This window comes from Hippopotamus amphibius, chromosome 12 (assembly GCF_030028045.1).
Source record: "Hippopotamus amphibius kiboko isolate mHipAmp2 chromosome 12, mHipAmp2.hap2, whole genome shotgun sequence".
Taxonomy (NCBI): Eukaryota; Metazoa; Chordata; class Mammalia; order Artiodactyla; family Hippopotamidae; genus Hippopotamus; species Hippopotamus amphibius.
This window is the reverse complement of record NC_080197.1, coordinates 87,849,551-87,958,387: the sequence shown is the minus strand read 5'-3', so window position 1 is coordinate 87,958,387 and position 108,837 is coordinate 87,849,551. Positions and strand designations below refer to the sequence as shown.

General features: G+C 51.8%; 6 protein-coding genes across 15 annotated transcripts; all 6 read right to left on the bottom strand.

The window, feature by feature from the left end:
* Positions 1 to 458: 458 nt before the first annotated feature.
* On the bottom strand, positions 459 to 2,982 carry DDN (dendrin). Its single transcript, XM_057703197.1, has 2 exons — positions 2,774 to 2,982; positions 459 to 2,364 (listed from the first exon to the last, which is right to left on the bottom strand). Exons 1-2 carry the CDS (start codon positions 2,980 to 2,982, stop codon positions 459 to 461), a joined length of 2,115 nt encoding a protein of 704 aa, XP_057559180.1.
* Positions 2,983 to 5,898: 2,916 nt separating this feature from the next.
* PRKAG1 (protein kinase AMP-activated non-catalytic subunit gamma 1) lies at positions 5,899 to 19,743 on the bottom strand. Of its 3 annotated transcripts, XM_057703200.1 has the most exons (12): positions 19,593 to 19,743; positions 15,594 to 15,642; positions 8,852 to 8,961; positions 8,580 to 8,661; positions 8,423 to 8,481; positions 8,237 to 8,282; positions 8,082 to 8,136; positions 7,647 to 7,773; positions 7,376 to 7,541; positions 7,180 to 7,217; positions 6,765 to 6,911; positions 5,899 to 6,632 (listed from the first exon to the last, which is right to left on the bottom strand). In XM_057703200.1, exons 1-12 carry the CDS (start codon positions 19,599 to 19,601, stop codon positions 6,528 to 6,530), a joined length of 993 nt encoding a protein of 330 aa, XP_057559183.1. In that variant the 5' UTR covers positions 19,602 to 19,743; the 3' UTR covers positions 5,899 to 6,527. The 3 variants fall into 3 exon arrangements, 2 of the variants coding, with proteins under 2 accessions (XP_057559183.1, XP_057559182.1); XM_057703199.1 differs by lacking the exon at positions 19,593 to 19,743 and having other exon boundaries at positions 15,594 to 19,567; XR_009048487.1 differs by lacking the exons at positions 7,180 to 7,217; positions 19,593 to 19,743 and having other exon boundaries at positions 15,594 to 19,567.
* Positions 19,744 to 19,872: 129 nt separating this feature from the next.
* Positions 19,873 to 59,758, bottom strand: KMT2D (lysine methyltransferase 2D). The gene is made up of 55 exons (XM_057703201.1): positions 58,519 to 59,758; positions 54,166 to 54,251; positions 53,779 to 53,905; positions 53,369 to 53,592; positions 53,151 to 53,260; positions 52,813 to 52,975; positions 52,317 to 52,482; positions 52,105 to 52,219; positions 51,806 to 51,963; positions 51,455 to 51,600; positions 49,586 to 51,316; positions 48,383 to 49,491; positions 47,804 to 47,917; positions 47,343 to 47,453; positions 46,706 to 46,810; positions 45,777 to 45,958; positions 45,462 to 45,626; positions 45,257 to 45,366; positions 45,110 to 45,157; positions 44,225 to 44,446; positions 43,874 to 43,993; positions 43,680 to 43,784; positions 43,322 to 43,452; positions 43,090 to 43,237; positions 42,825 to 42,890; positions 42,536 to 42,646; positions 42,197 to 42,334; positions 42,004 to 42,088; positions 41,533 to 41,774; positions 41,359 to 41,432; positions 41,100 to 41,150; positions 39,143 to 40,957; positions 38,857 to 39,036; positions 38,643 to 38,779; positions 36,528 to 38,407; positions 34,873 to 34,996; positions 34,642 to 34,726; positions 34,470 to 34,536; positions 34,125 to 34,357; positions 31,142 to 34,024; positions 30,866 to 31,006; positions 30,575 to 30,742; positions 30,257 to 30,416; positions 29,562 to 29,637; positions 29,214 to 29,389; positions 28,975 to 29,105; positions 28,164 to 28,296; positions 27,958 to 28,085; positions 26,672 to 27,812; positions 25,624 to 25,760; positions 25,400 to 25,530; positions 23,412 to 23,697; positions 23,106 to 23,179; positions 22,884 to 22,992; positions 19,873 to 22,744 (listed from the first exon to the last, which is right to left on the bottom strand). Exons 2-55 carry the CDS (start codon positions 54,212 to 54,214, stop codon positions 22,652 to 22,654), a joined length of 16,914 nt encoding a protein of 5,637 aa, XP_057559184.1. The 5' UTR covers positions 54,215 to 54,251; positions 58,519 to 59,758; the 3' UTR covers positions 19,873 to 22,651.
* Positions 59,759 to 62,777: 3,019 nt separating this feature from the next.
* Positions 62,778 to 65,933, bottom strand: RHEBL1 (RHEB like 1). Its single transcript, XM_057703209.1, has 8 exons — positions 65,660 to 65,933; positions 64,980 to 65,051; positions 64,578 to 64,645; positions 64,215 to 64,297; positions 64,069 to 64,125; positions 63,820 to 63,867; positions 63,410 to 63,491; positions 62,778 to 63,245 (listed from the first exon to the last, which is right to left on the bottom strand). The coding sequence occupies exons 1-8, from the start codon at positions 65,709 to 65,711 to the stop codon at positions 63,156 to 63,158; spliced, it is 552 nt and encodes a 183-aa protein (XP_057559192.1). The 5' UTR covers positions 65,712 to 65,933; the 3' UTR covers positions 62,778 to 63,155.
* A 14,614-nt stretch (positions 65,934 to 80,547) lies between these two features.
* Positions 80,548 to 86,922, bottom strand: DHH (desert hedgehog signaling molecule). The gene is made up of 3 exons (XM_057702636.1): positions 84,803 to 86,922; positions 81,841 to 82,102; positions 80,548 to 81,580 (listed from the first exon to the last, which is right to left on the bottom strand). The coding sequence occupies exons 1-3, from the start codon at positions 85,103 to 85,105 to the stop codon at positions 80,955 to 80,957; spliced, it is 1,191 nt and encodes a 396-aa protein (XP_057558619.1). The 5' UTR covers positions 85,106 to 86,922; the 3' UTR covers positions 80,548 to 80,954.
* A 123-nt stretch (positions 86,923 to 87,045) lies between these two features.
* On the bottom strand, positions 87,046 to 99,391 carry LMBR1L (limb development membrane protein 1 like). Of its 8 annotated transcripts, none has more exons than XM_057702627.1 (17): positions 99,008 to 99,391; positions 96,382 to 96,466; positions 95,287 to 95,320; positions 94,097 to 94,236; positions 93,807 to 93,910; positions 93,000 to 93,123; positions 92,412 to 92,480; positions 92,210 to 92,274; positions 91,791 to 91,863; positions 91,616 to 91,699; positions 91,444 to 91,520; positions 90,659 to 90,736; positions 90,432 to 90,505; positions 90,107 to 90,197; positions 89,939 to 90,005; positions 87,846 to 88,007; positions 87,046 to 87,642 (listed from the first exon to the last, which is right to left on the bottom strand). In XM_057702627.1, the coding sequence occupies exons 1-17, from the start codon at positions 99,077 to 99,079 to the stop codon at positions 87,575 to 87,577; spliced, it is 1,467 nt and encodes a 488-aa protein (XP_057558610.1). In that variant the 5' UTR covers positions 99,080 to 99,391; the 3' UTR covers positions 87,046 to 87,574. The 8 variants fall into 8 exon arrangements, with proteins under 8 accessions (XP_057558610.1, XP_057558611.1, XP_057558618.1 ...); XM_057702628.1 differs by having other exon boundaries at positions 87,846 to 87,923; XM_057702635.1 differs by having other exon boundaries at positions 90,107 to 90,210; positions 90,373 to 90,445.
* Positions 99,392 to 108,837: the final 9,446 nt, after the last annotated feature.

Below are 108,837 nucleotides of genomic sequence, written 5' to 3'. Positions count from 1 at the left end.
CCAAGATCTGTGACACCAAAGTAAGTCCTCTTCCTGCTTTGCTGGTGGCTTCTGCCAAGAGCCCTTCCTCTTCTGCCAAGGGCCTCTCTGTCACCTGGTCACCTCAGTCTGAAGCTTCTCCATCACTTTCCCTCTCCTGCCCAGAGGCCCTGCCCTGAAGTTGCCCTGTGACTATCCCATCCCTGCCCTCCTGCCTTATCCTGGCCAGGCCTCTCTGCTCAGCTCCATGCCTAGTGCATCAGCTCTGGCTGAAGACCTTACCCGAGTGCCCTGAATGGAGCAGACATTAGTCTACTGCGCACGCTCACCTCTCCTGAAAAAAAAAAATCATGAATTGACATATGCTCCCTTGCCTTTCACCCGTGCGCCTTCTATGTTGAGCATGGGAACGGGTATAGATAAGGGGTACAAGGAAGTCTGTGAGGAAGAAAGGGGACACAAATACAATAAAGGGCCTCTCACTGGGGCTCCCTGTTTCCCTGTGGGGTTTCCTTAGTGTCCCTCGCCCCGCAGAGGACCTCCTCAGTTCGACTGAAGACATCTAGAATCTCTCGGATATTGTCGCTCAGCTCGGCTGTCTTCCCGCCTTCCGGGGGCCCGGTCTGCTCATTCCGCCAGGAGGCGCCCGAGGCTTCTGTGTCGCTTCCATCCGAAGAGCTGCTATGGACGCTGAGCTCCGCCGCTTCGTCTGAGTCGGAGTCCGGGGCGGTGTGGCGGCGGATGCGGGACACGGCTTCCCGCAGGGCTCCGGCGTAGGGCCCCGGGGTCCGCGTCCAGCCCCGGCCTGCGCGCCGCGGGACCGCCGCCACTTGCTCCGAGCCCTCGGCCCTGCGCGCGCCTCCCGAAGCCGCTGGGCCTGATACTGAGCGCTCTGGGCTACCTGGCTGCGCAGGGGGATTCTGCAGGTTTACTTCGCCGACCGGGAGCCCCAGGATGCGGGAGGCCCGCTCCTCCAATGAGGAGTCCGCGGGCTTCCCTCCCTCAGCTTCGAGCCCGCGTCCCCCACCCGGCTGATGTGAAGGGCGACTGCTCAACAGCAGCTTTTGGCAAGGGGAGGGAAGGACCCCATCCCCCTCTCCCTCCTCCTTGTTGGGCTTCGGATGGCTGGGGGCATTCCCCACAAGGCGCGGCACCCCAGCGGGCAAAAGCTGCACGTGCTGGGTTCGAGGGGTTGGAACGTATTGGGACCTTATGACCACGCAGGTGGCGTCAATGACAAAGACGCCTTCCCCACGAGTCGGGCCACGGGAACTTCGGGGCAGGGTATGGGGGCGGCGGGTCACCTTCCAACCCTCCAAGGTCTCGGGTCCAGCCTCCTCTCTATGACCCAGGGACTCTCTCCATCCCGTGCCTCCTGGAGCCCAGGGTCTGGGGAGGGTCTGGCTATGTCGGGGCGGCTGCTTTTTAACGGAGGGAATCCAGCATTTGGGGAGCCAGCTCTGTTCTCTACCTTCTTTCCCTTCCCTGGAGCCCTTGGGATGGGGCCTGGACCTGGGAGCGGGACGCGGGGGGCTGGGAGTGGCAGTTGCAGACCCCGCAGGAAGGGTCTCCGCGCCTGGGCTCCCAGCAGCTTTGGCTTGGGGATGGCCGTCGCTACCACTCTTCAGGCCAGCAGCAGCCAGCCTGCGGCTTTTCTCCGCGGCCCCTTTACTGGACTCCAGCCTTGGCCTGGCTGTTCCACAGCCTGGGGATCCCCCCAAGAGACCCCGCCCGTGACGGAGACCCCAGGCCCCTAGGACGTCCCGGTAGATCCGAGGATCTAGCCTCTTCTTTGTGCACCCTCCCTCTGTCCTGGTCGGAGCAGGGGTTGAAGAGGCGGGCACCCGCGAGGGCTCGGAGCCTCGCTTAGTCCCCAGGGTCCTGTGGGGGCCTTCGTAAGAAGGTGGAGCCACGTAGGGTGGCGGCCGGTCCCAGCGGCGTCGCGGGGCCATCCCGGCAGCGCCTCTCAGCAGCAGGTGAGCCTCGTAGCTGGGGGGCCCTGGCCGCCGACCTCCCCAGGGCCCCGCCCACGCTGCCCCTGGATTGCTCTGCGGCTGCGCGGATGGACGGGGCGGCCGCCCCGTGGACCCCAGGCGCTCTGGCCGTGAGGGAGCTGGGAGCCCTGCAGGCTGGGCCACCCGAGGGCCGTTCCGAGGCTCCGGGCGGGGCCGACCAGGGGGACTCCTTCGGGCCCCACCAGCCTTGCGCCTTTTTCGCTCGGTCTCCTTGGCCTCCCGCTCCTGCGATGCCGCTTTCCTTTTCTCTTGCTCCCGGGCTCGGGCCTCGGCCGGGGGCCCCGCCCGCCAGTTGGTCGCCTCCTGCAGCACCCTGGAGGCCCAGGGCCGGCGGGGCAGCGGCTCAGGGGATCCCGGGCGCGGCCCACACCTGGGACAATGAGCAGGAACCCAGGTGAGCAGTTTGTAGGGGAAGGGAGCCGAGGTCCGGGGAGCTGGGAGCGTTGGAGACCACTTGGGGCCGCAGTGTGTAGGGGTGTGTGTGAGTGTGTGCGCGTGTGCACGTGCGTATATGTTAGGGTTGAAGTCGAAGCGGGATTCCTCACCATCTCTCCATGCACACTTTAACAGCGTCTGCCCCATCTCACCTGCCCTTTCTCACGCCCATTCCTGTCCCCCCTCAAACAAACGGGATGAGTCAAGCCCCAGCCCTCGGGTTGGGGTGGGGGGAGGCGTGGGAAAGAGAAGGGGGAACAGCAGCCCTGGCTGGTGCCCACGGGGAGGTCCGGACCCCAATCCCTGCCCCACCACTCTCTTCCTCTTACCCCTCCTTCACTCACGTGCGGCTCTGGGGCCCGCGGGCCCAGTGGCTGGCCTGGAAGTCCATGAGCTGTCGAGGAGGGGCGCGGCGACTATAATGACAGGAAATAGTCTTCACTTCGATCACCAGCAGCTTAGATTTCTGCACCCAGAGGCAGCTGCCAGGCTCCTCATCCTGGAGCTCCCGGGGGCTATCGGGCCCCTCGGAGAATAGCTGGCCATCCAGCATCCTGCCCCACCCCACCCCGGCCCCCCACCCTCCCACCCGCCCCAAAAGCCCCCTCCCAGCCCAGGGAGCCGGCGCCCACTGCAGAGCGGCGGGCCCAGCGACTGGGGACTATATATACCCAGGCACACGTGTGTGTGCCTCTCTGTGTGTGTGCGCGCGCATGTGACACGGCGCGGACGGCTCCGCGCTGCTACCTCCCCCACGTGCACGACCGCCCCCTGGGGCCCGGGATTGGGCGCCCCTTCCCACTGCTCTTGTCCCCCAAGCCTGATGGGACCTGCACGAGTGGGCAGGGGATTTCTTATTTTTGCCAAGCTGACAGTGCCCCCACCCCCGCCCCCATTTCTTCAGCTTTCCCGCCGTTTTAACCCTTTATTCTCCTGCTTGTCAGGTTGTTTGACCAGCAGCGTTCTGCCCCTGACTTCCTGCCTCGGATTTTGTTTTCTCCGACAGGGAGGTGATGGGAATGGAACTCAAGGTCTCCGCCTGCCACTCTCTGCTGGTTTCCATGGGGTTGGGGTGCAGGAGGGGCTGGCCCACGGCTGGGGGGGCTATTTTTAGCGGCAGTGGCGTTCGGGTGCAGAGAGGAGATGAGTAACCAGCTTCCACGCGGTGGAGGGAGGAGGCGTTGGCTTTCACGCAGCCTTTGTGCGACTCTGGGGGAGAGCTGCCTCCAAGCTCAAAAAGGGTCACCCCCCACACCCTTAACTCCTTACGCTCTCAGTGTTCTGCCCAGGGCTGCTGGTGCAGCAGGACAAGAGTCTGTCTTAGCCATCGAAGCTGCCCACACTCTCATTCTGTTTGTCCTTGGGCACCCATGGAGCCCTCTCCCTGAAGCAGGCTCTCTCCCCCAATCCAGAAGCCTGGATTTGGGGGTCATGCGGTTCTCGGCCCGAGCTCTGCTCAGCCTTATGGAGGACAGACTAGGGTACTTATGCACTTGCACCCCTTCAGAGGGTATAAAGGAGGAATGGCGTGCTCCTTTGGCAAAACTAATCCCCTAGCAACTGAAATGATAAAAGTGGCGCCTATTACCCAGTGTAGAGCACTCCGTCACCACTACCACAATGCCCAGCTCACTCAACCCCCACCTGAAGTGGTGCTCAAGATGATCACCTTTTAGGCTCATTCTGTCCCAGGGGGTTGTTGCTTACATCTACATGGTCCCTCCCCCCAAGCCTATACCAGGTGTCCCCTGATTCACCATGGTAATGTTAGTGGCAGCACAGCCCACGCCAACCCTTCCATGCAGAGACTTAGCAACCATGCCTGGCAACCATGGCAGCAGCTCCAGTGAGAGGAGGGGTGCGGGGAGGTGGGAGAAGAGATTGTGTATGGCAATGGTTCCTGAAGAAGGGATCATTTGCCTCTCCTGAGAGGAATAGGTAAGAATAGAAGGCTATGAGGCTCCCAAATTTTGTCCCTTGTCTTTCCTTCTGCTCCAACCTCAGACTGAGACTGACTGGTTGGGTTTTAGGGGGGGAGCGGGAGAAGCAGATCCCAGTTTGTTTCCCACCAAAGTATATGCAGCCCTTGGGCACAGACCCTTCCTTTTAAGGTGATGAGCCAAGGAGGGTTGTTTTAGGACAGGGACTGACTGACTGAGAACCAGAGAAGCAAAACCCAGGCCTCCTGCTCCCTAACATGGACCCTTTAGAGAGAACCCAAACATCCCCTGTCCCATCCAGTCCACCCTGCGTTACACCTACCAGCTGCACTGATGGCTGTCTGCTTGAAGGTGCTTCCTTCCACCCAGGTCGCACCAGAGCCCTAAGGCTTTAAAAGGCTTTGCCTCCTCCCTAGACATGATGGAATGTGACATAAGGAGACATCTGTTCTTTCCATCATTCACCCGCCCCCACACACATAAACATACCCTAATTCTAATAACTTGGAAGCCTCCCTCCCTCAAGTCTGGGAATGTGCTGCGAGAGCTCTGAAGGGGAGAATGCAGAAGCAGGGGCTTCTCCAAAGCCATGATGCGGCACTGAACACTGAGCTCTGATGAGTGCCCTAATGCTTTTCCCTGTGTTCCATCATAGAAGCCTGGTTTAGCGGAACCAGTACGATATGGCTGGGATCATGAGAGTTCTTAGGCACAGTGTCGGTAGGGGTGAGGAGTTACTCTGAAATTCCTTCAAATCTTGGATAGGAAATGGTATCATACCTGTAAGACAGTGGTGAGACGGTACCCAGAATTTGGTTCATACCCAACAATCTAGCAGTCCTTATGGTGCTTGGTGCTGACTGCTGTTTTGGTCCACATGGTTTCAGCACAGGGAAAGGGCCTGATGATGGGGTGACCATAATCCTGCTGCTCCCCATCCCCCACTCTCCAGCTCATATCTACCTTGCAAGCAAGGGATTTGTGAGTTCAAAGACCGTGCCAGCTCAGCAAATCCAGAGTCCAACCTTCCGTAAGAAGCTGATGATAGTGGCAGGTCTAACTGCCTACCTAAAGGTCTGTTACATGATTTTCCTTGGGTCTCCAGGCAGAGGAGAAAGTGAGGTGATAAGGAGACTGCAGGGAATACGGTGGGGAATAGTTACTAACAGAGAATTAGAAAGGCAGTAAATCTAGTGTAGTGGTAAAGTGCGTGAGCTCTAAAGCAAGACTATTTCGGCTCAAATCCTAGCTCTACTTTTTATTAACTGTGTGGCCTTAGGCTAGTTACTTGGCCTCTCTGTGCCTCAGTTAAAAAAGAAATCTGAAAACTGAAATAGTATCTACCATTGTTCTGAGCATTAACTGAAGTAACAGATGTAAAGCACTAAGAATGGTGCATGGCACACAGTTTTATATACAAGTGTGTGTGTGCTATTATTATTGTTATTAATGATGAGTTGAAGAAGCCACACGAAGTAGGAAGGCTGGAATAGTAGTGTCTATCAACTACAAAAAATCACACACTGAAATACCATGAAGAGGTTCCTGTCATTTTAATTAGCTTTGCCACGAAAAGCAATAACCTCAGCTAACCACTCTGCCCTCCCCCTCCACCTAACTCTCATCTCCCTTCATATGTATACAGCACAGGAACCCAAAGGCCCTGCTCCCCATGATCCTCCCCGCTCCCATTATGGGAAGAAATGCCACTGAATGGACTGTCTCCTCCATACAGCATGAAACAGGATGAATAAAAATGTCTTTATGAAGAGTTTTCTTGTGCCTATTATCTTAGGGTGGAGTCAGGGACAGAGATAGAGGCAAAGGCTGGGTGAGGTCTGGGGATCTCTTAGAGATCAGAATTTGCCTGAGAAGCACAGAGCCCATAGTTCACCCAGAAAAGGGGCTATGTCTAAAGAGGACAGGGGCTGGGATGGGCTAGGCTGAAAGTTTTCTTCAAGGATGAGGATAAGGACAGCTACAAATCCATTCTCCTTCCTCCCCCACACCTTCCCTCACTTCCATGTAGAAGGGTAGGGGGCTCCCAGGCAGGGAACAGAGTCACAATTCTCTAAAGGTTTCATCTGTGGTTCCCAGAGCTTTGGGCAGGCAGTGAGTGGGGCATATCCCCTGGTGCTGCATGACCCCTTCCCCCGGCTCAGGGCTTCTCTCCGCCTGTGAGCACCAGGGCCTGCAAGATGTCAGACAGTGATACAATTCCCTTGACCACATCGTTCTCATCCACCACTACAAGTCGGTGAACCTGCATAGAGCAATAAGGGAGAAAGGGATGTTTAGTGCTAGCCTCCGTTAAGGTGAGCCCTTCAGCCCCTACCCTCCATGCCAAACCAAAGCTGCTCCCCACCAGCTCCTTCTGGGTTGCTGTCCCCCATACCTCTGCTTCTACCAGCCTGTTGATGATGGTTTCCAGAGTCTCATGCAGGTAACACTTGAGGACTCCCTCAAAGTAATGTGATCGATGTTGTAGGGCTTTGGTCACTGACACATCTAGGTTGTTGTAGGTCTTTTCTGCTGCCAGATTCTGGGGAGAGAGAGGAATATTCATGCAGGGAAGCAAGGGAGCCTGCCCCCAAACCCTGGGCCCACCCAACCTCACCAGAGTGATTTAGGGCAGTTGTCAGCCATGCCCACAAGCCACACCCAGCTCATTCAATTCCTTTTCAAACAGGATTTGAAAGCTTGGAAGCTTCTAAAAGCCTTAGGTCCCAGAAGAGACTCTCTTCTTCTCCCTCTCCACAGTCAATACCCCACCCCTTTCCCTACCTCCCAGCACCCCCACAATCACTCACGATAACATCAAACTTGGAGTAGATGTCCACCACACGCCCTAGGGGGACAGAGGCAGCTCAGCAAGGAGGATTTGGCATCCAAGGCTCCCCCTGCCTATAGAATCACCCTCCGGGCTGAGTTGAGGGGACAGCAGATTTTTCCACAGCCTCCCTGGCTTCCCTGGAGCCCTCCCCCTCCTTTTGCCCAATCTCTCACCTTTCTCATCCACCACTGGCAGGGCTGAGACTCGATGCTGTACAAAGATGCCCAGAGCCACGTAGACAGGGGTAGTAGTGCGGACCATAGCAATGTTGGCATAGGTGCCAATCTGTAGCTCTTCCAGAGACTTAGACATGAACTCTGGCTTGGGGAACTCAGTGATCTGAGGAAATATCCATCATCTTGATTTTTTTTCAAGCCCCTCAAACCACCCTTGGATACCCCTCCAACCAGTATATTAAGTAAAACTGGGCTGAGGAGCACTTACAAACAACTTGAGGAATTTGAGGATGCGCTTGTGGGTGAGGATGTACAAGGTGTTGCCTGATTCTGGGTCAATAACTGGCAGCCTGTGGATCTTGTTTCGAATTAATGAAGAGACAGCATCAAACAAGCTATGGGAAGGTAAAGGGATAATGATAAGTTTCACAGTGCTGGGCCTGAGGGTGGTTAAATAGCTCCTTAGAGTGTGTTTATAAACAGGGAAAACAGGCGGTTGGGGGCGAGAAGCAGTGTTCATACTAGATCTAAAGAGAGAGAGAGAGAGAGAGAGTGTGTGTGTGTGTGTGTACGCGCGCATGCACGCTCGTGGGAGGAGTGTCTTGTCTCTCTTCTGCCCATGGATCTTTGGGTATCTAGGACCTTAGCTATGCTGAAGGCAAGGCTCTTTCCCCTTCTGGACAAATGGTTAGCTGGAACTCACCTGGCATTAGGAGAAATGCAGACAAGTGGTTTAAAGGAGTCCTGTAGGTACACCTCTGAAGGGAAAAGGGAGGTTCACAAAATACCACCATGAAAAACTGTTTCCCAGGAAATTTCCATCCCTTTATCCTTTTACACCCCTAGTTCTCTACATACCTCTCCAAGTTTCTATCTTGTGTTCTTCCAGCTCATAGATCTGTACCTGAAAGCAGATGCAACAGAACTTGAGACTTGATCTCCCTGCTTCATTAACTCCTTGTAGTTTGCTTGGAAGAAAGGAAATGAGAATGAGGGACTCTGGACAGGGAAAGTGGTTTTGGCCATTGGGCTAAGGCTCCTTACCAAGGCTGATTTATAGTAGCGGTGCAGGATATTGATGAAATCAGTGATGGTCAGCATGCCTAGAGGCCAAGATAAGAGCCCTCAGCACTGCTCAAAGCTTCTCTCCCTGCCTAGCACGAGACGCCAGTAAAAGTGTGTTCCAAACATGTCTGCTTACCCACAAAACTTTGCTTCTTACTATCCCACAAAGGGGCAGCTCGGACACCATTAGTCACCAAAGCAAAGAAAGCTTTCTTCACCTGTAGTGAAAGAGTAAGAATCACAAAGGAAAATTCACAGGGGCAGGACTTTAAAAGAACAGGGGCTGGGGAAAACATGAGCCTAACCCCATAGAAGGATAAGGGTATTACCCGTGGGATGAGGCAGGATGAGAGGCACTGAACCACAGGCTCCAAGGAAGAGGGGAAGGGAAAAGAGGATTTCACCTACCTGAAGGGAAGTATCAAATACAACCAATTTTGAGCTTGTGGGAATCAGGTCATAGCATCGATGAGACTTCATGAAGGAAGTATACACACTATTGTTGGATTCTGGAGTCTCTGCATAGGGTGAGATAGTTAGTAGCTTCCTTCCATGTAACAACTCACAATTAAAAGAAGCAGAAAATAAAAATGTTGTAGTTGCTCAAATATTTACAGCATGATTTTATAAGTCCCCTATTCTGTTTTGTTCCTGTTGTTCCCACAAAACCTGGATAAATCCCTTAGAAACCATTTCATCTAAGCCCACTCCCAGGTAGAACTGTATCTATTGGCTCCTTAGGCAAAAGATGGCTGACTAAAAGAGAAAGTTTATAATATTTTCATTAACTTAGTCTAGTGTAAAAGTTTTTTTTCTCATCTTTAACTCATTTCTCTTTTCATATATTTGGCACATTTTTACTTGTTCTCCTTTCTCAATTAAGATATAATTAAGCTTGTTAAAATCCAAGTAAATTCTTTTAAAAAATTAATTTATTTATTGGCTGTGTGGGGTCTTCATCGCTGCATGCGGGCTTTCTCTAGTTGCAGCGAGCGGGGGCTACTCTTTTGTTGTGGTGCACCAGCTCCTCATTGCCGTGGCTTCTCTTGTTGCGGAGCAAGGGTTCTAGGTGCGTGGGCTTCAGTAGGTGTGGCACATGGGCTCAATAGTTGTGGCTCACGGGCTCTAAAGCACAGGCTCAATAGTTGTGGCACACGGGCTTAGTTGCTCCGTGGCATGTAGGATCTTCCTGGAGCAGGGATGACCCGTGTCCCCTGCCTTGGCAGGTGGATTCTTAACCACTGCACCCCCTAGGAAGCCCCCAAGTAAACTTCTTAAATTGTTCTAAGACCCACAGATGAGAAAGTCATGGTCCAAGCTGGGCCATTTCAGAACAACACTAAGTTAAAGCCCAGTGCTCAATCAACCTGGCCCCAAATAACCTGAGAGTCCATCTTGGGATGACCCTATGAATCAGAAATCATCCTACCTACTCTAGACAAACGAGAGACCCTGGCGATGTTTACCTTTCCATTCCTCTGATTTTAATTGCTTGCTCTCAACTGGAGAAACAAGCCCCCAAATAATAGCCCAAATGTGGGTCTACATAGTATGCTATGTGTAGTTAAAAATATTACACCATTTAATCTGTAAGGCAAATAAATATTAATCTCATTTTTCAGCTGAGAAAACAGGTGGAAAGCAGTGTAAAAAAAAAAAAAAACCTGCTCAAGGTCATACCATTAGTAACAAGTAAGATTCAAACACAGATCTACCTGGTTCCAAAGTTCAGGCTTTTAAAACCTATGCCAGTTGTTTGTTTTTAATTTTTAGGTTTTTTTTACCAAATTTATACAGGTATGCAGTTTAAAGAATCAAATAGTCTACAAATTTTGTGAAGAAAAACTGCAGTCCCTGCTTCCTTGTACCACCCCTCCCCAGAGATGAGACGTCTTTTAGCTGATTATTTTGGTACTTATTTCCATGTCTACAAATAACATACTTATATTGCTACTTTTTTTTTTTTCACTTTTAGGCGCTAACTATTATCATGAAAGGAAGATGAGAATTTTCAATTCTCTTTCCTACCAGGACCCCATTATAAACATGCACCTCCCATCACTCTGTTCTCCCAGAAGTTAAATGGTAAGGTTGGTTACATCAGCATTTAAATAATTTTAAATTATTAAATTTCAAATAATATTCATTATTCAGAGCTAAGTCAAGTAGTAAAATCTGATTTTTTTTTCTTTCACAACTTTGTTTTCCTTGGAGTTAATAATTGTCTTGCCTTTTTGTTTGCTTAGTTCTCTATATATAGTACTTATAACTAATTCAGTCCCCAAACTCTTTGCCAATTGTTTAAATCTTCCTTCAAGAAGTTCAGAAGCATGAGATGCTCTATCACTTTTTTTTAAATAAATTTATTTATTTATTTATTTGTTGGCTGCACTGGGTCTTCGTTGCTGCCTGGGCTTTCTCCAGTTGTGGCGAGCGGAGGCTATCTTGGTTGCGGTGCGCGGGCTTCTCACTGTAGTGGCTTCTTTTGTTGCAGAGCATGGGCGCGAGGCACGTGGGCTTCAGTAGTTGTGGCACACAGGCTCTAGAGCACAGGCTCAGTAGTTGTGGCACATAGGCTTAGCTGTTCCGCGGCACGTGGAATCTTCCCGGACCACGGCTCGAACCCGTGTCCCCTGTATTGGCAGGCAGATTCTTAACCACTGTGCCACCAGCGAAGTCCAGTCTATCACTTTAAACTACCAAAAGAAGTCTCTCTGGAGTCTTCTGATCTGCTCAGATCTAGGCTGGTTTGTCTGGTGTGCACTGCTGTCATACTGAGATCTTCCTTCATCACCATCCTAGGCACCCCTTTCAGGTCTCTCCACTATTGGCACTGCTGTATCCTGTATCCCATGTTTTTTATCTTTTTTGATTACTCCTTTGTTTTGGTGGAGCACATCTTCCAGTAGCTTCCTGAGAAAGGGTACATGGGAGGTAAATTTTTTGAGACCTTGCAGCCTGCAGATATCTTTATTTTACCCTCATCTTTGATTTATAATTTGGCTGGATATAGAATTCTAGGTTGGAATTTATTTTCCTGCAGAATATTGAAGGCACTGCTTCATTGCCTTCTAGCTTCTGGTGTTGTTTAGAGTCCAGAGTCACAGACAATTCTGATTCTTCGTATGTGACTTGTTTCTTTTTCTGTTTGGAAACTCAGGATCTTCTCTTTGTTCCCAGTGTTCTGAAATCTCATGATGATTGTGCTTTGGGTGGGACAATTTCACCCACTGTGCTGAATATTCAATGAGTCCTTTCAATATGAAAACTAATGTTCTTCAGTTCTAGGAAATGTTCTTGAATTACTTCCTTGATTGTTTCCTTCCCTCTGTGCTGTCATTTTTCTCTTTCTGTAACTCCTATTATTTAGACATTGGACTTCCAAAACTGACCCTTTAAGGTTTATTTTTGTTGTTATTGTTGTTGTTTTTACAATACAGTGGACCCTCCCCCCTTAACTGAGGTTTAACTTTCCACGGTTTCAGTTACCCATGGTCAACCCTAGTCTGACTATTAAGTGGAAAATTCCAGAAATAAACAATTCATGAGTTTTAAATTGCGTGGCGTTCTGAGCAGCTTGATGAAATCCCTTGCCATTCAGCTCAGTTCCAGCCCTGGGCATGAGTCATCCCTTTGTCCTGCGTATCCTGCATTTAGTCACTTAGTAGCCCTCTCAGTTATCAGATTGACTGTTGCTGTATCGCAGTGCTTGTGTTCAAGTAACCCTTATTTTACTTAATAATAGCCACAAAACACAAGAGTAGTAATGCTGGCAATTCGGATATGTAAAATTGAAGCCCTAAAGTGCTTGCTATAAGTGAAAAGGTGAAAGTTTTCAACTTAATAAAGGAAAGGAAAAAAAATCATATGCTGAGGTTGCTAACATCTATGGTAAGAATGAATCTTCTATCTGTAAAACTGTGAAGAATGAAAAAGGAATTCATGCCAGTTTTGCTGTTGCACCTCCAATTACGAAAATTTCGGGGTCAGTGTAACTGATGGAAAAGGCATTAAATTTTACAAGATATTTAGAAGAGCAGACAGACTGACTGACCAACCACATTCACATAACCCTTAGTATAGTTATAATCGTTCTATTTTATTATTAGTTACTGTTAATTTCTAACTGTGCCTAATTTATAATTTAAACTTTATCATACGTATGTATGTACGTATAGGAAAAAACATAATATATATATAGGGTTTGATAGTATCTGCGGTTTCAGGCATTCACTGGGAGTCTAGGAATGTATACCCCAAGGATAAGGAGGTACTAACTACTGTATCTTTTCCTCCTGTTTTCCTCTTCTTTGATTTTCTTCTTTTCCATTATAGTTTATGACAAGATACTGAATATAGTTCCTTGTGCTATACAGTAGGACCTTGCTGTTTTATCTATTTTATATATAGTAGTTTGTATATGTTAATCCCATACTCCTAATTTATCCCCCTCCTTTCCCCTTTGGTAACCATAAGTTTGTTTTCTATGTCTGTGAGTCCACTTCTTTGATTTTTTTTTTCCATAAACTTATGTATTTATTTATTTATTTTATTCATTGGCTGTGTTGGGTCTTCATTGCTGCACACGGGCTTTCTCTAGTTTCTGTGAGCAAGGGCTACTCTTCCTTGTGGTGCACAGGCTTCTCATTCCAGTGGTTTCCCTTGTTGCGAAGCACTGTCTCTAGGCGCATGGGTTTCAGTAGTTGCAGCACATGGGCACAACAGCTGCAGCTAGCAGGCTCTAGAGCGAAAGCTCAGTAGTTGTGGCACACGGGCTTGGCTGCTCCATGGCATGTGGGATCTTCCCGGACCAGGGCTCCAATCCATGTCTCCTGCATTGGCAGGTGGATTCTTAACCACTGCACCACCAGGGAAGTCCCCCTAACTTTTAAAGTGTTCTTCTCTATGCATTGACTTTTCCCCTCTATTGCTTTTTTTCCTGTTTTTTTTTTTTTTTTTTCCATTTGGGGGGGGGGCAGTTTGGATCACTTTTTTCATATTAGGCTTTCTTTAGATGTCTGGTAATCCTTGGTTTAAAGGAGGATTCAAACCATATGTTAAGAGTGGAGTCCTTAAAGCTGATTAGAAGCTCTGTGTATAAATGAGCCTTGTTGACTGTCCATTCACATGGGGAACTCTCAATACTTATATTTTTAGGGCTTTCCCCTCAATGGGATTCTGAAAAGAAGGATTATTCATTTGATTTTGTGCTTGAAGTCTTTACTATTAGCACTCTGAAAACTGAATGTGGGAAAAGGACTGGGATTTTAGCATCCAGTATAGTTCACTTCATGCTCCTGTTTTCAGCACAGTACCTCAGCCTTCAACTGGGCCTGCGCCCCTTTCCGTACCTCCAGTCTTTGCCAAAGTTGGGATGGGAGTTTCCCAGCTGCACTCAGTGGAGTAGAGAGTCCTGGGATCTTACTGCTTCTTAGACTGTCAATGCTTCTGGGATTTCCCCACTGCTGGTTTATAATTCAGCTTTCTCAGGTCTGCTAAGTCCTTTACCACACTTCTGTCTGCTTCCCAGCTTCCAAAAATTCATTGCTATTATCTCCTCTCTTCTTCTCCCTATTCTGGTGGTTTTGTCCCTTTTTTAAAAAACTCCTTCGTGGTGGTTTTAGTGGCTTTTTGTGAAGGAATGAAAGTAGATGCATGTATTCAATCCACCATCTTTAACTGAAAGGCCACCGCTGTTCTTCAAATTTGAAAACTCACAGACTCCCAAGAACATATCTTTTGATACCAGTTTAAGACATGCTACAGCTGATAGTTAAATACTATCATTCCAGGCAGCAAGCCTACAAACATATTTGATTTGGTTTTCCCAGGATTTTTAAAATAATTTAAATAAGTTGCCCAATTTAAAAAATCTGGAGATTTATATAAAAATCCAAATTCTTAGTTTCTTTTCAAAATCAAAAGATCTGACAAAAGTAGGTTGTGAATTCCTGAATAGTAGCAATTGACCAGGCCTGCATAGTTGCTGCCTCCTTTTAGGAGTAATGAGATCTACAGGTTATTGTAGTCATATGCAGCCCACATCACTGCTTGATCCATGCAGACAATTCTGAGTTTCTTACCCCTGCCTCAGTTGGTGCTAATGCAAATGCACTCTGAAACACAAAGCAGGCACTGATATCATGGGGCAGTACTCAATTATGAAGAATCATCCAGATAATTAAAAATATGACTATATTAACTTTTTTGGATCCCAACGGCATGAAAACAGCACATTTAAAAATTCTTGTGGAGAACTCACAGACCTTCAATAATATGTCCTAGGATCTCATCCCATATTTCAAGCCTCTGAGAAAGTTTGTACTCCTAATGCCATAAACATGTCCTAGGAAGACTAGGAGTCTTCCTGGGCAAAATTCTTTACCAGAGATGCCTATAAATTTTGCTTCTTCCTAGGTGACCTACGGTTGCACCATTCCATTCTAACCAAGTATTTGGGCAGGTGCTGGAATTGCCTTCTCCTGTGCCCTGAATTTTAGGATTTAGTGCCTCTATTTCTAGATTAATTCTAAGGGTTTTCAAGTCCTCTCTATAATTTCATGTGTATACTCAGTGGTTTTAGTGAGATCTCTGGACGATAAAATCCCAGAGGCATTGTTTCTGGGCCACTCAGAACATACCAGGGCCTTTTTTTTTTTTTTCCCTGCAGCATTAATGCATTTATTTTCCTTCCTCCCCTCCCTCCCTCCATCCCTTCCTTCTTCTTGGCCGCATGGCATGTGGGATCTTAGTTCCCCCTACCAGGGATCAAACTGGCGCCCCAAGCAGTGGCAGCACAGAGTCTTAACCACTGGACAAGCAGGGAAGTCCCTACCAGGGACTTTCAAACCATGGCTAGCCAGCCCAGAGTTGCCTATGGAAGTTTTCCCTGTACCTCAAAAAGTTTCTCTCAAGTGGTTTGATAACTGAAGATATTAATCATCCTCACCCTGCCCAAGATTTATTCCTAGGTGATCTTGCCAAATCATTGTTCCTGATTTATGTGGTTTGGCACATTATCTGGCCCAGCTCCAATTTTCCCAGGGAAGACTCTGGGAGGAATTCGAAAGCACTGCTGAAGACAAATTAGGATTGGCCTACTGGTATGAAAATGGTTTTCATACCAGATTCCTTTCTTCAGTAAACTTACCTAGAGGATGCTCATTTTCCAGAGCTGAGTAGCTATCTGAAGAAGTCACCTGGAGAGACAAGAGAAACAACGATTCAGCCTGTCTTAGGCTCCAACCATTTGAGCCTAGCAACATTAGGGAAAGGGCTGGTGAACTAATGACTTCCTTTACTATAAGGTCCTTCAGAAATATTATCTCATTTAATCTTTATAATCACTCTGAGGTGAATACTATTACTAGCCTTATTTTCACAGGTGAGGAAACTTAGGTTCAAGAAATATTAAGCAAACTGCCCAAGGTCACATGGCTGGCAAGGGGTGGAATGGGGATTTGAATACAGATCTGTGCGGTTCCAAAGCTCATGCCCTTCTTTACTACCCTGCCTAACGAAACATTAGGTCTTAAAAGCTGAGACTAGAAAATATGAGATTAAGGTTGGCCCCACAAGACTCTCACAGACCTATTTTATAAAAATATGGACGCAAGAGAGACAACACTGCTTTCCCCCAAACAGTCACTAAGCATAGCTGTGGGCACCTGAGTCACGGACATACCCCTTGCCATGAGAGGGGGCCACATCTGGGGAGGATCCCAGCAGCTGGCTATCAGAGTCAAAGTTTGAATGACTGAGGGGTAGATGAGAAGGATAAATGTTCTGAAACTAGGGAACTGAGTCCTCTCAGCACCCTTGTGAGTCAAAGGCTGCTGTAGCCCAGAGGGTGCTGGTGTTCCAAGTTTCCTTGTTCATGACAGTCTGAGATTAGAAAGTGCTTTCAATAGAGAAACCTTCAGAACCATCTCTGTGCTCCCTCAAGTGGGAACATTTGGAAATGTCATTGTTATCTAGGAACCCAGGAGAGATCATGATAATTTTTGTCTGCTGGAATCCACAGTTTTGGCTCTATTTGCTCTGTGTAGGTAATATCCCCAAACTAACTTAAAGTCATACTTCACCTCCACAGCTGCTGTAGTAACATGAAGTTAAAGGTCTTGGCTTGAACGTGGGAGGTTGGCTGGTAAACAGGGTCAAGTTGGCAGGACAGCCCTAAACTTCCTTCCTCTGATGGGCCAGGGTGGGGGCAGGGGGATAATCTCCCTCTCTTCTCTCTAGGCTGCATAAGACTATTCAGCATGGCCTAGCATTTTGGCAAAGCTATCGGAACAACAGCCTCACCACTTATAAGTGGGAGAGAGAGCTGTTTAGCAGTAAAGCCATCTCACAAGGGTCTATACAAAGACACAGGACCAGCTACTCCTGCAGAAATCACTGTGCCCCCCACGTGACACTGATTCGCTGTGCTGTGCTACAGTGACTTCGCTCGTCCTCCATCCAAGCAGATCGTAAATTTCTGGAAGCCTGGAACCATCTCATACTTCTCTGTATCTCCCCCTTGTACCACCTAGCATGGGGGTTTGCATATAATTCTCAACTGTTTTGTTTTTTTAACTCTTAAATTGATAATGATACACACTGATGTGAACAGAGAGACCTAAGACTAAGTTACAGAGAGAGAAAAGAGACATACAGCTAAACAGAGACATAGATACCTACATAAGAGAGTCAGACACAACTGAATATGACTTTATCTTCCTTCCTGTTTCTCCACACAGGCGTGGGGTAATTATGTCCACTCTCTCTACATTTAATAACATAAGGGAATTGAGACTACTGTGCTACATAAGTACAAAATATTATTTACAGAGACACACCCGAGATCTGACACAGAGACTTATAATGTCTTCCAAAGTCCTGATCCACATTTTCAGTTGTTTGCTGGACAACCACAGATGTCACAGAGACTCCTCAAATGCTTCAACACAAAACAGAATAGCATCTGTCCCTCCAATCCTATTATTCTTACTGTGGTCCCCACCTTTGTTTTTGCATTGCTGTCTTCCCCAGTGCCTAGAACTGTAGTCTTGATTCTTCCAAGAATCAGCCATGCCAACATGTCTGCTTAGAATGACAGAGCAGGGCATGACCTAAACTTGTCCTTAACATTTATCAGCTAAGCTGCTATGTTAGAAATGTCTTAAATCCATCTTTCTCCTTTCCACTTTCACAGCTTTAAATTAGCCTTTTACATCCCATTTTTGGAGCATTCTCTAAACTGGTCTCCCTGCCAGTTTAGAGATGAGGAAGTCTATTTCCACTTCAATTCATCTTTCAGTTTGTCACCAAGTTCTCTCACCAAGCATCTCAGGTTTGGAAGGGACTTTCAACTCCAGCAACCAAGAACTCACTACTTTCTGAAGTCGCTTCATCCATTTACAGAAAGCTGTTAGGAATATTCCTAAAGTACACTCACTACTTTGCTCATAAATCTTCCATGGGTCCCTTTATGACAAAACAAAGTTCAAACTTAACGTGGTATGCAATATCTTCAACCTGACCCCAGCCTACTTTTCCAGTCTTTTCTCCAACTGTGACCAAAATCCAAAGCTCCAGCAACATCAAGCCACTGGCTCACCCCCAATTAATCTCTACATAGCCCAGTTTCTATGCCCTTGCTCACACTGTTCTCGCAAACTGCGCTGTCCTCTCATGGGCTAACAGTAATTTCTCCCTCCCCTATACTACCACGGTCCTTTCTTTGCATCTTGATGCTAGCATTTATTACAGTCTACCTTAAATAACAGCTGTCACTGACTGGCCCTCACCCCCAGTCCAGTTAGGCTGAGCATTTTCAAAGCAGGGGTTTTCTTTTCTTTTTATTTTATTTATTGGCCGCACTACATGGCCTGAGGTATCTTAGTTCCCCCACCAGGGATTGAACCCAGGCCCAGCAGTGAAAAGGCTGAGTCCTAACCACTTGGCTGCCAGGGAACTCCCTTTTTTTTTTTTTAGAACAATTTCTATTCCAAGAACCTAATCCAGTACATAAAGTATGAGGGCTAAATTAGAAAATCCATATAAAAATGCTTTGTAAACCATAATATATTTATAAGTAAGTAAAAAATAATGTTATTTTAAACTTAGTGGAATCAGACCTTTTATTCTTGCTCAAAATTCTCTTAATCTGTAAGAACCTACTCCCTTGCCTGGATGACCAGTTGCAAATCATTTTACCACTCTGATCTGGTTTCTTCTTTATAACCTGAAGGACGTGACCTCTCTGGAGGTAGAGAAAGGGTACAGTAAGGGAATTACCCTGGGCATGTAACTGATCCAGAGAAAGCTGAACCTGCAGCCCTCACACAACTACAGTAGCAGATGATAAAAACCAAGATAGGAAGAGTTACTCTGCCTGACAAAGGATACATGGAGGGAGGTGAATGGGGAGGGTTCCAGAGTGCTAGACAAAGGCTCCTGAGAGTGAGGATGGGTCCAAACAGGTAGTAGGCAGCGTGCAGCAAGTCTGGGAGGATGACAGGGACCCGCCACAATCCGTCAATGCCTGCTCGCCAAGAAGGAGCTATATGCCAACACACCTGCTTAGAATCGCAGAGCAGAGCATGCCCTGAACTAGATCAGGGACACAGTGAAAGATTTCCTCCTCTGGGAAACCCCACTTTTGAGTCTTATTAAGGGTATGTGACCTCGCTGGACACCTCAATGCAGTATAAAAGTCTTTCAGACGTCCCTCCTGCCAAGGATTGCATGAATCACACTCAGACAACTGGGGACCAGGTACTACCTGGAAGCGGGGTTCCCTTGGAACCCCCTGCTTCACCCATGAAAGCTGGCTCACAACCTTCTCTGGCAGGCAAACCACTGGATGGCTTGAGGCGCTAAAGGAAAGGAGGCCTGACATCGCCAGGGCGTGCGTGGGTACCAAGGAGGGAGCTACGAGTCACTGCCCGCTCGGGCTAAAACTACCACGGACCGAAGACAGGCACGGGCGCGGCCCAGTCCTAAGAGATGCGCTCAGCGAAGGAGCGGAGGGGCAGGGTCACGGGATAGGACAGACACCCTGCTTCTCGTTTACCGGGCACCAGCGCCGGCCCCGGCTTCCCTGTGCCCTGACGGGGGTCTCAGGCTCCACATCTTCCCCCCGCCACCCTCCCGCGCTCCTCACCGCCTCCATCGCGAGAGACGCCGGCTGACTTCCTTAGCTTTAGGAAGCTCGCCCGGGGCCGGGGGCGGAGAAGGCCCCGCCCCACGTCCGGTACCGCGACGCCACTTCCGCCTACGTCAGAACCGACGCAAGCCAAGGGCGAAAGGCGGGGAGCTTACCCTTCCGGTGTGGCCCGGCCTCAGAAACCGCCCTCCCCGGGTCCTCTAGGACCGCACGGACCCCACCGACGGCGAGGCTGACGGGACGGAGCCGCTTGTATTTAAAATGTTCTTTTTTTATTTGTCGTTTAAAAACAAACTTGGAAGAAGCAAAATCCAAAACTTGCCCTTTGCCTCTTGCAACATAAATTATGTACAGTTCAGAATGATCGCTGATACAAAACATGCCAAGGACAGGGCGCTGGGGGTGGAGGGGGAGAGGGCGCTTTAAAAAAGGGAATCATTTCATCCGTTGTTACGAAGGACCAACCTTGCTGTACAGGATACACACAACACAAAATAAAGTCTTCACGGGATTCACACTTGTCAGAGATTTATTTTTTTAAAAAGGGGGAGGGTCCTGGAGGTGAGGGGAGAAGACTGTAAAGGGGAAAAACTGAAAATTGAATATGTGCAAGTGTAAACCAACCCAAAATACAAACATGGGGGGGCGGGGGAGAGGGAACTCTGATGCAATTATACAGGCGGGGTACTTTAAAAAAAAAACAAACCAACAACCAAAATTCCAACCTTGTAGCTTGGGTCTGAGTTAGTTTATATAAAAATTAAAAACTGTATAAGGTTTCTTCACTAAATTCTACAGGACTATCAGATACCTAGCATATGCTTACAAAGTCGGCCCCATCCCCTTTTCCCAATCCCAGGGCCCAAGCCCCAATCAGAGCCTGACTCACAGGAGCCAATCTTCCCCTCCCTGTAGCCTAGACCTTCTGCTCTTGGAAAAGGAACATCCAATGGCTTTAGGGGCAGCAGCCCAGTCTCCCCACTGTCTGATTTAATTACAGTGGTTTTTGTGGGGGTGGGGGGGATGTTATTCTCTTAAACATTTGCAGCTTGAAACAGTTGAGGAAGCAGCTTAAAAAAAAAAAAATCTCCCTACCCCCATCAATCCGCAACCCCCCAAATTCAAAAACAAACAAAAACAAACCTAAAATCACAACAGCGACCGTGCTCCCCCTCCAGCAGGCTCGCCCATACACCACCACCAAGCCCACCCCTACACTCCAGACATTTGATTCTTGAAAATATTAATTACAAAATGCCCTTTGCCCACAGCCCCTAGGAGAGAACTGCATATAAGCTTCATCTTCATCCCCGTGGCTCCCTACCAGAGAGGGGTCTGGGGCCTCACCCACCCCCTGACCTACCCCTACCCCCAGGAAGAGGTTCAACTGCAGCACAAGCTTGGGCAGAAAGGGGAAGGAAAGGGAGGCAGGGGAACCCATTACCCTCTGGCTCCCCCTGGGGCCAGCTCACTTTTGTGCGTTATAACATAGTCCAACTATACAAAAGGGGGTGGGAATCGCCCAGCCTCTATACCCCCACCTTACAGCAGTCACAGCCAGGGGGTGGGGAGGAGGGGGTGAGGAAAAGGGCGGTAGGTTGGGTAATGGAGGGGGCTCCCCCACAAGGGGAGCTCCATGTGTCCGCCCCACGCCCCCCTACCATTTATAAACTGGTTTTGTAAAAAGAAAATAGATATATTTATATAGAATATATAAAGCACAAAAATTAGTAGTTTTACATTTGCTCTCCCCGGGGGTGGGGGGAGAGGGGAGGGTTCTCACCTCCAGCCGGCTCCCCCATGCCCCACAAGACTATGTACAATCCCATGTATAAATAGATAAATACCCCCCACCCTCCCCGCGCTGACACTAAGCTCCCCCACCCCCACATCACCACCCCTTCCCACCAGACCAGCAGCAGTTTGGTGACTGAGGGAAAGTGGGAGCTCCGGGCCACACCCTGCCTCACTGGGTACGGGCATGCCACTCAGGGATAGCCCTCACCCTACCACCCACCCACCCCATCCAGGGGCTGGAGGGCAAATGGGCTCATGATGGGGTTGGGAAAACAGGAGGGGGATATCCTGGTCCTAAGTTTAGCACACCCCTCCTGCCCCCATGTCTGGATGGAGAAGGAAGTCCTAGAGCAACTAGGGGCCAGTCATCCCCAATCTTCATCAGCATCAGCCTCAACCACCATCCCATGCCCATAATTAAAAACAAAGATGGATTTTTTGTTGTTGTTTTTTCTTCTTCCTCCTACCCCCCTTCCACCCACTCAGAAGAGGGCAGTGAGGTGGGGGAGAGGGTTGGAGCAGTAGGGGGCCTGGAGAGGGTCTCACATTTCAAAACAGCAAAAAATCCAACACTTAAATGAGGTAGGTGTGGGTGCGGGGTCTCCTTGCCCGGCTTGCCTGGCTTGCCCTCCTGGGCAGCTGGGCGCCTCTTTCCCGTTCATGTTGCATTTGTCAGAGTGGAAAACAAGGAAACACAACCCATAGAGAGACAGAAACACAGAGGAGAAGAGGGAGACAGAGACAGATTTAGAGGGCAGGGGATGGGGGTGAGGGTGGGGGCAGGACCCGGCAGGCAGGGCCAGGTGTGGGACCCGGCCTTTGGGATTGTCAAGCTTAGTCAAGTCTCTTTGCAGCCTTGAGTTGGGCCAGAGAGGTCGGTGGGAGCAGCAGGGCTGTGAGGCCCGGCCACACATCCTCCTCCCCCCTCCCTGCTGCCTCCCAGATGCTTCTGGGTAGTTCCCGGCCCATATCCCCCTCAAACCTGAGATGCCCAATGGCTGCTTCTGTCTGGCCCCTCCTGGAGCTGGGGGCAGAGATGCCAGCCTGGGGGCCGGTGGTGGGGAAGAGGGTCGTCCCTGGTGCCCAGGGTGGGCTTGGCCTAGGGCCCTCTGCCCCAGCCTCCTGCTCCAGGGGCTCCGGTCAGCCGGCAGCCCCAGCCCTGGGTCCTGGCTCTGGCTGCTACCTCTCTTCCCCCTCATCCCTTTCAGGGAAGAGGTTGGGGGTGGGGGAACTCCCCTGCCTGGTAGCCTCAAAGCTTCTTAGTTCATCCATTTCCGACAATTCCAGGCTCCACAGTGGCAGGGGATCTTGTGCTGATCGTCCTCAAAATCAAACTGATAGTCATATGTCAGCTGGAAAGAGAAGAGGGCAGAATCAATGCCATTCCCCCAGAGGAAGTGGGAGAGGGCAGTGGCCTTGGAATTTGACTTCCGGGGAATGGCAGAGAAGAGGGAGCTGCTTCGTCACTCACTGAGGGATGCTTCCTCTCACCTCCTCTCCTTTGGGGATTCGCCGGCTGGAGATGATGATGATTTTGTCCTCCTTGTCAAATGTCACAACTTCTGCCACACAGTTAGGGGCGCAGGAATGGTTAATGTACCTAGGCAGTGGGTCAAAGTCAGAAATGTCAAGCAGCTGGGTTGGATGACTCTGGTTCCTTGTTGGCCCACCCCCAGAGACTCCTAAATCCCTTCTTACTCATCCCGCTCTCACCTGGCAGGGCCTCCGGTCAACGTAGCATCAATGACATGTTCATTGTTTATTCGAAACATGTAGATGCCTCGATTCTAGAAAGGCAGAGGTTGCAGAGGGGCAAGAATATCAGAGAATGGCAGCAGTGGCGGGATCAGGTAGTGGGCTTGGGCAGCGGGCTTATCTTCACTCCTTGTTCCTCCTTCCTCCTGGCTCTCCCCTCTTCTTCCCACAGCTTTCCACCTGCTCCTCTGGTCCCAGTTCTGCCCCTTGCCCCTTGACTAAGTGTGGACCACACACCATGATGGCCCCTCTGCCAGCCCATACCTGCTCCTCGTAGATTTTCTCCCGCCGGTTGGCCACCTCATTGCGAATGATGGTGCCAATGTACTCAATGACCATTGTGTGCTTCTCTAGGTCCTTGGCTGCATAGAGCCCTAGGCCCTGGATACGGGAGCGAGCCAGATATACATTGTTCTTCCACTCAGTGCGTAGCCGCCGGTACTGAGATGACTTGGAGTGCACAAACTGCTTGCTGTACGGGGTGTTGGTCTCGCCTGTGAAGGTGCTCTGATATGCCTTGGACATGCTGGTGCTGTTCAGAGTGTGGGGCCTGGGAGGTGATATAGTCCATGACAAGACAGCTCTCCCCCAGACCAGGCACATGCCACCCACTTCCTCCCTGGGGTGTGCAACACTCCTGTTAGGGTCATGTGCTGCCTTGGGAATGGACTAGAGGCAACTGAGTCTTGGCTTTGGTGAGGCAACAACTAGCTATGGGGACCCTTCCAACACCCTGGGTGGCAGAGAGGATGGGGTGGGGGAGGAGGCGTGGAGGGAGGGAAGGGGCACTGATTCCCCGACACTGAGCCTGCTCTCCCGTCTCCCCACCTTCTACCACCCTCCTCCCAAACCAGACTCAGGGCCATGCTCAAGACCTCTGGGAGGTCTTCCCCAAGCAGCCCAGGCCTGGAATTTAAGCTCGAGGTTTTTTCAAATATCTGAGTCCTACCTCCTGCTCATACTAGAAGCTCTGAAAATGGGGGCTGTGTCTACCACATTGGGCTGGATGTGAATTAAAACTGGCTCTGAATTCATAGCCAAAAGGTAGTATCCTTTCCTTTCTGTAGACTGTCCCCTTCTCTGACATAACATTGGGCTCTGTGCAGATGGCTCAGTGCAGGGGAATGACTGCTGCCTAGCAGGATGCCTTCTCACCACCCTAGGGCACCAGCCAAATTCTTGCCCATCCCAGAGCAGTGGTTTTCAAACTGATTCTTTTTTATACAGCAGAAATCCTTTTTGTTTTTTTCCTTCAACAAAACATTACAGAAACTCCAATACATAAACTAGATGGAAACAGAACTCTTCTAGTTGAATCCAATTTGGGGAAGGGGGAGTTATGCATGCAGAGGGCCAAGTTCTGCCCACTCAGTTTGCGTGTTTCAGGGCTTTCTGGAACACACACAGTTTGAAAACCACTGTTGCAGAGCATCAAGGACCAGGGCTGGCTGGGGTAGAGTCTGACGCTCTACAACAGCCTGAGGAGCAACCGAAGGCCTTCAAGAAAGCCCTCCTACCATGGATTTTGCCGCCCTCTACCCAGGGACCAAGGTCAGCCTACTGTGGTACACAACAAGAAGAGTGAACCACAAATCAAGAGAGAAGGCTCTGGCCCCAACTGTGACCTTTGTCTAGTCACTTAACCTTTCTGGGTCTCAGTTTTCTCAGCTGTAAAATGGGGATCATACCACCTGCCCTACCTACCTCATAAGGTTGTTGTGAGGATCAAATGAGATAATGGATGTGAAAACGCTTTGAAAAAAAAAGTATAAAGTGCTATACAAATGTAAGATTTTATTATTTTTCCTATTATATTCCTAATTATTTATTTTGGACACCAACTCAGCCTGGGGAAGGGAAGGCGAACCTAGCACTCAAGGGGTGTCTGTCTGAGGTTTGGGAGAATCACAGGCCCCCTGGAAGCAAAAGAGGAGAGGAAGGTGGTGACTGGGTCCTTTATACATTTCATATGATTTCACCACTGTCGACCCAGAACCTCCCCAGTGGCCATTCCCAGGATGCCCAAGATAAGTCTGTCCCTAGACTGCAGGTCAACCCAGGATACTGAGCAGGTTGGGGGAGGAAAAGGATACCCTAGTGACACCTGCGCACCCTCTAATCAGGAGGCCTAGAGTGAACCCCCATCCTCTCCAAGGGAACTCTGATCTGTAACCTCCAACACTCATAATTGGCCAGAGGGTCCCTACCCGCCCCCACACCCACATCCCCTGGTCCTAGTCCCACAAGCTCACCGTTTGTAGTGTGTGAGGATTTTAGGCTCTGATCGAGCACAACCAGTGGGGTTGATCATGAGTGGCAGCTCCATCAGGGGGTGGCGTCCATAGCGGAATAAATAATTTTGACAGCTTTCCACTCCAGGCAGCTGTGGGCACAGGTCACGCTCACTTTAGCCTGAGCACTCCTGGGGCAGGACTAACATTCCCCGTGCCCACCTGGCCCCCGGCCCCATCCTTACTGATTCAGCTATGCGCAGCACGGCGTGCACCGTCAGCCCAAAGAGCTCCTCGCCTTTCAGGTACTCGGGGAAGAGCCGCAGCATGTCGGCCTCTTTTCTCATGGCAGCCACAGGCTCAATGATGCGATTCCACACAGCTAAGACGCAAGGAAAGAGAGCAGCCCTCAGAGGCAACTTCTGCTCACTGACCTCAGCCCTAACCTCCATCTGAAGCTACAGCTGTTTTCTGTAGCCTGCCCACCTTGCGTCAAGAGGTTGTGTGGTTCTTCAGGACCCCCTCTTGGCCTCCCAATCTCAGTCTCCCTCAACAAGCTAGGCGACTTCCCACACTGGAGGGACATCAGAGGGCCTTGTGACACAGAAACATGAACCCAGGGCCCAGGATAAACAGCACAGGCCATGGGCCTTACTGAAAGCCAGAACAACAGGCACGTTTTGGAGTTGAGAAAGCTTGGATTCAGGTTCTAATACTGGCCATGGGGCCTTAAGGCAAATACTTAAATCTCTCCACTACTCAGTTTCTTTATGTGTAAACCTGGCATAATAATAAGGTTGTAAGGTTGCATGAACAAAATAGCCGGTATAAATCACTTGGCTTAGTTTGTGGCACATAGCACATGCTCCCTACAATGTAACACTTACTGTTACTTTTATCATTAACAGTGAAACTGAGATCAAAAGATGTTACCCAGGGGAAAGCAACCATGAGGAACTCAAGGCTAGCATCGGATTGGGTGAGCTGGACCACAGGGTCTCAGAACCGCATCCTTTATTTCCACTGAGGTTCGGGGGCGGGGGGTGGGAAAAAAAAGGAGCTAGCCTATGTGTCGTCAGCCAAGCCACATATCCTCAATTACAAGGGAATTCAAGGTGACTGAGAGGTCAGAAAACACTCTCCCTGGAGATCTTCAAGAGACCTCTGCCTGCCCTAAGTGGGGGAGAAAGATCACTCAGGAGGAGCCTGCAGGTCTCTTCTCCACATCGTAAAGGGGACTCTGGGAGAAGCTTGCCCAGTTCCCCAATACTACTTCCAGGGCCCCGTGCTCACCCTGGGGAGAGGCATCAGTGAAGACCAGGTCCTCCAGGCCCTGCTCCATGACTTTGATCACGAACTCCGGCCGCCCATTGTTCTCGCCGATGGAGCAGCGATAGCAGCAGCGGCGGTTGTTAGTACGGAGGCTCCAGTAGATGCGTGTGGCCTCGTAGCCCACGGGATAGAGGGCAGTGGCGCTGTGGAAGTCGGCCATCTGGTGGGGCAGCAGCTGACCGATGGCGTGGAACACGAGGCCCCCCACACGGAACATGTGCAGCCGCTCTCCCCGCTGGATGATGCTGGCGATCTGCTTCACCTCGTCTCGCTCAATGTAGACCCGCCGGAAGACAGCAAAAGAGCTCAGCTCCTGCTCACAGGGCCCCTTGATCTTATGCAGCGGACACAGCATGGTCTTGTCCTTGAAGAACATGCACTTGGCGCGGATGGCGCAGGCAAAGTGGTACACATTGGGGCAACGCATGCGGTTGCAGCTGCTGGTGGCGCCGGTGCGCTGGCACAGGGAGCACTTGGTGAGCAGTCCTCGGTGCAGGGCAACCTCCACGTTCATCAGCGCCCCGCCCTGGGTCTCATATACCTCCGTGGACCACAGGGCACAGTTGAGGTGCACCCACAAGTCCAGGTCCAGGTTCAGCAGGCGGGCGGGCCCATCCGTGGCCCCATCCCCCTCTTCATGACAGAAGCAGCAGCGCCGCATGTCTCGAGGCACCTTGTCAGGTCGCAGGGCTGTGCCAAGCTGTTCCATAAACTCTGCACCTGCCCGCTCATCCTCGGGCCGCACGCCACCCTTCTGGATGGGCAGCAGCAGCCGGAGCCGCTTCCAGCGCACCCCCTTCCACTTCTTGAGGCGAGGGGGCCGGGAATCCTCACCTTCTTCAGAAGGCCGGGCTCGGGGCTTGGGCCGGGCTGATTCAGGGGGCGAGGCCAGTGGCAGAGGCGAGGGGACCGGTGGCTCAGCTGAGGGTTCAGCTGGAAGTTCAACCAAGGGTTCAGCAGGGGGGCTGGCAGGAGAGGGTGCCAAAGGGGAAGGGGGTGGGGAGGGTTCTTCAGGAGGTGGGGCCGAGAGCTGTCGCACATCCAGGTTGGAGACGTTGCAGGTGTAGCTGTGTTGGGTGGGTGGCTCGGGGGCGGGGCTCTCCTGTGGGATGACGCCCTGTACCATTAATGCCAGCTCCTCATTTAACTAGTCGCCTCTCTCCTCCTACCCAGATTCCGCTCGCCCAAAAGCCCTCTGCCTTCTCTGTCCTAGTCAGATAACCCCTCCTTTCCTCCAACAGACCCACCTGTTTGAGGAGACTCAAGATGTCTAACTGGCTCTTGAGGGTATAGCCGGGTAACACAGCATCAAACTGCTTCAGCCAATCAGGGCCGGCTTCTGGGCTCTTGCCTCCCAGACCCTTTTCTTTCCCACCTGCAGGAAGGAAGGGGTCAGAGCCTCCCACCAGAATCACTCCCCGCAGGTCCCAAGGAGTATTCCTGCCATACTCACCAGGGCCCTCGGCCTCGCCCTTCTTAGGCTCAATGCCTGCCCGGGCAGGGCTCTCCGGGAACAGCACCTCATAGGAGTTGGGGATCTTCATGCTTAGCAGCTCTGCCACTGCCACCATCACACCATTCAGGTTCTGCCAGGGCAGGAAGGGGATGCAACAGCCGTGTCGTCAGAGTGTGTGGATTGAGAACTACCACCAGCTTGGTGGGAACAAGGACACCCAGAAGGCTACTCCCCAAGCAGCCGGTCAGTCTTGCCCCTGTGCTATCCAGCTCTTCCCATGCGCTTCCTTTAAGGGCAGCCCTTCCCAAACCGCTGTGGGCATTAACGGGAGCTCCACAGAAAGAGACCTGTGTCAACTGGGTTTGGGAAATGACACACACTACATCCACTACTTGGAAATTCATAATACACATTAGCAAAGTAAAGGATCTGAAGAGTCTTGTAATAAAGAGACTTGTTTTGCTGTTTCAACTGGGATTTCCAATTTCCCTTGACCGCAAAACCCTGACAACATTTTCAAAAAAGCAGAATTCCACGCAATGTGACGGGGGACATGCTGTTTTGTAGCACTTGTCACCTTATATACACTCTCCTATTTGCTGACTTGTGTCTTTACCACTGAACTGTGAGCCCCTTGAGGGCAGGGACCCCTTGTGCTACATCTTCCCTAATCCCACAGTCTGGCTCAGGCTTTCCTACACAGTAGGTCCTCAGTACAGTTTTAAATGACTGAACTTATCCAGAGAAGATCCTGGGACGGCCCACTGACCAGCATCCCCTTGGCCTCTGAGGCACCCCCAGGACATACCTTGGCGGCGGCGGCAGAAACCGTCAGCATGACTGACACCTCGCTTCCTTTGCCCTTTTCCCAAGTTGTGGCAGGCAGCTTCCCAGGGGCCTCCAGATCCAGAGCCCCATAAGGTTTACTATCTGGGAAAACTGAATGATAAAGAGAGACCTGTGTAAGCTCCAGCTGCCTCTATCCCCAGCCTCTGAAAATGAAGCCCGGCCTGCCCAGGCCTGGTCCATGCTCAGAGCAACCTCTACCTGGGATGCTGGCCCGAGGAATGATGGGGATGACGGGGGAGAGAGCCCGGTCATCCTGCTCCCACCAGCCTGAGCCCAGCTGAGGGAAACGAGGGGCCTCCTCCCCCAGGATGCTCTCGGGTGATGAAGCTGGCACAATGCTGTCAGGAGAATCACTGTCCTCATCACTCTCCATCCTGTGGGCCAAAAGTAGACATTCATTGCTACAGCCCTAAAGATGCCCTCTCCCAAATCTAGAGATCAGTAGACGTCACAGCCCTACTTGAAATCTGCCACTGGCCAAAGGAGAAATAAGGCGACCTGTCCCCCACCCCAATTCCTCATCCCCATGTCCGGCCCCACCCGCACCTGACATCCTCAGTCTGATTGTGAGGGGGTGTAGGCAGGGCGGCCAGCAGGTCCAGACTCTTCACCTCTGAAGCATCTGAAAGGGAGGCAGAAGAAGCGTCAGGCTGAGGGTGGCCAGAGCCGATGGTGCTTTCGCCCACGTCTCAGGTCTAACGAGCACAAGATCTAGCTTAGCTATCATGGCCACTGTCTACCCATCCACCCATCTACCAGTTTGGGGCGGGCGAGCTATATTTATTGAGCCTTTCTAAAGCGTGTACTCTGTAGGTACGCTCTTTGTTTAGAGTCTTTTAGCAACTCCATAAGGCAAGTATTATTTCTATCTTATAGTGAGAAAAAAGGAGGCTCACACAAGTCAATCCATTTGGCTGCAGTAACACAGCTAAATGAACGCAGGAGCCAGAAATCAAATCCAGATCTGACTGTAGTTCATATCCACTGGGTAAGGAAGCTGGGCTATTCCTTATAAGCAAAAGCTTCATTAATACTCTCCCCACCCTGCTGCCTTTGCTCTAGACTCCGGAAGCCGATCCTTGCCTCCAACAAATCAGTCCTGAAGAGGCCCTTCCTATCTCAAGGACCCTGTCGTGTATGCACACAGAGCAACACACAACGCACTCCTATCTTAAACTGTACCACATGACCCCAGCCACCAAGACCTAGCAGAGGAGAAGCCCACTCCGCTCCTGACTTACCCCTCAGCGCCCCTTCAGTGTCCCGGGCAGAGGCGGCATCCTTGGGGTGCCCCCCCAGCTCTTCAGAGGGAGTGACGCCATTCACCATCTTCTGCTGCACCGATGGGGGTGGGGTGGGGGGCAGCGACGAGGGTGGTGTCGGCGGGTTACTCAGGTTATTCTGGGGGTGGGGTGGGGTGTCGTGTGCAAGATGGCACAGGGAGACTGACATAATCTCCTGGGCCTACACTACACCAGCAATTTCCTCAAGTCTGCCACCCCCATCTCCACCTCCCCAAGAAGCTCATCGTTCCCAAAAGGTATTGCCACTTTTCTGACCTTGGTAAGCAGCTGGGAATAGTAGTCAGGGCCCGTGGGCAGCGCCCCACTTCCAAAGGCCCCCCTCAGCTGGCACTGCCCATTGATGGGGCAGCCACTGCCAAAGGGAGCAAAGAGGCTAAAGTTGGCGGTGATGGTAGGCTCCGCGAGGGGCAGCAGGGACAGCTCCTAGGAGGGGCAAGATGACAGGGTTGGAAACCTGGCGCGTGCTCATCTCTGCTACTGCACAGCTGGGGGCCAGGCTGCGCCCTATCCTGGGATGGGACCAGGGGACTGGCTCCTGGGGGTCACCTGTTTCAGCTGTTTCAGCAAGGCCTCGCTGGCCCTGACCCCGTCCTCCTTCCGCAGCTTCTTTCGGGAGCTCACCAACCTGTCGCTTGCCTTCTGTACCCGCTTGGGCTTCGGTGTCAAAGGCTTCCTTGCTGCTGTATCCTAAGCCAGATAAACCCACAGTGAAGGCCGCTGTACCCCTCAAAGCCCTCACCTCTTGTCTCACCCAGACCTGTTCACTCTGCCCCCAGGCTCCAGGCCCCACGCTGTCAGCTCCACTCCAGCTGGAGCACTCACCTCCTTGTTGCTGGGAGTACCCTGTAGTTTCTGCTCCAGCCCAGCCAGCTTGCTGTCAATGTGCCCGTTGATCTCAGCTCGCAGCCCCTCGGGCCCCCGCCCAGTGCTGAGTTGCACATTCTTTGCTCGTAGAAGCTTCTGCAAGAGCAGATGCCCGGCCTCTGAGCGGGGGCCTGCCAGCAGGAGGTGGTTGCTGGTACCTGGTGCCCCTACTGGCTCCCCGTTGGCCTCCCTCTTCACCACCTGGGCTCCCAGGGCACATGGCTCTTCCCGAGGCTCTTGCTTGATGCTGAGATGGGGTGGCTCGGGTACTGCCTGCCCATTCACCTGTTCCAGATGCCCAGGTACCAGGCTGCTTTGCTCCGGCTTCTGGGCTTCTGCTAGGTTGTCTGGGGGGTCCCAAGGTCCCAGCCCCTTGCCAAAGAAGGTATCCGCAAGCTGGGCAGCAGCAGGTGAGACCCTCCCAGGAGGCAGCTCCAAGGGTGGCCCCTGGGGTTTTGGAGTTCCTGGCTGGGTGGTAGGGAGCTGGGCCTCAGAGGGAAGCTGGGAGCTAGGGGAAGGTAACTGTGAGGGAGGTCTCTTTGGCTCTTGGGGGCTGGATGGTGGAGGTGTGGGATGGACAGGGCCAAGGACTGGTCCTGTGGATAAGGCTCCCTGTGGGGCGGGGAGCCGGGGTGGGCCCTGAGGTCGAAGCCCTGCCCCTAGCTCCTGAAGAGGGCCTGTCTGGGACCCAGGGAAGCCCCCAAGTTGGGGCTGGCGGCCCAGGAGGCCCTGAAGGGGAGAGGGCTGGGTCCCAGGCTCCTGGTAGGGGGGTGCCTGGCGTACTGCCTGGCTCTGCTGGAGCTGCCGCTGCATGAGGAGTGCCTGCAGCTGCTGCTGCTGCTGGGGGCTCAAGTGCCGCAGCTGTGGGTTCTTGGCCAGGACTCCTTGAAGCTGTGCTCGAAGCTGGCCCACTGTAGACATGACCCCAGGCCCAGGCAGGCTCTGCCCAGGATGAGGGACAGATCCTGGTTTGGCAGGCGGTGGCCCTGCATTATTCTGCATGGGCCGCTCTAGTCCAAGGGGCTGTTGGGAGCCCAGAAGGTTCTGGGTCATGGGTCCAGGCTGCTCCCCTAAGGAAACAGAGGATTGGGCCAACAGGTGGGGCATAGTTGAGGCCTCAGAAGATGATCCACTGCCTGGTTGCCCGTGGCTTCCCACACCTGCTGTGTGGAGCAAGTTAACTTGCTGCTGCTGTTGTCCTGGGAGCCTCAGAGGTGGCTGAAGCTGCAGAGAGTTGGGCTGAGGCTGGGCCTGGGGTTGGACAAGCAGGAGCTGTGAGTCCCCAGAGAGGGAGGGCTTTACCTCCCCTGGTTCAGTGGCCACTGACTCTGCTACAGTCCCTATTGCTAACGGCCCTCCCTGATGCGTGGAGGGCCCCTCAGTGGCCTCTGGAGGAAGAGCCGTCTCTGCAACGCTTTGTTCCTTGCCCGTTAGAATGAGGGTTTGGCCCAGGGCTCCCGGGCTAGAGAAGTGTTGCAGAGGCTTGGCTGGCATGCCAGGGCCAAGTGTCACCTGCTGCTGCTGCTGCTGTTGCTGCTGCTGCTGCTGTTGCTGCTGCTGTTGAGGAGACAGTAAAGTTCGACTCTGGCTCAAAAGACCCATCTGCTGCTGCTGCTGTTGTAGCTGCTGCTGTTGCTGCTGCTGCTGCTGCTGTTGTAGCTGCTGCTGTTGCTGCTGCTGCTGCTGCTGCTGTTGCTGCTGTTGTAGCTGCTGCTGTTGTAGCTGCTGCTGCTGCTGCTGTTGTAGCTGCTGCTGCTGTTGTAGCTGCTGCTGTTGTAGCTGCTGCTGCTGCTGCTGTTGTAGCTGCTGCTGCTGTAGCTGCTGCTGCTGCTGCTGCTGTTGTAGCTGCTGCTGCTGTTGCTGCTGCAGCTGTTGCTGCTGCAAGGCGGCCATGGGCTGAGTACTCAGTTTGGGTTGCCCACTGTGTGGCATCAGACCCTGCTGAAGATGGGAAAGCCCTGCCATAGATCCCTGCTGTTGCTGCTGCTGCTGCTGCTGGGATGTGACCAGCCGGTGTCCCATAAGGCCCTGACCCTGCTGTGCCAGCTGGGGGGAACTCAGCACCCGGGGCTGGGCCAGGATCACCTGTCTGTGAGGGCCCTGGGGGCCCAAAGCTCCTGGGTGCTGTTGCTGCTGCTGCTGCTGCTGCTGCAACACTGCCACCTGGGCAGGGCCCAACATGCCCTGGGGCCCCTGGGGTGGTTGGGGGGATAGCTGCTGGACCAAGAGGCCCTGATGGCTGCTGGGAGGCAGAAGCCCCTGGGGCTTGGGACCCAGAGCCTGGTTTGCCTGTACCCCGGGGCCCTGCTGCTGTTGCTGCTGGACTGCCACCTGTCCTAGGAGGTGCTGCTGCTGCTGCTGCTGCTGCAGTTTCTGGGCAAGCTGCATGCGTTGCTGCTGCAGCTGCAGCTGCCTCTCCTGCAAAAGCCTCGAGTCAGGTCCTAGGCCTCGAAGAGCAAGGTTGCCAGGGAAAAAGCCCCCTGAGGGGCCAGCCAGGGCCCCAGCCCCACCAGAATGTTGCTGTTGCTGCTGTTGGGCCAGGGTGGTGTTGAGGAAGGGGCCGCCAGGCTGCCCAGGTAGCGCCATGCCCCCGGGGGGCAGGCGAAGACCTGCAGCTTGCCCACCCGGGGGCCCTTGCGGTGGCTGCAGCCCATGGCCAGGGAGCAGCTGACCAGGAAGCTTGGTGAGTAGCCGAGGACTCTGGGAAGGGCTGAGGGCCAGTACAGCTGCGTGCTGCTGCTGCTGCTGCTGCTGCTGCTGCTGCTGCTGCTGCTGCTGCTGCTGCTGCTTGTTCCGATATTCTGCCATGAGATTAGTGTGCTCCTTCTGCTGCTTCCGGACCTAACGTGGGAGGGCCAGGGAGGTCAGCCTGGGGCCTGCCCACCCATGCCAGCCCTCTTCCCAGGCTGCTGGTTGCTAGGCTGAAGTCTGCCTTCCCCACCTGATCCAGCTGTTTCTGGATCTTGCTCTGTTGTTCTGTAACCAGCTTGAGCTTCTCAGCATCGGCCTCTGGGAACTCACGGCCAGCCTTTTTGGCAGTGCGCTGCTTGGCACACAGAGCTTTCCGGGACTTGCGGTGCACCCCGATCTGCTCCTCTAGCACCTTCAGTTGCATCTGTAGGAGCTGCTGCGTATGGAAGAGCCACTCCTCATACTGCCGCTGGTCAGCCTCATCTGGGAAAGGAAGCAGGCAGGTGTTATGGTGGGTGTCAGGTGATCCAAATCCCTCCTTCCCCACATACCCCAAGCCACTTCCTCGTACACTCCTTCCCACCCCCATACTCACTGATCACTCCCTGGGCAAAAGTGGGTGGGTTGGGACGAGACTGGGAGGGCTCACCGGCACTCCGCTCCTGTGATGAGAGAGACTGTTACAGAGTCACTGTTCCGTACCAGGCCCTAAGAAGGGTGGCCCCATGGCGCAGGACCCAAGTTCCCATTCCCACCTGACCATTTACCTGGCCACTCCCAGCTGCCACGTGATTCTGCAGATCACTGCCGGGCCCCCCTGAGAGCCTCTGGGCTAGCAGGGACACTTGCTGCCTGGAGGCCGCCAAAGCAAAGAGGATGTGTTGGTGATGGGGAAAGTTGAAGAGCAAAGAAGTGGGACAAGCAGGAAGAAGGACCAGGAAGAACAGGGGACAGACTGGAAAAGGAAAGGGCCAACCCTCCTACCCTGCAAGTCTTACCTGTTCATACCAGGTGCCACTCCAATGCTGCCCTGAGCCATCACCTTCTTGATGCCTTTCAAAGCCACCATCTTGGCCTTTGCAATGGGATCAATGATATCTTCTGCAGCAAATTTGTCCAGGTCTAGAGAGGGAAGAGCCAAGTGAGCTGGGCATTGAGGTCAATGCCCCACTCCACGTCTGCTATTCCAACACCTTGACCTCCACTAAGCCAAGCAGAATAATGGCATGGCATGGTGAAAAGACCACTGGACTAGGAGCCAGGCAACAAAGGTGACTCAGTTCTATTACTCACCGGACACGCGGCTCTGTTTTTACTTGCACGGTGCTAGGAAAAGGTACTCAGTAAATATTTGCTGAGCCAATATATCAATGTCATTTCACTTCTATGAGCCTCAGTTTACTCTTCTATTTGATAGAGATCATGATTCCGTATTCTGCTTACCTCATGAAGCTACTGAGAGGATCAAACGTGACCAGAATATGAGTACACTTTATGATCTAGAAAGCACTCTTCGATAGTAGTGCTCTTAGCACAACTAAGTGCAACCCAAGAACCCAAGATGTGGGCACTGTGCCAAACCCCAATGCCAGAGCTGTTTTGGGCACAACACACATCACCTACAGACCACTCTTCTGCCTGTCCAGGATGTTGGGTAGGAAAAGAGAAACAAGCAGCCACCGAAAACTAAAATCTTCCTAAAACCCTGTACATTGTATATTTCTCCACTGCTCAGAAAGCTTAACTGACTTCCTAGTTTTGTTCTTGTTTTTTTTTTTTTCTGGCCGCACCACGCGGCACGTGGGATCTTAGTTCTCCAGCCAGGGATCGAACCCGAGCCCACTGCCCTGGAAGCGTGGAGTCTTAACCACTGGACTGCCAGGGAGTCCCCTGACTCCCTACTTTTAAGAGGACTAGCCAAACTCCCTCTTCTGGTTATTTTGAGGCAGAAAAACAGTTCAGAGGATATGAGGGCCAGGGTTCAAATTCCGGCTCTGTTAGCTGTGTGATCTTGGGCAAGTCACTTAATCTCTCTGCCTCAGTTTCCTTTTCCATCATCTAAGATAATAATAGTACCTATTTGTTTGTTGTGATGATTAAATTATACACTGAATGTAAAACACTCAGCACAGTGTTTGGCAAACAGTCATTACTCAATAAGTGCTATTATAATTTGAGGTCTTCTTCAGTCTGGGCCTCCTTCTTACCTCTCCAAAGTTATGGCAGTGCCCCCTCACTTCCCTCCACAAAGCCTACTCTGGCGTAACCACTCATTGTCTCCAAATATACCCTACTGGCTTTCCTGCTGCTAAGTCTTAAGTCTTTTCACCAACCCGATTGCTTTTTCTTGCACTTCTCTCCAAGTCCTAATCTCTGGGTCTCACCACAGCTACAATGCCTTTGCTAATCAGACTTCGTGCGTCCATTTCATAGAGCCACTCAAACATCTGAATGCCTACTACATGCCAGGCACTATCCTCCCTTAAAAGCTACAGTACTTCTGCCTACATCACTCCTATAGAACTTAGCCAAAGTGCTTTGTGTTCCATCCCCTTCAACTAGGGAGTGTCTTGGCTCTGCAGCCTCCATGAGCATTCAGTAGTAACAGTGACCACCCCTGAGTAACTAAGCCAGTGCACCCAGCTGAGGTTACCTGTATCCGGGAAGAAGCTGTTAGCCAGCTGCTGCTGCATCGCCAGCTGCTGCGGTTTCATGCACATGGAAGATGGCATGGTACCCATGGGCTTCTGTGCCAGCACCGGCTGTGGGCTCTGCTGGGGCACTAAGCCTGCCTGTCCCCCATGCTGCCCACTTAGCATATGCCCTTGGTTGGACACCATGGCCATGGATGGGGCCAGGCGCTGCTGGAGGGCATGAGCTGGTGGCTGGGTGGGCATCAGCGGCTGGGCCAAGCCTGGCTGTCGGGAACCTCCAAGTCCCAGGGCAAGCTGCTGTTGGGGGCCAGCCACACTGGGAGAAGAGCCCTCATGAGGCAAAGACACAGCCTGGGCAGGGCCTGGGGTGGGCAGGAGGGAATGCTGCTGTTGCTGCTGGGCAGGCTGCAGCTGTGCTGAGAGCTGCTGCTTCTTCTGCAGCTCCTTCTTCTCGTGTTCCAACAGGTCCTCGATGAGCAGGGGTAACTCGCTGGCTACCAGTGAGCTCTCCATCTTGTCCAGCTCATCCCCAGATGCATGTCCACCGGGCAAGGTTAGGGCCCCACTCTCTAGCTCAAACTTTTCCAGCAGGGAGGACCCTCCTGGGCCACTCAGTGGGCTGGGGGTCAGCAGGTGAGCGGGCGGTCCTCCTGTGGTCCCAAAGGGGACCTTCTCAGTTGTTGTGTGCCCACTGCCAGAAAAAGGTCCTGTGCCCACTCGAGTGTCCCGGCTGCCCACCACACTCTGTCCCGGTTTCAGCCCAAGGCCTAGGGAAGTGGTAGCAGGGGCTGGCTCTACCTTGGGGGTGGTAATGGTAAACTGGCAAGGGGAAGGGTGGCGCCCACCCTCCTCCACCTTGGGCTTCACCTCCGGAAGCACCGATGCCAGACGGGGCTCAGAGGCATCAGCAGCGGGGGGAGGGCGCTCCTCAGGGCCCAAGGGTCCCGGCTCCACCCCTCGCAACAGAGCCTCCCGCTCAGCCTTTTCATTGGCCGACTCCACCAGCCTCAGGTGCTCATTGAAGATGTCCTTCTTGTCCCCAGTGTCCAGCTCGGGGTCAGTATAGGCCAGCAGGTCAAACTCATCCCCGTTAAGCAGGTCATCCAGGTGGGGATCATTGGTCTCCAGGTTTTCCAGGGTGCCCAGCTCGTCGTCTCCCTTGGCCACATCCACACCCAGGCCCAGGTGAGCAAGCTCCTCATCATCCTCCAGGGCCTTGTGGGCATCAAAGTCATCATCCAACTCGGGATCCTCACAGGGTAACTTCCCAGCTTCCAGAGCCAGAGGAGGAGGGCGGCCAAGCTCAGTACTTGAGGGGGGCCGGCTGGCTAGCTCCAAGCCAGCGGGCAGGTTGGGCCCCTTGGTATGTGGTGTTGGATGGAGGCTGTTGTTCAGTTCAGGGGCTGGCGGGGCTGAGGGTTTCTGTGGAAGGCCTGATACTGCGAGGCCACGAAGCCCTTCAGGTGCCAGTCGGTGAGAATCCTCAGTTACAGGGTAAAAACGGGGTCTCTGAGAGGGGCCCTGACCAGGAAATGGAGGCCCCCCCGGTCCCAGTCCTTTCTGTACGTTGTGCCGCAACTCAATGAACTGGGCAGGACCAGCTGGACCAGGCACTGGCTCACCAGGGCCAGGCAGGCGGGTGGGAATTCCCGCCAAGGGGGAGCCTAGGGCTTGGCGGCCAAGTTCAGGCCCAGGAGTTGATGGAAAGCGTGTAGACATGGCAAGTCGCATGGAAGCTGCTGCTGTTGCCTGCTGCTGCTGCTGCTGCTGCTGCTGCTGCTGCTGCCACAGTTGCTGCTGCTGCTGCTGCTGCTGTAAGGGCAGGGACCCAGGATACGGTGCTCGCTGGTAGAAGGCTTGGGAACCTCCCACCAGTTGCCTGGAAGAATACACAGTAGTCAGTAAGATGAAATCAGGATGAAAAAGAGCTAGAACACGGGCTGTGCTAAGGAAGGAAGGATGAACTTCATGCAGTGAGGGGGAAAGAATGGTGAAGAAAAGTAAGTGATTAATATGAAGAAGAATTAAAGACAAATGGAAAATCAGAGGCAGCACACAATGGTGGTACAATATGCTCCCTTGATGTCCCCCCAGGGAACCCCATGGAGCCTCACCGGCTGTTCACATCCATAGAGGAAGGGGTGGCTGGTGGAGGTGGCCGCGAGAGTCGGTCGTCGCTGGGGAAAGCCCCTGGCCCTAGGATGGGGCCACCCAGCTTGCTTGGGGGCAGCCCCACGAGGCTGCTTTTATCCTAGGAGAGATGAGGGTAGATGAAGATGGGGCTGCCTTCAGTACCTTGGATCCACCACTCCTTGCCACTCTACCTACCTGGGTCCCAGCAAAGGGGGTCTGGCCTCGATTCAGCTGCTCAAAGGCAGGGCTACTGGACTCAGCACCCCAGCTGCCCGGGGGCCCCACTGCTCCGGCAGCTGCCGCAGTTTCCTTCTCCTGCCGAAGGGTGTTGCGCTGGATCTGCTGCCGAATCAGCAGCTCCCGTAGTCGCTGGCGCTGCATGGAGAACAGAGAAGAGGGATAAGTCGATTTTACTTGAACCAAAGGGCTGGCACAGAAACAGAGGAGATACGGGGGGCTCAGCTCCAGGATGCTGACTCACCTGTCGCTGCTTCTCCAGCTCTGTCTGACTGAGGCTGGACATGCCTGGGTCCTGGGTACCTGGAAGTTCAGGTGCCGCCAAAGAGCTGCCCATCGCAGCCCCTGGATCGTCTCGCTTCTCAGCTGGAGAGGTGATGCCTGCCCGCTGTGAGGCTCCGTGGGACAGGTAGGGGAGCGATCCATCGGGCGCAGGTGGTGGTAGGACTGACGGGGGGCGTAGCGGGGACAGCCCGTAGCCCTCTCCTGTGGACCCACTGCTGGGTCCCAGAGGGCTGCCCGACGGGTGGAAGTTCCCTGTGACTACTGTGTAGTTTGTGCTTTGAGGCTTGCCCAAGGTAGGGCCGGGCCCAAAATGGCTGTTGATCCCGTGGGGTGGAGGGAGACCAGGCTGAGGGACGTGGGGCTTTAGCGAAGGCTCCCCTACCGCCTGAGGGAAAGTGAAACGCATGGGAGAAGGGGTGCCCACAAATGCACCGGTCCCAGGGGACCGGGCGAAATTGGGGGGCTGCACACTTGGGACCTTGGCATGGAGCTCACCTGCTGGCCCTGAGGGCAGGGCTGCTGGGAAACCCCCAGCCCCCAACGGGGTGTGGGCTAGAGGCCCAGCCTTGAAGGCAACTTCGGGGGGCTGGGGGCGGGGTGGCTTATGCAACGGGGCAAATGGGTCCCGGGACTGAGGGCGTGAGGGTGGGCGGGAATAAGGGTCAGGGGACTGGAAGCGAGGGGTGACAGGGGATGGGCAGAACGCCTCCGCAGAGAGAGGACGGGGTGTCAGTGGGGACTGGGAGCTGGACTGAGACTGGGGACTGGCGGGGACTCGGGAGAAAGGGTCAGAGGGCAGTGAGCGAGGAGGCAGGGCACAGCAGCTCTCGGGGGGTGGGGGCTGGGGCCGAGGGGTCAACGGGGGTTGGGCATAGGGGTCAGGGTAGGGGCCAGGGCGAAAGATGTCCGAGTGGCTGGGAGGAGAAGGGGCCAAAGCCTGGGCAGGGGGTGGCTCCTGGGGCCTTAGGGCCAAGCCCGGGCTCTGGGGCTCTACCTGAGATGCCCGTGGGGTCAGGGGGGCTTTGAAGACATCAGGTGCCTTTAACTCCAGGCCACCCAGATGGGGGCCTGAGGAGGGTGAGTCAACAAAGCCCAGGTTTGGGGGCCCATAGCTCGGAGAGGATGCCCCAAGGTCTTCCTTCTTCACCTCTAGGGCCTTCCGAGACTCCCCGAAAGGCAGGGGCGACAGCAGAGGCTCGGAAGTCTTGCCTGCCCCTACCCCTGGGCTCTCAGGCACAGCCAGGTTGTCCAGTGAGGGGCAGCGGGGTTTGAGGAAGGGGTCAGGTGTGGAGGGCTGGTGTCGGGGCGTGCCAGGTGGGGTAGCGTGGAACTCCCCTGGCTGGCCAGTCCCAGGACGCGCTGAGGCGCCCAGCGTCGGGGGCTGCTGCGCGGGGGCCCCGGTCGGACTAGGATAGGGAGGATAGGTGGGTGGTGCCGTGGGGAAGCGGGGCTCCAACGCGTAGGCGGGGGCCAGTCCAAAGGGGTCCTGCGAAGGCACTTGGGCGGGCACCTGGGCTGGGAGCTTGAGGAAGAGCTCACCGGGCGAGTCGGGGCCGGGCACCGTGCCCGCCGGCGGCTTCAGGAACCCGTCCGCAGAGGTAGACAAGCCGGCGGGGGGAGGGGGGCTGCCCATGAAGATGGTGGGGGCAGCAGCAGGAGGCGGACTACCCAGTGCCCCCGGCTGGGGGGGGATGCGGAGATGCAGGGCCGGTCGGTCAGTCTTACGGGCCATGTCGCCCACCTTGGTCTGCTTGCTGATCTGGCTCTCAGCCTGCTACAGGGGGAGACCGGGCACAGGGCAGTCAGGCTGCTGTGGACGGGCCCTGCATCCCCCGCCCCCTCCCCCACCCCCACCCTCAGCGAGGCCGCCCCGCCACAGGTCTCGGGTGGCCCGACCCAGCCTGGCCCCCACTCACCTTTTGCACCTTGTTGATGCGGTGAGCTGCCCGGTTATCTTTGGCCTTTTGCTGCGGAACAGAAGACACAGCCTCGGGCTAGGACTCAACTTCCTGCCCAGCCCCCATCCCTCACCACGTCACTCACACTCCCTACCCAGAAGCTGATCCCTACTGTCCCAGTGGCTCTGGGAGTGGGGAATGGCAACAACTGAGGGGACTCTCCCAAAGTCACCCCCACCCTCAGTTCCCACGCTGACCCAGGCTCCCTCTGTCTCACCAGGTAGGGTGCTTTATCAGCAGCTGGAACTTTTCTCCAGAGCTTCATGATTTGTTTGCAGCGGCTAGACCAGTCTGAAGGGCAAAGAGAATGTGTTAGAGGCGACTTGGCGGGTGACCCCTGCACCTGCCATGTTACCAGGTTGTCTCTCCCTGGCCCTGGTCCCATGAGTACCTGGGTAATCTTGCTTGAGATTGGGAAAGTTCATGTTGGCATAGAGCACAGGTGAGATGGTAGAGAGCTGGCCCAACTCCTCGTCCTTCTCCCAGCGCTGAAGACTCCGCTGGTTATAGGAGAGCCCGTCGCCCTCACCCTCCGTGGTGGGGGTAGTGGGAGTGGAGGGCGTGGTGCCCCCCGAGCCTGTCCAGGGGCTGTCTGCCTCACCGGGTTCCGGGCTAAAGAAGCCCCCGCGCTCCCTGGGCGCAGGGGCAGAGAGTCACAGAGGGCAGGGATGCCAAGCCCCACCCCAGACAAACTGCCCAGAGTCCCCAGGCCACTGCCCTGCCCCAACAGAGGACTGTCACTAACAAAAGAGCAGAGGCAGGTGTTGCTACAGTAGCACCCCAGCGTCCACAGTTCCCTCCCTCGGCACGGCCCCAATTGGAGGGAAGGGACTGCCCATGGGGGATAAGCATAAATACCAACCTAGAATCCAGGAATGGGGACTGGCAAAGGCCAGGGTAGGAGTCCATTGGGCTGCTGGAGGGGAGATTGCCCAAAGGGAGTCCACCTACAAGAGGCATAGGATCAGAGAAAGGGAGCAAGTGGCCCATCCTGGAGGCAGGCTTGGCCAGACCTGCCCACCCAGTCTTCAAACCACTCCTATCCCGATGATCACCTTGAAGAAAGGGCCTCTGCAGCGGTGTACGGCTGCCGTCTAGGCCAGGGGTTCCACAACCCAGATGCTGCTCTCGTTCAGAACCCAGAACGTCCTTGAAAAGCTGCTGCAGGTCCTTGGATTCCATCTTGGGCAGTTCTGTGAGGGATCGATGAAGGATGCTGCTGAGGAAGACTGGGGAGTTGAAGGGACACCACAGGGCTACAAATGGTCACGGCCAAGGAAGGTGCCCAGGACTCCCCACCAGAGAAGCTGTAGAGAGGAGAGTCCCACAGGTAGGACACCCTCCTTCTCCCACAGAGGACCCTTATACACAAGGAGAGCAGGTCACAGCCTCACCTTCTGTGGGAATCCTGTCTAAGTCAGAGCTAAGCATCCCTTCACTCGGGGTGCCTGGCTTCTCGGGGTCACTAGGCACTGGGGATGCCTTCACGCCGCCATCCTCAGGTCCTGTAATTGTCAGGAGAAACCCATCAGCCAAGGCCAGTATGGAGGTACTACACTGGCCAACCTGAACCACAGAAGGCGTGGAACACTTTCCAGCCTCCAACCCTGATGGTGCTCAGGGCCAGAACAGGTTGAGAGAAGCAAAACCAAGATGGCACACAGTCCTCCCAGCAGCCCTCACCTGGTGTGTCAGCCTTGCCCTCAGGACCACGGGATTCTTCATCTGCAACATCTGGACCATCATCTCCTACGAGCAACAGTCCTCAATCCAATCAGAGATGCCCTGTATCTGATGCCCAGAACAGGACCCCAGCGCCAAGGCCAGGGCCCTTGGCCCACCCTCAACTCCTGGAGACCAGCCCATTTCCCACCAAAATCTCTTACCAGCTTCTAACCACAGAGTGAAGCTGGACCCCTTCAGACCATCTTACCCCCACACGACTGACCTTTCTGTGAGGTTGGGAGCTCCTTCCTATCTGAGCCTCCATCCCCCTTGGCTTTCGGGGTTCCTAGTCCAAAGCTTGGCCGGCCCACCCCAACTGCAAAAAGGGCCTTCCGGCTCAGGTCCAGCAGCTCCTTCCCAAAGAAGGCTTCCTGTGGGAGGAGTCAGGGAGAAACAGGCTTCTTTATGCCATGCAAGGCAGACACTGCCCTTGCCCCCTGGAGCCTAAGACCCACCTGCAGGTAAGCAGGGAACATGTCCTCTAGCTTGCTCTTCTTGCGCCCTCGCCGCTGCTGCTTCTTCTTCTCATCCCCATCAGCTAAGCTCTGGTCCACAGAGCCCTCTGCAGGCAGGTCAGCAAGCAACACTGGGGACCGAATGGGAGGTGTCAGCCTCTCTTGGGACAGTGGGCATGCTGTTCCCAACTTGGCCTGGGGCTGCTTTCTGCCTACTCTTTCCCCAACGCCAGTTGGGCGCACTACCCGCTGGGCCCTTTGAGTGAGCTCCCCTGCCCCAGGCCTCCCTGGCAGTGTCCCATAGGTCCTGTGACCCCCACCTTCTCCCAGGCCCCACTGGAGCCCTCACCCGTCTCACCCTCGTCGGGCTGCCCATCCCCACTCAACACCTCCGCCTGTGCAGCAGGCCCCTTTTTCACACGTGTGTGGGATTTCCGCTGTCGCACCATGAAACCACCGATGCCTATAAGGAGGCAGAGCTGAGGCTGAGAAGCCGCTGGGGACCTGGTGAGCTGCCCCTCACCATCCCACCTCTGCATCCCAGGGCCTCACCAGGCCGATAGGGTTTGCGTTTGCGTTTTTTGCTTTCCTCGGTCTCCTCTTTCCCAGGCTCTCCATCAGGGCTGGCAGGGCCCTCTAGTTTAATTTCACATTCCATGTGCTCCACACCCCCTGTGTACAGAGACAGAAGAGATGGAAGCAGGTCAGAGGCATGGACCCCTTTAACCCTGTCATCCTGCCACCTAAGAGCAGAGAGCTGAGTGCCCTGCCACAGAGCCACCTGGACAAGACCAACAGCGGTTTGAGGGTGACTGGGAGTGACAACGCTGCTGCTGCCCAACAGTCAACCCTCAATGGCATGCTCCCACTACTTTGGCACTCCCTGAGATTCCCCAGCCTGACCTTCACCCTTGAGCAGCTCATCAGCGTCCAGGTCGCCATCCTTCTTGTCATCAGGGCCAAGGGCATCTGAAGGCTCAGAACCCTCAAGCCCCGCCTCGCCCGGGAGGCCAAGCCGTCCTCGCCGCTGGCGCCGCTTGTGCAGGGGCGACATGGTCAGGTTACGCAGCACAGCCATGCCAGTTTCTGTAAGCCACACACCCTCGAAGCGAAAGTACTGGGGCTCTGCACAAAGAGGAAGAGCATGTGACCCCTGGTGGAGGCCCCAGGGGACCCAAAATTCCAAGTTTCGGCCTGAGTCCCTAGCTGGGACGAGGCAGCGAGACAGAGACAGGCTGAAGTCCGGGCTGGAGTCTGAGGGCTGGAGAGGAGAGACTACCAACGGGCGCCTGCTGAAGCCTGAGTGCTCCACCAGTGACCCAGGGACGTCAGAGAGACTGCTCCTGCTGAAGCCAGACTGTGCTTGTGACTAACCCTCAGTTCACCAAATATATTCTCTAGCTATCTAGGGCCAGGAGGGCTCCTTCTTGCCGAATGCCAGCTCACAGTGCCCCAGATGCCAGGAGCAGTGCCCACATCATGATGGAGGTGAGAGAGCCCCAGCTCCTTCATTAAGGAGAAAGAGCTGTATTCTGTGCTCTCTGGAGGTGAGATTCTGGCCGTACAAAAGCCATGTTGCCTGGTGGAAGGAACTCTGCCTGCAAAACCAGAGGTCTTGGTTCTCGTCATAACTTTACCATTGAGCTACGGGGGTGACCTCGGGCAGGCCACTTAACCCCTCTCTGAGCCTTAGTTTCCTTCTCTGAAAATAAGGAGATAAAGTTGGGGGGGCTGGAGCTGGACTAAGGGTCTCCTCTGGCTGTGGCATTCAGAATTTCTGTGACTCACCTGGCTCTTTTACCTTCATAGGCACCAACTCTGGAGGCGCAACAGGCGCTGTGGAGAGGACAAACCAAGGCAGCTGGAGGCCCTGTCCCAAGGCAAGGCACCCCTGCCCTGACTCCTCCTCCCCTCTCCCCAGCATCTGGTACTCACCAGCAGGCTTTACCACGTAAGGCTGGCAGGAGACACAGTCAAAGCCCTCATCAGCCGCCTGTTCCACGTCATCCTCCGTGAAGAGGCTCTCGCAACCAGCATGCATCCACCTGGGAGAAGGGAGACACGAGGAGATAAACGGAGACCACGCAAGGCCGGGAACAGGGAAGAAGGGGCCTATGTGAGGGGAAAGGGGCTCCCTCACCGTTCACAGTGGCGGCACTGGATCAGTAGGTCCTCTTCCACGTACGGGGCGTGACAGATAGGGCAGGTCACCAGGCTTGCGCAGGGCCCGCAGTGTGTGTAACTATTCTGCCACTCACAGTGGAAGCCAGGGGAGGCAGCCCCACACTGCATACAAGACACACACCTGGTGGGGGCAGAAAGAGAGACCCTCAGCACCTAACCCACTCAAAGCACCCAAACCAGCCTGGCCTTCTAAACCCAGCCTCTGCCACGTATTCAACATCACACCCCACACCACCATTTCAGGCCCCTCTGAAGATCCCGGTCTCCTTACCACTTGCACTTCCAGCCACCCTTGGGCACCGTGAGCAGTGGGGGATCCAGGCAGTACGTGTGGTAGCTAATGTCACAGTCATCACAGAGCAGCAGGCGGGAGGGGTCTGAGGCCTGGCCGCACACCTCGCACACGATGCACTCCACGCAACGCCAGCCTTTCAGCAGCATCACCTTGCTGACCTGGTGCAGGAGACGGCAGCTCCTCAGGGGGTGACGCAGAGGGCAAGGCGGACCTCTCAGGGCAGGGCGGGACGTACACGGGTGGGGCTGGAGGGGCCCAGTGCCCAGGCCAGACCTCCACCTGAGCCCAGGGAAGCTACGTGGAGCACCCTCAACCCAGAAATAGAGGCTCTTAAACTTAGGCTTCCAGGGCTCTCTGCTGATCAGAGAACAGCCTCATCAGGACTCTGCTTGATTACGATCGTTCCCTAGCCGAGTCTTCAAAAAGACTGTGGAGAGACTTAGGTTGTATTTCTCCCAGTTTTTCCTGAACATGTAGAAACTGCTACTGCTGCAGGTTCGTGAATGTTAGCAGTAGACAAGTTCTACATTAACATTAATGAAAGCCACAAAATGACAGATCATGCTTGAGTCAAAAATGCTGCTTTCTCTTTGTGGACATGTATTAGATTCTGATTTTACATTTTATATCCAGACCATATCATGTTTTCTGCTAGTAAAGTTCTCATAGTTTATATGATGGACTGAATTATACCAGTAAGTCATGGTCTACCACAAAGAAACTCACAAAGACCACTATGGTTCCCAAAGTATTTTTTCCCAAGACGAATCTGATAACCACCTGGAAACTGATGAACGACTTCCATAACCAACGGATGCTTTAAGTAGAGTGGCCAGGACAGGGACCTAGGATAAGCAATGACCGACCCCAAGACCCAGGCAAGACCGCTTGGGCCCTGAACTCACCTTGCTGTTGACACAGTAAGGGTGATAGCACTGAGAGCACTGGGAACAGGCTAGGAGGTGGCCCTCTGCCCCCCGGCCAAAGCTGCCACATACCACACACATGTCCTGGGGAAACACACAGAAACCCAAATGTCCAACCTCACATCCTCAACACCACTCAGTCCCAGTAACTGACTACATCACCAATCTGAGAGGAGGGAGTCAGAGAACCAAAAGCCTATTCCCAGCATCAGGACGCTGTGAGCCACCACGGGACCCTATTCCTTCCTAGCATGCCTTGCTCACCTGATCAGGTAATTTGAAATGATACAGCCTGACATGAGTAATGGTAATGAGAAGTGAAAGATAAGATGGGTAAAAACTGATCAAGATGAGACAGTAACATATGCGACAAAATTCAATAGCTTTGAGATTATTCGTGTTGCCTAGACTATAAGCTTCAACAGGACAGAAACCATTTCTGCCTTTTTCACTGCTACATCCCTAGCTCCTAGCTCAGTGTCAAGCTCATTCTCTGGTATCCCCAGAAGTAGGTCCCTGGTTTTCCCCATTTACCCTCCCACCAAAACACACATCAAACGTTCAGTCTGCCAGGTCTCACTGTTGAAGATGAGACTACAAAAGTCAAGTATGGTACCTGCATTAGGACAAACTTGTCTGTGTTGGAGAAAAGAACCACAGTATTTTGCATGGTGTCATCATCATCATCTTCTTCCTCCTTGCTGGGAGAGCTATCGATATCAGCAACCTTATAGGCAGAGAGTTGTGGAAAGTGAGGCAGCTACATCTGCCCCAACTAAGCTGCTTTCCTCTTTGGTGCTGGGGGAAGGCGGCATAAACCCCTGGCTAAGATGAAGGCCAGGAGCCAGGACTAAGAAGCAGAAGAACACCCCGGCTCCCAAACTGGGCCTCAGCCTGACATCAGATTCCAGAGAAGCCTGGGGGCCAAGAGGACAGAAGGAGGACAGACACAGCTGGACAGGCCCTAGGCTAGTGGGCAGGCAGGTGAGCGTGCAGGGGACTGGCAGGATTTAGAGGGTGTTTAATCTTGAAGGGGCCAGCTGAAGCATGTTTGAGGGGTGGGAGGCCTCTCCTTACTACCAGAGTCTCAATGGAAGAAGTAGTTGATTTTAGCCGGGCCCGTCCTCTCCCACGTCCTCCGTGTGCTCCTCCACGTGGCCGGCGTCTTCCTGGGAAACTACTGCTGCGACCCTGAGTAAAGGAAAGGGATGATGACAGGAGAAGTCAAGGGCTAATATGTTGGGTCCACAGGCTTGGAAGGAAGAGACGAGATGAAGGAACAGAGTATGGCAGGTAACAAAGCTCAAGAATCCCAGTCAGGGCCAGGGAAAAAGCTAAGCTCTCGGATAGCAACAGACAGCTCTGATCTATACTCTCCATCTTCCAAGAAGAAAGAGTGGTCAATAGGGTACAACGAGAAAAAAATACTGGCTTGAGAGACCTAAGTTTCTAGGCTCAATTCTGTGACTATGTAACCATGAACCTGGGCAAGTCACTTCCCTCTATGTAACAGTATTCTCCTTAATAAAATAAGAAGACGCACTCAAGAATCTCTGAAAGTCTAGGACTCAGTAAGCCAGGTGGGAAGGTATCAGTGACTACACCTCTGACAGTGGCATGACATCAAACACATCCAGTGGCACAACAGCCCCTTACCTGTTTGATGCGGGAACGAGCCGGGGAGCTGCGCCGCCTCCCCTTGTCCCCCTCGGCTTTGCCTCCTCCGACAGCTGTCCCAGCATCACACAATAGCGAGTCATCAGTCTCTGGCAGCGAGTCGGTACAGAGCCGCAGAGAGCCCTCATCTCGGGCTGGACTGACATCTGTAGATACCCCCAGCTCCATGGACAAGGAGCCACCCCCCTCGGGGTCAGGAGAGCCCAGCAGTGGCTCTGAGCCAGGAAAACTGGCACTGGCATCGCCCTGGCTCAGATTGGAGATCTCGTTAACGATGTCGGATTTGATGAGGGTAGGTGGGGTAGGGGCCACTGGTGCACGTGGCTCCTCTTGCTCTTCACAGGGTGAGCCCTGTCCTGCCTGCTTGCATTCTGAGCCATAGACCTCCATAGGGGTCACAGGGGCCAGCTCCTCGGGGTCCAGAAGCACAGGGGAACCCTTAAGTTCACTAGCCAAACTGCCAGGGGTCTGTCCGGCCTCTGGCTGTGAACCAGGAGTGTCAGTCCCATCCAGAGGGGCTGTATCTTCCCCCAGGCCAGAGAAATCATCCAAGGCTGGGGCAGGGCTGGGTGCAGGGCAGGAAAGGTTCCCCATGGGAGAGGGGAGAGGACTCGTAGCGCTGGGTTCCAAGGCTGGGCACTCAGGTTCTGGGGCTTTCTCAGTCTCCATCTCATGTGGCTCAGCCTCCTCCGAGACCTCCACTGCCTTCTCCACGGGACTCAGCGGGGAAGGAATGGACAGTGGCAGAGCAGGAGGAGAGCACTGGGAAGGAGGGGAGTTTGGGGGAGGCAGGGAATGCTGGAGGAGTGGAGAACAACGAGGGGGAAGGGACTCCATCAGAATGGGAGAAGCCGGTCCCATTGGGGAGCCTGGAGATGGGGGAAGGATCATAGGGGGTACAGGCTCAGGGTCAGTGCAGTTAGCTTCTGGTGGAGGGCTGATAGGTGTCTCTAAGATGGGGGCAGCCAATGGCGACTCAGGGTCACTGTCCCCTTTGGCACCAAAGGGGTACTCTAACTCTCCCAAAGGAGACAGGGCCGGTGGGGCCACAGCTGTGATGATGGGTGAGAGCGGAGGAGGAAGAGGATCTGGAGACAAAGAGAAAAAGAGAGGCTCTTAGATTCGAAGTGCCATCAACAGTTAAGACTACCCCAGAGTAAGAGGGTCCTGACATCCCCTCACCTGGCGGCATCAGCTGAGGTGACAAAGACGGCTCCCCAGATGGGGACAACGGCAGCTCCTCAGGCAGAGGGGATAGAGGTGGTTCCCCAGGCTCAGACAGGGCCGGCTCTCCAAGCAAGGGGGAAGAGGGGGGCTCGCCGGGCGGGAGGAACAAGGGCAATTCCTCAGGTGCAGGGCGTAGGCCTGGCTCCTCAGGGGGCCCTTCAGGTCCAGGGGACAGGCGCGGTTCCTCAGGCACTGGGGACAACGGTGGCTCCTCGGGCACGGGGGGCAGGCACAGCTCCTCAGGCCGAGGGGTCAGGCGCAGCTCCTCAGGCTGGGAGGACAGATGCAGCCCCTCAGGTGCAGGGGACGGGCGCGGCTCCCGGGGCTCAGGGGACACATGAGGCTCCTTGGACACCGGCTCCTGGCGTGCAGAGGACAGGCATGGCTCCTGGGGCGCAGGGGACAAACGAGGCTCCTCGGGCACCGGCTCCTGGGGCATAGGGGACAGGTGCGGCTCCTGGGGCGCAGGGGACAGACGCAGCTCCTCAGGTGCAGGGGACAGGCAAGGCTCCTCGAACGCATGGGACAGGCGCAGCTCCTCGGACACAGGGGACAGGCGTGGCTCCTGGGGTGCAGGGGACAGGTGCGGCTCCTCGGACACAGGGGACAGGCGCGGCTCCTCAGGCGCAGGGGACAGGCGCGGCTCCTCAGGCGCAGGGGACAGGCGCGGCTCCTCAGGCGCAGGGGACAGGCGCGGCTCCTCAGGCGCAGGGGACAGGCGCGGCTCCTCGGGCGCAGGGGACAGGCGAGGCTCCTCGGGCACAGGGGACAGGCGCGGCTCCTCGGGCCGGGGGCAGAGTCGCCGTTCCTCAGGCAGTGGTGGCAGGGGTGACTCCTCCAGGGGCACGGACATAAGCAAGTCCTCCGGTGGCGGGGAAGCAGGTGAGTCCTCAGATGGCGGGGATGTGGGTGAGTCCTCAGGTGGTGAGGACAGGCGTGAAGCCTCAGGTGGAGGGGATGTGGGAGACTCCTCAGGTGGCGGGGACAGGGGAGATTCCTCAGGTGGTGGGGACAGGCGTGACACCTCAGGCAGGGGAGACAGGCATGATACCTCAGGTGGGGGGGACATAGGTGAGTCTTCAGGAGGTGGGGACATGGGTGAGTCCTCAGGTGGTGGGGACAGGCGTGATGCCTCAGGTGGTGGGGAGAGAGGAGAGTCCTCTGGTGGAGGGGACAGGGGCGATTCTTCAAATGGTGGGAACAGACAAGATGCCTCAGGTGGTGGAGACATGGGTGATTCTTCCGGGGGAGGGGACATGGGTGACTCCTCAGGTGGTGGAGACACTCTCGATGCTTCAGGTGGTGGGGAAGTAGGCAATTCCTCGGGTGGCGGGGAGAGGGGAGACTCCTCAAATGGTGGGGACAGAGGTGATGCTTCAGGTGGTGGGGACAAGGGTGTCTCAAGTGGGGGACATGGGGGGGACTCCTCTGGGGGAGAGAAGGGTGACTCCTCCAGGGGAGAAAAATGTGATGACTCAGGTGGAGGAGACAGAGGAGACTCCTCAGGCGGTGGAGAGAGGGGTGAGTCCTCAGGCGGTGGGGACAGGCGCGATGCCTCAGGCGGCGGGGATGTGGGTGATTCCTCAGGTGGTGGGGACAGGGGCGACTCCTCAGGTGGGGGCAGCAGTGGCATCTCCTCATTTAGGGAGGCCTCCAACGGGGGCTCAAGCTGGGCCCCTTCTCTCCCTGCAGACATAACACATGATGCTCCTACCTAGCTCAGCTGCACCCCACAGAAAGTACAGGCTCTGGGGCAAAGCAGAAACTGCCCCTTGCCACAGGAAAGAAGGGGATTACTTCCAGGGACCCTCAAACCCTACTCACCTAGTGGTTTGGCTTCACATTCCAGGGGCGCCGGTTCCTTGGGTTGCATAGAGGTCACGTGCCCACCCTTTGGCTGCCTTTGGCGTGCACCGTACAGAGCATCGGGCTCATCAGTGGGGGTATCGCCAGGCCGTGGGGGTGAGAACCTGCAGAGGGGACAGGGGAGCAGGCACCACGGCTCTCATCAGCCCTCGGCTCCTCGAGAGCACACTGGGGCGAAGCAGGAACGCCACGGACGGTGCTGCCCACCTGCAGGCTCTCCTCTCAAAGGCAGCCTGCTTTACCACAACCCCCGCCAATCTCAGTACTTCCTATGCCCCATCTCAAGCTCTGTCCGTCGGCACCGCCTACCTGCTACAGACCAGGGGTTGCTGCTCAGCCACGGAACTGACAGACTGTCCTCCCTGGGCTTTGTGACAGCGGTGACAGAGCGAGTAGTTCTCAAACCACTCCGAGTTGGGATTCAGCTCTGCTGAGCCTGCCCTACAGGCCCGGCATACCCGGCATGCCTAGGGGAAGGGAACAGGCAAAACGGGCACGGTCAGACAGCAGAGGCTGAAGGAGAGCACAGGACCTGTCACAACAGAGAAACTCAGGATGCTGTAGGAGGCAGAATCAGGGAGAGTAAGGCAGGATCAGGGGACACTGACCTTGCACTTCCAAGAGTGAGCAGGCAGTTCCTCCATAGGTGGTTTCAGGCAGAAGGTATGGTATCCTTTGTCACACGTCTCACAGACCAACATCTTAGAGTCATTCCCAGGTTTCCTGTAGCGGCACAGGGCACATCACAGGGTCCTCCCAGCATATTTTCAACCCTAACCTGTGCTTCATCGAAGGTTCTCTCCTGCCCTCCCTCTCTTACCTGCAAGCTTGGCACACTTTGCATTCAGGGCACTGCCAGCCAGCACGCTTGCGGGCAGTCAGAGCAGTGTCCAGGCAGGCCCCGTGATAGTGATGCCCACAGCTGGTACAGAAGAACAGGTCACACAATTCCCCTGGCCCCTCACATACTGCACAGCGAGCCTCCTCTGCAGTGGGAGGGGACAGAGGACACAGGTCAGCTATGGATTCCTTACACGACTCAGCACAGTGCTGTCCACATAACAGGCATTTCGCAGACAGAGAATGAACAAATAACAAATAATTACTAAGTGTCTGCTTAACATATGCCAGGCACTGCCCTAGGCAGTGCATACACCATGGCAAACGAGACAGGCAGAGCCCCTGCACTTACAAAGTCCACACCTATTTTAGTGGGGCGGATTGACAGTAATTACAGACTTCTGACTGCAGAGTACAAAATCCCCAGCACGCTTGGACCCTCATCCGCCCTACATCCAAAGGGCAGGACTTCTCACCCAGATGTGCGGCCCCCTCACTGTGCTCCGGGCATAGCAGCTGCAGTGTTTTCATGGATAGGAAGGAACCGCTGGCAGTTGCACAGGGGAAGTGGTAAAGACGTGGACATCCAGGCGAGCGGCAAGGGATGGAGGCACCGAGTCTGGTGCAGTGGGAGCAGCGCTGTGAGGGCAGAGACAAAGCCTCAGCACCAGCCAGCTCTCTTCAGAACAACAGGTCAGGCACTAGCTCCGTCCCAGTATGCCCCCGCCCTTCTCACTCCACCCTGACTTCCAGAGGCCCATCTGCCCTGCCCACCCTGCCCTTGGCCTATGCAATCCCCTGGCCCCGGCCCCACCTGTGAGATCCCTGAGAAGATGGCCTTGTCCACACCACATAGTTCTGGGCCCTCCTGCCCCCACACGCCTGCTGACCACGCCGCACACCAATGGTGAGCCCAGCAGGACCCTTTACAAAGAGGGAAAGAGTTAACAGGAACGTGATTACTGGTTCAGGACCACCCAGCCCCTACCCCGTTTCCTGACCAAGTTAGCTACCCCACTTCCCTTCACTTACCTCCAGGTTCTCCTAGGTGGGCAGGTGTCAGGCCCTCAGGGAAACCAATCTGTGATAGGTCCTCACTGGGCAGCGCTGCCTCGTTGGGCCCCAGGTTCCCCCCAGGGGACACCACTGGACACCGGGGCCAGTCAAATGGCAACTCAAAGCGCCGCAGCTCCCGCTGCCCATGCAGACTGGGCTCCCCGCAGTTACAGAGAGCGCAACGCCGTGCTGCACGCCCACTGTGAACACACAAGCGTCGGCACCACGCTGGCCCCTGCCCGCAGGCACCCCTCAACAACCCCACGACCTGGCATACCTATGCTTCCCAACCACTCATTTTCCAACATTTCCCACCTTGAAAGCCCCAGGCTCTCAAATCGAATCCTCATATGTCCTTACTATCCTCATTTCCCCAAACTAGTTACCTGCAGTCCTGAGGAGGCTCCTGAAGCCTGGGACCCCCAGAACTGGGCACAGAGACCTCCACCACATGTGGTTTGGGAAGGTCTGGCTCAGTGGCACCTGATTCCTCGGAGGCTGCAGGTCCATCAGCTGAATGAACAGACAGAGAAGCGTGCATCAGCCATTATCCTCTATTTAATACCAGTCCAATCATTAGACCCATGAGATTATCCAAAACCCTTGGTGCATAACAGTGATGGCATTTCAACTTTTGTCCCAAAGGACAAAGTCCTTCAATTACCTGTCTATTAGACCGACTTAGCTCCTGTCCTTGTGCTAGGACCAGAAATCTAAGATGACCTGGGAAGACGAGAAAGCTGCCAAGCAAACCCAGAACGTGCCCTACTCACCTGCTGGTTCTGAATCTTTATCCTCACCAGGCGGCTTCGGGCTGTCCATCCCTCTCTCCGACTGGGCAGAGCCCTCTCGGGGAGACCTGTCAGACCCAAGAGATATCTATTTGTTTAGTAAGTCTTCCCACGAAAAACTTTCCCCCAAATCCTAGGAAGAAGGCAGCTAATGTTATCTAGACCCTACAGAAATCAGAGCAAAGCCATAACTACAAACTCCTGTACTAATGACAAGGAAAAGTCCTTCTCCCCAACCCTTGTCCCACTGCCTACTTCCTCCCCAGACACACACATACTCTCTTCTCCCACTCTGAATTCTCAGGGGATCCACTCCCCTTTCCCACTTCCCACCTCCTGTTTAAAAGTTCCCAGGACAACAGCATCCAACAGAGGCACACAGAATCTACATCTAGTATCACCCTTTGCATCATGACTGAGTTCTTGGCTTCTGGTGGGCCCTATCCCTTGGACTTTTTCCTCAGGTCTCAAGTCAGCTACCATCCTAGAGGTCTTTCAGTGCCAACCCAGGGGTAGTCATAAACCAAGAATTCTCAGTCCAGCTGAAATCCCTCTCCCAGAGACAAAATCTGGGGTCTTACAGGATGTAAAACACTTTAACTGCAAGAACTAAAGCCCAGCTATGAATGGATCTCTCCCACCTCCACTGGTTTCAACCAGAACATCCCAATCACAACAGAAGAAACTCCCCAGTTTCTACCCACTGCCCATCTAAATCCAGCTTAGGCCCATCCCCTGGCCCCTGCCATGACTGAGCTCAGGAACTCACCCAGCCTGAAGGCCTCGGGTCGTTGCCCTTAGCAACGCCAACTGCCCTCCTCCTCAGATGTCCCTAGTAGTTAACAGAAGTGGGCCTTATGAGTTACTGAGCATGTGTAGCCAGGCCTGAAGCTAGGCATGCTGGGAGTTGTAGTCTCAGGAAGCACACCACCACTTGGAGCTGTTCTAAACGGGGCAGGACACAGCAAAGTAGCTTCCTTCCTCTTCCGTCAAGCTGGGTTTCCACACACACTATGGGGGTGGCGGGTAACGGTCCCCTCTTCTAAGATATGCCTTCCTATCCAAGAGCCAAATGAAACACACTAAAGTTATACCTAAGAAGGTCAGGACCCACACATGTGGGTTTATTTTCCTAAACCTCAGATAAAACTAAACACGATACAAAAAAGAGAAGTAAAGAATAAGAATTACAGAGCTGTGGAAGAGGAAAGGGGTCCTATACAAGAAGGGAGAAAGGGACAGGTGCCAACAGCTCTTAGCAGGAAGGGTAAGGGCTTGAGCAGAGAAACACAGTTTTCCTACAGAAGGTGGTGGGGAATCCCTAAAACAGAACTCTAAATAATAAAGTTTGAGAAATGTCTCTCTCACCTTTTCCACTCCTCCTGTTTAAGCAGAAGGACCACACCAACCTTAGTAAGGATGAACCTCTCTTCCCAAACCAAATACCTCAGTCAGCCACTTGGGATTGAGTGGGGCAGATAAGACAGGGGGGAATCCTCAAAGGTGCCCAGGATCCATAAATCAATTACCTAAGAACCACATTATCAATCCTCTTTCCCTGAGCTAACACTCCATTTCCAGAGGCTGGCAACGGGCCTCACGTGGCTTATCCCAAGAAGGGAAATATTACTTTACCTTTTTCCCCTCCTACTATTAGATTCTACTAGATTGGGAAAATGAAATATCACCTGATACCTGTTACCTCTATTCCCAGATCATCTCTTTCCCAAACCTGCTACCCACACAATCACACCTGAAAAGAAAGCAGGGTGGTCATCTGGCCGACCCACAGAAAAGCTACTCTGGAACTTCAAGGGGCCCCCTAGAAGCCACCTAGGTGAAGCAGGGGTTGGAGATAAGGGCACCAGCCAGGCTCCTCTTCTTATTCGGTCATTCAAGGCCTGACCACATCCAGAAGGCTTCAAAGTTTCCTAAATGTGTGCAACTTTTGCTGTACCTTACTGCTAAATGCCCCCAAGATCTTCCAACTGTTGCGCTCTCAAAGTTCAGGCTAAAGGAGTCACAAACAGCAAGAAATCAAAAGCAACAGTGATAGTACAGTGGGTGGGAGGAGGACTGCCTCACACAAGGCCAGAGGGACAAATTCCTCCGCCCTCCCCCAAGCGCAGCCCTCTCAAGCTGGTAATGCTGGTACTGCTTGGGGAGGTACAGAAACCACCTTTGTCTGGCCTTGGGAAACAGTACTAACATCCTCCAAAGCTGCAGCCTCATTCATGGGACCATGGAAGATGAGAGATAAGCAAAGGGTTGAGTGTCCTCTAAGCTGTACCAAACAGAATCTAGAGGCACTTCCAAGAAGCCCCGTCTCCCTACTCTGCAGTCTAGAACCTGCACCCCAATGCTGAGTGTCAGTTGTCAGGCCCCTGAACAGATCTAAACAAGTAAAGGTTGTTTAGATCTGTTCCCCTGTCCCATCATTCACAGCCAGAAACCACACATACACACCCAGTTTTTTCCCTGGATCTAAACTGGACTAATGCCCGGCCAGGCTTCCTCAGGGGAACTAGGGATCCCAGAGAAATACAGATCTAGGGAGTAAAACCGTGGTAGGTCCCCTTAATCCTAGGTAGGTCCCCTTAAACTGGGCCTAAGGGGCCCAGAACGGCAAGGAAAAAGCCAGGGATTCATCTCAATCCACTCTCCTCCCTGCCTCCATCCCAGACCAAAAGCTTTAACTCCATTTTCCCAGCCAAAAGGGAAATGGAGGCTTGGAGAGGTGAAAGGCTGAAGCAGGCCCTTGAGTGAACAGCTCTTCTGCAGGACTCAGGACTTCCTGGTTCCCAGCCTGAGAATCAAACCACACCTCTCCCCACCCCCATTTTGGGCTGGCCCTCCAGAGAAGAATCCAAATGGCAACAGTGGTCCTGTAGACCCTCGGGACTACCCCTGGGTCATCCTAGGGTCAGCCACAGCTAACAAGGAGAGATCTCTCCTAAGAAGTTCTTCAGGGACCGACAACAGGAGAGGCCCTCCTATGGAGGCAAGGGCAGAGAGCATGGGTAACAGCTAGCCTCATTCCAGCACCCCTGTCACCTGTCACCTCTCACCTCAGGATTACCACCCAGAAATCTTTCAAGGGCAAACCCCTATTTTCTACTTTCCAAGACCAGGCTCAAAGAGATCTACCCTAAGTATGGTGGAGGGGATAGAGTGAGAGAATAAACTACACCAGCCAAATCCCTGCTGGGCAGCATGACAGCTGTGAGAGGGGCTGTCCCAGCCCAGGGTCAGAGGCATCAGGCTCACGCTGCACCCTTCCTGCAACTACATACACACCCCTTCTTCCCAACACTTCCTGCCAGGGCTGGAAACATTAGCTTCAGCAGACACAGCTCTGATCAGCTCATTCCTCCTCCAAAGAGGTACAGGCCACCCTATTCTGCAGGGTTGGGACAGGATCAGAGAACTAGTTACCATTCCCTGATTGAAAAAGGTTGGAGAGATCTGGGAGGGACCTGCAGGACTGGCCAGAGACTTATGGGCAATGAGCTCTCCACACCAGGCCCAGAGAAAGCGGGAGACAAAAGCCATTTTTTGCAGCCCACATTCGCAGGGAGCAAATCTCAACGGCCTCCTCTATAATCCCCTAGAGATTATGTCCATCCCAAGAGGAGGGGAAGCAAAGCAGGCTAAGACAGCACTAGGCCTCGCTGGGGTCACTTTGCCAGGCAGGGGTAGTTTAAAGTTGAACAGCAAGGCCAGAGCTGCCCCCAGCCCCGCCTCCTTCTTGCCCCAGCCACCCCCTTCATCACAATAGTCAGTTTCCACACACTCACCCCTTTGCACAGTGAAATAAGGCCTAGTGAAGGATCTAGGGTTCCTTGAGTCTCCCAAAGACTGCTCTGGGTGCCAGGATGGGCAAGAACAACCTTAAAGTCCAACCTGGCAGTAAGTCTGACCTGGCAGTGCCACCTTACCCCTGCTCCCAAGTTTTCCAATTCCCAAGGCCCACAAGGAACCCTGAAGGAGAAGCAGCTGACTGGGATTGGTGCTGGCATCAGGGCTTGGGTCCTAGTTTAGTAGAGCTCCCCCCAACACAAAAATAAACAGGCAGAGAGGCTTTCTGGCCAGGTTCCCAAACTCCCGTGGTTCCTTGAACCCCCCAGTCTTTAAAGAGGCACACCCCAGGACACCAGGCCTCGGTTGTGCTCCGGCGACTGGCTCGGGTTCCCCTGACAGACCCTGCCAAAGGAACCCTCCTCAGCTCTGGCACCCCTTTCTCCAACCTAGAGGCCAGCTCGGGCCAAGATAGTCCATCTGGCTATGCCCCCAGTCCAACCCTTTCTGGGCCCTGGCAGGGCGGACTTCACTCACCTCTTCACAGGGCGGTCCAGAAATCCTCATCCGAGAACATGGCCAGAGCCCGGGCCGCTCCCCGACCTCCAACCGCCAGAGCGATCACAGCCGCCCCCCGCACGGGGGGGCTTAGGAGGGCCAAGAACGGTAAATCCAGGTCGGAGTGGCCACCCTCCCACCCCCCCCCCCAAAAAAGCAAGAAGCCAAAGAAGGGTTCTCTGCCTCGGGTTCCAGCAGTTTAGGTTTCCATGGACAGCCCCTGGGCGGCGAATCCCGAGCGGACACAAAGAGAGCACCGGCGGCTTTGATCTTGGGCGAGCAGGCTCCGCATCCGCGTCGCCGGGCGGCCTCTCAGTCCCAGGGCCGGGCCAGCGCCCCGGCCGCCCGCGCCGGGCTCGGGCGGAACGTCGAGGCTCTCCAGATGGAACGTCGAGGCGCCTCCCCAGCAGCCCGGAAGGAATGCCGCGCCGCCCCGCGCCGGGCCCAGATGGAACGTGAGACCCTCGCAGGAGCGCCGAGCCCCTCTCCCCGCTCGGGCCGGCGCCCCGGGGCCGCGCGAGCTACGGCGACACGGAGCCGGCGGGGCCGCGGGGCTGAACCTGACACACACCCAGCGCCGGGCTCCTCGACCCCGAGCGCTCGCCCTCGGCGGCTTCGAGCCCCCCACCTTCTGCTCCCCCCCCCCGGGGAAGGGAGGAGGGTAGGTGGGCGAGGAAGAGGAAGGGGCGGGCGGTGCGAGCCCTCTGCCCGCTCCCCTCCGGCCGCCCCAGGCCCTGCGCTCGCCTCCCTTCCCCTCTGGCCTCGGGAGCTGCCCCGCCCCCGGCCTGGCCGGCTCTGATCGGCGGCACCCCCTCGACCCCCGGCTGGCTGTGATCGCGGGGGGCCTAGAGGTGCATGGCCCAACCCCGGCTCCCGGCGCCGGGGGGTCAGGAAACTGAGCGGAAAGTGGGGAACGAGGCAGCCATTTGCAACCGGAGAGGAAAGTAGTGCAGCGCGGCGCCGCTCCGCCTCCCCCCCACCCCCCGCCTCCTGTTCGGCCGGTAGGGTGGTTCCTGCGAAGGGGCTATTTCCTGGCCCGCGATCTCGGCAGCGGTCGTGGAGATTCAGGAGGCCTCCGGCGCGAGATCCGGGTGGCCCTTTGGCCCGGGGAACCCCACTCCAGAAGGGGAGAAAGGAGAAGACGCGGCCCTATTTTGTGTTGGAGCGGGGCGGCGGAGGGATCCGGCCCTCTAGGAGGAAAGGCTGTGACTCTGCAGTTCTACGCACACGCTGCGGGATCCCTCCGCCACGGGTTAACCCCGACTGCGCCGGGCCAGCCGCTGTGCAGACACGTGGGAATGAAGCCCCCCTCCTCTCCGCCCCGGCCCTAGAACTGCCACCTTTACCGCCTGGCTACTGAAACTAGGACTCCGGGCACTTTCTAATTCCGTTTCCCTGGAGTTATCGGCCCCTGAAACTCCAGCTACCCCTGGCCTTGGGCAGGAGCAGTCTTTCCCGGGAGGGGGATGGAAGAAGAGCCAGGAGATTGGCCGCAGCTCTGCATCCTGGGAACTGGAGTCCGCAAATGGAGAAAGTGAGGCACGGCGCCTGGCGCTGCAAAGGGTGGGTTCCTGCCACGTTCGGGGGCCTGAAGGAAAGCGGAACGAGTCCCTCGTCGTTCCTTCTGGCTCTCAAATCCCCTCGAGAGGAAAGAGGACTGTTCGTGCCCCCACAATCACCTCTCGCATCAAAATATACATGTAGAGTTTCCCCACCTTTCCCGGGTGCTCCCACCCCCAGCCCCAGTCCTTCTTTCCGAATCTTCAGGGCCTGTGTGTCCCCGTTTTTAGTAAACAGAGAGCATGTATCTTGTAGCCTTGCTGCTACCTGGCCAGAGTACTGTTGTGCTAGACAAGATCCCAAAACGGCTTGCAGGCACCCCACCCCCCCGCCCCCCAGTTAGTCTGGAAGAGAAGGGATTGCAAATGACTTCTCTGCATTAACTCTACCCGCCGGATGGACAGGAGGAGACAAATTAACAAATGTGCTGGATGCTTTATATATTCTTAGTTATTCTTTGCCCTCGTTTTGAATTACGTGGAATTATGTCCGTATTACAGATGAAGAGACTGAGACTAAAAGGTAAAATTGCTCAACAAACCACATCTAGTGAGAAGTTGAGCCGTGCATGATATAAACCAATAGCCATGTCTTTCCTAGGATATGTGTGTGTGTGCATATATGTTTTTATTTTTTTAAGATGTGAAGAAAGAGGCAGGCAAATCAGGGGCAGGACTGGTTTTGTGGGAAAGGGTTTACAGTGCTGTCCAATAGAATTTTCTGCAATGATAGAAATGCACTATACTCTAATATGGCTTAACCACATGTAGCTGTTGAACACTTTGAAATGTAGATGGTGCAACTGAGGAACTTTGAATTTTATTTAATTTTAAAACTAAATTAAATAGTAATATGTGACTTGTGGCTTTATATTGGACAGTGCAGGAGACCTAAATCCCTACTGGCCAGAGTCATAGGAGGGATCAGGACTAAGTGTGTCCTGTGCTAGCCACACACTGACATATGCTCTGCACTGACCATTCAGGTCTATTTCAGCAAAAAAGTCCAGCAGTGACCCGACACGTGTCCCAGCTATAATGGAATAAGTTCACCAAGAGACAGAAGTTGGAAAAATGAAAGTCCTATCCCTACTGTCTGCACCCAGAAGCAGGGAGCCAGACCCTCACCAGAAAGACCTCAAATAACGTGATAGCCACCATTTCTTAAGGGTTTATTATGTATAGGGACCTATGCTAAGCATTTCATATATCACCACAGTTTAAAATTCTCATATCAATTCTATGAGGGAGGTTTAACTACGCTGCATAAATGAGAAACTGAGAGAAGTTCAGAGGCTCAGAGAGGTTAAGTGTCTGCCCAAGGTCACACAGCTAAATGGAAGAGTAACTTTTAACCCAGCCATTAACCACTATTCTGTACTACTATCAGGCCTTGACATTGTTTGATACACTTCCAGAAAACCTCAGACATTTGTTATTCTATCTCAGACCTCATGGAAATAACAGCAGGAGTGTAGGTACCCGTAATGAGAATTCCAGGTCAGATGTGCAACAGGACCTAATTTTAGTGTAAGGAGAGAGGGTGATGACAACCCTGAAGAGAATCCTAAGTCCTGGAGAGATTGCTCTTTGGAATATGCTCCTTCCTGCAGCCCTTATTTCTTTTCAGATTCTAGATCAGAGACGCAAAAGCTGCTGGCAGGACTTTTGAAAACCATCGTGACAAACCATCATCCCCAACTATAAGCCCAACTAGCCTGAAGCCAGGCGATAACAAGGTCACAGCTAAAAATCACACCTAGATTTTGTCCATTCTCCCCAACTAAGTACATTGACAGGCTCCCCCAGTTGGCAGGAGAACTCTATGCCCTTCCTGTGAAGGATACCATTCAGGTAACCCTTATAAGTCCTTGGAGGAGGTATTAGGGCCAGTTAGGCCCTAGGGCTGCTGGGGAGGGCTGGGGGGTAGAGGCAGATAGGACCAAATTTTCCTAGCTGAACCATCCTCCTACTGAGGTGGTGGGTCAATAAGAAAGAGCAGAAGCAAGAGCCTTTGACACCTAAAAAAGGTAGTACAACTCCAAAGGTGTGAAAGGCATGAAAGGAACAAAGAACATCCATTGTAATGAAAGGCTCTTGGGGAGATGGGGGGTGGCAGGGAGTGGGGATTGATCAGGGGTATTATTTCTTACTTTATTCAACTCTCTTAAAAAGCTAAAATCTTCATAACACTTTAGTCCCTGCCTTCACACTACTTCACAATTTTTACATCATTAGGAACAAGGGTCCTTCTTCCTCCAACCCAAACAGTATGTCTCTAAGTTCCAGCAAATGCCAAGGCCCCAGGAGGGAAGCTAGGTCAGCATGTGGCAGCTGGCCACTAGGGGGTGGTGTTTCTGTAGTTAAGGGGATTGTGAGCGCCTACAAATTTGGATGGGAGTGGCAGTCAATTGGTTACCTGTATGGGAGAACAGAGTCAAAAAGAAAGGCGGGAAAGCTAAGTAGTAAGTCTTAGGGTAATGGTCCTGAACGAGTGAGGGGTAAGGAATAGGAACAAGGTAGGAGGAAAGCGTTAACCCCGATTCTCTACCAAAGGCCATAGTCATCACTCCGTAGAAAATGAGATATGGGCCCTGAGCTCTTACCATATACAGAGAAGTAAACTACAAAAAGATTAGTTTATTTGCATATATACATTGTAACTCCAGGAAGCCAGCTCCACTTCAGGAGTCCCCAGCTCCCCTCACCCAGCCAACACCCAGAACCTACATAGGAGAATGGGTCCTGAATAAACAATGCCCAGGACTCATACCCCAACCCCATAGGTTATAACAATTCATTTATTTAGCAAAAACAGAGAGCTAGAGGACACTGCCCTTGAGACATCCTTGCCTCTTTGTAAACATTGACAATCAGGCCACTGGAGCCTGGGTAAGTGTGCAAACATGAGGGTACCACAGTGTGCCCAGAGGACCAGGGACACAGCTGGCAACCAAACAAACCCGTGAAGTCCTGAGGGCCTGCCCCCCCAATCCCCCACTGGAGCCTGGCTAGTGCCGGGGGCAGAATCAAGGCAGCTATCCCATGCTCAAGGGCTCACATGAGATGGCAGCGGCGCTCTTGCCCATATGAATTCTCTACCCGGGCAATCTCCTGGATGACTTTGGTGAAGATGCCTTGAGTCAGCTGCAAAGGATAAAGATTCAGGGGGAAAAAAAATTAGTTCACTGCCAGTACCACCCAACTGTGAGGTGAAATAGCCCACTCCCCCAGCATCCCCACCGCCAAGCAGTACCATAAGAAAAACACTGCTACCCCCCCCCCACCTGCCTAATCTTCAGGCCCAGCACCTGATTATCTCGAGCAGATGACTCCATAAATGTCGCACCCCAGGACTCTGCCAGCTTCTTCCCCTCCACAGCCTGGACCTCCCTAGAAGCAAATTTGGGACATGAAAATGAAGGACAGCAATGGCCCCGTGTTCTCTGCAAAATCTTTACAGAAACTAGACTTCCTCTGAGCTATCTCATTCCAAGGTTTGGGAGAAGGAGAAAATAGAAAACAAAGGAGCCTAGGACTGAGGCTTGAAATATGAAATTACAGTTTTTGAAATAGAAGGGCTATTTTGTCTTCACCTTCAAGTTAGAAATGAAGAGGTAAAATGACTGGTTCAAATCAGTGGCGGAGCCAGGACAAGAACCTGGGCTCATTCCTAGTCCAACTCACTTTCCTTCGCCTTAAGCTACAGAGATTTCCATACCTGTCTGGAGAGAGATCTGCCTTGTTCCCCACCAGCACCACCGGCAGCCTGGGAGGAAACAGCAGTTACTACTGGACCACCAATGTTCCCCATGAACCCCAACCTCCTTCATATCAGAGCCGGACGACAGTCCATCAAACCAGACAGGATCTATGTCCCATCTTCCTCCTTAATTTGGATCAATACTCCTCTCTGTCCTCCCTCTCCCCTCATGTCCACACTATGTCTTTATCTCCCAGAGCCACGTACCGGGTTTTCCCGTGGCCTTCATGTAGCTTTTGGTACAGACTCTCAATGACTTGGAAGCTTTAAACACAAGAAATGAATCTATAACTTTGTTCTGGGACAGCCCTCAGATTCTCCCAAGTCCCCCACTCACAACCTTGGTCACTTACCTATGCAGAGAGGTGACAGAATACACAAGCACATAACCATGGACCCCAATGATGAGTGAATAGGGCAGAATGCTGTACTCATCCTGACAAGAAATAGAAGCATCAATACCTAGATCCACAAAACTCAGATGGCCAACCAAGGTTGTTGGGCTGCATCCTGGGGACCCTCCCTGTGGCACTCGCTACTCCAGTCACTTCTATTCAACAAGTATTTATCGAGTAGCTCCAATCAGTGCTGTACACTGAAATGCTGCTAAAATGCTTGTCTTTTAACACTACTTTACAGATGAGCCTCAGAGGCTACCAGACTTCATCTCCCAGGACTGAACTGCCACATTTAGATACCCTACCCCAAACTGGTACCTGCCCTGCTGTGTCCACCAGGTGTAGGTGAAACTCATCTTTGCCAAGAGTCACTATCTTGCTGTAAGCTGAAAAGAAAAGAAAACTTGACTGTGAGGTGCCTTGTAGGACTAGCAATCTGTGCCCCTATATAATGACATAGATGGGCCAGGTCTAGGGACCTCTCCAGAAAACTGGAGAGACAATGTTAAGCTTCTTATTGTCTACATATATACCATCCTGAACTCAGTATCTTGGAAAATCCATACTCTAGCTCCACTCATAGAACAGGATTGCTAGAGAAGAGATTAGATTTAATATCTAATTAAATCATCCCTTTGCACCAGGAAAATCCCAAACTATGGACCTGGGTGGGGCACCCAAGCCCTCCCTACCCCATCCCTAGGGGAGAAGTCTACTCACTATTCTCCACAGTAGGATCATAGCCTTCCAGGAACTCGCCCTCCACAAACTGATGTGCTAAAGATGTCTTCCCTGTGGGAAGCAGAGGTAATTGTATCCAAATCACCCATCCATATTCACATCCTCTGTCCTTTCAGGCTGTGGCCCTGGCCTAAAAGGGACCCCAAATTAGCATCCTAGCTTGTGAGTGCCCCAAGCAAAGCTTTCTCTTAGGCTACCTTCAACCTCTTTGCGCCCTGGGTCTCTGCACCTTGGCCACCGGATGCATACAGTAACGCCGCAGGAAGCCTTTCCCGCCGCCTTTCCCCACCCCGCCCCTGGGAAGATCCGAGATTCCCTAGGACCCAGTCAGCCCTGCACCGGACACCTGAGACTTGCCCCACCCAGACCGCGCCCCCGCCATCAAATCCTGACCCCACCTCCATCCCCCAGAGTAACGCTGAGGACCACCGCGGAGATCCAGCAGTCAAGCCCACGTTAGCTGTTACATTCTCCAGCTTCCTGCAGCCTTCCACACTACCACCACCCCAGCCTTTCCTACTCCAACCTTTCAATCCTCGCTCTACAAGCTGGTTCTAAGGATGCCACCATTCCTCCCTGGGTCGCGTTCCCGCGGCAGCGCGCCTCCTCTGGCCACAAAGCCGCGGTGCATGCGTGCTCTCCCCGAGACGGAGACTCACCTACGGAGCGGTATCCGAGGATGACCACCTTCCTGTAGCGAACTAACGGCATGGCAGGAGCCGGCCCCGAGGGGCTTGCAGAACTTGGGGCTGAGAGAGCCCCAAGAAGAGAAAGTCGGGGTGCAGGCAGGTGTGGCAGCCGGCAGAGGAAAGTCGCTCACCCTGAAGCTGCCAGGGGCAAGCTAGAGGGAAACCAAAACAAGCGCCGCGCCCGGAGCTGGCCACGTGATCACAACACCGCAAGACTAAGGCGAGGGAGCCGGGCGACGGGGGAACTACACTGCCGCGCTGCTCAGGGCTCCGCCTCCCAGGCCGCTCGCCATTGGTCCATTAGAAAGGATAGGGGCGGGGCCGTTAGCAGGAGGGAAGGGCGGGCCTCACGTGGAGAGGGACAACTGGGAGCTGCGCATGCGCAGACTAGACCCGGTTCATTCATAAAGAAACAGAAAGGAACCCGGGGTCCTAGAGGTGTTTGCGCCTTTGCAACCTGGTAAAAGTGGCTGTAAAGAATCGTGGATGGAAAATATCCATTGTAGCTGAGCTGGAATTTCTGGTCAAAAGATTCTAGGCCTCCCTTTTGCAAGGTCTCCGGAGTCCTTGGGTAGGGAAAAAAAGGCCAAAGTTGCAATATATTCCCTCCGCTTCCCCCAGACGTCAGCCCCAGATATTTTATTGCCGGGTTTCCATAGTCTTCCAGGATCTAACTTCGGAACTGCAATTCTTTTTCCTGGGAAAATTGTTAGAATTTGTGGCCAAGTCGTCTGAGGTTTAGCTGTCATCATTATCACAATCGATGTATTTATTTATTCAAACAAATATTTGTTATGCGTATACTATATGTTTTAGGCATTACTTTGTCTGTGAAGATGGAGCGATGAACATGAAAGGTAAGATCTGTGTGCTTACAAAGCTTAAAACCTAGTTGGAAAAAAAAAAAAACCTAGTTGGGAAGAAACAAATATAAACAAGTATTAGATAGTATTAAATGCTATAAAAAGCAGTGTGATAAGAAAAAACCAGTTTAGATTTGTGACACTTCCTCTCAAAAGAGGCCCCATTTAAGCTAAAGTCCGAATGACAGTAAGGAGCCAGCTAGCAAAAGATTCAGACAGAAGAATCCATCAGTGTTCTGTCGCTGGGATGGAAATAAGATTTGTTCAAATCCAGAGAAGAGAGAGAGAAAGCCAGTTAGCATAAAGCAGATGAAGGCTAAGAGGATGGCAGGGGCCCGGCCGTGTAAAGTAGTTTGGACTCATTCTATTGATAAGTACCTAGAAAGCTACTGATGATGTTACTAATTAAGTTGGGGCATGACATGATGTGAATTGTGTTTCTAAAAGATCTCTCTGGCTGTGGAGAATGGATTGGGGTTTGAGAGAAACAGGAGCAAGTAGAGCAAGCAGGAAGATCAGCTTGGAGACTGCTACTTGTAGTCCAGGTGAGAGGTGAGGGTGGCTTGATTAGAGTGGTAGAAATGAATGAAGTTGAGAATTAGGTGTATGTTTTGAGGCTGAGGTTAAGCTGACTTGCTTGCTGAAAGATTGGATACAGGAGATGAGGGAGGAAAAAGAGGAAAGAAAACGCCTAGGTTTAGAGAGTTCTACTTTGTGACAGGTGCATTTCATTGTCATCTCATTTAATATTTACCACAGCCTGAGGTTGTGAATTGGCATCATTCATTCATTCATCAACAAATATTTATCAAACAACAACTGTGTCCCAGGCACCCTTCCAGGTGCTTAGAATAGAGCCATGAACAACACAAAGTCTTTGCTTACAAGGGGCAAGTATTCTTCTAGGAAAAGACTAACAGTCTACAAGTAAACAATAAATGAGTTACAGTTAAAAAGTAATAACTGCAGGGACTTCCCTGGTGGTCCAGTGGTTAAGACTCCGAGCTCCCAATGCAGAGGGTCCTGGTTCAATCCCTGTTCGGGGAACTAGATCCCTCATGCCATAACTAAAGATCCCGCAAGATACAACTGAAAAAGATCCCACACAAGGCAACTGAGACCTGGTGCAGTGAAAGAAAAATTTTACAAAAAGTAATAACTACAATGAGAAAAAATAAGGCATTAGTGGGCTAGAGAGTAACTTGGGGTGTTACTCCTCTTTGTTTTTATGTAATATCCTAGGAAGCCTAGGAGGTAGCATTTGAGCCTGAGACTTGAGTAATGGGTAGCTATTATCACTATTCTCTTACAAATGTGGAAACTGAGACTTAGTCATACAGGTAGCACACAGAAGTTATTTCTTTTGCAAGGCCCTAATGAGGTGGGTGTGTAGAAGTCAGATTGTATTAGAGGACAGGCTTTATAAAACTACAGAACTATCTCATGCTTAAAAACATCCAGATCTACAAAAGTTGTTTCAAAGAGCAACTTCTTAATCTGGCCTCAGAAAGGAACCCAAATACCTTTTCTACTGGGTAAAGGAAGTCTCCCTTGTGGTCCAGTGGTTAAAAATCCATCCTTCAATGCAGGGGACCCAGGTTTAATCCCTAGTCAGGGAACTGAGGTCCCATATGCCATGGGGCAACTAAGCGACAACTAGAGAGAGAAGCCCATGCGCTGCAAAGAAGATCACATATGCCCAACTAAGACCCAACCCAGCCAGAAATAAAATAAATAATTATTTTTACAATTTCATGTTGGATTATTGGGTCTGAATGAGGTTGGCGGTAGTTCCAAATTAGGTTTTAAGCACTGTAGGATAAAAGAAAGAACTGGATTCAATTCAATTCAATAAAAATTTATCTCCTACTTTGTACCAGGCACTCTTACCATGTTTTGCACACTAGGGATATAAAGATAAATAATATTGATAGATGTCTTTTATGCCGTTTGTCTTTCCAGATTAACTCTCTACTCTTTTCCACCCAGATGTGTGTTCTGGAGGTAGACCTTGCCCCTTGGATCCCAGTGGGGTTCAGCCAAAAAGGAGTACTCACAAAATATCAGATGGAAGGAAGAGATGATGCATTCCCACAGTGAAGGTCACAGCACCTCTCCCCACCCCAATAGAGGCAGCTCTTATGTTCCGTTTCCAGTAATTCTCTCCCCTCACCCTCAGGCCTACAGTAATAACAGCCTCTCTGATACTCACCCCAGGGAAGGGTGCCGCTCTATCCCTTTTGTTTCCCTACACCTTGCCCACAGCTTTGTAAATAGTCGCTCTCTCTCTTTTTTAAAATAAATTTGTTTGTTTGTTTGTTTGTTTATTTATTGGCTGTGTTGGGTCTTTACTGCTGCACGAGGGCTTTCTCTAGTTGCAGAGAGCAGGGGCTAGTCTTTGATGCATTCCATGGGCTTGTCATTGTGGTGGCTTCTCTTGTTGCCGAGCACGGTCTCAAGGCACTCAGGCTTCAGTAATTGTGGCACGTAGGGTCGGTAGTTGTGGCTTGTGGGCTCTAGAGCACAGGTTCGATAGTTGTGGCTTAGTTGCTGCACAGCATGTGGGATCTTCCCAGGCCAGGGAATTGAACCCGTGTACCCTGCATTGGCAGAAGGCTTCTTAACCACTGTGCCACCAGGGAAGTCCCTGTACATAGTCCGTTTATTAAATTATCCTGAAACTCTCTTGTTTTTCAATCAAGGAGGCAAAAGGACTAAGACAAAGGGCTTTCTCTTGTGGTTTCTTTTTTTCTTTTTATACATGAAGAGAAGATCTCAGAATATTTTCACCTATATCTTCTTGAACAGAACTGTATCTATATGGCCATCTCTACCTACAAGAGAGCCTGGAAATTTCAGCATTTTTTTTTTCTACCCTCTATAGTAAAGGAAGGGAAAAGAGAATAGGAACAAATGTTTAGTGAGACATTCTACAAGACCTGCGTATCTTGGGACCAAGATATTTGTTTGTTAAATATCAATCACTGTAAAAGGTGGGGCATAAATTGTTTCTTTGTAAAGATCATAGATACGCAAAGATCACCAATATAGGATAAAATAAAGGAAGCACACTATTCCTAATGTTAGGTAAATAAGCTTAGAATAAAATATCTAGTGACAGCATCATACATTGCTCTGTCTCAAACAGAGATAAAGATGAAATGCTCCCAGAAAACTGTTTTTAAGTAACTCTGTCAAAAGTGAAAACACTTTTACTATGTTTGCATTGAAATGTTGGGTTCCATTTCACAGGTCTGCAGAGCTTTTTGATTTTCCACAGGTTTGGTGGAGAAATTGTTACGGCTTTACCTCCCTGCTAATGCATCAGTTATCAATTATTGCATAGCAAACGATATCAAAACTTGGTGATTTAAAACAATAACAATGTATTATTTCTCATGATTTTGTGAATTAAATTGGCGGTTCTGTTGTCTCTCCTGGACTCACTCATGGGGCTACCAGAGGCCACAGACCCTGTTGGGTGGCCCTCTCTTTCAACTAGATACAGTTGCAGCTCTCTTGAGTTCTTATAACCCTTCCTTCCCTTGCCCCTTCAGGCCTAGGACGTAGCACCTCTGGGGACTCCCCACTGATGCCAGACCGAACACTTCATCACACTTGCAGATACTTCATTACCCCATCCACACCTTTATGAATACCCCTTTCACTATATTCTCCCCAGTTCCCCATTTGAGTATGCAATCTGTTTCTTCCAGGGTTTCTGAATGATACACCTCTGAATGTTATAGTAGGGAAAATTATCAAGCAAAAGATTAGAAGGCAAAATTATATCGTCTCACATTACAGTATAAGTAGCTAGAAGCACAGAAGAAACTTTTCTTCAAAAAAAGAAGCGAGAGAGAGAGGAAGGAAGAAAGCAAGGAAGGAAGAAAGAAAGAAAAGTGGATTGATTCTGTCTGAAAGAATCAGAGATTCCACATAATAATTGATAACTGAGCTAAGCCTTTAAGCTCAAGAAGGCCCTAAGCAAAAGAGCAAAATACTGGGATGGTGAGGGATAAATTGGTGTTTGGGATTAACATATACACACTAGTATACATAAAATAGATAACCAACAAATACCTACTGTATAGCACAGGGAACTATACTCAATATCTTGTAATAACCTATAATGGAAAAGAATCTGAAAAAAGTGAATCAGATATACATATATATATGTATATACACACATATATATGTATATACACACATATATATATACAGCTAATCACTTTGCTGTATGTACACCTGACACTAACACAACATTGTGAATCAACTATACTTCAACAACAAAAAAAATTTTTTTAAAGGCAGAATGCTAGGAGAGGAGCAAAAGCACAGCATGTCTGAAAATACAGAGTGGACCCTATACCTGGAGCACTATGTATGTGTGGGCTATGTGTGGAATTTAAGGCTGGAAATTTGACTGGAATCAGATTAGGGAGGGCTCTGAATGCCAACTTTAAGAACTCGGTCTTGGACCTCACTGGTGGCACAGTGGTTAAGAATCCGCCTGCCAATGCAGGGTACACGGGTTCAATCCCTGGGCTGGGAAGATCCCACATGCCACAGAGCAACTAAGCCTGTGTGCCACAACTACTGAGCCCATGTGCTGTAAGTACTGAAGCCCGCATGCCCAGAGCTGGTGCTTTGCAACAAGAGAAGCCACGGTACTGACAAGCCCACGCATCGCAATGAGGAGCAGCCCCCGCTTGCCACAGCTAGAGAAAGCCCGCACGCAGCAACGAAAACCAAACACAGCCCAAAATTAATTAATTAATTAATTTTTAAAAAGAGAATTTGGTCTTTATTCAGTACCCCAGGGTTTTCAAAATATACCGCTAGTGCTATGTAAGATAACTTAGGTAATACACAAACTTAAAATAAATTTTTTTGTTATGCAATTTTTAATGTGTGGTAGCAAAAACAAGAGCTAGAATGCCAAAACTGACTTCACAAATATTCTTGCTTAGAAGAGGCTGAAATTGGTAGAAAGAAAAGCCAGTAAGATTAGCGAAAAATACTAAATAATTATATGGGTGGAATGGGACTGTAGGCATAGTCATGAAAATAGTATGAGGTTTGGGAAGCACTGCAATAAGCAGTGGGACCTTTGCTGTTTCCTTCGTGGGAGTGTTATGGGGAGGGCAGTACCATGAAGACAGCTGTGCTTTGTAAGGATCACGCTGGCAACCCTGTGGAGGAGGATGTACCAAGAGGGTCTGGGGATGGAGGCAGGATCACTATTAGGAAGCCGATATCCAGGAGGAGAAAGATGAGGGCCTGGACCACAGTAGCAACAGAGAGGATGGTGAGGACTCACACATAGGGCACTCCAGATATAAGTTAAAATGTTGATGACCTGATTAAAAGAGACAAAATTCCATTTATAGGTTTAGAGGACATGGGAAGAGCAGGAATTGCTTAGTGGGCACATGGGGAGAGAATTGAATTAATGCACTCGTGTTTGACATGTGGATTTGGGGGCACCTCCCAGATGTTCACATGTCGATGGGCCAATTAAGAATATATGTCTCTAGGCACTCCCCAGAAAAATAGCCAGGATACACGTGCAGGCATCTTCCCTACATGTTCCATATGTCTGGTTCTTTCCTCACACTTACATCTATTCTTGAATTCTGCTATCATGGAGTTTGATAAACACCAAACCATTTCAGGAAAATGAGAAGTACTTAGCTCCTCTCAAGGGGGACATTGCTCGATCCAGGGATCACAACCAGCAACTTCCAGAATAAGTGAATTATAACGTATTAGAGCTGGAGGATCTTGGTGATCATCTGGTACAGTCACTCTGAAGCGTGAGGACACATTAGAGTCACCTTGGAGAGTTTGTTAATGCACAGATTTCTGGGCCCTACACCAGAGTTTTTGATTCAGTAGTTCTGGGTAGGGCCCAAGAATTTGCATTTTGAATAAGTTTCCACATGATACTGAGGTTGCTGGTCTGGGCACTATATTTTGAGAACCCCTGACGTAACACAACTTCTCCAGACTACAGGCTGAGAAACTGCAGCCTGGAGAGGTAAAGTGCATCATAGCAGCAAAACATATGGGAGAGAACATGGACTTTGCAGTCAACCAGACCTGGTTTAAAATCCTGGCTGACTCACTGTGTGATCTCAGGCAGGTTCTTAACTACTCTAAGCCTCAGTTTCTCTTCTATGAAATGGTTAGAACAAAAAGGTAGTAGATATTTGTTATTCTTTCTGGCTGCCACAGAAAGATCAAGTTCCAGGGTGGACAGTGGCCAAGGTGTCAGCAGTGCCTTCCAGCATCCAGTCAGGGCATTGGTCTGCAAATTGCACTGTCTAGTGTTTAACGGCAGTTGCCACAATGCCTCTGCTGGCTTGCCTCTATCATTTTAGGCATTGTTTCTGGCTGTACCACCTTGGAACCCAGACTCCCCAGCCCTCCTATGACCCGCTTAAATTTTTCTGGGATGAAAGACTTGTTTTGCACAACTGTTGTGAGAAGTAAATGAGATAATGTACGTGATATCCCTATCATGCTATTAAAAAATAGTTGGTACTCATTAAATTGAAGCCATCATAATAATTATCATTATTAGTTTGAAAATGAATTTGCAGTTTAGCCAGAGAGGTATGCCCAGAGGCAGATGGCCGGCTCCCTCCCTGGATACCACTGAGAAAGACAATGCTGGGAAGAGCACTCAGTCTAGCCAACTTGGGAACTGGACTTGCTCAGGAGACCTCCAAACACTCATGTGCTAGGGAAGCCTCACAATAATTCATGAATGCCTGATCTGGGTTCCCACCACGCCCGTGATGTATCCGTTGCTTTCCCTTTCCACTACCGAGGAAGTCTGCGCATCCTCTATCTAGAGCACTCTGTTTTGAGTGAGGTATCAATCTGTTGAGCAGAAAATTAGGGTAAAAGAAGAGGACTAACTCTGTGAAGGTATTTTGGCCAGGACATATGGAGGCCCAAAGAACCATCCCTGCCCCAATAGTGACCACATTTGGCGCCTCTATCCCCAAGATAATTCTGGGCACGTGGTAACAATTCCAATTAACTGAGTCGCCTGTTTGCCACATTCCATTTTGGATTAATAGATTGACATTGGCTGATCAATGACTCTTTTTCTTTCATTTTAGATACATTAATATCAAGCAGATAAAGTCGGGAGAAATCCTTCTCTCCTTTCTCTTCACTTCCTCTTTTATCCAATCAACCACCAAGTCCTATCAATCCCACAAATATAAATATTTCCTGAAACTGTCCTTTCCATCTCTGTTGCCACCTCTTTATCTCAACCAATATCATCTCTCATTATCTCATTATCTCATTATCCTTTGCTTGCTCTCCTCCCTGGACCCACTAACTCCCTTCTAATCCATTCTCCACGTAGGAGCTAGAGTGATTTTTTTTAAATCCAAATTTGATCAGGCCACTTCTCTAAGCTAAAACCTAATTAATTTAATCCATTAAAATGACTGCCTGTTTCTCTAGAAAAGTGTCAAAAATCCTTAGCATAGTGCAAAGCCTCATAGTATTTGCAGGGGCATTAATAAATATTTGTTGAAGGGAGGGAGTCAAGTCTCCGGACCTGAGAGGAAACGCCTTGTCCCTTTGTGTGTTAATCCGACTTGTTTAAATCTCAGAGCACCTCCTTATTTCCAACCTCTTGGAAACACCTCGTTGTAGTAGCCTCCGGCATTTCTCACAAAGTGATTGTCCTCAAGGTTACACAGCTGGTGCATTAGCACCAAATAGAATATACAGCCCTATTGTTCTTAACTGTGGAGCCACAGTTAAGTGAGAAGCAATCACAATTCAAAAGTGACAACCACCAGTAGAATGCTTGATCCTCCTGCATCACTCCCACCAAGTTTCCATGCCTTGGTATAGAGTCTTTCAAAGATAAAGGAAACCCACTTCCTTACCCCATCAAAGAAGCTCCTTCATCTTTAGACAATTCTATCAGTTATTGAAAATGAGAGAGTTCAAAGAATAATCCATCCTAGACAGTTTATCAAAGGATAGACAGAATGAGGGAAAGGAGGCTGTGTGTGAGAAAGAGACCCACATCCTCCCTCCTATGGTGGTGCTAAGGTGTTTTGGGCCAGCTGCCTCCAAGAGAAGAGGAAGATGGGTGACTTTGGCTCCAGCTTAGTTCAGGGAGAGATTCTACGAGCTACCATAGACTAGCCAGGGACTAGAACAAGGAAAGGATGTGTGTGCAGGAAATGGGATTAATCCCAGCTCAAATGTTGGGTGGACTCCCAGCTGCTGCAGCTGCTGAGGGCTTAACCAGCTGTTCCCTGGGCAGCTGCAATGTTCAGCCCAGACTGGGCTCTCAGGGCGGCAGCTCTGTCTCAGCTTAGGGCCATCAGCTCCAAGCAAAGCCAAGGCTCTCCAGAAAGAATCGCTGAAAAGCAAAAGAGAATAGCAGAAAGAGAGTCCCTAGTCCCAAGAAATTCTGTTTGGACACTATGTGGTTTGAAATCAGACAACTGTGTTCTTAGGTTACATGGTCTCAAGGAGGGAAGTTGAGAGACTGTTTGGGTTTAGGTTTCAGAGAGACGCAAAGCCAGGGCTAGAGGTACCACCTTCAATTCTGTTCCTATCCTATCCTGTCCTGCTCCAATTTCCCTACACTGCCCCACTGTGGGAAGACATTCTGGAACCTTTTTGAAACATTGAAAATGTTGAAGTATGTGGGCCGAGCGATGGGATTCAGAATGTCCTGCTTGAGCAGTGGAGGAGCTGAGGGTGCGGGGCATGGAGACTAATATCACCCTGTTTGGTCCTGAGGGATGGCTGGTTAGCCAAAGACGGGTAAGATTCCTCAGAGGAGGAACAACCTAAGACAGGCACAGCCGCAGAGGGGCCAACAGGGGTGGTGCATAGAACCTTCCTTATATCACCCTGTTTGGCCCTGGAGGATGACTGGTTAGCCAGAGACGGGTAAGATTCCTCAAGGGAGGAACAACCTAAGACAGGCACAGTCACAGAGGGGCCAACACGGGTGGGGCACAGACCCTTAATCCTTCTGAGAGAGGTCTCCTTCCCCCAGGGCTGCTTTGCTCTCCACACCCAGCTCAAATCAGGACCCAGGAGGCAAACAAAGATCATTGCCCCCAGTCATGTGAGGCCTTTGATTGTTTATGGGATTAACCTGGGAGTGTCAGACCCTTAGACTATGCCGAGAACTCAATAAAAGCAACGTGGGATCAATCAGCGAGGCTCTTGATCCGAGAGGTTTTGAGCCCCCCGGTCCCACTTTTCTCTTCAGTCTGTGTCTGTGTCTTCTTCAAGCTTGCGGCACCCGTCACTCGCCTCGAGTCGCCGAGTTGATCCCGGCACCCCACCACCATCTGTTCCCATAACATACTCTGTGTGGGGACGGGGGCATTTCCTACTTGTGCTCAGAACTAGCGATACTCATATGCTCAGGTGAGAACCAACCTACTTAGGGGTAAAGATGACCCCAAAAGCCCATCCAATTGGCAATTTCACTTTTTATTTATTTTTGGCATGTGGGATCTTAGTTCCCTGGCCAGGATCAAACCCTTGCCCTCTGTGGCAGAAGCTCAGCGTCCTAACCTCCGAACCAGCAGGAAGTCCCGGCAATTTCCTTGTTTTAAATGCAAGTTTGCTTTACCCCCTCACCTGCTTCAAATCCTGCAATTGCTTTCCAACTTCCAGATAGAACTGCAAATCCTTAAAGTTGACCCCGTCTCCCTCTCACTATATGAATTTGTTGATGCCCCTCACACTCATCTCACTACTTCTCCCCAACACCAGGCCTTTGCACATCTGTTCCCTCTGCTTGAACAACTCTTACCCATCTTACAGGTCTCCGCTTAAATGCCACTTTTCCTCTCTTTACCCCACTCAACAACCTTCTAACCACTTATGCCTGTCTCACCAGATAACCTGTAAGAGTGACGCCTGACTTTATTGTCCCATTCCCATGGCACAACACAATATTTGACACATGGTAGGCACTCAGTAAAGCCTTATTAAAGACACCCCTTTCTCACAGGAGATGTTCAACATCAACCAAGTCCCATACAGAGACAATAACTGGAGAGGAGGATGTGAATGTGCTAATTGGCCACAAAATCCCCCACAGGGAAATACCCTAACCGGCCACGGGTTGCTTCCCATAGACAGCTGCCTCAGTCTCCCAGACAGAGAAGAAAGCTTCCTCTAATATAGCAGGGACCACAAAAGCACAGTCAGGGATAAACATCTCAAGGCTCTAGGTCAGAAATGCTAATTTTTTCAAGCAGAGTTGATTATTTTCACTAAGGACCCCATCTTAGCACTGGCCTCTTATTTCAAACATTTCTGGAAGCTTATACTATTCTGCTAGAGCTGCTATAACAAAATATCATAGACTGAGTGGCTTAGACATTAAACATTTATTTTCTTATAGTTTTGGAAGCTAGAAAAATCCAAGATCAAGGTTCCAGCCAATTGGGTTTCTGGTGAGAGCTCTCTTCCTGACCTACAGACGGCTGCCTCCTCACTATGGCCTCACATGGCCTTTGGTTGCACATGTGAAGAGAGAGAAAGCAAGCCCTCTCCTGTGTCTTCTTGTAAGGACACTAATCCTATCAGATCAGCGCACCGCGTGCCCCCTCCCCCCCCCCCAGCTCTTATGACCTCATTTAACCTTAATTACTTCCTTAGAGGCCCCATCTCCAAATACAGCCACACAGCCATGAGGACTTCAACATGTGAATTTGAGGAGTGACACATATAATCCATCCATAACAAAGCTCAATACTGCCTCTCCTCTAATTCAACAAGAACTGAGAGTCTCCTGCTTTCTGGGTTGGTTTACCAACCTGCCTTGGATTACTGCCAGAAACTTGCACCCACATCTGTATTTCCTTAACTGGTGGCTATGTAGCTTTAGTTAAGGAAGACAGTCATCTAGGCAGGAGGAAGAAGAGCCAATGAAAATGAGAGAGAAATAACTGTCAGGAAGCTAGACTTACTAATGACTCAATGAAGGGAATGAGGAAGAGTCAAAACCAGCTTAAGGACCCATAGGATGTGGCCCCATCTATCACGGCATTCTTATTTCATTATTCCTGCTCCAGTTTCCTCATCTGTAATACAATCTCATAGGGTTACTTTGAGGACTGAGAATGAATGTAAATGCTAAAACAGGGCCTGGCCTGTAGTAAGTTCTCAGGAAATGTTAGCTACATATAGTTACACTTCCCAATCTCCTGCTCAAACCAGCCTGCACATCTTCATCCCAGGTTCCAAGTCCTTGTTCACGTTGTTACTTCTGTCTGGAAGGGACTTCTTAGTCTCCTCCACCTACACATGTGACAACATCCTATTCAGGCCCAACTTTCTTCACAGGGCCTTCTGTGTACAAATATGACATTTACCATCCATTCAACTCATCTTGATTAAGTAACAATGTTGCTTTGATAGTTAACCATCTTATACCATTAAGAAGCTATTTCTTAATTTTGTGTGTTTTTCAGGGCCTTATATGGTGCTATGCTGTAGATGTTCAGTAAATCCTGCTTGAAGAAAGGAAAGGGAGAAAAATCTGAATTCTGGGCAATAAAAAGGTCACCTGAACCTTGATGCAGTGCTTCTCAACTCTGGTTTCCCAATATGGAGAGAGGTCTTGCCAGGATGATCACAAAAGGTTCTGTAAATTCTCAAAACAAGATTACTTTTAATTACACTTTAGTTCTAAAGCAAACCCAAATCTGTCACATAGCACCTTCTAAAGAACAGTGTTATGAAATCAAACAATTATAGGGACAACACAACCCCCCCTCCCCAAAAGTCTGGGAATCATTGATAATGCTGCTTCTGGTGAAGTGGTAAGTAGAGAAGCAGACTCACAGCAGACAGCAGGGCAGCAAAGGCAGTGAGAAATGGGTGCAGAGTGTAGAAAACTCAGTAGTATCTACTTCTCATTGGGCACATACACTGATGTTGTCAACAGTCCTGCCAGGGAGAGATCATTATCTCCAGGTCTACCTGACTTCCAAGCCATGACTTTTCCCTAATCCTCATTGCCAATTTTGTTAATGAGAAGATGTTGTATAGCCAAGTGAGTATGCCTTCCTGACCATCTTCATAGAGATGGTACTCTTTGCTGCTTGAGGGAAGGTAAAGGATTTTATTTCAGGAAGCTGGGAGGGCCTCAAGGGGACAAGAATAATGAAGGGTAGAAGTCAGAGGTGAGAGGTGAGCCTCAGGCCTGGGACTTAGTCTACAGAATGTAGTTGAAGGGAAACAAATTAGTTCTCCTTATCCCCAAATATCTCCTGCCCAACATATTAAGGTGCTAGGAATCAGCACCATTATGGTTTTATGGTTCAAGGCCTTATTTTCAGCAGGCCTTTAAGATATATGCATTACATGAAAAGAGTAGTGAAAACAGGCCCATCAACATAGAAATACTAATTAGTTTATCAGATCAGTCATCCCCTGGAGTGACTTTACAGGAGGGAATCAGGATCTGATAGAATGAGACAAGGGCAGGTTTAGAAAGTAGGAAAGGTCCACAGCTCGGTGTGTTTTTGAAATCACTCTGAAAGGCGGAGGGTGCTGGTAATGGGCACCTGGTGTAGACTGAGGGAAATAGCAGGTGGAAGGATGCTAAAGGTAAACCTTAGCCTGCTTCCAAATGTTGGTTTTAGCAAGCATTACCTGGGACCCTGGGTATGCTTTCATCTCCAGACACTAAACTCAAAGTGTCACAGGGTGAGGGAGATGAGTGGGCAACTTGGAAGCAAATGGAAGTCTGGAATACTACTGGCTACAATTGTACCTCCAGCTTCCAGGAGCCACAGGGCTAAACTTGGCGCAAAGGATGCAAAGTGCCACTTTCCAAATGAGAGGCAGGTGGGCTTCTCGCTTTTGCACAAATCCAGGCCACCCTCTGTGTAGCATCTTTCCAAAGATGCTAAAGCCTGGAAGGGAACGGATCCTGAAGGCCACTAGAGGGCAGTGTATAGCAGGGACCCTGCACAGGAAGAGCACTGCTGCTACAGGGAAGGGTGGGCTCCTGGTGGTACCACCAACCCCTACCATCCCCCAGGCCCTGACACTCTCCTTCCAGTGCAGTCCAACTTCCTCGGAGCTTCCATTCCTAACTCAGGGGCACCTGCCTGCCCGGATTCCAGGTGTCTGCTGCAATTGGAACCCAAAGATTCCAGAAACACCAAGGCTAGGAAAGCAGAGCTAGCAGTAATGGGAGGGTAGAGGGAAAAGGTGGAGGAAGCCAGTAGAAACAACAACAAGGACAGGTAATCAGGAAGGGGGCTCAGGTTTTAATTCCTCTGTGCCCTGGCTTGGAGAGCCTCTGCCCCCTCTGCTAAGCAGAGAGAGCTGAAGTTGTTCTCTGTGTTCAGCCCATTAGGAAGGATAGGTTCTAGCCTTCTGTCTAGGTTCTTTCTCTTGATCAAGAGTGTGTGGGGACTATCAGTTATGAATTAGCTAGGGATTCCCATGGGTCATCAGTTGGTCCAGTGACATCCCAGGGAAAAAAATCAGCCCCATGTAGACCTCTACACCAGAGTAGGATGGGGGCTACAGTACTACTTGAGGGAGGGACTAGGACTGCAGGCTAACAATTGGGGGCCAGAATTCTTTCAGTATCAGTACCCACAATGGCCTGAGCCACCTTTGGAGCCCCTATAAGCAGAGAAAGGATGTGTTTGGGTTTTCTTGTTCCTTGGATAACCCTGGTCCTTCCAACAGTTGGTATACAAATATGTGGGCAGAATGCTAGTCCTCTCCAGGTGGGAAAAAGAACTAGCAGCCTAGAAAACGGCAGACTCTTCCGGTCTCTGTTGCTTGTTGATTGGGATGCCACCTCTGAGAGGAGGAAGTAGGGCAGGACGACATGCTGGGGAAGGAGGCGAGGAGGGGAAGTATGGTAAGGTCCCCTTTCTCCATGCCTCCCTCCCCCAATCTGGAGGTAAATCACCATCTGAACAGAGATATTTCCCAATAAGCTCCCGGAAGCCTTCCCTTTATTAGCCCACTTGTAGGAAAATGTCAAGATGTCAGATTGGCTCCTGTGTCAGACAGTGTTAACGCCGTGCCCCAGCCCTGTACCTTGCCAGGCTGGACAAGCAGATCATTATATTACAATTTATAAATAGAAAATAAAATAAAATAATCGGGTGGGGCTGAGGCACTGGGGAAGAAGAGGATAAATAGCCCTCCTCAAGGAGTACCCATTATCAACCCCACCTACCTAGGACCCAACCTCTCAGTTAGAGGTTGCCCCTAAACCATCGCATTCATTTTTCTCCCTATCCCTCCCTCCCAACCAGCATCTTTTGCTGCCCACATCCCCAGAGCTCAGCCCGCACGCTCGCGTTTAGGCGGGTGCCACGAGGTTTCCATGCCTGGAATGCTCAGTCCAGCAGCTCCTCCGCCAAGCGATAGAGGAACCGAGAGTACCAATGCATACCAGTCGGCTGGACAGCCCCGCCCGGAAGCAGCGCCCCCAGCGCGTGCAGCAGGCGCAAAGGAGCAAAGGCGCGGTGCGCCCACTGGTGACTCTCCAAAACCGCGTAGCAAGAGGCCAGGACGTCGTTGACCAGTAGCGTCCCGTGCGCTGTGAGCGGTGCGAACACGCCCACCGCTTCCTCCCGCGCCACTCGGGCCACGCGCGCCGGCCGAAGGGCGTCCCCGCCTGGCGCCAGCACCGAGTCCCCAGCGCGCAGCCGGCGCGCGAACACCGGTGCAAAGTCGCCTGGCGCGGGCGCTGGCCCTCGAGCGGCGAACACCAGGTGCCAGGGCGTGAGCAACAGCTTGCGCGGGGGTCGCTCGGTCTCCACAGCCACGAAGGAGGCCCGGCGCTGCAAGTCCCGGTCCAGGAAGAGCAGCACGGGCGTGGGCACCACCCGGCCTGCCGCGTCTGCAGCCAGCACCCAGTCTCCGCGATGCAGTTCCCGCAGCCCCTTCCGCTCGCCGCTCCGCAGGCGCACGGTGGCATTTCCCGGAAAGCAGCCGCCTGCCCTGACCGCCAGTGAGTTATCTGCAGGGAACAAGCAGAGAGTGGATTGAACGAAGACCAACGCTTGCAGAACGTTAGTACACATTCTCAAAGACGTGGGTCAAGCCCAGCGCAGACCTCACCGGAACAACATACAAGTTCCCACGGATCTCGTCCCAACCTGGGCAGGAATGGAAGCGTGGTTTACAACTCTAACGCCCATCTGGTCTCCCCTAGGGTCGCAAAAGGGCTGTACACCCTCGGTTCCCCGGAGGGACCTCACCACCCACCCACTACTGTACCGGCTTTGACCGACACGTGGACGTGGTTGCGGGACTCGTAGTAGACCCAGTCGAAGCCGGCTTCCACTGCCAGGCGCGCCAGCAACCCATACTTATTGCGGTCGCGGTCGGACGTAGTGATATCCAAGGCACGTCCTTCGTAGTGAAGTGAGTCCTGAGCGTGGTGGCCGTCCTCGTCCCAGCCCTCGGTCACCCGTAGGCGCACTCCGGGCCACATGTTCATCACGGCAATGGCCAGCGCGTTCACCCGTTCCTTACAACGCTGGCGGCGGGGAATAAAGGAGTCAGTCTCTTTAGTACCACTACCACCGCCATGGGGGCAAAGGCGACCTGGACGGGCGGGGTGATTTTCCTTTGTTCTCCGGACCCCCCTCCACTCCCTCCCAGATTCTGAGTGTCCCGGGGAAGTGAGAATCTGAATGGGTGTAGTCGCTAAACTACACTCTCCAGAGCGTCTTTGTGGGGTCACCCCTGAGATTGAGAGCGAGCGCCCAAACCTACTTTTCCCCCACTTTAAATGTCCACCCCTCATCCCTAGTTGTTCTGGGACCTCGGCTCAACCTGGGAGAGGACACGAGTTGAGAGAGGACAAGAGTTGAGAGAGGGCTTGGAAGCTTGGTCAGGGAGGGGTTGAGCAGCCTGGCTTGGCGAGAGGAGCCCCTGTTTCAGCCTGGCCCCCGCCCCAAGCCCAGGCTGCCCTCCCTCCGCCTGATTCATCTTTTGTTTCGTTGCCTTCCCTGGCACCGGGCATCGCTTCCTTCCTTCCTTCCTCCTCCTCCTTTCAGCCCCTAGCGTTAACCCTTTCGTGGTGCCCCCCCGCAGAGGTGCCCTAGCGGAGCCGCGCGGGATCAAGGCTGCTGGAAAAAAGGGTTGGGGTGGCGGGGGCTGCGCGAAGTACAATGGCCATTCTCCGGGATGACTTAACCGAGCGAGAATCCCGGGCCGAGGCCGGGGACGCGCCGGGAGAAGCGGACTCAGCAGCTCCATCCACAAAGGCGCTTTTCAGCCGCCCCGGCGCAGGGAGAGGAAAGGGCAGAAAGCCGCGCCCCCCATCCCTGCTCCGGCCCGCCAGGTCCCCTCCCCCAGCGCGGCCAGCCCTCCCAGTTCTAGCTCAGGCTCTGCCAGCCCTGAGAGCCCTCCATCTCTCCGTCTCTGCTCCAGAGGCAGCGCAGAAAGGCGTGGGAGTTGCACCTGAGAATAACGCGAGCTGCCCTTTCGCGAATCTGGGGGGCCCCCTGCAGGGTGGGACTGGAGAGGAGGAAAAGCTGCAGCGGTTAGAAGCTTGCACCGGGGGAGTGAGACCACGGTTATCTCGGCCGCTCCAGTCTGGGAGCCGGAGACCTTGGCGCGCACCACAGCACGGACCTCGCGGGAGGAGGCGCAGAGAGGACAGCTTCCTTTTCTTCTCCCCGCTCTGACCTCTCCTCGGACTTGGTTTTCTACTAACTGCCAGAGGGACGTTTTCCCCCTGCCCTCCTTCCCGAGTCTTCTACACCTCCGCAGAGTTGGAAAGGAGGGGAGGGGGAAGACAGGAAAAGTGGTAACTCCTTCCAACTTTTTGTCGTTTTGTCCCCTACGGAGGCCCTGAGGCCTTGACCTGCGGGGGCAGCAGCCCAGTGTAGAGCCAACTCAATGGAGGCCTTTTGCAGCCAGGCTGTGGGAGATAAGCAGGACCGAGGGGGTTCCCTCGCTTGTCAGAGCCTCTCCTGGGCCTGTCCCTGGTCCTGCCCACTCTGCTGCGGGGGGAAGCCAGAGGAAAGGGTCACGATATCCCACGACCAAGGAGGGAAGGAGTATCCCCTTCCCAGTCTCTGGGTAGGAGGAAGGCTTCAGGGCAGGAGCAAGAAGGAATTCTTTCTCCTCTGGACAGGTTTTCCTAACAAAGTAACCTGGAAAACTATGGCAGTTAATCAGAGGAAATCCGTACCCCTCCCTCTCCCCCCACCTCCCCACTCCATACACAATTAGGTGGTGTAATGGAAAGTGTATAGGACTTAGAATCAGGAGTCCTAAATTCTAGTCCCAGCCATGCCACTAATTAGTTGCAAGACTTTGATTAAATCGCTTTTCCTCCTGGGGCCCAACTCTCAGATGTAAAAATGGGAGGTGGGGGTGGAAGAATGTGACCTCCAAGTTCCCTTGCAGCTCTGACATTTGAGATCACAGGCCAGAGGTGGTCCTTCTTACCTCACCCTAGGTTGGTTAGGTTCTGGTCTGCAACAGATGCTCAATACATGGTAGCTGAATTCATTTTAACCCTTTAATTCCAAGGAAAGTCCCTGAGCTAAACTGAGTTTCAGGGACACAGGAACCCTGATTCTCAGGTGGGCCCATCTGTTCTTCCCATCAAAGATAACTTTTCACTCCACGACCGTCGTTTAGACTCTAGAATAGCTTTACCCTAGTTCTGGGATGGCTCCCCCATGCCAAAGACAATTCTTGCCCAGCCCCTCCTCAGGTAGATGGCCTGATGACCTGACCCTTGATCACCCCTTTCCCAGCCCCTTCAGAGCTTTAACACCATCAGGTCAGGAGCCAGGCTAAGGGCAGAGCTTTCTGTCTGCTGCCTAGCCAGCTCCTGGCCCCCAGCTCACCCCAGCCCTTCCTGCCTGGCTCGGTAGCTGACCCCCGGTCCACGCCTCAGCCATTTCCCGTCTCGCCTGCCGCCATCCTCCTTTCCCCGCCCTCCCTGTCTCTCCCAACTTCACTCTCACTAGTCCCTTCTCTCCCTCCCCATCCAGCCTCTGCCTGGATCTCTCCTGATCACTCAGTGCCGCCAGCAGAGGTGTTGTTTTTTTTTTTTGGGGGGGGGGGGAAGGGGTTAGTAGTGTAGGTAGGTCCTTGAGATCAAGCTCTCTATAGAGACCCAGCTCACACGATCCCCCGCCCCCTCCACCAGCTGCCAGAGGAAAGCAGAGACATTGGCGGTGCCCTCGAGCAGGTGGGGAGAGGCCCTCCTTACCTCGGTCATCAGACGGTCTGCACCACTGTTCTCCTCATCCTTGAAGATGATGTCAGGGTTGTAGTTAGGCACCAGGTCCCGGAAGCGCTCAGAGCCTCTTGTCACCCTCCCCTCGGCCGGCCCACTGGCACCCAGGGTCCGCTCGGGCACGCTGGGCACAAATTGCTTGTAGAGCAGCGGCACGAGCTGCTTGCGCACGTAGCGGCGCCGGCCAACAGGCCCCCGGCCCGGCCCGCAGCTCTGGGCTGGCAGCGCCAGAAGTGCCAAGCAGCACAGGGGCACCAGACTGGCCGGCAGCGCCATGGATGCAGCGGACTCGGGCCCAGAGGGAACGTTCTTGTCCTCACCAGCTCGCCCGTCAGTTGGGCATCTCCCCAGGCACCAGTGAGCGCGGCAGGCAGAGCTGCCCCCAGCGTGCCCTAGAGCTCTTGTGGCTTTGCGCACCTGGCTGCCGCTAGCTCTGCCCACATACCCCCGGGGGTCTGGAACCTGCTACTGACGGGCCATCATAGCAGGGAAGGGGGGTCGTGGGTAAGTGCCAACCCTGCCGGGCTCTGCCGCCAGGATCGGGCGCTGCCAGAAAGCCGGGGCTCCGCCTTAAGTGGCCCCTGGCCCCGCCCCCCGCCCTTCTCCCAGGACCGTCCCGCCCCCTCCCACCGGGGCGGGGGCTCCAGTCGGCCACAGCTGGTCCACTTCGTTTCCATCCTGGAAACCAGGCAGGCACCTGCCTAGGAAATTCTAGCAGCTTTACAGTCCTTGGCTGCCTGGATAAGCATCCTTCTGCCTCTAAGCCTATGTGTGGCAGGGAACCACCCTCCTCTGATACTTGAATTGGATCATTGCTCTCCCCAAGTCTACCCGGGAGGCCATGTCCCCTATCATCCAGGAGGTATGGGATCCAATTTCTGCCCAAGGCCAGCCAAACCCTTTGGGCACACAACCAGAGCCTCCCTTCTCTGTGGTCCTCCCCCAACCTCCCCCATTTCCATGTCTCCTCTTTAGCAGTAACCAGGACTGGAAGGGGTGGGTACCAGGGGACCATCTTCTCTAGCAGCTTTGCAGTCTTCTGCTGGGAGTTTCCCCAGAATAGGTTTAGGACTTCAGACTTTTGGCCCCTCTCTTATCCTTGCCAAACACCCAGCTGGTGGATTGGAAGCTGCCGGAGGGCAGTGGGTACTTAAAGTCATAGTCTCTAACAGGCTAATGACTGCTTCCCTTTACCCTTCATCTAGTCACCTCTTTATTTTTTTCCTTCCAGCCATTTAGGTCTCATCTCAGAGGCTTTGAGCCTGCAACATTGCACCCATTAATCTACTCTCATTTAGAAATCATTCTCTAAGAAGTCTTCCCTGATGTCCTGACACCGGACCTCTATGTTTCCTTGGGAACCAGTAATTAACTGCCATCAATTGTGGGTATGGTATTAAAATTATGTCACCCTTACTAGACAACGCAGTTCTTAAGCACAAACTTAAACACAAACTTAGCTGAATGCCTGGCCTTTAGCAGGGTGCTCAGCAAGTATTTGTGGCAACTACATTCTTCTTTTTTTTTTTTGTATTCCATACTCACTCCTCACTCAGCTCCGTGCCTAGCATTCATAGTAACTTTGTGTACATTAGAAAAAAACAGACCTTCCTCAAGCCACCTGATTGCCATTTGCAAGAAAAGTCATAGTAACTATACATACAGTGACTGTGAGGTGAATGGTGTCCCTAGAAGTTATGCAATGTACAATCTGTTTGTACAATGTACAAACTTTGCCCCTTCCCCTAACATAGCAGGGGGGCTTGCAGAGTATTCAAGGCACTGATAGCCTCTGGAAAGATGGAGTTAGGTTCTTCTCTAAGAATCACATACCCTTGTCAGGCAGCCACTTCTTTTACTCTATATCCAATAGGTCAAGAAGGAAAGGGCTCGTGGGGGGGTGGTGTGTATAGGGGGCGGTTATCCTATTCCTAACACTGATGCCTACCTACCCCCAATAACCAAGGCACAGAAGTAAGGCCTGGGCATAGGGAAAAGTCAGGTGACCAGCCAGCTCTAAGCAAGGCTAAGGGGGGGAGGAGTTTCTCACTGCCTAATTGTATGGCCTAACACCATATCCAAGTCCCCAAAGGTCACTGAGAATGCGGGTGGAGGGGAAGGGAAAGGATGGTGGGAAGGACCCCTTTGTTTCTCTCTGCAGACTCAAGACTGGTGGCAGCAAAGCTGTTCAAACAGACACAGAGACAGGCCCTTTAAAAAACCAAAGCAAACCCTGGGATCAACTTTATTGCTGATGGTTGTGGCCTCTTCCTCCCTATGCCCTCATCTCTCCGGTGGTCCATAGCCCATCCAGGATAGCACAGCGCTTAGGCTCTGCTGGGCCAGAGGCAAGGGAGACAATCTGCCTCCCCAGTCTGCCTCTGGTTCAGTCCCTCCCCTGCCCCCACCCCACCCTATTGCACATCAAATCATGTAAACATGGCTACGGGCATGGCCCGGAACAGCAGTGAGGCAGACTGACGTGTAAACGAATTTGGGACCAGAAGCCAGACCCAGTCACCCAGCCCCACCCCATGCTGGGACCCACAGTTAAATCTGGAAAAGCAGGGGGGGCCTGGTCCCAAACTCTGGCTCAGATTATGCAACAGTGCAACGGCTCCGCTCCCCTCTGCCACCCACCCTCTCAGATTCCAGGTCCTGAGGTCCACCCACCCCTGGGCACCCCTCCAGGCCTGGGCAGCAGATGGCAGTGTCCAGTTTTCTCCCTCCCACCCCAGCTGGAGGTCACTGGTGCTGGGTCTTCCTAGATGCCCGGGGGAAACCAGAGACGGGCAACGGCAGTCTGTCCAGCCCTGGGGAAGAGGTAGGGTGAGCAGTCAAAAGCAGGGTGTATGTGCAGTTCTCAGGGATAAGACAACCAAGCCACAGAATGGGTGGATGAGGTATGTTGCAAACAATGCAGACAGCATGCCGTCCCCCCTGTTTGGGATGACCACTGTTCCAGAGGGCTCCACCCCACAACCACCCCACTAGCCTTGCCCCCACTCCCTCTCACCAAAGGCCCGGATCAGCTCTGCCCGCACAGCTGCGGTGAAGGTCTTCACCAAACAGAGGGTGGTGAGGCCCGCGAAGGCTGCATTGTAGAGGAACACGATGTAGAAATTGCCCAGCCAGTTGAAGCGTCCAAAGTCACCCAGAAGGTCAAAGCGAGTGAGCCCTGAAGTACAAAGGCCAGAATGGGAGGTAGGCTCCCCAATCCTTCCCTGGCTCAGAGCCCAGCTTTCTGCTGCCTTCTGGCGGCCATATCTCAACACTGCAACTGATAGGTTATTCCTATCTCCCAATCTCTGTCTCAGGGACAGTTCAGGGCTGTTGAAAAAAGTGTCAGCAGCTAGGCTTGCTCTAACTTCCCTTCCAGAGTTTGGCATCTTCTCCTCCAGTGGGGGGGTGTCCCCTCTGGCTCCAGGTGTCCTGAGGAGCATCCTGGGCCTGCTACTTGTTCCTGGGCCAGGAACCTACAAGCTGGTCACCAAGCTCTGACTGATTACAGCTGCTTTGGTTCATGTCTGAACTCCACCCCATCTAACTGTGTGGTCTGGGGCAAATTCCTTAAATATCTGTGCATCAGTTTCTTCAACTATAAAGTAGAGAAAATAATGGGACTGTGAGAATTAAATGAGACAACACACATAAAGCATTGTATGTGCCAGGCACCACTCGAACACTTACTGAGCCCCTAATAATAATAATATAATCATCACAAATTAAAGTTCTAGAGCCACCCTCCCCCCCCCCCCCCCCACCAATGTATTCCTACCAGCATCCAACCTAAAGGAACTAACTGGTGGGTGGACCCACTGGCCAAGTTTCCTAAATCCCATGGCATAAGTACAAATGGTAGAGCAGAGAGAATATGAACTTAAGAACCAAACAGAACTGATTTAAATACTAAATCATGTAGGGTCTGTGGATGATGCTGGGAGAAGGGGAGGTAGGGAACATATGCAACTCTCCTGCCTTAGGTGAACTAGTTACACTTTTGAACATTTTTGCCAGGTAACGCTAGATCATAGCTCTAAAGATGGGAGAAGAATTGAGCATATTATTTGATGCCCAGTGTATAGAAGAAGCATTGGACTGGGGTTCAGGAGACAAAAGTTCTAGCTTGACTTGGCCTTGCTTCAAACTAGCTATATAACTCTGGGTAAATCAATTAGCTTTTCTGTTTCTCATTTTTCAAAAAAATCTTAATTTGGCCATGCTGCATGGCATGCGGAATCTTAGATCATAGTTCCCCGACAGGGATCGAACCCACACCCCCTGCAGTGGAAGCATGGAGTCTTAATCACTGGATTGCCAGGGAAGTCCCAACATTCTCATTTAAAAGATGCAAAACAGGGACTTCCCTGGCGGTCCAGTGGTTAACACTCCATGCTTCCACTGCAGGGGGTGCTGGTTGATCCCTAGTTGGGGAACTAAGATCCCACATGCTGAGTGATAGAGCCAAAAAAAAAAAAAAAAGAGGGGCTTCCCTGGTGGCACAGCGGTTAAGAATCCGCCCGCCAATGCAGGGGACAAAGATTCGACCCCTGGACTGGGAAGATCCTGCAAGCCGAGGAGCAACAAAGCCTGTGTGCCACTACTACTGAGCCTGTGCTCTAGAGCCCACGTGCCACAACTACTGAAGCCCACGTGCCTAGAGCCTGTGCTCTGCAACAAGAGAAGCCATCGCAATGAGAACCCTGCGCACCGCAATGAAGAGTAGCCCGCACTCTCCCACATCTAGAGAAAGCCCGCACTGCAGCAACAAAGACCCAACGCAGCCAATAAACAAACAAACAAACAAATAATTCCCCCCCCCCCCCGGAAGATTTGGGGGAAAGTGGTGCTTCTCCATGGAAAAAATGGAAGTAAATGCGGGAGGCTGTGGGATGTAGCAAATGGAAAAAGTATGAGCTTTGAAGCAACACTGCTCTAAAGCTCAGCATAGCATTTTATAGAGCCTCTGTTTCTCAGTCTATATAATGGAGATAATACCTCCTCAGAGGTTTGTTGTGGGAATTAGAGAGAGCATGAATATAAAGAGTCTGCTTAGTACCAGTAGGTACTCAAAAAAAGCCAATTCCCTTCCCTCCTTTTGCTACTTACCCAGGGTTCGAGAGAAGACAGGAAGTGCTGAGCTTAGGACCAGAAGACAGACACAGTTCCCAATTATCTGGGTGGGAGTAAGGAAAGGGGAGGTCAGGGTAGCAAGGCTGCCAGCAACTAGTGCCCAGGCACACCCCCAGGAAGCTTCCCCTACTCTCGCCCAGCTACCTGCGTCATGGCTGTGTCACGCCACCTGGGCCGCAGTCCCCGGAAGAGTGGAGAGCTGTAGAATCCTACGACCGAGGATACCATCAGGTAACTGCCACTGGGTTAGGGAAGAACTGGTCAGCTTGCAAGGAGTGATGCCTCATCTCAAAGGGAATGGACCTCTCTCCCCCAACTCTCCTTTCAAATCAAGTCTTTTCCTTCTTTCTGAACCCCGGGTGGGTCAAGTCTTGCCCCCTCCCCTATCACTCCCACTGTAGCTCTGCCCAGCATCCCAGAGGAGACAGGTTTGGGGAAGAGAGGCAACGGTGGGTTTCCAGAAGGATACAAGATGAGTACGATCTGAATGATGGCACCAAAGGAGCCCAGCTTGGAGAAGGAGACCTGGCCCAGGGAGGCCCCCTGAGAGATGGAGCAGTGTCACTGTGCAGCACTCCCAACCAGCACCAGCACCCCCAGCACCCAGCCCCACCTCAGGCCGCAGCTTCTGCCCCCGACCCAGCTTTTCTTAGGCCTCCCCCCTCAAAAAATACGGTGGGGAGGGCAGCCCAGTACCTGCATGCCCCGGGGCATGGCCGCCTCATCGATGAGCAGCTCCAGGATGTGGATGGCCACGATGAGCACAGACAGGCCCTGTGTGAGGCAAGGTCACGGACTCCCCTCCCTGCCCCAGCCCACAGTTGTATCCAGAGTTGAATGTTAAGAGCAGACACTCTAGTCCGACATTTTCAGTGTCCAATTAGCTGTGTGGGACCTCCTGAAGGCTGAGCACCTTTGAGGGTATTATAAGATGCACCCACTCCAGATGGAAGGATTGCAAAAAGGCCAAATAGAAAAATATACTTCTTCCTCCAGACCAATAAGACTCATTCCCAAGTTCAAGATGTGGAAAATGGGGGGACAGACTGGATTTCCACAATTATTTTCACCCCAGAGTAAACCTGCATAACTGCTTAGGCCCTGTGTGGCTTTGGGCAAACTCCTTAACTTCTCTGTTTATCTACAAAATGGGGACTGATGTGCTCAGCACAAAGCAGGACACAAAGCAGGTATTCACTGAGAGGCGACTATTTTTTGTTTGTTTGTTTTGTTTTTATTTTTTATATTTTTTGGCCATGCTGCACGGCATGTGGGATCTTAGTTCCCTGACCAGAGATCGAACCCACGCCCCTGCACTGAAAGCGTGGGGTCTTAACCACCAGACAGCCCGGGAAGTCCTGAGAGGCAACTACTATTATTGACGACAACCAGGTCCTTGCATCTCCTCCCTTCTCCTTGAGAAGGCCTAAAGTACTCAAGGGCCTACTACTTCCCACTCCCACCAAGGCTGGTATCCATACCGTCAGTATCAGCAAGCACAGCATGGCCAGGGGGTAGCCCAGGTTCCGCTGCCAGGCTGAGGCCTTCTGCCGCTTCTCTGCGCAGGGATGGGAAGCAGTTAGCAAGGGCCTCGAATGAGGAGCTACTCTCCTTGGGGAATGCAGGCATCCCAATGCCTACCAACCCACTTACCCAGCAGGACCCTCTGTGTCTGCAGAGCTAGGACCTGTCTGTGCAGCAATTCCATGTCCAAGGGCAGCCAGCAGGAGGTGGGATCTGAAGGCAGAGAAGATGGTGCTATCCCCCAGTCCTGCAGCCCCTGCCCAAGCCACACCCACCATCCCAGCTGGGAAGAACTGTATCTCACTGCAAATCCTGCGGGTCAAAGCTGCCTCCTCAAAGGCTGAGCAGTGCAGCTGCTCCTCCAGGTCCTCCAGTAGCTGTGGGCAGGGGCAAGGGAGGGATGGACTGTCAGAGGCTCTGTGATCCCAAAGGCCCCAGGAGAACCCTGCTCATCTCAGGGCCCCATTGTCTCATCCCTTCCCCTACCCTCATTCACCACCCTGTGGCCAGCAACTTTATCCAATCCCTCCCAACTGCCTTGTGTTCTGTTTTGTATGTCTGGTGACCAGCTCCAGATGATGGGAGTCAAGGATACAGGAGCCAGCAAAGGCTGTGGCCCTCTGCAAGGTGTGCACTGCATAACTGTAGGATTGCTTCATTATTTGGCTCCAGCTTTGCAGGAAGCTCTCCTTGAAGGATCAAAGGACAAGGAGCACTACTTACCCGGGGCTTGACCAGCAGCTTCCCAGTGACTGAGAACATGCGGGCGAGACCTAGCGGAGTACACACTGTGGGGACAAGAGCCAGTCACCTGCCTGACCCTTCTCTCTACCACTTTCCCCACCCGCCCCACCATTCCATCTTCCACCCTGGTTGCTCTGGCCCAAGGACCTTACCCATTCCCTCCCAGGCCCTGGACACTCACCCAGGAGCAGCAGGACCCCAAGGAAGGAGATGCAGGAATAGAGGTAGGGGAGGTAGTACTCCCAGAAGTCTAAGGGTAAAAAAAGTAGGTCAGCCCATCTGTCTCCTCCTGCTTACTGGGGGCTGACAGGCCTCAGAGACTAGGCAAGGACACAACACAGAAGCCCACAGGCGTTAGGCAAGTAGTGCAAATGAGGAAAGCTGGCCAGCAGACGGGGGAGTGGCAGAGACGATGGCAAACTGGAGATCCTAAGCCCTATCTAAAGGGCACAACCACCATTTGGCCCAAGTCACTGGGGTCTAGTGTGCCCAGATCCTCAACCTTGTCAAGCAAAGCCAGAAACCTAGATATTAACAAGAAGTCTCCCAATTTCAATGGACTCACATATTTTAAATCATTGCATGGGCCCAATGAAACACGTCCACAGGCTGGATTTGGCTTGAAGGCCATCAGTTTGAAACTTTAGTCTAAGGGAGAAGGTCCCAACCTTTTCCACCTTAGAGGGATACAGTTGGTCCAGGCAGGGGAACATCAGCCAGCTGAAGAGCCACCCAGCCTGGAGGGCGGGGAGGAAGCTGGCCTTCTCACCATAGAGGGACTCCCTGCTGGCCTTGTTGTCCACGATGGCAGCCGCCACCCACACCATGCCCAGCACCAGCAGAGTGAGAAGCGTCAGCATCACCACCGTCTCGTAGACCCGGGCCAGGACCCCCTACAGGAGGAGGCAGTGGGTGAGGGGGGCAGTGTGGGGAAGGAAGGAGACGGCGGAGATGCAGCCTGGCTGGGGAACCAGAGAGGACCGGATTTGGGAGGCAGCGGACGGCGTTTCCCTCTCATTCTGCTAAGTCACTCTGTCCTCTTACCCCACCGTCTGGGCTCATTCCCTCTACTGGATATTCTTCACTGGCAGTCCACCTCCCCAGATCTCTTCTCCATCCTTGTCTTGCCCTGGGAAGCTGACCCCACCCCCCCACCCCCCACTTCCCCCCACAAGGTCTGCATCACACAAACTCTTTACCCTCTGCTTTCCTGTTCACCTTGGCCGGTGGGACGGGCCAACAGGTGAGTGGAAAGTAGGAAGAGAAAGAGGCCAGGGTATTTTTGTGTGTTTCCTCCCACCTTTGGCACATTTGGCACTTTTGACACTAGCTCCTCTCCTCGATGGCCACACCTCCCCAGCTTCAACTATCAGTGGGTTCCAGAAATTGTTTCTTCCTTTGGCTCTCACAGGCTTAGGGGTGGTGATGAATTCCTGTTGTCACTAGCACCTCAAGCTCTTTAATGCTGACTAAACCTCTGCAAATAGTCTCTTCATTAAAATCTCTTCAGTTGAACCATCTCAGTCGAATTCTGTTTCCCATTTGCACTGACTGATTGATACATTTCCCCACTCACCTTTCTGGAGCCAGCAAAGCCCTCAGACTCAGTGAAGAAGTATGCAAAGGGCATGAGGAAGATGAGGGACAAGTTGGAGAAGAGGAAAACGAGGTTCCAGAGGCCTAGAGCAAAAAAGGAAAAGCAGAGATGGTCATCAAGGGGGCACCTGACTCACTGGGGACTGACCATGTGGCAGGGAAGGTGGGAGGGGTGGGGTGATATAAGACTCATCAGCCGCAGGCGGTCTGTGTCTGCCTGACCCTATCTGCTCCCATCTCCACCCTCAGCTGCAACCAGGAGTGACGCACCATGGATGAGGGAACCATTGAGCCACTGGATGTAGTAGTTCCGCGGCAGTGAGAGCAGCACCTCGTTGCTGATGATGGAGAAGGGCAGGAGCAGGACAGCACCTAGGGCAACTGCCAAGGTGAAGGTGCACAGCTCAAGCCTGGGCAGAGAAGGGGTAGTGCCTCTGATTAGCTCAGACACTCACTTTCCTGGGCCCAAGCAGCCCCAACTCATCCCCACAGGTATCTGTGACTTCTCCTACAACCAGCTGTAGCAGTGACAGACCCAGGGAAAGAGCCGTCTAGCTGGGGCTCTACCTACTGCCTCCCTACTCTATCCCTCACCTCCAGGAAAGCCTTGGCACGTGGGATGGGCACCCTCAGGCATCTATGGAAACCTGGTCCATCCACCTGCCATGTCACTTGCCCAGACTGTCCCCAGGAATGTGGTCCTCCCGCACTTGCCTATAGGGTCAGCCAGGCGCTGCCAAGCTAAGGGCCCTGACTTCTCTTCTCTGCTCAGCTCAAGGATATGGATTTCTGGGCTTGCCTTCTTCAGCCTGGACACAGCAGGGTCACCCCATATGGCTATGCCCTGCATGAAGGTACTAAGGCAAAGCGGGGACAAGGGGCGTTGAAACCCAGCTTCATAGCCAAGGCCTGTGCCCTGGGCTGCATCAGCTGAAAAGAAGAGACAATTATCTAGTTGGTCTATAGGGGGTGAGAGTGGGGGCCCCCTTTTAATCTATTGTCTGTTATAGAGGGGTCATCGCTATATTTTTCTCTGTAGGTGCTAGTGAATAATAACAGCCTAGAGTGAGGGCCATCCTCTCAGAACAAAGCATGCCCCGCCCTCAAGGGTTCCACCTTACCCATCCCCTGCCGTTTCCATCAGTCTGTATCCCCACCCTACTCCCTCCCCAGTGGCTGCTGGGAGGTGAAGCCAAGCTGGAGCCACTTCCGGTGACTCAGGCCCCAGCAGACAGTTCCTGGCCAAGAGGCTCCTTGAAGTTCCCAGCCTAACCAGGGAGACAGGAATAGCAGCTTTTCCACACGTCGTCCCCAGGATGGTGTCAAGCCGGAAGCCAGAAATTGGGGCGGAAGCAGAAACTCTCTCTTTTGACACCTCACTCTCCCCCAGCTCCAGGGGCCTCACTAGATCCCAGTTGCTAAAGGCTACTAGTGCCAGGTACTGAGGCAGTGACACTTACGCAATCTTGTTTACTGTGGCATCTTCATCATCCACTACGAAAGACAGAGGCATGGGGAAGAGGCAGGTCATCAGTGGGCAGCTCTGGGAGCCATCTGCATTGCAGTGTGCCCTCCTGCTCCCTCACAGTCCCCTGAAAGAAGAGCCTTGGCCCACTGAGGCAGAGCTGGACAGGAGGCCCTAGAAGAGCTCACACTAGGAACTCCACAACTATTCTCCAGCCAGGGTGGCAGGTAAAAAATCAGTGGTCCTAGGTGGACAGAGTATGGACCAGAAATTCCCCCACTTCCCTTCTGCCCCAGATCTCCTCCACCATAGGTTCCTCTTTGGAAGCTGAAAATACAATAAATGACCGATCTGTGAGGTTGGTTACATCAGTGCTAGGTATAGCAAAGGGAAATGGTGGGGGTGGGGAGGGGAGAATCACAGAGAAAGTCCCCAGGGGGATCACACTGAGGAGTAGCTACCTTCTTGGCTGAGGGCTCATGAAGCTGTCTGGGGGGAGGAAAGGTTCAGACCAGGACAGGAAGATCTGGATAGGCTGGAGCTAGGAACTAGCGTAGTGTGTCCCCCTCAATCACACAATGCTTACAGAAAGCTTTAATCTCAATTCTGTACCAAGAGAAAGGTCATCAGTCACCAGGTCCTGGGACCTCCGTAGCCAGGAAGGTCTCAGGTCCTGGGTGTAGGAACACTAGGAGAGGAGATGACAGAGCCTGTACTCATGATAACATTCACCCTGCAGTTGCCCTCTTTAGGTTCACAAGAGCTTTCACATTAACCATGATATTTTGTCTCTATAATGACAATGGACTGGGTAGAGACTGTTAGGCTCATTTTGTAGAGGACAAAACTGAGGGTCATAAAAGTTACATGATTTGCTCTGTGCCTCTAGTGGTTGAGGACACGTCCATCTAGACTTTCCGCTATACCACCTCGTCCCTGCCTGTGGAGGAAGGGAGGCAGAAGAGCCAGAGGCTCCTGAACAGCCACCTCTCCTTTCCCAGCAGGCATCAGGCCTCTTCCCCTGAGGCTGGTCCCATGGCAACAGGAACACTGGCAGAGGGCAGGCAGGAGGGAGAGAAGTCACAGGTACCTGTGGTGAACTCAGCAGGCTTCTTGAAGCGGGTCAGGGCGATGTGGCAGAGGATGTAGAGTGTCGCAAACAGAAGTGTTGAGATCTGTGGCAGAGTGTGAGCAAGATGAGAAGCTCTAATCCCCGCACATTTCACAGCCCCAATGGCCTCTGTTGATTCCACAGGGACACTTTCCCAAAACTAGACTCCGTACTTCCAGGGGTTCCATCTTTCTCCCCAGCACTTCCTTCCAGGCAAGGCCTCAGCGGCCTCTAAGAAGCACCAGACAGGGGCTGTCCCATGCACTGGGGGAAAGAGCACCATGTCCAGCTCTACAAGGGCTTTTTTCCTGGGGAAAAAATAGTTCCAACTGAATGCTGGTTAGTAAACTGGCAGAGAAGACTCCTAGAATGCACATATCCACACACCTGAAACAGGCCACAGAACCAGAGGGAATTTACTCCTAATACATTACTGGAAAAGGAAGCAGGTTTGGGGGAAGAAGGGGATATCTGCATTGTCCTGGTACTCCACCCCCTCTCCCTCCACTCCCACCCTGATCCAAGCTCTAGGAGAAAATAAGTAGGAATCATGTTCCTAGATCAACTCAGAGCTTCTACTCTGTTTATTCAGGGGCCCTGAAGGAGCAGCTCTGCTCTGGGCCAAACCAGAGCCTCTTTAATGCCCTGCCCTTAATAGTAGGCTTTAACTGGGGCCCCACATCTATATAGTTTCTAGAGCTGGCATCAGCCCCTTTAAAGACTATCAATCCCCAGTCCCTACCTAAAGTGATTTCCAACTCCAGGGTAGGCCTCTCAGGGTCTGTCCCATGCCCCTGGGTGACTAGTCCTCCAATGGACAGTTATGGCCGGACTTGGCCAGGTTATTCTACACATGCATGCATCCCTAATCTACCCCGAGTAAGCTGCTATTGTCCAGGGGAGAAGCCACTGGTCAGCTTGGCTCCACAACCAGGGCCAGAGAATCTTGAGATGTTATTGTGTTTGAAGTAGGCCAAGAAGGCAGGATCAGTCTCACAGGTGCTCCAGTCCCCAAGAGGAGCTGACTCTACAGGGAAACTGCATACAGCTATCTATGCAAAGAGAGAAGCCATAGACCCTGGGTCCAGGACAAAATAATAGCTTTTAACATTAGGGAAGTGGAGTAGAATGAGCCACTCAGATTGTAACTGCAAGATGTTTACTGCCTAGTGCTCTGCCCTGAGCTTTCATAATAAGCAGGAAGGTGGGAGGGCTCAAAAGGTCAGGCTGGAGTTCCACGCAGTTCCAGCAGAGGCTAGGTCATTCACTAAAGCGGAGGACTGGAGCCAGGTGGGGGAGGTACTAGAAGCCTTCAGGCTGCCCTTGGCCAGCAATGATGTCCCCAGCTAATGGGACTAACGGATGGGGGAGACATCCAGGAAGCTGCTTCTCTGCCCAAGGTCTCATCCCTCCCTGTTCTCTAGGAATGTGGGTCTCTGGCTCTACACTGTCTCAAGGCCTGGGTGTGCCTCCAGGATAAGCCCAACCCTGCCATGTGAAACTATCCAATAAGAAATTCACAAGGAAAGCTTCCTGAAAGCAGATCTGGAGTTCCACACATGGACTCACAGATAAGAACAGACCTAGTTATGCCATGGCTCACTTTAACCCTCCTCCAACCCAAGGCTGCCCTGGGCTGAGTAGAGCCCAGTTGGAGAAAAATGAAGGATGACCCCATCAGTGGGTCCTCCGGTCACTAACTTCTATTCTTCTAAACCTTTCCCTTTCCCTTTAATATCTGGGGGTGACAGCTACCCTGGGGAATTCTGAGGAAGGAGACAGAGGAGAAAGGAGAGAGATGAGAGTTCAGAGCAGCCTGAGAAAGATGCCATCCCACAAGCTCCACTGGGTGCCCCGGCCCAGAAGTGAGGAGTCCCTTGCTGTGTGGCAGTTTCAGCTGTTACTCTAGGTGGCAGTGAGGGTGTAAGGAAAGCAGCGAGGTGCCCTCTGCAGCACCGGGGGTGGGGGGTTGGGGGGTGGTGACGGGCACCCACTCACAGAGGAAATCCTTGAATGGCTGGGAAGCTAGGAAACTCGGCTTGCAGGGTTTCTAACAAACACCAATAAGGGGGAGGAAAGGAAGGGGGAACTTTGGTTGTCCTCCGTCTCTGCACAGTAGAATCCACCCCAGCATGAGTCCTTTCTTCCAATGGAAATCCACCAAAGTCTCCTGTTCGTCTCCCTTCATTAAACATCATTTGGGTTTGAGGGGTAAGTGCAAATAAGCCTTCTCCCGCTCAAACCCATCCCTCTCCACCTGACTAATATCGGCAGGTTCACCAGACTCCCAGACACACGAAGACCCGCACTCCGAACACCGGCGGGGGTGGGGGACAGGAGGGAGGGCGGGGGGAGGGGAGTGTAGAGAGGAGGAACGGAAACCGATCGGCTTTGTTTATCGCGCAGCTACCCAGCTGACTTGATCGAGGGATTCGCCAGCCCAAGCACTGGTCGAACCAGGGCCCTTCGCCGCTCGCCCCTGGGCCAAGCAGGGTCTGCCAGCGCTCTGAGCCCAGGTGGTCTCACTCCGACCCGGACTTCTCCCTTTCCCGCGACTCCCGTCTCCCACTTGGTCCTACCCTTCCTGCTCGGGTCCCGCACTCACAATGCACTCGCGGACCCTCTCGTGGAATAGCTGCTCTCGCACGGATAGCACTTCGTAGTCAGCTGCTTCCATACTCTGTTCAGCATGACTGGGGCGGGGGTGTCTCCGGGCCCGGGGAGGACCGGCGGGGATGAAACCGCCGCCGCCAAGCACCCGGACCCAGCGAAGGAGCCTTTCCTTGTAGCCTGTGACGGAAACTCGAAGGTAATCTGGGGCTCAGACTCGGTCTTCTGGACGCCCCGCCCTTAAAGGGGCAGGCACCGGCGGGCCTCGTTTTAAAGGGTCCGGGTCCCCCTCTGCCCCCTCCCCTTTAAGGTCAGGCTTCAGTACAGTTTCAACGCAAACACCCGCCAACAGGCAAGCTGAGAGGAAGCGCAAGTCCTGGTTCTATTTTACAAGAGGCGGAGTGACGACACAACGGATGGGCGGGATCATTCCAAGGAGCCGAACTCATTGGCTGCTAGGGAGCTGCCGCTCTTCGCTAGAGGAACACTGATAGGCTCGCCCCGTGGAAAGAGGCGGGATCTCTGGGGCCTACTGGTGCCCGTTCTAAAGCTAAGCAACTGTCTTTTTCACCTCGCGTAGTTGGTAAGTGTAGAGTGTGACCTTGGTTAAATAAGCCATTCGGATCAGGCCAGCCAGGTGGGATGTGAGAGCACCACAGAGTTCTGAAAGGTACCGCTGCTCAGTAATTCAAGGTCCGTAGTGGCATTTTCTGAAGGTGCTTATGTTGGGATGAGGAACCCTCTGCCGCCAAAGAATTTTCACTCAGTCTCTTTTGTGGGAGCCCTAGTGTGTGCTAGAACAAATACCAAAGAAAACTAGATAGAAAACTACAGAAATATCCATCTGAAACTTTGTGAGTAAATGCCCACAGGGGATCATTGGCTGAGTCAAACATTAGCTGACCACCTGTGTGCCACTCACTTTATAGATTTTATCTCATTTTACCATCACAACAACCCTTCAGGGAAAGGTGTTGTGATTAGCATTTTAGAGATTAGAAAATGGTGAGAGGTTGTCACACAATTAAGGTATGCAAGTTACTTTCCTGTGACCTTGACCCATGTACTGTTTGGGAAGGGAGTTAAACCCTTCCTCTAAAATGGGGGGAGCAGTACAGGGAAACTTAAAAGAAGGGCTGAGTTTTACAAAGCCCCCACTGGAGAATAAGAGCACAATTCTAAAGAACTAGATTGTGTCCCATTACTATCTGAGCAAGTCAGGGGCCAGAATGAACAACTGAATTCTGTACTCTTGAAACAGGGCAAGTTACTTTTAACTCTTCTGTTTCCCCAGTGATTTGCAGTAGAACCTCGGGAAATAAAAAGCATATACTTGTATATAGACACATATTTGTATTCGTGTGTGTATTATATGTAAATATAATACATGCACATGTGTGTGTGTGTGTGTGTGTGTGTGTCTTTGGTAGTAGCAAGATAATGAGAGGACCTGAAGAACTGATTTCCCTTTTAGCAACCAAGCTTGGAGTGAACAGAAGCCAATGGGGAAAGTGGGCAGAGATAGAAAGAGAAGACAGCTGGCTGGGTCCTTGGCTCTGTTGCAGGGAAGGGAAGGAGAGCACAGAGAGGTGGCTTGGGCCTATTGAGTGACCCTGGCGCTTAACTCTTTATCTCAAGCCAAGGTACTTTAACAATCTTATTAAAACACAAATCACATCTGTCCCTGCTCAAAATCCCTCAAAAGCAATCTATTTGCACTTAGAAATTCACCTGCCTCAAACTAAGAATACAAAGCCCTGGGAATTCCCTGACGGTCCAGTGGTTAGGACTCGGTGCTTTCACTGCTGAGGGCCTTGGTTCAGTTCCTGGTCTGGGAACTAAGATTCCATAAGCCTCAAGGTGTTGCCAAATAAATAAATAAATAAATAAATAAATAAATGTCCTCAGGGGTTACAGAATGGTGGCCTCTGGGCTGCAATTAGACATGCTGTGTTGTGTTTGGCTCACAGACTCTTTAACAAATTTGAGGAAACATGCCTTGTCAGACCAGCTGTGCATTTGAGTTTGTGACCTGTGAGTTAGCACCTCTCTACTGCTTCAACTTGGCATCATCCTCACCCTGACCTTTGGTCAGTTCTTGTGGACCCTGCCAAGCTCTATCCTTCCCCAGGGCTCTGCACTTGCTGTTTATTCTGCCCAGAAGTGCTCTCCCTTTCCCCTCCTTCCCAATTCACTATTTTTTTTTTTTAATTTTGGCTGCACCAAGTCTTAGTTTCAGCATGTGAACTCTTAGTTGTGGCATGCAGGTGGAATCTAGCTCCCTGACCAGGGATCGAACCCAGCCCCCTGCATTGGGAGCACAGAGTCTTACCCACTGGACCACAGGGAAGTCCCCTTCGCACTTCACTTTTGGCTGGCTCTGATCTCCTTCAGGTTTGCGCTTAAATGATACCCCACTACCTTATCTAAAGCAACCTGTTTTTGTCATTTTATTTATCACAAGTTGCCATAGTTTAATTTGTTTGCATTTGTTTGTTTGTTTCTACCACATAGGCTCCTAAAGGGAAATTATCATGTTTGTCTTGTATGCAGTTATTTCCTTAGCTCTTAGCCCCATGCCTAATTCATGTAGGCACTCAAATATTGGCAAATGTAGTGAGAAAGATGGCAGGCATTGCTAATTATCAAGAGCTGGGTTCTGGTTCTAGCACTGTCATCCTGGGCTACACTTGATCTCATTTGCAGAACTAGAAGACCCTTAAGATTACTTCCAGATCTATGAATCTAATGTTCACAATTCTTTACAGTTTACAAATTTCTGTGATATCACCCAAGTCACAGACTATTACATCTGATTCTTTTAACACTTGGCTAACAGAGATTCTGCTTAGAGACTTATCATCATCCAGAATATATAACTGAAGTGAACTTTAAGAGGCAAAATGAACTGGAATGAACAAATGAACTGGAAACTGCATAGTATAAGACAAACTTGAACTCAGAACTGAGAGAAAGAATCTAGAAGACTTCCCTTGAGAAAGTCATTTTGAGCCCAGCAGCAATCTGATTTATTTGCACGCAGGTCCTTGAGCCCTTGTTTACAAATCCACGGGAAGCATAATAACTTTCGTTCCATTGCCTGTGTTTAGAGTTGGTGAAAGCGTCTCTATTTACTAAATTACCACTCAGATCGGTTTGCAAAAAGACACTACAAATTCTCTGTTTAAATTTACCAAATCTCCCTTTGTCCAAATCCTATCTACTTCCAAGGCTCAACCCAAAACATCTTTTCTTCTACCTTTTCTTTCTTTTTTTTTTTAAAGATTTATTTTATTATTTATTTATTATTTATTTTTGGCTGTGTTGGGTCTTCGTTGCTGCACATGGGCTTTCTCTAGTTGCAGCGAGTGGGGGCTCCTCTTTGTTGCTGTGCACGGGTTTCTCATTGCAGCGGCTTCTCTTGTTGTGGAGCATGGGCTCTAGGTGCTCGGGCTCAGTAGTTGTGGTTCGTGGGCTTAGTTGCTCTGTGGCATGTGGGATCTTCCAAGCCCAGGGATCAAACCCGTGTCCCCTGCATTGGCAGGCAGATTTTTAACCACAGAGCCACCAGGGAAGCACTCTTCCATCTTTTCTTGAAGGGATTTCCACCCTCTCTAAACTACCAAAGCAACTCTAGTTGTATAGTTCAGTGACCAATTAGACATATTGTCTAATTGTCTTGGCAGTATCTCAGAACATTCATTACCCTGAGCTGTTATTTAAATCTTTTGTATGGTTAAACTTTACCTCCACTTATGTCTTTTCTCCTTTCCTCTTCCCTTAGAGGGTTGGAAATCTATATTTGGCTTCTAATTCACCCCTTTCATTCCAACCTAAGTTCTTAACCCAGTGCAGTTCTCACAGTAAACATTCAAAACAATGTTTGTGGACTTGATCTGCCCAGGAGATTAGTTACCTATTCTTGGTAGGGAAGGGGCCACCTTGACTGTGGAGAGTAAATTTCAATGTCCTCAAGCAACACAGAGAAGGGAACTAATCCAGACTGAGCCTCCACTAAGTGCTAAACATTAGTGGACACTTTACAAAGATTAGTTTACTCAGTGTCACAGGGACCTTACAAAATAGACTTTATTTTTTTTTTATAGATGAGGAATCATTTCAAAGAGATTAAGTAACTTCTGCAAGGACCTACAATAGTAAGTGGTGTAACTGGGATTTGAACTTGGCCTCTCGACTCCAAAGCCGCCTTTTTTCCCCAATATTCTGCAGTTGCCTTTTAGTAGATATATCCCCCTAGTTCTGTATTCCCTTTATTACTATAGTGCTTAGTGTACTAGAAGGCTAAAACTTGAACTTAGTATCCTTAAGAACCCTGGTACCTTCCATCTGTCTCTAAAGGGCTCACTGTTCTGCTCCTTCTTGTGGGGCTACCTTTGAACTTCCAAATGATGAAGACATTGCTGAACAGCACTTGAGAGGAGCAGACAGAAGACCCAGGGCTATCCATCCCAGAGGTGACTGGGGTGCAGGAGGGCAGAGAGGGGCATTAGGAAAAGTTGCTCTTTTCTTCAAATAAAAATTTCAAAAACTTTTCATTCGGGTTATAGGTTATTTTCATTTTCTCTTTGCTTACCTACATATCCTAATTTCCCCCCAAAAAACACAATAAGTACAGAAAAATTCCAGCTCACTCTAAGACTACCATGGAGTCCCCCCCCCAAATTTTGTTTTTATTTTTTATTTATTGGCTGCACTGGGTCTTTCTTGCTGCACACGGGCTTTCTGTAGTTGCGGAGAGCAGGGGCTACTCTTTGTTGTGGTGTGCGGGCTTCTCATTGCCTTGGCTTCTCTTGTTGCAGAGCACGGGTTCTAGGCATGGGCTCTAGCACGTGGGCTCAGTAGTTGTGGCTTGTGGGCTCTAGAGCACAGGCTCAATAGTTGTGGCGTATGGGGCTTAGTTGCTCCGTGGCATGTGGGATCTTCCCAGACCAGGACTCAAACCCATGTCCCCTGCATTAGCAGGCAGATTCCTAACCACTGCACTGCCAGGGAAACCCCCTCCCCCAAATTTATATGTTAAAACTCTAACCCTCAGTGTGATGTATTAGGAGGTGGGGCCTTTGGGAGGTGATCAGGTTTAGGTTTAGATGAGGTTAAGAGGTACAAACCTCATGATGTGATTATCCGTTTTTGTTTTTTTTGCCCCACAGCACGGGCCCCACGGGATCCATTGCCAACCAGGGATAGAACCCATGCCTTCTGCATTGGGAGCACTGGGGCCCTTTTTTTTTTTTAATATTTATTTATTTATTTCGCTGTATCGGGTCTTAGTTGTAGCGCTTGGGATCTTTCACTATAGTGAACGGGCTTCTCTTTTGTTGTGGTACGCGGGCTCAGTAGTTGCAGCCTGCGGGCTTCGTTGGCCCGGGCATGTGAGATCTTAGTTCCCAGACCAGGGATCGAACCCCCCGGGGTCCCTTGCATTGGAGGGTGGATTCTTAACCACTGGACCACCAGGGAAGTCCTGGAAGCTCTGGAGTCTTAACCACTGGACTGCCAGGGAAGTCCGGGATTATCATCTTTATAAGAAGAGGAAGGGAGTTGTTTTTTTTTTCTCTTCTCCACATGAGGACACAGCAAGGAGACAGCCAGCCATCTGTAAGCCAGGAAGAGGGCTTTCACTTGACACTTAATCTGCTAGCACCTTGATATTGGATTTATTAGTCTCCAAATCTTTGAGAAATAAATGTTTGTTGTTTACACTATCTGATCTATGGTATTTTGTTATAGAAGTGCAAACAAAGACAGGCTATAAACCTTCTTCCTTATCTCTGATGGAAATTGGACCAATTCCTAGAAATAGCCCAGCAACTTTGGAATTGCCCTCTTGTCTAGGGTGCCAGGGAAGCCAGAAAACCAGAGGTTCCCATTAGGCAAGGCCTCTCTGGGTCTGAGAACTTTTGCTGTTGTTGTTGGCAGGGGTGAGGGAAAGGGTTTAAAAAACATGTTTTGAGAGATTCTGTTCCTTTGTTCCTACCTATCTCTGACTTCTCCAAAAGTACTTGAGAGAATACGCATAATTAAAGATTGCCTTGAGATACCAGGAAAATTTGTGAATTCCTAGACTCTGGGAATGGAGAAGGATCTTAGAAGTCTTCAGTTCTGCCTGTTTGTCCTTCATGACATGGATGGCACGGTGGTCCATTGTTGGTTCTAGCTAATTGTTACAAAGTAAGCTGCAATGTTCTTCCTCATCCTTTACTGTGCTTCTTTGGGTTTCAAGAATGAGTCTGTGGCCATTTCTGGACAGCAACTCTTCATGGATTTCTCTTGTACTCTAAACATCCTCAGTTCTCTGAGTTGCTTTACCCAGGACCCCTTACCATTCCACTTACCCCTTGGAGGAAACTCTCTTGTCTGTCCATATCCTCCTTTTTTTTTTTTTAATAAATTTATTTATTTTTATTTGTTGGCTGCATTGGGTCTGTTGCTGCGCACAGGCTTTCTCTAGTTGCAGAGAGCAGGGGCTACTCTTCGTTGCGGTGAGTGGGCTTCTCATTGCAGTAGCTTCTCTCGTTGTGGAACATGGGCTTCAGTAATTGTGGCATGCAGGCTCAGTAGTTGTGGTGCATGGGCTTAGTTGCTCCACGGCATGTGGGATCTTCCCGGACCAGGGCTCGAACCCATGTCCCCTGCATTGGCAGGTGGATTCTTAACCACTGCGCCACCAGGGAAGTCCTGTCCATATCCTTCTTAAGGTGCCCAGAATTGGGTAACAATTTGCATAGTAGGGTGACCAGTGAAGAAGATGGTGGGAACGCTCATCTGCCTAGCTCTACACACTGCTCTATAGAAGGAATGTCTAGGCGACATCAGCCTGTTCTGGTAGCTGGGTCGCACCTTGACTCATGGCACGCATGCATTTGATCAATATGAGCCAGGAGAAGTTCCTGCATGCTAGTACCATGAGACATTAGAGCTGGGCCAGAGAGAGGCTGAAGCATCTGATTTATGAAGAATCTTTAAAACAGAACAGCAGCTTTCCCTTCCACCTCCATTTGGTATCACTGTCCACCCTATAGTATCTTCCTGGGCCTGGGGAAAAGAGGAAGGCAGGAGAGGAATAGTCGCCTCCAGCTTTCAGAGTGAAAAGTCGGAATCTCTGCTTTTGCTCAAAATTAATTCTTAGACTATGAAAATCCATAATGGAGAATCTGACCTAGTCTGACCTAGCCTTTATGGCCTTGAATAGGTGACAATTGGGTTTTCATCATCAAAGGAAGAAAATATGAGTTAACTGGCAAAGGTGGTAGGATCTGTTATGGTTGTAAAAGGTATTATAGGCAGAGAGAAGAGTGTTTGAAGGCCCCAGGAATGAGGTGATAAGCTTTAATCCATCACTATTGAACACAGTAACATACAGCAAGCTGTCAGTTGGGAGATGGGTTGATCAGTTGAAGGATGGATGGGTGGTATTTATTTTGGCAGAGAGGAAGAAACTGGCCCTTGCAACACAATGATATCAGTATCTACACATCATCAGGTGGTTATTAACTTTGTATTGAATTCAGCTTGATCTGGCAACATGCTCCTCCATTGCTACATGTTGACCCCAAGGCCATATTTTGAAACTCATTCCACCCTGAGAAGCACCCTAGAGGCAGGAGTTGAAGTCAAGAGCTCCAAGAGTGTGGGGTTTCCTGTGGCTGACTGATTCAGAGTAGCCTAGCAAGAGGCCCAGCTGCCTCAGGGAATGGACAGAACAAAAAGTGACAAGCCCGTGAATGCCAGGAATGCCAGGTCAGTCACTTCCTGTTTGTGGTGTATGTTTTAGGCTCCGCTCCAAGGTGACAGAGAGGGCAGAGTTCACAAATCTGAGCTTGACTCTCCTGGGCAGAGAACTCCTTGTCAGTGGTGCCATCTGCAGGGCATTAAGGAATTTGCCAGGAATTTGATGGGATTGGGAGGGGAAAATGGCATCTCTCTCTTCCCTCCCTCAAACCTCTTGATCTGAGCATGTCCCTCAATCATAGCTCTGTTCCTCCATAGGGTAAAAGACCCCTATTTCTTGTGACCTTTGTCAGGCAATATTTAAGGCAACTGGTCCTACGAGGCAGGACACAGGGCTGTAGTATCACTTCCCTTCTTTCCTGCCAATTAAATCTGGGCTCCTCCCATTTTAAGGTCACCTCAATGAGGTTAAGAATGCTGGGCTGTGAAAGCCCTTAAGCGTTATGGTGTTAAAAATTTTTAAAAATGTGAGTGGGTGTACATTGAAAGTGTTGATGTGGTTAAGGTTAATAATCATTGTTATAGTATCATCACCCGTCCCCACCCATCAATTTCTAAGTAAACCCTTCTTGGGCTTTATTTATTTCTATTTCTTTTCTAAATAAATGGTTCATTCTTCCTGGGCAGTGGCTCTGGTGTCTTGCTGAGCAGAACTGTCAAGTCCTGGGGTGCCCTGCCCCTCACTTCCCAAGCTTGAACACACAACTCTAAGCTTACAAGTCCTTCCAGACTTGATTGCCCTATTTGCCACTCCCCAGTTCCCCCACACCTGGAGAAAGACAGGATGGAACTCTGTAGTGCAAGAGAGGAAATAGGCCCAGAAGATTCAGAGAGCCTGACTAGTGACAGAACAAGAAGTCAAGTGTCTCAATCAATCTGTTTCCAAGGCCTCTCTACCCTGAGGCTCAACTTCTCAGGTGGTGCTAAAAGAGACCTGGAATAAAAGAAAAAAGAAAAAAAAAAAAAAAAAGAGAGACTTAGGCCTGGAAAGAAAGTGAATGTGTTTTACAAAACCCTAGAGTTTACTGTTTAAAGAGAACAATAAAAAATGTGGCCTAAGAGGGAAATAATCATTATTTATTTTTACTTCCATTAAAACACTCTGTGGGCCATAAATATTATCAGACACTGTGATTGCTGTTGGGGCAGAGATGTAGATAGTAAGACTCCCAGTACCCCACATAGGATTGCTTGATGGCATTTCCTGGTCGCCTCAGCATTTCATTATAGCCATTTTCCACTCCCCACCCCCATGTCCCACACTTAGTATCTCATGTTACCAAAGGCTTTGACTACTAGTACCTACTAGTCATCATTTTTACCTATAAGATGATTGGGAACAGAGGGGACACAGGGAAATACTGAATTCAAGCAGCAAGTTGGATGAACAACCAAATAGCTAGGATATAAAGGAGATTGGAGAGTTTAGGAGGAGTGTAGATAGGAAGTGTCTGTTCTAAAGGATCACTTAAAAGGCAACCAGAGACACTGAAATTCGAGTTTGAATTGTAGAAAATGGAAGCCCCCTTCTCTCTAAACTACAAGTTTCCTCCCTTTTAAAAAATGAAATATTTCAAGCATACATGTAAAAAGAATAATATAATTGGTATTGTTCTATTTGATAAGAAACTTTAAACCTTAGGGTTTTGTATGTAACTACCACTGATTCTTGCCTCCTATCACTGTCTAGTTTCCTCCCACACTGAATAGGACTGATATGTGTAATGAATAGGATATTGTAGAAATAAGAGTGTGAGTTTTGAGATTAGGTCATAAGACATTGCGGTTTTTAACTTGCCTTCTCTTGGATCACTCTGTCTTGAGGGAAAGACTGCTCCCATGTCATGAGGACACTCAAGCAGCCCTATGCAGATGTCCTTATGGTGAAGAACTAAGGCCACCTGCCAACAACCAGCACTAAATTGCCAGGCAATTGGAAGTGAAATCTCCATCTCCAATCAAGCATTGAAAGTGCTTGGAAGTGAAATCTCCATCTCCTTGGAAGTGAAATCTCCATCTCCAATCAAGCATTCAGGTAACTGCATCCTCAGTCAACATCTTTACTGAAGGACT

Bases quoted from the DNA above. Each gene is read 5' to 3' on its own strand.
- DDN (XM_057703197.1), bottom strand. From the start codon at position 2,982: ATGCTGGATGGCCAGCTATTCTCCGAGGGGCCCGATAGCCCCCGGGAG. The intron at 2,365-2,773 runs GTGAGTGAAGGA...TCATTGTCCCAG, and splicing joins CGCGGGCCCCAGAGCCGCAC to GTGTGGGCCGCGCCCGGGAT.
- PRKAG1 (XM_057703199.1), bottom strand. From the start codon at position 15,708: ATGTTGCTAGGCTCAAATGGTTGGAGCCTAAGACAGGCTGAATCGTTG. The intron at 8,283-8,422 runs GTAAGGAGCCTT...ATCTGCTTTCAG, and splicing joins GCTACTATAAATCAGCCTTG to GTACAGATCTATGAGCTGGA. The intron at 6,633-6,764 runs GTATGGGGGACA...TGCTCTATGCAG, and splicing joins ACAGGCTGGTAGAAGCAGAG to GTTCACCGACTTGTAGTGGT.
- KMT2D (XM_057703201.1), bottom strand. From the start codon at position 54,214: ATGGACAGCCCGAAGCCGCCTGGTGAGGATAAAGATTCAGAACCAGCA. The intron at 52,483-52,812 runs GTGAGAAGTCCT...CTCCCACTGCAG, and splicing joins TGAGGGGGCCGCACATCTGG to AGGAGGCTCGCTGTGCAGTA. The intron at 40,958-41,099 runs GTGAGTGGGGGC...CTCCCCCTGTAG, and splicing joins GCATCAACAAGGTGCAAAAG to CAGGCTGAGAGCCAGATCAG.
- RHEBL1 (XM_057703209.1), bottom strand. From the start codon at position 65,711: ATGCCGTTAGTTCGCTACAGGAAGGTGGTCATCCTCGGATACCGCTCC. The intron at 64,298-64,577 runs GTACCAGTTTGG...ATTTCTTGTCAG, and splicing joins TGGTGGACACAGCAGGGCAG to GATGAGTACAGCATTCTGCC. The intron at 63,246-63,409 runs GTGCTGGGCCTG...TATCCTTTGCAG, and splicing joins CATCTGCTCGAGATAATCAG to CTGACTCAAGGCATCTTCAC.
- DHH (XM_057702636.1), bottom strand. From the start codon at position 85,105: ATGGCGCTGCCGGCCAGTCTGGTGCCCCTGTGCTGCTTGGCACTTCTG. The intron at 82,103-84,802 runs GTAAGGAGGGCC...CCCCGCCGCCAG, and splicing joins CAGACCGTCTGATGACCGAG to CGTTGTAAGGAACGGGTGAA. The intron at 81,581-81,840 runs GTACAGTAGTGG...TGTTCCCTGCAG, and splicing joins CCACGTGTCGGTCAAAGCCG to ATAACTCACTGGCGGTCAGG.
- LMBR1L (XM_057702635.1), bottom strand. From the start codon at position 99,079: ATGGAAGCAGCTGACTACGAAGTGCTATCCGTGCGAGAGCAGCTATTC. The intron at 93,124-93,806 runs GTGAGTGGGGAA...CTCCTCCTGTAG, and splicing joins GCTTTGCTGGCTCCAGAAAG to GGGGTCCTGGCCCGGGTCTA. The intron at 91,864-92,209 runs GTAAGTAGTGCT...CCCTGCCCACAG, and splicing joins AGCTGCTGGTCAAGCCCCGG to CTACTGGAGGACCTGGAGGA.